At 40.4% G+C, this 144,179-nt stretch overlaps 1 protein-coding gene and 6 long non-coding RNA genes across 7 annotated transcripts; all 7 read right to left on the bottom strand.

Annotated features, from left to right (window-relative positions):
• Positions 1–69: 69 nt before the first annotated feature.
• LOC120439251 lies at positions 70–10,687 on the bottom strand. Its single transcript, XR_005612497.1, has 3 exons — positions 10,191–10,687; positions 578–680; positions 70–129 (listed from the first exon to the last, which is right to left on the bottom strand). It is a non-coding gene; the product is annotated as an uncharacterized LOC120439251 (long non-coding RNA).
• Positions 10,688–26,270: 15,583 nt separating this feature from the next.
• Positions 26,271–40,293, bottom strand: LOC120437640. The gene is made up of 3 exons (XR_005611312.1): positions 40,046–40,293; positions 26,789–26,891; positions 26,271–26,336 (listed from the first exon to the last, which is right to left on the bottom strand). It is a non-coding gene; the product is annotated as an uncharacterized LOC120437640 (long non-coding RNA).
• A 7,042-nt stretch (positions 40,294–47,335) lies between these two features.
• LOC120437638 lies at positions 47,336–49,111 on the bottom strand. The gene is made up of 3 exons (XR_005611310.1): positions 48,095–49,111; positions 47,815–47,950; positions 47,336–47,534 (listed from the first exon to the last, which is right to left on the bottom strand). It is a non-coding gene; the product is annotated as an uncharacterized LOC120437638 (long non-coding RNA).
• Positions 49,112–60,125: 11,014 nt separating this feature from the next.
• On the bottom strand, positions 60,126–69,671 carry LOC120437639. Its single transcript, XR_005611311.1, has 3 exons — positions 69,378–69,671; positions 60,644–60,746; positions 60,126–60,191 (listed from the first exon to the last, which is right to left on the bottom strand). It is a non-coding gene; the product is annotated as an uncharacterized LOC120437639 (long non-coding RNA).
• A 12,596-nt stretch (positions 69,672–82,267) lies between these two features.
• LOC120437637 lies at positions 82,268–96,246 on the bottom strand. Its single transcript, XR_005611309.1, has 3 exons — positions 95,536–96,246; positions 82,795–82,897; positions 82,268–82,333 (listed from the first exon to the last, which is right to left on the bottom strand). It is a non-coding gene; the product is annotated as an uncharacterized LOC120437637 (long non-coding RNA).
• Positions 96,247–96,660: 414 nt separating this feature from the next.
• Positions 96,661–110,255, bottom strand: LOC120437636. Its single transcript, XR_005611308.1, has 3 exons — positions 110,113–110,255; positions 100,776–100,881; positions 96,661–96,720 (listed from the first exon to the last, which is right to left on the bottom strand). It is a non-coding gene; the product is annotated as an uncharacterized LOC120437636 (long non-coding RNA).
• A 15,814-nt stretch (positions 110,256–126,069) lies between these two features.
• On the bottom strand, positions 126,070–128,439 carry LOC120437695 (CD276 antigen homolog). Its single transcript, XM_039608211.1, has 3 exons — positions 128,046–128,439; positions 127,017–127,355; positions 126,070–126,778 (listed from the first exon to the last, which is right to left on the bottom strand). Exons 1-3 carry the CDS (start codon positions 128,104–128,106, stop codon positions 126,633–126,635), a joined length of 546 nt encoding a protein of 181 aa, XP_039464145.1. The 5' UTR covers positions 128,107–128,439; the 3' UTR covers positions 126,070–126,632.
• Positions 128,440–144,179: the final 15,740 nt, after the last annotated feature.

The following is a 144,179-nucleotide window of genomic DNA, read 5'->3' as shown; positions in this document are numbered from 1 at the left end:
GTGTCTTTTTAAGTCTCCACCCCGGGTAAAATCCTTCCCACACTCATCACAGCTGTATGTTTTCTCTCCCTTTCTTCTGTGAGGTTTGTCGGCCTCCTGAGAGCGCTGACTTCTCGCTCCGTGTTGGTCCTGCAGTGACAGAGATACAAACAGAGGCAGTGAGTGAAATGCAGTCGTGGAACAAACTGTAACTCCCTCCATCAGTGGAATCAAACATGTCAACAAACACATTGTAGGTGTGTTACCATCAGTTTCTGGTGATAGTATCACCAATGATGTGCTACAATGACAGTCGTAATGAAAAATACATATTGAAGAAATATTGATAAGTGGAGAAAATATTTTACTCATAAAAAATTGTGAGTTCAATTTTTGATATTGTTGTTTCAATGTGTGCCGATAAAAAATTATGTTTGTATCTTCTTGTAACATCTGAGTTTTTTGGTTATGAATTTAGATTCCGTGTATATGGAGGAGCCCGGGATGGAAAAGATAAAGCTGCTGTTAACATGTTTTTAAAAACCAACCAGCTGAGCACACAGTTTCAATAACAGTGTAACAGTGACATTTTTCTCACCTTTTGTGTTGAAGTCATTGTTTCCTCTGTAGTGGCTGAGCTGAGTCCAAATGGCTGAAATTGTTCCTCTGTTGCTCCACCAGACTCTTCTCCTGTTACTCAGCTGTGACACAAAAAGTATATGCATTTTATCCCTGATAAAAAAAGCAGAGCAAATAAACATGACTAAACTCCTCAGTGACAATAATACCTATGAAACTTCAATGTGGAACCCGAGAAGCAGCTACAACAAGAAAGTCATCAGTTGACACAAGAACCTGAAAGGGAAAAAGCCACTGACCCCCCTGCATATCACTGCCTTTACCCAGTGGATGCTACACTCTGTATATATGGACCTCTATAGATCCACAAGTCCGGCTCACACTCAATGGTAGCAGTATAAACTCAGCCACCTCAGGGCTCGCAAAATTTCAAAATCCCCGGTAGCCCTTCGGGCAGGGACTGTTCAGTTTTTGGTAGATCAAAATAAATTTAAGTAGCCCAAATAAAAAAAGGAGCAATTTTTTCCTGTTTTGCTTCCGTTACAATATTATACTTTAATGTATAATATTGTAACGGAAACAAAACATTAATCAAAAAATTGTTGAAACACAAATTACAATATTGTATAAAAATTACAATCATCAACTCAAATACTTGGTTGTAATTGAACAGAAATTTCTATGAACTTGTAAGAACTGTACAACAGGAATCAGTCTGTGTCAGATCCTAAATTTGAAATTTCCACTGAAATCACAGGTAAGAGGCAAGTGGCACCAAGATCGAGGCCATTTGCGCACAAGATAAGAAGTTGCAACGCGCGTTTGCGTCCATATAAAAGGCACTGTTTTTGTCCGCTAGAGTGGGATTTTCACGGCATATTCTGCACCAATTATCTGTGCGTTCATCATTTCTTTGAAGCCAGCTCACCTCCTGCAACCACTTTTCCTAGAATACGCGCTTCTTTTGTGGTTCGGACTCCATCTGACATTTCTTTGGAGGTGGAGGAACACCAAAGTAACTGCTTAAAGGAGCTTCTTCAACATCTTTAAGAGTTCTAAACAAATGTCTGTCCTCCTCCAGAAAATCTTATGGACGCAAACACGCGTTGCAGCTTCTTATCTTGCGCTTGCGTTTTTTTATTTTGACAGCGAATGCGCACCTGCAGACCACTTATGTGCACCCCTGGTTATTTAGCTTGTCATATTCCAGCCACAGAAATTCTTTTGTCCATGAAACCATAAAGCTGCACTTTGCCTTATAGTCTGATTTGTCATAACTTTTCCGTTTTGTGGTAAGCTTTTCTTTGGCTGTCACTTCTTCACCCTGACCGGTCTTATTTGGCTCAGCAGAACTAAAATATATATCCTGCTGCTTTTACACACGCACTCACATAACGCTCAGCGATTCTCTGCGCGATCAACCTCTCACATGTTTAAGCTTCCATGGAGATTTCACTTGTCATGTTTGCATAGTTAACTAACGATTGATAAGACGATGTCAGAGGAATTGGTGCGCAAATTATCGTCACTCACCAATCAGTACTGTCGCTCTCTATACACAGTTTGCGCGATTGCAAAGTGAAAGCAAAAAACAAGCGCAAATTCAAATGCGATTTCAATATGTCACATATAGGGCTGCTCGATTATGGCAAAAATGATAATCACGATTATTTTCACTGAAATTGAGATCTCGATTATTTGATGATATTTGTTTAACAATAACAATGTATTGAATAATGGCTTTAAAGATTGTCAAAAATAGTATAAAATAGTGTGCAAATACTGATAACAGTGCAAATGTTTGCAATATAAAAAATAAAATGTAAACATCTATGTTTAGTGAACTTTGCCATGTCGCTCTGTGGTGCAGCTACGACACCAAGGTTTACACACTATGTCTACTTGATCCACGTCTGACTCCGCGAACCCATAATGTTTCCACACCACTGAAGAGTTTTCTACCTCTCTTTTCAACCAACGACAGTCACTCTCCTCTCCAAATAACTTCTGCTTAGCTTTCCGAGCTTCCCTCTGTTAGCTCCTCTTAATTGTTGTGCCGCGTGTTCAAAACGCAGAGAGGTGCGCTCGTTTTGCTACACGGAGCAGCGCGAGAGTAGAGCACGAGGGAGGTGCTAATAATCGGCTCAGTCATTTTTAATGATCGTTTAAAGCCCAGATCGTAATTTAGATTAAAATTCGATTAATTGAGCAGCCCTAGTCACATATTGACAGTGGCTCACCGATGCCAGTGACATATTTACCCAGCTACATTTCCGAAAGAATCCAAAAGCATTGACATATTTTTCCTTCCTATGATAGCCCGACGGGCAGGGCAGGGATAGATTCTGGTAGCCCGACTGGAAAAATCGCGCTAGCCCGGGACGTCGGGCTAGCGATTTTTGCAGCCCTGCACCTGAAGCACCTCATTAGATTCCACCTACTCCACCCAGACAAGAAAAAAGGGTGGTTGTATGTATATATTTTCAGGAGCAGGAAGATGACAGTGACGTCCTAAGGTCACATGAGCTTGTGGGCCATGCAGACGTAGTCTTTTCTTAATCTTAAGCCTTGACTTTAAAATATATGCTGTTCCACAGTTGACCTTAATCTTACAGAGAATGCGATGAATTTATGGATAATTAAAGTCAGTAATATATCCACAAACACAACAAGAAAGTCAGTTAATGCTATCATTCTACTCTTCATTTGATCAGAAACAGTTATCACAATTTGCACATTTTCTTGTTACAAATATATGTAAGAATTGAGCCAAATTTAGTAATGCCAACAAAATGAAATAATAATAATTGTATCTTATATATGATACATCTATATATACACTGTCTTTGAGTGAAGATTTAAGGTGATAGGACATAAATAAATGCAACTTGAATCTTTACTGAAGCTCAGTATTTGACACAGAGTTCAAGTTCAATGCTGTAATAACTAATAATGATTAATATAATAATAACTGTAATATTGGCAATATAATATTTACATTACCAACATGAGATGACTTTAGTCTCATGAACAACATTAGCTAATGATCATTTACTAGCTAATCTTAAAACGACTGTTCAGTACAGAAATGAAGCCCAACAATCACGTTTTTACAGTCCTGCGGACTCAGTTTTGATGAAAAATACTTCAGCCTCATCTGACCCTTCTTCTCCAGCTGGGATATCAAAAGAGTCGGTGAAGTCAAGAGAAAGTGAACCTCAACAGCACCTAGCCACACGAGAAGTCCGATCACTTTCTCTCTAAGCTTCTTCGACTCATAGCAAAAGTTGTCCGGCTTTGTGTGTCTGTCAAAACACTTTTTACAAATCCTGCTGGAATAGGTCTGGTTACAGCCGCAGTCAAAGCACGATGGAAATAATTGAACAAGCAAGCAAACGTAGCCCTTTGGCACCCTTCGCAGTAGGCTTCCACTACTCTCTCTATAGGGCTTTGGAGTTGACGTCACGCCGCAATGTATTGTGGGAACGCTGCGCCATCTTCCGGGGCAACGAATCAAAACAAACACACTGTGTTATAACGGCGACTACAAGAAAAATGCTTAAAAGTAGCTCAAAAGAGTCAGCGAGTACAAGTTGTTAGTGCTGGGCGATATGATATATATATATCGTGGACGATAGAAAAGTGTCTATCGTGCCATTTGTCTTCTATCGTTTCTAACCCAAATTTTATAAATTATTATATAAAATATATAATAAACCCTTTACAAACGGTTGGAGCAGGCACACTCCGTTTTTCCTAACTATTTTAAATCCCTGTAGAACTGGAACCACGTATGGCAGTGCAATATTTTTTTTTTGCATGTGAAACCGGAAGAGTTGTACTTACATCTTATGCCATTAGCTTGTCCTAGGTCACGGTTTCCTTCCACATATAGCTTTGCAAAATTGCATAAGAAGCACTTGCAGCAACAAAAACATAATATTCCAGAAACACGCTTTGCCGATGTTCATAACACTTCCTACGTTGGCATATCGTCAGTAGCAATTATTGCACGTCCACCATTACCTGCCCGAAACCGAAGTAGCGTTATTTTTTGCGAAAGGGCCTTATAAGCCAATGTTGATGTTTTTAAAAGTCATGTTTGACTTTATGCTTTTCTGTATCGTTTCTGGGATGCTTAGAACTCAAATTACACTGTTGGAAATATTATAATGCATCAAAATAAACTATTTATTTTCATTTTTCTTGTAGTATCTAAAAATTAGTGTATCTCAAAAATAAAACTATGAAGACACTCAAAATAAATTTCTCGTGGTTGGAAACTCTTGTATTTACAGTTTTGAGGATACACCTCTTAAATTTTTTTTAACTAAAAATATATGTAAAAAATAAAACAAAAAGATCATCAATTTTTGTAGTTTATTGCACTACAAGTTTTTCCAATTTATGTAGTTACTATGGACCTAATGCATACATATGCACACATATTATTAAAATTTGGGCTATAACGGTTGTATTGATATATAGAAACTTGAAATGCTCCCACAAATGGCACTACAGCATGTAAAAACATAAAGATAAGCTCGGGCGGACTTGGTTCTATGGTAGGTCTTAAAGGGTTAAATAGCCTGTGGCAAATATATTAGTGTTGTCTTCTCAATATACATGCTCCTAACTTTATGCAAGAGAAAATAAAGTAATAAAAAAAATGATATTTTTCGCAAAGAAACTCCATCTTGTGGTTTGCGAGCTGGTCCTGCTGTACGTGCACCCAGATTTGCGACATACTTTACAGTAACTCAAAACAAAGACTGCACCCTCGGCACTTGCTTTTTATAGACTGCGTACTTTCTAGATGACCACAGGTCAGATGGTATATCGTGATATATATCGTTATCATGATATAAAATAATTCATATCGAAAAATGAAAAATAACATGTATGTGCTAACTTTCTAAACACTTTGTTACATTTATGATAAAGTAGATAAAACATATTTGTGTCAGGCTTGGCTCATTAGTTTTTGTCTTTAAATTAACTTTGTCTGTGTGCGTTTCAGGTGCTGCACTCTCAACGACTGAATGAACCAGCATTGCAGCCATAGGTCACTGTGAGCATCACAGGGAAGATTGAAGCTGCCCACTGCACTTGGATGGTCGGAGTCGCGGAGACCTGCAGCCATGTCGCTGCTCTTCTGTCTAATGTAGAAGCAACAGTGCGGATCTGTGGCACAAGGACTGTTACAGATGAACCTGCATACTGGGTTTTGCTGGGTAGTATGACCAAGTTACAGCCAGAGGTTGGCCATAAGATAGACCTCTCCTCTTCAGCTGCCCCAAAAAGGCTCTTGATCAAAACATAAACAGACCATTATTGATCTAATACCGAAGCCGTACCAGTGGTTCTCACCACACGCAGTCAAGCACAACAGTAATCTCTAACGCTGACGATCTAAAGCCCTCTTCCTCGGCCAGGCGGTGACTACGAAGCGATCTTCACGGGTGGGCAAAGCGATCTGGTCGATATGTCCCCATAGGCCGTTAAGGCGCTACCGGCAGAGGATGACAGCAATGTCAGTGTTAGCACGCTGAACGCTATGCTGGAACAGCAACGGGAGTTTTACAAAGATCTGATTCACCAACAGCAAGTTAACTTTAAGACATTTGTCCAATTAATCATGGATGGAACTAACAAACGGTTGGACAGCATTCTAAGGGATGTACAGGATGTTAAATCCAGCCTGCAATTCACGGATGGGGTTGTCACCGAGCTGCAAACTGAAGAAAGGTGCATTAAAAGCAAACTAAAAGAGTTTGAATCGGCGGTCAGCAGCATACGCGAGGAACGCAGAGAATTAACAACCAAGATGGATTAATTAGAAAATCAATTGAGAAGGAACAACATTGTGGTGGATGGATTAATAGATGAAAAAGCAGAAACGTGGGAAGGATCAGAGAAGAAAGTCCGACACATGCTGAAGAACAAGCTGGGCCTGGATAGTGACAGCATTCAAATTGCAACGCTCACAGAGTCGGTCCATACAAGGAAAATGGACGAGCCAGGCAGATTGTGGTCAGACTACAAAGATTTAAAGATAAACTAGGGCTGTGCGATATGACCAAAATCTCATATCCCGATATTAAGACATCTATCGTCGATATAACGATATAAATTACAAAAATGTAACATTTCCTGTAAATTCTGTGAATCTCGGGCATCTCGACTTGGGTGAAGTGTTTCCAGCTGGGCGTCGTGTACCTGGAGTCGAGTGTTTTAACTGATGCATGGAACTATACATTTTTAGACGTAAGTTGTAACGGCCGCCGTTTTCTTTGTGAGTATTTATTACACAGCGTGCTGCGGAGAAAAGTCTGTTCTAACGTTTGAGTCTAAGGTTTATTTTTTAGCACCTGGCGGCTCTTTTTTGCTTCTCATCCGTTAATACTCTGCATCTTTCACGTGACTCGTTTTATTTGAAAAGCCTCAACAGGATCTTGAGCTTTATTGTGAAAGGTTTATGTGGAAAATAAAAACAAGCGGACACGCCGTGGTTTTACCGTCGTTGTTGCTAACGACAACACACATAAAAACAAGCGCTTGTCCGTCCGTAGTGTGGTTATATTAAATATAAAGAAAGAGAGAACTTTAAGAAATTAATATAGCCACTACAGTGACCATCAAAATGATGAAAAAATATTGCCGTAAACAGTTTATTTTGCGACACCACGAAACAAACGATAGCGTAAAATGAAACGATAGACGTTTTTCTATCGTCATCCGATATATATCGTTATATCGAACAGCCCTAAGATAAACAATTAATTCTCTCATCTGCCAAAAAACTGAAAGGTACCAATCTTTAAATCAACGAGGATTTTTCAGAGTCCATCAGGAAGAAGAGGAAAGAACTGTTACCACAGCTGAGAGCGGCCAGAGACAGAGGTGATATTGCCGTCCTGAAATATGACAAATTAATTGTTAAACCGAGGTCACAGAACGCTGGAATTAATATTTAGACTTCAGCAATGTTGTCATTTGTAGCTGTTGAGATCGATCGGTCTGCAAATGTCTGACCCTGTACTTATTACCGGATTCTCCGGCGAAGATTTTTCAGTAGCTCATGTCAATATTTGTAGCCTTAAATATAAGATTCAGGAAATTCAGTCACTGTTGTCAACAAATAATTTACTGTATCTCTTGAAAAATTACCGCTATTTATACAGCAAAGACTTCAGAATATTTAACAGGAGCAAGTTTCATTTTCCCTGGTTTTACTACCACACTGTTCACTAGAGCAGGCGATATGGCCAAAAATATTTATCACGATATACATTTGAAAATTTGCGATAACGATATAACTGGCGATATAATTGATGCGAGACAAAATACAACTCCACAACTTTACTAGCGCAAAAACCCCCATTCATTTATTTTCACTTAAACAAGCAGCTGTTTTTATATGCATTAAAGCTATATAAAATTTAACAGTGCAAATGCAAATTCCTTGCTGAAAGTTTAACCAAAAGGCATTTCCAGTAGAAATGGGCTGACATATCCTGAGCATAACCATGTATAATATCCACTGAAGTTAAAAGAGGTGCTTTGCAACATTAAACTGCAGTGTGCCAAATAAAAAGCCAAATATATATTTTTCGGACCATAACGTGCACGGGATTATAAGGCACATTAAGCGAAACAAAGCAGTCAGATAAATCAAACTTTATTCAACTCATTCTTTTGCTTCCTCCACTTCTGTACCATTGATTCATTAATGCTGTATTCTATCACAGCTGCTCTATTCCCATGTTGTTGCAGTATATTAATGACTAACCTCGTATTGTGGATGGATTATCTCAGTTGTTCTCCTGACTGAAGTTTGGTCCGTTTACAGCATCCTGCCATGCGATTGCATTTGTCCCTAACCACCAGGAACCCTCGCGTTAACTTTTATCGAGTGGAAAAAAGTTAGCGTTCATCCTCCAGCTTCACTGTTTATGTTATGCTAACATAGCTGTGTCGCTAGCGATCACATATAGCACATCATTATATACCAGCTAACCCAACTTCAGTAACCCTACAAACGTCACTGCTGTTTAGTTTCCTGTCTTCATTTATGTTGGAAGTGATAGAAGAGCTGTACGTTTGAATTTTTCAGAAATCTCTCAGTCAGAACATGCTATATCATGCTTAGGTAACTAGCGAGCTAACTTCCGCTAGCTTCCTGCTAACTTCTAACTCCGTTAAATGTAATAAATTCTGTTTTCATGGATGCCAGGATGTTAAACACCTGGTAAAGCAGCAATGCTGATCGTTTTATTAAAGATGAAAGAATTTAGACAGTTTTTAACTCTCAGTGATGCTGTGTGTTCGTTTGACTTTGGGACCTGAAGCGGACGGAGTTTAGGACCCAGGTTACTCCCACATTTACGAGCACCTTAGTCCGACAAATACGGCAATAACTACAGCCCGCTTGCATGTTCTACAAAAAAAATGTGCTTTGTTGTGTATCTGATGGACAAACACCAAACCAGTTCCACATCACTGAAGTTGCACCATTTTTACAAACCAATTCTGGTTCATCCGTTTCACTCAACAATCGGCCATGTGCGTATGAAAACAAAGGCACTGCGCATGCGCGTTTTACCCATATTCTATCGCGATATTTCATTTTCTTATCGTTGCCTAACATTGTACCGGTATTACCGTGAACGGTATAATATGGCCCAGCCCTACTGTTCACCCTCACATAGAAGAAGTAATCTGATTGGCATGGTGGTATGTTTGAAGCAGGTCCCTTGTGTAGCGCTGGAACTCAGTCACAATGTGTTTCATCCATTTCATAGGCTGGTTTGCTGCAATAATGCCAAATAATTAGCAACTGTATGAATAGAAGGTAGTTCTGCAAAATCCCTCAGTAGGATGTTTGTTCTAATTTGCTATGACCACAGAGCGCATCGAAAATAAAACTAAAAGGCTATAAAGAGTGATGTGAACATATTTAGAACTTACTGGAATGAAAATGTCTGTAGTACACCAACAGATATTTGGAGATGGAAGAGAACTGGATATCAGCTCGTCTCACAGCTGCTATCCAGGCTAGACGCAGTAACATCCATTACACGAGCTGCCTCGTGTTGCTTCCAGGTTGGGAAAGAATGAAAAGCTAAACCATTTTCAAGCTTATTCTCTTGCCGGTCGGGCGATCGAACCTTGCAGCCGACCGCACAGAAAGAACAAACCATAGCTGATGTTATCCATGTGCTTTCGACCCTCTGTCGCTTGAGCTTTGCCCCGGAAAATGGCGCATCAGGCCAAAATCCTTTCCACGCCCACCCCTGTGACATCACGCTCCAAAGCCCTTTGCCCCCCTTCTCAGTAAGCTTCCACTACTCTCACCCTGGGGTTGCGCTCCCCCAGGCTTGTACCTGTGGCTTCATGTCCTGGGGTGGGGTTGGTTGTTCTCCTGCCCTGCACCCATCCTTTTGTTCATATTCCAAGACTATTTTTCTTTATGTATTCTTTCCCCCTAGCAACCGCCACATTATGATGTTGCAAGCAATCACAAACTCTACAGTCTGTCTAACTCCAGTGCATACCAAGCAATCTATTATTCTCAACAGAGCTAAAATCAACATAAACTGAACCCACATTAAAGTTAGCTCGGTGCTTACCTTTAGACGAGCCCACAAACCGAGAGAAACTCCGTGATGAAGCTGGACGTCTTAAGAAACAGATCAGGGAGCAGAGACCCACGTGGTTCACGCTGATCTCAGCTAGGATTCACGAGACAATTATGTGCGGATCGATGCAGATATCGATCCCAACGTTGGTAGTGGTATATGTTCCTGTAAGTTCACTACTTTACTCCCGTTTCATGAAAAAGCAGCTCTCTCTGCTCGACTCCTCTCCTGCACACACACACTTTGCTCCGCCCCCTTTTACCCGGCTCCGCTGTGATTTGTTGCTGTGCGGTCACGTGACTCTGCTGCACAACGTAACCCCGTGGAGTGTTATTTCAAAAGTAGCGCCAATCTCCTTTTCCTAAACTCTTTTCCTTGGCCTCGATGAAAATGACATCGGGGGAGGACAACTGCTAAGGACTCAGGAAAAGAGAGGAGCTGTGCTGAGAATTGGAACAGCCTTACACTCGTCTTTCTGTAACAATGTGACACCGGATGTCCGCCTGTTGAAACTACATTGTGCTGAAGATGGACTACAAAACAAACATCTTACTTCGTCACAATGTGTTCTAACCCTGTTGTTTCATGGAGGTCATATAAACGAAAACAGTCTGTTAAAAATATTGCTTCATTATTAAGTTTGCATTTTAAAGAAGAACGAACAGTTAGGGTCAGATTTAACATCTGCAGCAGCTCAAACACGTCTTTTGATGTTAAAGAGCTGCTAGATTTACTGAAGAGACTGTCCTAAAAGTCTCCAGTCAGTCCTCAAGCTGTGTTTTGATGTGAGCCCCACTTATTTTTCCTCCATATTACAGTTTATATGAAGCTAAAATTAATTATGCTTCTTATCTTTTTAATAGTGCACACAGCTAACTCTCTTGGCTGAATATGTAAAAAATAAAAGTGTTACTGTGTTTCATGCCTGAATGTTGCTCATGGTCTGATGGGAAATAATGTTTTCTGTTCTTTAGCACATCAAACAGTCAGCTGTTCAAAGCTGCTCTCTTTGGAATGCCAGGACCGCCATAATGAATTAATTAAGATAAGATAAGATGGCCTTTATTAGTCCCACAGGTGGGAAATTTGTTTTGTTACAGCAAAAGTGCAAAGTTATGTAGCAGAAATTAGAAAACACTGGAATGCAATAAAATAAAATAAAATAAAATACTATGTACAATAGAATAAAATAGAATAGAATAATATATACAATAGAATAAAATAGAAATACAAATACTATATACAACTGAGTAGGAAAATACAAAAACACAACTTCGTCAGAAGAAGAATTGCACATATAGCAGTCTTATTGCACATGTGTGGGTTTGTGTGTTTGATCAGCTGCAAAAGTCTTTATTGTGGAGTCTGACAGCAGTGGGGAGGAAAGACCTGCGTCAAACTAAGTGGGCGGGGTTAACGCTGCCATACAGCTTCTCTAACATGTGATTGATTGTAAAATAAGTCAAGACAGGTCGATCCTAGGCTGTATCCCAATTCAGGGTCTTCAGCCTTAAAGTACGCAGCCTCAATGGTCCTCAAGGGCCGCGTACTCAAAGACCGCTAAGGCCGGAAGTGCGAGGCTTGTGAAATGGGACGGTCTAGCCTCCGTCGCGCTGCCCAGGTTGCCTAGCAACCATGATAGCTGGAAACGTGTGGTTGACAGAAATGAAGGAGAACATATTTTGTTCGTTTGTTTGTTTCTACATGAGCTTTGTGTGATTTAATAAGTATCTGAGGCTGAGACCACAGGACTGTGAAACATGACTGTAGGCCTTCATTTCTGTACTGAACAGTCGTTTAAGATTAGCTAGTAAATAACAATTAGCTAATGTTGTTCATGAGACTAAAGTCAGTGTAAATATGATATGGCCAATATTATAGTTATTATATTAATCATTATAAGTTATTACAGCAGTGAGTTTGAACTCTCAAATCAAATCACTTCTATTGTCACATCACATGTGCAGGTACGCTGGTACAGCACATGTGAGTGAAATTCATGTGAGTGAACTCTGTGTCAAATACTGAGCTTCAGTAAAGATTCAAGTTGCAGTTATTTATATGTCCTGTGACCTTAAATCTTCACTCAAAGACACTCAAGTATCTTTGACAGTGTATATGTAGATGTATCATATATAAGAGACAAATGTTGTTCCTTCAGTATGTTGGCATTACTAAATTTGGCTAAATGCTTACATATATGTATTGTAGGAGCCATATGAGTTGCTCTTTTTTGACTAAGTGGGTTTGTTTAAATGGACTCACTGTATTGGTGCACGGGTGTGGGGCGTGTCTCATTGGTGTGTTAGATGATAAATGTGGTTGCACTCACCTGTTCACCGCACCTGATGTTGATGAGCAGAAAGGTAGGGTGAGCATGAGGCAAAACCTTCTGTTGACTGCAGCTTGAATGATTTTGATGTATTTTGACTGTAACTTGATGGTTTTTGTATATTTATGCACTAATTGATGCCATAGGCCAAGTTGTTATTTGGTAGTGATGGCCAAATGAAGCTTTCTGAAGCATTGAAGCTTGTATTGTAAAACGGTTCATTACGCAAAGCTTTTCAACACAGTCCTCTCTGGTGACATCTGGTGGCCAGAAATATGAAGAACAGCTTAAATCCACAAAATAAAACCGACTGCTTCGTAATTATTGCCCACTCTACAGAGTGGAATTCTGTCTGATATTGGGCCTCCATTATGTTGCTTTAAACGTGTGTTTTTTGGGGTGCCAAAAATGTTGTTTATTTCTTTAATAAATAATTTTGACCAGTAAACCTTCCTTGTTTAAACATGCACCATGGTTTGGTCTTTCTTTGCTTGTGACTTCCTGATGTTGGTAAATACAATAATTGAAAAATACCACGTTACATATAATATACATATAATAATGTACAACACATTATGGAGTATGCTTCTGCTGTGAGGTCCTGCCTCCATGTACTTGTGCAGTTAATCGCTAGACGGGTATTTTTATAAATAAAATTAGGGAAATTTTCCTATACATATTTTTGACCTGGGGGTAGACTTGATTGTGAATTGGAAAGGGAAAATGCTTATGAACTTTCAAATTAAAAACATGATGCATTTAAGGTAACCCTTTTCCATTTGTATTTAAAAAGAAAATTAGTTCCACTGTGCGATGGTCGAACTTGTTCCTTTTCATGGAGATAATTTCTCCTGCCTTCAGGAAAATCCCTTCACATGGCACAGAAGAGGCTGGAGTGCAGAGAAACTGGTAGAGATGCAGTTATACAGTCTACCTGGGCCCCACAAACAAGCTAAAGAGAATAAATAAATTGAATTGCTGCACATTTTGCAGACTAGCAGTTTAAGATTATTTAAAACATAAAATATATCTTTTTATAACATTAACTGTAATGAGTCAAATTTGTCTTTCTAAAGTTATTAAATGATATTTATATTATAAAAAGCAGATTTTTGACATTTTAAGTTTGTCCTGTTGTCAGATAAAATAAACACGCACAAAACAAAAGCAAACAGCTAGCACGCTGGAAAACCCACCCGACTGACCAAAATCAACTCAAAATACTTCCACACAACAGAAACTCCTCTATTCCTCGCTGGCTCCAAATCTCTCAATAGAAATATCAGTGGTTCGCTATCTGTCACCATCAAAACACTCCACAAATCCCGCGAATGATTCACCTGCTTATAAACCACTGAATCAGACACCGAAGCAGTTAAGTTCTAAATGAAGCTTCGGACATCAATGATCACGTGACTCTGGCCAAACGAATAAAGCTTCAACACAGTGCTTCTGAAGCAGTGTGTTGATTTTTTTGACACACGCACCGGAGCGTCAGCTTCAAGCGAGCCATCACTATTATTTGGCATAGTAATTGGTGCCAATTGGTTGTGAGTTGCAGTTATTTGTTTGTGCAGTCTGTGCATTTGTTTAATAGTTAATCCCATGTGCTGATTTGTATATTGGACAGTTGCATGTGGAATAAAAGGAGCAAATGTTACAGAAGTGTATTTTATGCGTTTATTGTTGCGCATCATCTGTGTCCTCATGTTTAGCCTGCCGCGGCCATAGGTTGGATGAGCCGCAACATGTATAAAAAAAAAATGTACGAGCTGTGATAACTGTGTTTGATAGAATGAAGAGTAGACTGATATATGAAATATTCCTTTATTGGGTGAGAAAATCAGACCATGTCATAACTGCTTTAAGTCATACAGAATAGATATCAGAGCCTTAAACAGGCTGACTTCTGCTAAATGGGTCAAACTGGGCAGAAAGTATACAAACACATAACATCCTTATAGAATATGATGTAACACTATAGATCAACTTAGCTCAGAATATATAAAGCATATAAACAATTACAGCAATATGATGCAACAAACACAGCAGTGCTACTAATCCAAAATACTCAAAGCTTCATAGAACTGAAACAAACATTTATTTTCAGGTCCCTTCTGCTGCTGATAAAATTATTTGAACATTACCTAATAAGACTGATTCTGGACAGATAGTTAGTTATGTTAAACTTTTCTAGCAGTCCTTCACAAACAGGGAACAGTCTGTCTATTCTTTCCATCTGTCAGCTGGTGCTGGCTCTTCCTCTTCCTCTTCCTCTTCCTCACACACTGTTGAGTTTGTCCTGGTGGATCATCAGGGGTGCAAAGCCTCACAGATGATGTGCAGCAGTGAGTCCCTCAGTCTGTCCTCACTCTGGACACTTGCAGTCGTCACACGTGGAAATTAAATGTGTGATAAGCTGCAGGATTCAAACACAAGTGTAACTTATAAATACATGTTCATACTTTTATTACACAATCAGAGAGAAAGAAACAGAGAGAGAGTGCAGGACAGACAGACAGGTGACAGTCTCTGGTGTATACACAGGTGTGCACTGATAAAACACCGTTGTTTCCATTCAGGAAATGACCCCAGCTCCTGCAATCCTGCGACCGCAACGGGGCCGTCTACTTCCTGGAAGGTGGAAAAGTAGCGGGAGACTGACTTTTCTTAGTCCCGCCATTTTCTGCGTTCTTTAGAGACATCGGGGTGGGGTTCTGTGCTTTATTTTTTTTTTTGGAGAGTTTAAAAAAAAAAAAAAAAAAGAAGAGATACATTGCTGAGCCATGGCAGATTTTCCCAGTTTTGGCAGGGGAAGGGGGTCAGTTGGTTTTACCCCTCTGCAGTCATTTGGCAGAGGCAGATCAAGGTTGGTGACAGCTCCAGTTTCATCCACACCTAAGCCTGTCCTTACTGAGTTAAATGAAAGCCCTATTGAAGTGAACTGTGATGATCTACAAAATGCTACATCAGAAACCAGTCCCACAAAAGAGAACCTTTATGCAGAGATTGCAACGCAAATTGGGTTTTCTATTGGGGAAAGCATTGCCTCTTGTCTTGAATCTCGGTTGGGCTTTGGAGTGGGAAACAGCTTTGTTGGGTCTGCCAATAATGTGTTATCAGGACCCTCAGAATGTGATTGTAAAGTCTGATGTTAAAGAACCTGTGTGTTTTAGAGGGGATGGCTGTGATACATGCAGTGTTCAGGAATGGGAGGAAATGATGATGACTTTTATTAAGAGAAGAGGGGTACCAGTTGCTGAACAAGCTGATGATGTGCCAAGTAAACTGCTGGGGAGGGCACGAGAAATAGTCAAGGTGGGCATACGTAGTAAGCCATCTGTGTGTCTTGAGAGGGGCCCAGAGCCCATTTTTGAGATCTTAAAGCAGCACTTTAGTGACACTGCCTGTTCAAGCATGCCTTTAGCTGACTTTTATGCAAGACCTCCCAACTCCGGTGAAACACCGTTTGATTACTGGCTCAGGTTGAACAGAGCAATGGAGGTGACAGAAGACTGTCTGAAGAGACAAAATAAGTCCTTTGCATATCTGACAAAAGAGCTGACTGCTATGTTTATCCATCATTGCCCAGACTCAGAACTGTCTCTTATTTTCAAGTGCAAGCCCCTGCAGCAGTGGACGGTTGCTGATGTGCACGAGAAATTGCTGGAGCATGGCAAGGACCAGAAGTGCACCCCTCAGTTTAGTGCAGTCAGTGCCTTGAGTTTTCAGCACCAGGAGGTGAGTCCTAATGTGCAGCAGATGACATGCAGCAGTAAGTGTATTACACCATCATCAACCTCTACCTCAGCACCACTTGTCGACTTTAATGCACAACCATCTACTGATCCTCTTGATCATGTGATAGCCCTGTTAGAGAAAGTCCTGGGCGACAGCCTCGACAAGCAAAGCTGCCTGCTAACGATGATGTAAGGGCCCCTGGAACCAAACACACAAAATCGTGCCTTGCGTGATTTGTGGTGACAGTGAACGCTCTACATATTACCACTGTAGAGCCCATCAGCTGTGTTTCATCTGCCATGCTGGCGACACACACGGGCTCAATACCCCAGGGCCGTGTCTGTCAAAGTGAGGGGCCTGAACCAGCCACCCAGGAGCTGGGAAACTAGATGGCCTACATGTGGAGGGGCAAGTGTTAGGCCTGAAATCGCCCCCAAAAACGGGTGATTTTGATGATTTAGAATCTGTATACCACACTGTTTGTGAGGAGCGCCAGTTAAGTCGGCGACCGATTTTTCAGAACACACACAGACTAAAACAGCATGATGAGCTGTTCTATGAAAATGTGACCCAGTGTGGCAAAGTGTCTGTTAAAGCCATGCTTGACAGTGGCTCTATGGCCTGCACCCTCAGTACCAATATGATGCCCCAACTATTACTTCATGCAGTGCTGCAGACCCCCACCTTGCAACCCACTGATGTTGTCCTGATTGGCTGTGGTGGTTCGAGGACAGTTCCATCAGGTGTGTGTGACATTACGGTGGAGATGTATGGTTGCAAAGTTGTGCCAATGTTGGTGGTCGCAGGGCAGAGTGAGGACCTCATTCTGGGCAGTAACCTAATGAGATATCTGGGTAATCGCCTGAGGGGAGAGGGAGATTTAGGAGAGGAATGCAGCAAGACTCTGAGTGTTGAAGAACAGCCTAATAAAAATCTGTTGAGTTCAATGTCAGGAGTGGTGGCCCCAGGGCATGTTGGTGATAAGATCAGAACTGTCAAGCTAAAGAGAGCTGTAACATTAGAGCCCTGACAGAACACCTGGTTTGGGGCAGGCTGCAGCTAGTGAATAGTGGGGAGGTGGGCAGTGCTGTAGTTGTAGAGCCCATCGGGTCGAGGTCTGGTCCGAGGTCAGTTATGGTTGGGAGAACTGTAGCGCATCTAAACAGTGATGGCTGGCTCCTGTGAAAGTGCTGAATCCCTTTGACAAGCCGATAACCCTGAAACGGAACATGAAGCTGGCTGACGTGTCCCCTGTGCAGAATTTTAACCCCAATGGCTCCTACTTGGAACAGAACATGCAACAGTCTACTGGCTCAGCTTGGCGCCATGATAAGCAGAGTCTAGTCACCAATGTTTCCACTCTGCCAGATGATTCACCCTCACAGGAGGTGACAAGTGGTTGTAGCAACTTACATGCAGTACTGCAAAATCTGGGGCTGTCTGATATCGGCATTGATTCATGTGCAGTTTTGCCGGCTGGCAGAGAGAAACTGGTTGGCCTCATAGCCCAGTTTGAGTCTATCTTCTCGAGAGGCAAGCTGGATTGCGGCAAGGCTAACGGCTGCCTACATCGAATTCGAGTTGTGGACGACAAGCCATTCGGTTGCCATGCCAATGTGTGCCGCCGACGCATTATGGAAAAACAAAGACAGGCTCTGAATGACATGGAGGAACGAGAAATAATTCGGAAGTCTTGCAGTGAGTTTGCATCACCACTGGTCTTAGTTTGGAAGAAGTCCGGTGAGTTGAGAATCTGTAATGACTTTCACTGGCTTAACGCTAGAACTGTCAAAGATGCTCACCCACTCCAGCATCCGGCTGACGCACTGCAGCTGAGGGAATACAAACTCAAATTGTCGGAACAGGTTCGATCATGTATTCATTTGGTGATTTATTAAATGTATAACTTTTATTCTAATCTGCTGCTGAGTCTCACACACTGATGAAAATGGAGAAAACACAGATCACGAACATCTGTTCAACCAATTGCTTTCATTCCACTTTGATCTGCGACAAAATGACGCGTTCATCTCTGTTACAGTGTTGTGTTAGACTGATATATTCTTTTGTTCTTTATGCTGTAGATTAAACCACTACATTCTCGGCTACAAATAATTTAAAACGGTATTTGGTGACACACAAACAGGGTTTTTCAAAGTTCAGTTCTGTTAGTTTCCACATGCCGGTTGTTGTGTGCTAAAAACAATGGCCACCAGGCCAAAGCAATGGTTTTGACTCAATAAGCGTTAACTCCGCCCCCTGAGTTTGATGGGTGAGGTTGACAAATAAAATTATTTCATGGTGAGACCTGAAGGAGTCAACTGTGCCATAATGAATTCATTAAATACACCATTAAACAGTTATTTAAATGTGGAAATAATTGTGTAATTAATTAATTAAATATGTCAATAAAATGTGTAAAATATTAATTAATTACATGTGTCGTAACTATTTATGTAATTAATTATTTCCGATTTTAAATAATTATTACCACATTTAATTAATTATTTAATGGTGTATTTAATGAATTCATTATGGCAGTCCTGGTGTTCCATAGCTCTCCAGCTGATTTTTACTGAACTGGAGTGACTTCTTCATAGAGAGATTAAAGCACACTGTTAGTAGATCATCCTGCAATTGTGACATCACAATAATTTGCCTCGCTTTACAAATCTGTCACTTCTATAACATATAAAATTAAATACATAATACAATAAGTACTTTGTGAAGGACTTTGCTGACATCTTGGCTGAATACATGCCAAAATAAGATCGTGTTCCTATTGTTGGGGGTTTTAATATCCATGTGTGTTGTCCTGATATGCAAAGGGCTTTTAAGTGTGCTGTCCCACACATGAACGTGGACACACACTTGATCTTGTTTTATCTCATGTTGTGTTTTGGGTTTTTTTTGTTTGTTTTTTTTAATGTAGAGATCTGTGATGCTGTGTTTTGTGACCACAGTGCTGTGATGTTTGAAGTTCCTCTTGCCTGTACCTCAGTTAAACTCACAGTGCTGCTTGACGAGTTTTTAACTCCTCCACTGCTGAGCAGTTTTCAACAGTTTTAACCAGAACTGCAAAATCCCAGAGATTTTATGCAGCCAGACCACAGAACTGAGCTCATGGTTTTATTCCACCTGCCAGACTGCTTTGGACATGGCTCCATTAAAATCCAGGCATTCTAAAACTAAATCTGAGCCCTGGCTGAACGACACGACCCGAGCTGTCAGACACGAGTGCCGTTGAGCTGAGCACATGTGGAAAAAGGACAATTTACAAGTGTCATTCCATATGCTAAAAGACTGTTAGCGTCAAAAAACAAACAAACAAAAAAACAAAAACACAAAACAGTTATTTGACATTATTGTGTGAAACTGTAACAACTTGCATGTTTTATTTAAAACTATTAACTTTCCTCTCAGTGCACCACATACCGACTCTATCAAGCTCTTCTCTGCAGCCTGAGAAAGTTTTTTTCACTGGAAAAAAATTTACAATTTTCAAATGATGCTGTCTCTCTTAACCTCTTATAAGAGGTGTTACCTACAGTTGGACCTTTGGTTCTCAAGCTGGTAAACTGTCTGAGTCAAAATTGAATTTAATCAAATCGATTATAGAAATCAGTGACGATACTCAGCCCTAGTGAGTAGCCTAAGCCCGGCAGAAGTGGATGTAGCTGTGGGTAATGAGAAAAGATGAAAAGGTTGATAACACATTACATACATGCATGTAAATGCACTGCCTGATTGTTACCTCTCCCCACTGCCTTCAGTGGCAGGCAGCAGGAAACAGATCAGGAGGCCGAGATGATGTTTAAGTTTAACATTACTCACAATATTGCCAAAGAGTGATAAGGAATGCACAAGCACGTTTCAGTAACTTATCTTTCTTGTAGATCTGTGCTCCAAATAAAGAAGTTTAGATTATTAGTTAAAATCACAAATTTTAAGTTACAAATCAATATTGTCTGCATGGACAGATATTCCATATATATTCCGTTTTGAAATTTCGCACATTTTAAAAAGTTTGAATTTGTTTAGTATCCTATTGAACAGCAGAAATGAGACTTTCTTTTCAGAAGTAAGTAACAGGAAAAAAACAGCAGTCGACAGCGCTGTAAACAACGGCAGACTTGTGCGTAATAAACAAGCGAATAATGTAGAAAACAGATTTTTTTGACGAGAATCTGTTCTTGAAGTACACATAGACAGAGAGAGAGAGAGCGAGAGAGAGAGAGAGAAAGAGCTGTGTATGAAGTGTGATTTTATTGTTGTGGAAGCAAAACAGCAAAAGTAAGAGGGAATTCATGACGATGTTTACGTGAAGGGTTGGATCTTCTTTAGCTGCTGGTTTAGTCAATATTGTTTGGAGAGAAATGAAACCTGCAGCTTCGGAATGTAGTGGAAAAAGAGGCGTGAACACAAAACACGGACCCACGAAACATCAGCGAGCTGTCGGCTTTCAGCCCGACCGTGTCCATGCTGTCGGAGAGAAAGGCGACATCTCGCTGATTCTGATCCGTCGGTGGATCCACGCTTTGTGTTTACAATCTTTAATGCAGAATCGAGGTCCTGCTCTCATTTACTATTTCAGCTGTTTGGTTGTTGTTATTTGTTAAAATTTTGTGAGATTTAACCTGAAATTCTGGCATTTTGGTCAAAATAAATTTATATTAAAAAATCAATTAAGGATTTTAATGAATCGATATCACGTTATCCAAGCTAGAACCGATTTTAATCGATAATCAAAACCCACCCCTATACATAACTTTGTGGACATGTAGCCAACAGTAATGTTTTAACGTTCTTCGCAGATATATAAGTGAGCTAAAATTTAATACTTGCTTTTAAAAGTTTATTCTTCTGCCGTCTGCTGTTTTGTTTTGTTTTTTTGTTTTTTTTTTAAATAGCCACAGCCACCACTGCACTATGAATTCTGGCCTATATTGTGACGAAATCAGCCTTCAAATGGGGCCTCGAAGGATGCAGACCAAGTATAGATAGATAGTATAAGTGTAGATACTTACATGAAAAAAAACATAATAACTTCATAGTGTCACTGGGTTTAAACTAAAGGAGTGTTCACAAGAAATCATCAGTATCAAACTGTGACAATGAAAAATGTTCATTAAAGCAATCAAGAATGTGATGAGTTTGATGTAAATCTTTGGTAATGCATGGGGGAAGCTCTGTGCCAATTTTATCAACAACTAAGGTGTTAAGAGAAAACTCAGGAGGCAAGAAACACAGACTCAGCGCTTTTTACATGTACATGGCCAATGCCCCGACACAGTCTCCACACAGCAACGTGTACAAGACATGTCACGGAGGATCCGCGCTGAGACATCTGTGTGTTCTTTATTATATAGGCAAAAAGCTTGTATCATGCATACAAAGTATGAAAAACAACTCCCTATATGGAGACTGAAGATATGGAGACTGAAGATACGTGAGTTCGGTGAGTTCGTTGGCCATATCTGTATGTGGCCTTGAACATTTCTACTTTCATTTGTGCTGCTTCCTCCCTATGGTTTCAATCATACTCCTCATGTCATACACACACACTAAGTTTAAATGAAGCTAAACACTATGAGAGTACAGACAGTAATATAAGAATACAAGTTTCCTTTAACATATTATTGGTACAAGTTTCCTTTAACATAAGGATATTATCCTTTTCTGGATGCAATACCGTGGCCTCAAGTAACACTATACAGAATCTTAGAGTCATTTTGACCAGGAAATATGGAAATATAAAGCAAATATTTAAGACTGCTTTCTTCCATTGCTGCAATATCTTTAAAATCAGAAATATCCTGTCTCAGAGTGATGCTGAAAAACTCGTTCATGCATTTACTTCTAGTCGGAATTATTGTAATTCATTATTACCAGGATGTTCTTTTTTGCGTTGGGACACAGGCAGGATGCGATGGCTGCTGTTTTATCTATGTGTGGATCCACATGCCCAGCTCTAAATTGTACCCAAATACTCTAGGTCCCTCCATCCAACCACACACTTTCGGGACCGTGACCACCCACTGCACATGCTCCAACGAGGTATCACTATGAATGACAACATCATCCAGGTAGCAAACAGCATATGCAGTGTGAGGTAAATGGCCTGTATTTATATAGCGCTTTACTAGTCCCTAAGGACCCCAAAGCGCTTTACATATCCAGTCATTCACCCATTTTGATGGCAAGCTACATTGTACCTTGAGCCACGATCGCCCCTGCCTCACACTCATATGCAGTGTGAGAACACAGCTATCGCTACAGGAGGTGCTGAAAATTGCCCGCGGCTTCAAACAAGCCTAACAGAAGTGTGACGAATAGTACGAACCATACAGAGTAGAGAAGGACGTTTTTGTCTTTGGCCTCTGCAGACAAGGGAATCTGCCAGTAGGCGTTAGTTAAATCCAACATCGTACAAACAAGCGCACTGCTTGTTTTTATGACGCTTATACAGTCAGGTCAACCCGGGGCATGGGATAAGCATCAAACCATGAGACCTTCACTTTGTGACAATCATCACAGAACCATATAAAACCCTGCGCTCACTTCTTAATTACCACCTTAAAGACAACCGGCCCCTCTCAACAGCTGGGACAAATCATATGGCAAACAGATAGGAGACCAAACACTGAGGAACAAATCCTCATTTCATCCTATGATAACAGCATTTTCCCCATTTCAGCCAATTCCTTTTGCAAAATTTGTCTCTTGTGCTCAGGCAACCTGTAGGGCCATGAACACACTTTCACACCAGGCTGCGTTTCAAATTGGTGCTGCATGAGAGTCTTGCAGATGGTCGGGGGAATGAACACATCTGCAAACTACTGTTGCAATGCAGGAACATCTGCTTTATTGGAATGTGTGAGATGTTAATCACAATGCATCTTAAACACACTGTCTGAAAACTTCATGCCCACATCTTGTTTTTAAGAAAAATCAAACATCTTTTCCTTAAGATCATTTCAGGGTTTTTAATGAGCTGCATGAACCGTGCCGAGAACAGCCAAGTCTCCTCCTCTGATAAACCTCCACATGTACCACTAAAAACATTTAAATTAGTTTGAATCTGAAATAATGGCTCAAACTACTTGCTGTGAGACCATTTCTTTATTTTTCACATCAAACCGTTTAATAAGATAAACGTTACACAGAGTTCATCAAATATAACTAACGCTTAAAAATTATCAGGATTTCATAATACAAACTTCAGATCAACAGGAAAACAACCACAGAACATGTGGATCAAAATGAATTCATTAAAAAACAACGTGGACAAACAAAGGATACAGTAAATACACTAAAGTGAAAGGAGGAGCCAAAAATAGATGTTTAATAGGATTTGAATTAACTAAAAGTAGTCACCTGTGATCTTTAAAATGGTCCTGATGTGTGCTGCTGTTTTTAACTTTTAACAGTTCTTTGCTGCCACTGTGAATATTGTGTTCCTTCCCTAATTAAATTAAGGTTACACAGCCTCACTGCTCCATCTTCTGGTAAAAAAAAAAAAAATGGTATTACATGGAAGTACAACCCAAAACCAGTTCAGCTTGAGTTTCTTTTTTCTGGACACAAAGTCACAGCAGCTCTTGTTTCAAAGCTGGTGGACAGATTTAGTTCATTTTGGAAGTTTTAAGAGCAACTGCTGTGTAATAATTTGCAGTTTTGGGAGAAAAAGGATTTAAGAGAAGATTCTACCACAGCAGAATATTAAATATGAATGAAGAATTGAAATTTAACTGAGTTGAAAAATGCAATGAAAACATAAAAAATAAGTTAATTTTGGAAAAGCTAAAAAAGCTCAAATAAAAGAAATGATTTACATATCCATATGTGATTTTTGATAGAATACCAGTTTGGTTAAACAAAGAGAAAAAAAGACATTCCTACTATACATTCCTTCCTATACATGCAGCTTCCTAAACGTAACATTCAGGATTATTCACTGCAGGTCCAGAAATCAGAGCTACCTCATCAGATCCAAGTGTGACATCAGCTGACACTCTTTACAGGAGATTCCATCTGAACTCTGTGGAGCCTGATCTCAAGTTTTTAAGTCTGACCCTGAAACCAGAAGAGGATCTTTTCTCTCTTCAGATTCATTGTGATCCAGTGATTTCAGTCCTGCATGATCAGGCTGATGTTTGCACAGAGCAGATAATGAAGTGAATGTTTTTGCACATTGGTAACAGTGAAACAGTTTATTTACAGTGTGGGATCGTTTGTGTTCGGAGTATGAACTGACATTCCTGAAGCTCTTGTCACACTGGTCACAGCTGAAGTTCACTTCCATGTGTGTACGTTCATGTTTGTTACGATGACCTGATTGTGAGAAGCTTTTGTCACAGTGTCTGCACTTGTATGGTGTCTCTTCTGTGTGGATTCATTTATGCTTTTTCTTTAAGCTCACATGCAGTGGTGAAGGATGACACACACTGGTCACAGATGTGCTTTTTCACCCCACTGTGGAGGAGTTCATGTATTTTTAATGTACTTGGTGTGTGGAAGCCTCTCCCACATTCTTTGCAGTAGTTCATTTTGTCTCCAGTGTGTCTACGTTGATGTGGTTTTAGGTCCCGTTGATGATTGGAAGTTTTTTCACAAAGGTCACAGAGAACCTCTTTCCCACCCCCACAGTGACGACAGGGTTGAGAACTGGATCCATCTCTGCCAACGTTCAATTACATTTTACTGTTTACATTATAACACTCAGATTACTGGGCGAAAACGACTCCATAAGTTTACTGATGAGACTTGTTCCAAACAATCAGGTTAAAAATACAGGATAAAAAGATAAATACATACCTCACAGTAACTGCACTTGTAGAGTTACTTTCTTGAGTGGATCTGTTGGTGTTTATTAAGCTTATGTGGAGATTTAAAAGTCTTCTCACACAGGTCACATTTGTAACGTCTCTCCTCAGTGTGGCTAAACATGTGTTGTTGTAACTGTGCATCTGTTGTAAACAGTTTTCCACACTGATCACAGCAGTAAACATCATTTCCAGTGTGAATCCGACGGTGAATATTTCGGTAGTGTTTTCACTGAAACTTTTTCCACAAAAGTTGCAGCTGTGCATATAATTCCAGAGTGGGTAACTAGATGCTTCTGTAAGTTTCGACTTTGAGCAAAAGCTTTACCACACAAGTCACAGTAGTGTGCTGTAACTACACTGTGGATGAGTTGGTGTTTTTTAAGCCCTCACGATACGTAAATGACTTTCCACACAAGTCACAGCTGTGCGCTTTAACTCCACTGTGGATGAGTTGGTGTCTTTTAAGTCTCCAGCCTGGGTAAAAGACTTTCCACCCAAGTCACAGCTGTAAGGTTTAACTCCCTGTGGATGAGTTGGTGTTTTTTAAGTCTCCAGCCGGGTAAAGGCTTTCCACACAACTCACAGCTGTAAGGTTTAAATCCACTGTGGATGAGTTGGTGTGTTTTAAGCTTTCAGCCTGGGTAAAGACTTTCCACACAACTCACAGCTGTAAGGTTTAAATCCACTGTGGATGAGTTGGTGTCTTTTAAGTCTCCACCCGGGTAAAATACTTCCCACACTCATCACAGCTGTATGGTTTAACTCCACTGCGGATGAGTTGGTGTCTTTTAAGTCTCCACCCGGGTAAAGACTTCCCACACTCATCACAGCTGTAAGGTTTAACTCCACTGTGGATGAGTTGGTGTGTTTTAAGCTTCCAGCCTGGGTAAAGACTTTCCACACAACTCACAGCTGTAAGGTCGAACTCCACTGTGGATGAGTTGGTGTCTTTTTAAGTCTCCAGCCCGGGTAAAAGACTTCCCACACTCATCACAGCTGTAAGGTTTAACTCCCCTGTGGATGAGTTGGTGTTTTTTAAGTGTCAGCCGAGTAAAAGACTTCCCACACTCATCACAGCTGTAAGGTTTAAATCTACTGTGGATGAGTTGGTGTCTTTTAAGTCTCCACCCGGGTAAAATCCTTCCCACACTCATCACAGCTGTATGTTTTCTCTCCCTTTCTTCTGTGAGGTTTGTCGGCCTCCTGAGAGCGCTGACTTCTTGCTCCATGTTGGTCCTGCAGTGACAGAGATACAAACAGAGGCAGTGAGTGAAATGCAGTCGTGGAAAAAACTGTAACTCCCTCCATCAGTGGAATCAAACATGTCAACAAACACATTGTAGGTGTGTTACCATCAGTTTCTGGTGATAGTATCACATTTCAATGATGTGCTACAATGACAGTCGTAATGAAAAATACATATTGAAGAAATATTGATAAGTGGAGAAAATATTTTACTCATAAAAAATTGTGAGTTCAATTTTTGATATTGTTGTTTCAATGTGTGCCGATAAAAAATTATGTTTGTATCTTCTTGTAACATCTGAGTTTTTTGGTTGTGAATTTAGATTCCGTGTATGTGGAGGAGCCCGGGATGGAAAAGATAAAGCTGCTGTTAACATGTTTTTAAAACCCAACCAGCTGAGCACACAGTTTCAATGACAGTGTAACAGTGACATTTTTCTCACCTTTTGTGTTGAAGTCATTGTTTCCTCTGTAGTGGCTGAGCTGAGTCCAAATGGCTGAAATTGTTCCTCTGTTGCTCCACCAGACTCTTCTGCTGTTACTCAGCTGTGACACAAAAAGTATATGCATTTTATCCCTGATAAAAAAAGCAGAGCAAATAAACATGACTAAACTCCTCAGTGACAACAATACCTATAAAACTTCAATGTGGAACCCGAGAAGCAGCTACAACAAGAAAGTCATCAGTTGACACAAGAACCTGAAAGGAAAAAGCCACTGACCCCCGCATATCACTGCCTTTACCCAGTGGATGCTACACTCTGTATATATGGACCTCTATAGATCCACAAGTCCGGCTCACACTCAATGGTAGCAGTATAAACTCAGCCACCTCAGGGCTCGCAAAATTTCAAAATCCCGGTAGCCCTTGGGCAGGGACTCTTCAGTTTTGGTAGATCAAAATAAATTTAAGTAGCCCAAATAAAAAAGGAGCAATTTTTCCTGTTTTGCTTCCGTTACAATATTATACTTTAATGTACAATATTGTAACGGAAACAAAACATTAATCAAAAAATTGTTGAAACACAAATTACAATATTGTATAAAAATTACAATCATCAACTCAAATACTTGGTTGTAATTGAACAGAAATTTCTATGAACTTGTAAGAACTGTACAACAGGAATCAGTCTGGGTCAGATCCTAAATTTGAAATTTCCACTGAAATCACAGGTAAGAGGCAAGTGGCACCAAGATCTAGGCCATTTGCTTTTTGAAGTTGGCAAAGACTGCTAAATTTTGCCAGTGGTAGTTCACTCTTTGCAACATAGTAGGCTGTTCTAAACAGATTTTTCAGGTTGATTTTAGTATGTTATTTGCAGACTGAGCAATAATCAATTTCTTGCATTTCTCATGGGTTCTAATGGGGCCTTTCTTAAAATTACTGGTCCCAGTAACAAAGGCACTTGTCGACTCAGAAATCGAGGGAAACCAACAACACACCGGCAGAACATTATGTTGTTATTTACGGGTGCACATAAGTGGTCGCATATGCGCATTCGCTGTCAAAATAAAAGACGCGCACCAGATAAGAAGTTGCAGCAGCGTTTGCGTCCATATAAAAGGCACTGTTTTTGTCCGCTAGAGTGGGATTTTCACGGCATATTCTGCACCAATTCTCTGTGCGTTCATCATTTGTTTGAAGCCAGCTCACCTCCTGCAACCACTTCTCCTAGAATACGCGCTTCTTTTGTGGTTCGGACTCTATCTGACATTTCTTTGGAGGTGGAGGAACACCAAAGTAATTGCTTAAAGGAGCTTCTTCGACATCTTTAAGAGTTCTAAACAAATGTCTGTCCTCCTCCAGAAAATCTTATGGACGCAAACACGCGCTGCAGCTTCTTATCTTGTGCGCGTCTTTTATTTTGACAGCGAATGCGCACCTGCGGACCACTTATGTGCACCCCTGGTTATTTAGCTTGTCATATTCCAGCCACAGAAATTCTTTTGTCCATGAAACCATAACGCTGCACTTTCTTTTTGCCTTATAGTCTGATTTGTCATAACTTTTCCGTTTTGTGGTAAGCTTTTCTTTGGCTGTCACTTCTTCACCCTGACCGGTCTTATTTGGCTCAGCAGAACTAAAATATATATCCTGCTGCTTTTACACATGCACTCACATAACGCTCAGCGATTCTCTGCACAATCAACCTCTCACATGTTTAAGCTTCCTGCGGGAGATTTCACTTGTCATGTTTGCATAGTTAACTAACGATTGATAAGACGATGTCAGAGGAATTGGTGCGCAAATTATCGTCACTCACCAATCAGTACTGTCGCTCTCTATACACAGTTTGCGCGATTGCAAAGTGAAAGCAAAAAACAAACGCAAATTCAAATGCGATTTCAATATGTCACATATAGGGCTGCTCGATTATGGCAAAAATGATAATCACGATTATTTTCACTGAAATTGAGATCTCGATTATTTGATGATATTTGTTTAACAATAACAATGTATTGAATAATGGCTTTAAAGATTGTCAAAAAATAGTATAAAATAGTGTGCAAATACTGATAACAGTGCAAATGTTTGCAATATAAAAATAAAATGTAAACATCTATGTTTAGTGAACTTTGCCATGTCGCTCTGTGGTGCAGCTACGACACCAAGGTTTACACACTATGTCTACTTGATCCACGTCTGACTCCGCGAACCCATAATGTTTCCACACCACTGAAGGGTTTTCTACCTCTCTTTTCAACCAACGACAGTCACTCTCCTCTCCAAATAACTTCTGCTTAGCTTTCCGAGCTTCCCTCTGTTAGCTCCTCTTAATTGTTGTGCCGCGTGTTCGAAACGCAGAGAGGTGCGCTCGTTTTGCTACACGGAGCAGCGCTAGAGTAGAGCACGAGGGAGGTGCTAATAATCGGCTCAGTCATTTTTAATGATCGTTGAAAGCCCAGATCGTAATTTAGATTAAAATTCGATTAATTGAGCAGCCCTAGTCACATATTGACAGTGGCTCACCGATGCCAGTGACATATTTACCCAGCTACATTTCCGAAAGAATGCAAAAGCATTGACATATTTTTCCTTCCTATGATAGCCCGACGGGCAGGGCAGGGATAGATTCTGGTAGCCCGACTGGAAAAATTGCTAGCCCCGGGACGTTGGGCTAGCGATTTTGTGAGCCCTGCACCTGAAGCACCTCATTAGATTCCACCTACTCCACCCAGACAAGAAAAAAGGGTGGTTGTATGTATATATTTTCAGGAGCAGGAAGATGACAGTGACGTCCTAAGGTCACATGAGCTTGTGGGCCATGCAGACGTAGTCTTTTCTTAATCTTAAGCCTTGACTTTAAAATATATCCTGTTCCACAGTTGACCTTAATCTTACAGAGAATGCGATGAATTTATGGATAATTAAAGTCAGTAATATATCCACAAACACAACAAGAAAGTCAGTTAATGCTATCATTCTACTCTTCATTTGATCAGAAACAGTTATCACAATTTGTACATTTTCTTGTTACAAATATATGTAAGAATTGAGCCAAATTTAGTAATGCCAACAAAATGAAATAATAATATTTGTATCTTATATATGATACATCTATATACACTGTCTTTGAGTGAAGATTTAAGGTGATAGGACATAAATAAATGCAACTTGAATCTTTACTGAAGCTCAGTATTTGACACAGAGTTCAAGTTCAATGCTGTAATAACTAATAATGATTAATATAATAATAACTGTAATATTGGCAGTATAATATTTACATTACCAACATGAGATGACTTTAGTCTCATGAACAACATTAGCTAATGGTCATTTACTAGCTAATCTTAAAACGATTGTTCAGTACAGAAATGAAGCCCAACAATCACGTTTTTACAGTCCTGCGGACTCAGTTTTGATGAAAAATACTTCAGCCTCATCTGACCCTTCTTCTCCAGCTGGGATATCAAAAGAGTCGGTGAAGTCAAGAGAAAGTGAACCTCGGACTTCCGGTGGCGCGTAACACCGCATGGCCGCATAGAGTGACCTCCGGCACCAACCGTGTGTTTCCCCGGACTCGAGAGCTGTATTAGGGCTACATTGCCATTTTTCGACACAAGAATGAGTGGGGATAAATCTAAAAAAGGAGGATACGGACTACGAAACATTTTTGACTGTGAAATGGAGAAAGACGCTGCGGCTAGTGAGGCAAGGCTCGCATCGGGACAAGATGGCGACCGAGGTGAAGGTCTGGGTTGGCTTCGGGATGCTGTAAGTAGCGTACTGGTGGCCGAAATGGCTACATTGCGAACTGAATTGAAAAGTGACTTCAAAGAATTCTGTACGGAATTTCGGGAGGATATAAAGAAGCAAATGGCCGAACTCTCTAAGGAATTGAACCAAAGATTACACGAGATAGCGGATCAGGTAGAGGAGTTGACTGGTCGGCTAAAGCACGTCGAGGACAACATGGCTGACTCGGAACGCTGGGACATTGGTGTTAGGGATACACTTGTGCAGCTGTTGGAAAATCAACGGGCGCTTCAGGAAAAGGTGTCCGATATGGAGGGCCGTGCTAGGCGCAAAAACATCCGGTTCTGGCGTGCGGAAAACTTCGGAGGGCTCGTCTGTGACTACCTTTGTTGAAAATCTGATCAAGGAACACCTAGGCGAAGGTTTCGCCCGGACCGTGCCCTTGGCATTGAGCGCGCACACACGCGTTGGGACCAAAACCACCTCCGAACGCCCCACCACGCTCAATAATAGTGCGCTTCCTCCGGTTCTCCGTTAAAGAAGAGGTTCTCCGCACGGCATGGAATAAAGGGGTACATATCCAAAACAAACGGGTGTATTTCGATCATGACTACTCCCTGGAAGTGCAGAAAAGGAGACGGGAATATATCCCAGTTAAGAAGGCTCTGAAGGACAGCGGGATACGCTTCCAGACACCACTCAGTAAGATGCGAGTGTTTTATGCGTCAGGCAATGTCCTATATAATACCGCGACCCAAGCTGCTGAGGATTTAAGAAAGCGGGGAATAGCCGTGGGTAAGATCACCTTGCGGAACCAAACCAACAGGATGACAGAGGACACGATAAGGCAGCTACTTCCTTGGGAAACGCAGACAGCACACTGCGGGGCGGCTTCCAACAGCACGTTCGGGAAAACTCCAAGCATTCGGAGGGAGCAAGAAAAAGTGCCAGCAGGCGAGTGAGTAGCTGATGGCGGGACAACGGTGAGATAGCTGGCGGTAGAGTTTTGATAATCTACCCGCGGGAACACTGACTTTCGTATCCTTCAGAATTCATATTTCTTTAGGTTGGTGCCTATGGACATGGTTAGAGAACCACCAAGTTATTTCTAGTAGCGATAAGAAACTGTTTTTGCTTATTCTTTGCCCCTTTTTTTGTTTTTTTTGTCGGTCACTCCCCTCTTGTCGGATGAGGGGCCCCACCTTGTGGCCAGTCCCCTCAATGTCAAAGGACACTCTTATATCCTTTGTATTGGAAGCTCTTGTTAATGTTTGGTGTGTTTGCTGTTCAGTGAGTTCTGGTTGTGATGTTCTGAGGTCTGGGTTGATTATGTTGTATTCCACATATCCACTTGATGGCTTATAATTTCTATAAAATGCTGTCACTAAATGTAAATGGCCTGAATAGCCCTATTAAAAGAAGCAAATTAATTGCCAAATTGAAAAAGGAGTCAGTAGATATAGCATATTGGCAAGAAACTCATTTAGACAATGCAGAACATGAGAAATTAAAAAAGATGGGTTTCAGACATACATTCTATTCATCGTATAGGGCCGGGAAAAAACGAGGAGTAGCTATCCTTATTTCAAATAAAATAAAATTTGAACATATATCTAATATAAGTGATAAGGAAGGTAGGTTTGTTTTAGTAAAAGGCAGAATAGAGAATGAGGCGGTCACACTATTAAATGTCTATGCACCCCCAGGAAGCAACGCAAGCCTCTTTAAGAAGATATTTGATTTGATCTCTAAGGAAACCGTGGGAACTCTTATTTGTGCAGGAGATTTTAATTTACTGTTAAACCCCCGATTAGACTCAAATAATAGGGACAGGAGAAGCACGTCTGGAGAGAAACGAGTTAAAGGAATGTTAGCGGAATTAGGACTTATTGATGTATGGCGATCTATCCATGGGTCAGCGTCAGGGTTTACTTTTTACTCTGCTCGACACTTAGTGTATTCAAGGATAGATTACTGTTCTATGTTTAATAGGGATTTACACAGGATAAAAGATTGCAGAATAGGTCCAAGAGATTTCTCTGACCACAGTGGAATTTATATAACATTACATTTGGATGGGAAACGGAAGACAACTTTGTGGAGACTAAATACCGGTATGTTAAATGACCCCGCTTTTGTGAAACAAATGACAGCCGATCTTAACTTGTACCTGCAGGACAATGATAATGGAGAGACAAATCACAGTATTGTGTGGGATGCAGCCAAAGCTGTCCTCAGAGGAAAAATAATTGCGTGGTCAACCATGCTTAAAAAGAAAAAGTCACAAGAACTGTTACAACTGCAGGATAGATTAAAGGCCTTGGAACAGTCAGGTCTGAAGGATAAAAATACCACAGTAACCCACCAGATCAGACAGATTAAGCAGGAGATAGATAAGATATTGGGCGAAGAAGTAGAGAAAAACATAAGATTTATGAAACAGAGATATTATGAGGCGGGGCCTAAGGCTGCGAAGCAGTTAGCATGGCGGATTAGAAAACAGCAAGCTGAAAATAATATTTATAAGATTAGAGATCCAGTTGGTAACAAAGTTGTAACTGACCTGGATAAAATTCAAAAAGCGTTTGAAATGTATTACAAATCGTTATATAGTCAATCTACCCAGGGTGATGTAAATAAGATAACTGACTTTTTGAATTCTTTAGACCTGCCTACAATTGGTCGAGAAGCAAATAGTAAGTTAACGTCCTTAATATCTCGGGAAGAAATAATTAAAGCTATTTCCAGCCTTAAATCCAATAAGTCACCAGGGACCGACGGGCTCCCTGCCGAATGGTACATAACCATGAGGGAAAGCCTTCTTCCCATGTTGGAAACTAGTTTCAACTATATTTTGAAAGGAGGTCTGGTACCTCCCTCCTGGAAGGAGGCCTTCATATCTGTTTTGCCAAAGGGGGGACAGGATAGACTAAACTGCAAATCTTATAGGCCGATAAGTGTCCTGAACTCAGATTATAAACTATATACAACTATTTTGGTGCGAAGAATGGATGCTGTAATGCCTTCTTTGATTGATGAAGACCAAACGGGTTTCTTGAAAAATAGACAAACCCACGATAATATTAGGCGAGCTTTACACATCATTGAACACATTAATAATAAGAAAAATAGCTCAATTATTCTTAGCTTAGATGCTGAAAAAGCTTATGATTCAGTGAATTGGGACTTCCTCTTCCTAGTGATGAAAAGATTTGGTTTCTGTAGCGAATTTATAAAATGTTTCCAAGCTCTTTATTCTCTCCCTACTGCCAGAATAAAAATTAACGGTAGCCTCTCCGATACTATTTTTTTAGAACGAGGATGTAGACAGGGGTGTCCAGCAAGCCCTTACCTCTTCAACTTGTTTATCGAACCTCTAGCCCAGGCTATACGTCAGGAAACATCGTTGAAAGGGATTGTAATAGGAGGGGACGAGTACAAGGTGTGTTTATACGCAGATGATGTCTTGGTAACAATCACGGATCCCAGCTCAGGTATACCAGTATTAATGGGGATGTTGGAAACATATGGCCTGTATTCAGGGTATGTTCTTAATGTCAAAAAAACTCAAGTTCTGACGTTTAATTTTTCTCCAGACCAGACACTATTGTCAAAATTCAAGTTTAATTGGGAGGCAACTGCTATCAAATATTTAGGAGTGTTTCTGCCTAAAGATCTAACACAACTGTATGATATTAATTACAGTCGTATTAATAGAGAAATATATAGCGATCTCAACATTTGGGCCTTGCTCCCTCTCGACCTTGGCAACAGGATACAGATAATTAAAATGAGTATTCTTCCCAAACTACTCTATCTTTTCCTTGCTTTACCTATACTTTGCAGTTGCCGAAAGAAAAAGGGGGCTTGGCTCTACCTTCATTAAGGGATTACTACTTATCTGCTCAGCTGAGGTCTTTGGTGTGTTGGTGTAATCCATCTTTTTGTGCGAGGTGGAAGACGATTGAGATGTCTCTTTCGGACATGCCAATTCAGTCTAGACTTGGTCACGCAGCTTCTGAATTGGACAGTACCTTGATGCCCAGCCAATGGGTCACTTTTACATTAAAAATATGGAGGGGAGTGGTCAAGCAGGCACAACTACAGGAAGAGATAAAACTTCTGAGGTGGCCAGCGTATGACCCTGATTTTTTACCTGCTTCCCACGATAGTAGATTTAAACAATGGGTGTGGCATGGAATTACTGCTGGGTGTTCGGTTATTGTAAAATCTAAAATTATGGCTTTTGATACCCTATGCAAGACTTACGACCTCGAGAAACGAGACTTTTTTCGATACTTGCAAATCCGTGACTATATTGGCAAAAGACTGAAGAGCTGTGTCCGTGGAGACTTCTCGATTGTTAATATTTTCATTGATGCTTATGACTCTGGGAGTAACAGAGCCTTGATAAGTAAACTGTACAAATGTATGACTGAGCTCAAAGGGGACTCAACGATTTACATAAAGCAGAAATGGGAAAAAGAAATGGACATTGAGATTACAGAAGATGGGTGGGCACAGATCTGGGAGACACAGTTTACCACAACTAACTCCAACATGTGGCGGGACTTCTGCTGGAAGAACATTATACGCTTTTTCATAACGCCTAAACAAAAGTCTAAATTCAGTGCTACACCTGCGCTTTGCTGGAGGAATTGTGGGGAAGACATGGCTGACCACGGCCATATATTCTGGTCCTGCCCACTCATACGACCCTTCTGGACGGAAGTTGTAAAGATAATTACAGAGGTGCTGGGATTCCACGTGTCTTGTACATTTACCTCATTGTATCTGGGATATTTTACAGACGATTTAGTTGCAGATGATGTTTATCTTCTGAGAGTTATCTTGGCTTCTGCGAAAAAGGCCATAACAAAACGCTGGCTCTGTAAAGATCCTCCCACTGTAACACTTTTTACCTCTATAGTGGAAGACATCAAATTGATGGAATGTATGACTTTCACTCTGCGACTGCAGGGAGACTTGGGAAGGAGACGATGGAGAAAATGGCTGGACTTTATAGCTTGTGGCAGCACCCTTTAATGCATAGAATTAGTAATGCAGACTTGTTGACGTATGTATGTGTGGATGTGCAGATGTATGTACGGGCATATGTTATCTTCCCATGACCTCATAATGTTTCTGTTTTTTGTTTTTGTTTGTTTTGTTTGTGTTTGTTTGTTTGTTTTATCTTGTTGCATAAAAATGTTCCTAAATAAATAAAAAGTGTCAAAAAAAAAAAGAGAAAGTGAACCTTAACAGCACCTAGCCACACGAGAAGTCCAATCACTTTCTCTCTAAGCTTCTTAGACTCAGAACAAAAGTTGTCCGGCTTTGTGTGTCTGTCAAAACACTTTTTACAAATCCTGCTGGAATAGGTCTGGTTACAGCCGCAGTCAAAGCACGATGGAAATAATTGAACAAGCAAGCAAACGTAGCCCTTTGGCACCCTTCGCAGTAGGCTTCCACTACTCTCTCTATAGGGCTTTGGAGTTGATGTCACGCCGCAATGTATTGTGGGAACGCTGCGCCATCTTCCGGGGCAACGAATCAAAACAAACACACTGTGTTATAACGGCGACTACAAGAAAAATGCTTAAAAGTAGCTCAAAAGAGTCAGCGAGTACTAGTCGTTAGTGCTGGGCGATATGACGATATATATCGTGTGGACGATAGAAAAGTGTCTATCGTGCCATTTGTCCTCTATCATTTCTAACCCAAATTTTATAAATTATTACATAAAATATATAATAAACCCTTTACAACCGGTCGGAGCAGGCACACTCCGTTTTCCCTAACTATTTTTAAATCCCTGTAGAACTGGAACCACGTATGGCAGTGCAATATTTTTTTTTGCATGTGAAACCGGAAGAGTTGTACTTACATCTTATGCCATTAGCTTGTCCTAGGTCACGGTTTCCTTCCACATATAGCTTTGCAAAAATTGCATAAGAAGCACTTGCAGCAACAAAAACATAATATTCCAGAAACACGCTTTGCCGATGTTCATAACACTTCCTACGTTGGCATATACGTCACCGCGAATTGTTGCATGTCCGCCATTACCTGCCCGAAACCGGAAGTGACGTTATTTTCGCGAAAGGGCCTTATAAGCCAATGTTGATGTTTTTAAAAGTCATGTTTGACTTTATGCTTTTCTGTATCGTTTCTGGGATGCTTAGAACTCAAATTACACTGTTGGAAATATTATAATGCATCAAAATAAACTATTTATTTTCATTTTTCCTGTAGTATATAAAAATTAGTGTATCTCAAAAATAAAACTATGAAGACACTCAAAATAAATTTCTCGTGGTTGGAAACTTTTGTATTTACAGTTTTGAGGGATACACCTCTTAAATTTTTTTTCACTAAAAATATATGTAAAAATAAAACAAAAGATCATCAATTTTTTGTAGTTTATTGCACTACAAGTTTTCCAATTTATGTAGTTACTATGGACCTAATGCATACATATGCACACATATTATTAAAATTTGGGCTATAACGGTTGTATTGATATATAGAAACTTGAAATGCTCCCACAAATGGCACTACAGCATGTAAAAATATAAAGATAAGCTCGGGCGGACTTGGTTCTATGGTAGGTCTTAAAGGGTTAAATAGCCTGTGGCAAATATATTAGTGTTGTCTTCTCAATATACATGCTCTTAACTTTATGCAAGAGAAAATAAAGTAATAAAAAAATGATATTTTTCGCAAAGAAACTCCATCTTGTGGTTTTGCGAGCTGGTCCTGCTGTACGTGCACCCAGATTTGCGACATACTTTACAGTAACTCAAAACAAAGACTGCACCCTCGGCACTTGCTTTTTATAGACTGCGTACTTTCTAGATGACCACAGGTCAGATGGTATATCGTGATATATATCGTTATCATGATATAAAATAATTCATATCGAAGAATGAAAAATAACATGTATGTGCTAACTTTCTAAACACTTTGTTACATTTATGATAAAGTAGATAAAACATATTTGTGTTGGCTCATTAGTTTTTGTCTTTAAATTAACTTTGTCTGTGTGCGTTTCAGGTACTGCACTCTCAACGACTGAATGAACCAGCATTGCAGCCATAGGTCACTGTGAGCATCACAGGGAAGATTGAAGCTGCCCACTGCACTTGGATGGTCGGTCGCGGAGACCTGCAGCCATGTCGCTGCTCTTCTGTCTAATGTAGAAGCAACAGTGCGGATCTGTGGCACAAGGACTGTTACAGATGAACCTGCATACTGGGTTTTGCTGGGTAGTATGACCAAGTTACAGCCAGAGGTTGGCCATAAGATAGACCTCTCCTCTCCAGCTGCCCAAAAAAAGGCTCTTGATCAAAACATAAACAGACCATTATTGATCTAATACCGAAGCCGTACCAGTGGTTCTCACCACACCGCAGTCAAGCACAACAGTAATCTCTAACGCTGACGATCTAAAGCCCTCTTCCTCGGCCAGGCGGTGACTACACGAAGCGATCTTCACGGGTGGGCAAACCGATCTGGTCGATATGTCCCATAGGCCGTTAAGGCGCTACCGGCAGAGGATGACAGCAATGTCAGTGTTAGCACGCTGAACGCTATGCTGGAACAGCAACGGGAGTTTACAAAGATCTGATTCACCAACAGCAAGTTAACTTTAAGACATTTGTCCAATTAATCATGGATGGAACTAACAAACGGTTGGACAGCATTCTAAGGGATGTACAGGATGTTAAATCCAGCCTGCAATTCACGGATGGGGTTGTCACCGAGCTGCAAACTGAAGAAAGGTGCATTAAAAGCAAACTAAAAGAGTTTGAATCGGCGGTCAGCAGCATACGCGAGGAACACAGAGAATTAACAACCAAGATGGATTAATTAGAAAATCAATCGAGAAGGAACAACATTGTGGTGGATGGATTAATAGATGAAAAAGCAGAAACGTGGGAAGGATCAGAGAAGAAAGTCCGACACATGCTGAAGAACAAGCTGGGCCTGGATAGTGACAGCATTCAAATTGAACGCTCACAGAGTCAGTCCATAAAAGCAAAATGGACGAGCCAGGCAGATTGTGGTCAGACTACAAAGATTTAAAGATAAACAATTAATTCTCTCATCTGCCAAAAAACTGAAAGGTACCAATCTTTAAATCAACGAGGATTTTTCAGAGTCCATCAGAAAGAAGAGGAAAGAACTGTTACCACAGCTGAGAGCGGCCAGAGACAGAGGTGATATTGCCATCCTGAAATATGACAAATTAATTGTTAAACCGAGGTCACAGAACGCTGGAATTAATATTTAGACTTCAGCAATGTTGTCATTTGTAGCTGTTTAGATCGATCGGTCTGCAAATGTCTGACCCTGTACTTATTACCGGATTCTCCGGCGAAGATTTTTCAGTAGCTCATGTCAATATTTGTAGCCTTAAATATAAGATTCAGGAAATTCAGTCACTGTTGTCAACAAATAATTTACTGTATCTCTTGAAAAATTACCGCTATTTATACAGCAAAGACTTTAGAATATTTAACAGGAGCAAGTTTCATTTTCCCCTGGTTTTACTACACTGTTCACCCTCACATAGAAGAAGTAATCTGATTGGCATGGTGGTATGTTTGAAGCAGGTCCCTTGTGTAGCGCTGGAACTCAGTCACAATGTGTTTCATCCATTTCATAGGCTGGTTTGCCTGCAATAATGCCAAATAATTAGCAACTGTATGAATAGAAGGTAGTTCTGCAAAATCCCTCAGTAGGATGTTTGTTCTAATTTGCTATGACCACAGAGCGCATCGAAAATAAAACTAAAAGGCTATAAAGAGTGATATGAACATATTTAGAACTTACTGGAATGAAAATGTCTGTAGTACACCAACAGATATTTGGAGATGGAAGAGAACTGGATATCAGCTCGTCTCACAGCTGCTATCCAGGCTAGACGCAGTAACATCCATTACACGAGCTGCCTCGTGTTGCTTCCAGGTTGGGAAAGAATGAAAAGCTAAACCATTTTCAAGCTTATTCTCTTGCCGGTCGGGCGATCGAACCTTGCAGCCGACCACACAGCAAGAACAAACCATAGCTGATGTTATCCATGTGCTTTCGACCCTCTGTAACTTGAGCTTTGCCCCGGAAAATGGCGCATCAGGCCAAAATCCTTTCCACGCCCACCCCTGTGACATCACGCTCCAAAGCCCTTTGGCCCCCTTCTCAGTAAGCTTCCACTACTCTCACCCTGGGGTTGCGCTCCCCCACGCTTGTACCTATGGCTTCATGTCCTGGGGGTGGGGGTTGGTTGTTCTCCTGCCCTGCACCCATCCTTTTGTTCATATTCCAAGACTATTTTTCTTTATGTATTCTTTCCCCCTAGCAACCGCCATATTATGATGTTGCAAGCAATCACAAACTCTACAGTCTGTCTAACTCCAATGTATACCAAGCAATCTATTATTCTCAACAGAGCTAAACTCAACATAAACTGAACCCACATTAAAGTTAGCTCGGTGCTTACCTTTAGATGAGCCCACAAACCGAGAGAAACTCCGTGATGAAGCTGGACGTCTTAAGAAACAGATCAGGGAGCAGAGACCCACGTGGTTCACGCTGATCTCAGCTAGGATTCACGAGACAGTTATGTGCGGATCGATGCAGATATCGATCCCAACGTCTGTAGTGGTATATGTTCCTGTAAGTTCACTACTTTACTCCCGTTTCATGAAAAAGCAGCTCTCTCTGCTCGACTCCTCTCCTGCATACACACTTTGCTCCGCCCCTTTTACCCGGCTCCGCTGTGATTTGTTGCTGTGCGGTCACGTGACTCAGCTGCCCAACGTAACCCCGTGGAGTGTTATTTCAAAAGTAGCGCCAATCTCCTTTTCCTAAACTCTTTTCCTTGGCCTCGATGAAAATGACATCGGGGAGGACAACTGCTAAGAACTCAGGAAAAGAGAGGAGCTGTGCTGAGAAGTGGGACACAGCCTTACACTCGTCTCTCAGTAACAATGTGACACCGGATGTCCGCCTGTTGAAACTACATTGTGCTGAAGATGGACTACAAAACAAACATCTTACTTCGTCACAATGTGTTTTAACCCTGTTGTTTCATGGAGGTCATATAAACGAGAACAGTCTGTTAAAAATATTGCTTCATTATTAAGTTTGAATTTTAAAGAAGAACGAACAGTTAGGGTCAGATTTAACATCTGCAGCAGCTCAAACACGTCTTTTGATGTTAAAGAGCTGCTAGATTTACTGAAGACACTGTCCTAAAACTCTCCAGTCAGTCCTCAAGCTGTGTTTTGAGGTGAGCCCCACTTATTTTTCCTCCATATTACAGTTTATATGAAGCTAAAATTAATTATGCTTCTTATTTTTTAATAGTGCACAAAGCTAACTCTCTTGGCTGAATATGTAAAAATAAAAGTGTTACTGTGTTACATGCCTGAATGTTGCTCATGGTCTGATGGGAAATAATGTTTTCTGTTCTTTAGCACATCAAACAGTCAGCTGTTCACAGCTGCTCTCTTTGGAATGCCAGGACCGCCATAATGAATTAATTAAATACACCAATTAAATAATTAATTAAAATCAGAACTAATTAATAACATAAATATTTTCTACACATGTAATTAATTAAATATTGACAAATTTGATTAATTATTAACATATTTAATGAATGAATGACACGTTTAATTAATTATTGACATATTTAATTAATTAATAACACACTTAAATAATTATTGACAGTTGTAATTCATTATTTAATGATTTATTTATTTAATTCATTTTGGCACTTGTGTCCCCTTCATCTCTCTTCTTGAAATATTTTTATCTCTCAGCCTCACCCGTCAAACTAAGTGGGCGGGGTTAACGCTGCCATACAGCTTCTCTAACATGTGATTGATTGTAAAATAAGTCAAGACAGGTCGATCCTAGGCTGTATCCCAATTCAGGGTCTTCAGCCTTAAAGTACGCAGCCTCAATGGTCCTCAAGGGCCGCGTACTCAAAGACCGCTAAGGCCGGAAGTGCGAGGCTTGTGAAATGGGACGGTCTAGCCTCCGTCGCGCTGCCCAGGTTGCCTAGCAACCATGATAGCTGGAAACGTGTGGTTGACAGAAATGAAGGAGAACATATTTTGTTCGTTTGTTTGTTTCTACATGAGCTTTGTGTGATTTAATAAGTATCTGAGGCGGAGACCACAGGACTGTGAAACATGATTGTAGGCCTTCATTTCTATACTGAACAGTCATTTAAGATTAGCTAGTAAATAACAATTAGTTAATGTTGTTCATGAGACTAAAGTCAGTGTAAATATGATATGGCCAATATTATAGTTATTATATTAATCATTATAAGTTATTACAGCAGTGAGTTTGAACTCTCAAATCAAATCACTTCTATTGTCACATCACATGTGCAGGTACACTGGTACAGCACATGTGAGTGAAATTCATGTGAGTGAACTCTGTGTCAAATACTGAGCTTCAGTAAAGATTCAAGTTGCAGTTATTTATATGTCCTGTGACCTTACATCTTCACTCAAAGACAAGTTTCTTTGACAGTGTATATGTAGATGTATCATATATAAGAGACAAATGTTGTTCCTTCAGTATGTTGGCATTACTAAATTTGGCTAAATGCTTACATATATGTATTGTAGGAGCCATATGAGTTGCTCTTTTTTGACTAAGTGGGTTTGTTTAAATGGACTCACTGTATTAGTGCATGGGTGTGGGGCGTGTCTCATGGGTGTGTTAGATGATAAATGTGGTTGCACTCACCTGTTCACCGCACCTGATGTTGATGAGCAGAAAGGTCGGGCGAGCATGAGGCAAAACCTTCTGTTGACTGCAGCTTGAATGATTTTGATGTATTTTGACTGTAACTTGATGGTTTTTGTATATTTATGCACTAATTGATGCCATAGGCCAAGTTGTTATTTGGTAGTGATGGCCAAATGAAGCTTTCTGAAGCATTGAAGCTTGTATTGTAAAACGGTTCATTACGCAAAGCTTTTCAACACAGTCCTCTCTGGTGACATCTGGTGGCCAAAAATATGAAGAACAGCTTAAATCCACAAAATAAAACCAACTGCTTCATAATGATTGCCCACTCTACAGAGTGGAATTCTGTCTGATATTGGGCCTCCATTGTGTTGCTCTAAACGTGTATTTTTTGTGGTGCCAAAAATGTTGTTTATTTCTTTAATAAATAATTTTGACCAGTAAACCTTCCTTGTTTAAACATGCACCATGGTTTGGTCTTTCTTTGCTTGTGACTTCCTGATGTTGGTAAATACAATAATTGAAAAATACCACGTTACATATAATATACATATAATAATGTACAACACATTATGGAGTATGCTTCTGCTGTGAGGTCCTGCCTCCATGTACTTGTGCAGTTAATCGCTAGACGGGTATTTTTATAAATAAAATTATGGAGATTTTCCTATACATATTTTTGACCTGGGGGTAGACTTGATTGTGAATTGGGAAGGGAAAATGCTTATGAACTTGCAAATTAAAAACATGATGCATTTAAGGTAACTCTTTTCCATTTGTATTTAAAAGAAAATTAGTTCCACTGTGCGATGGCCGAACCTGTTCCTTTTTGTGGAGATAATTTCTCCTGCCTTCAGGAAAATCCCTTCACATGGCACACAAGAGGCTGGAATGCAGAGAAACTGGTAGAGATGCAGTTATACAGTCTACCTGGGCCCCACAAACAAGCTAAAGAGAATAAATAAATTGAATTGCTGCACATTTTGCAGACTAGCAGTTTAAGATTATTTAAAACATAAAATATATCTTTTATAACATTAACTGTAATGAGTCAAATTTAAGTCTTTCTAAAGTTATTAAATGATATTTATATTATAAAAGCAGATTTTTGACATTTTAAGTTTGTCCTGTTGTCAGATAAAATAAACACGCACAAAACAAAAGCAAACAGCCAGAACACTAAGCTGGAAAACTCACCAGAATGACCAAAATCAACTCAAAATACTTCCACACAACAGAAACTCCTCTATTCCTCGCTGGCTCCAAATCTCTCAATAGACATATCAGTGGTTCGCTATCTGTCACCATCAAAACACTCCACAAATCCGTGAATGATTCACCTTCTTATAAACCATTGAATCAGATACCGTAGCAGTTACGTTCTAAATGAAGCTTCGGACGTCACTGATCACGTGACTCTGGCCAAACGAATCAAGCCTCGACACAGTGCTTCTGAAGCAGTGTGTTGATTTTTTTGACACACTCACCGGAGCGTCAGCTTCAAGCGAGCCATCACTATTATTTGGCATAGTAATTGGTGCCAATTGGTAATTGGCTGTGAGTCGCAGTTATTTGTTTGTGCAGTCTGTGCATTTGTTTAATAGTTAATCCCATGTGCTGATTTGTATATTGGACAGTTGCATGTGGAATAAAAGGAGCAAATGTTACAGAAGTGTATTTTATGCGTTTATTGTTGCGCGACATCTCATGTTTAGCTTGCCGCAGCCGTATGTTGGAGGAGCCGCAACAAATTGTCAACAGAAGAGTTTGTAGATTTTATTGTATTATTTATATATAGATGAGTTTTATTGATGAGAGTTTTATAGTTTGCTGTTGCCTTAGTCCACACGGCTTTTAGAGTAAGCCTGGGGCGACACAAAACAGATTTCTATTTGGAGTCTTAATCCCCTGTTAGCTTTCAGCAGTACAGCTGTATTAGGCGTTGTACTGATTTGCTTTCTAGTTATTGTGCATCAGGCGGCTGAAGCCATTGGCTTGGGAGTACCACTGCAGTTTGTGTTTAAGACAGTCTGTCTTCCTCACAGCTGACGGTATGGAGGTACATAAATACCCACAGCTAGTGTGTAAGGAAGACTAGGTTGAGTTAGTTAAGTTTAACAGGCAGATTAGTGGGGGATATTGCTCCTGTTAATTGTGTGTGTGTGTGTCCAAGGTTTTATGAAGTGAATGTCATCAAATTGATGCTTTGGAATGAAGCTGTGTGGCAAAGGTGCAGTTCAGCGTATGGATTTTGTAATGTTTTGAAGAAACATGGAGACACACCAATTAATGCAATGTGTTGATGTGGATGGAAAGAAAAGACTGATTTGTATATTGGACAGTTGCATGTGGACTAAAAGGAGCAAATGTTACAGAAGTAATAATAATAATACTACATTTTATTTAAAATAGCGCCTTTCAAAGCACCCAAGGACACTGTACAATGAATAAAAACACAAAAACTGGAATATACACAGCAATAAGAATAACAGATAAAACTTACAGAGGTTTAGACATAAGCAATTTTAAACAGATGAGTTTTGAGAGTGGACTTAAAAAGAGGGAATGAACTAATATTTCTGAGGTCAGGGGATAAGGAATTCCAAAGTCGAGGGGCAGAGCAACTAAAAGCCCTGCCCCCCATTGTAATCAGACGAGCGGAAGGAACAGAGAGAAAAGGAGAAGATGAAGATCTGAGGCACCGGGATGGGAGGTTCATCTGTACTAAATCAGAGAGGTATGGTGGAGAGAATGAATAGCCCTAAATGTATAAAGGATTATTTTAAAATGGATGCAAAATTTAACCGGGAGCCAGTGTAGCTGCTTCAGGAAGTGTATTTTATGTGTTTATTGTTGTGCATCATCTGTGTCCTCATGTTTAGCCTGCTGCGGCCGTAGGTTGGAGGAGCTGCAACATTTATAAAAACAAATGTACGAGCTGTGATAACTGTGTCTGATAAAATGAAGAGTAGACTGATATATGAAATATTCCTTTATTGGGTGAGAAAATCAGACCATGTCATAACTGCTTTAAGTCATACAGAATAGATATCAGAGCCTTAAACAGGCTGACTTCTGCTAAATGGGTCAAACTTGGCAAAAGTATACAAACACATAACATCCTTATAGAATATGATGTAACACTATAGATCAACTTACCTCAGAATATATAAAGCATATAAACAATTACAGCAATATGATGCAACAAACACAGCAGTGCTACTGATCCAAAATACTCAAAGCTTCATAGAACTGAAACAAACATTTATTTTTAGCTCCATTCTGCTGCTGATACATACTTTAGGTTTCTGAACATTAAACTTGTTGCTGCCTTTCATAGTGTGTAACTTGAAGGCCCTGAGTACTTTCTCCGACACTGAAAACACTGGGATGATAACATTATTTGAACATTACCTAATAAGGCTGATTCAGGACAGACAATTAGTTATTTTAAATTTTCCTAGCAGTCCTTCACAAACAGGGAACAGTCTGTCTATTCTCTCCATCTGTCAGCTGCTGCTGGCTCTTCCTCCTCCTCTTCCTCACACACTGCTGAGTTTGTCCTGGTGGATCATCAGGGGTGCAAAGCCTCACAGATGATGTGCAGCAGTGGGTCCCTCAGTCTGTCCTCACTCTGGACACTTGCAGTTGTCACACATGGAAATCAAATGTGTGATAAGCTGCAGGATTCAAACACAAGTGTAACTTATAAACACATGTTCATACTTTTATTCCACAATCAGAGAGAAAAGGTTGCAAGGACAACTGCTCATCAGTGGTGCAAAGAATATACATGGATACAGATGTGCACAATGCAATCAGAGAAAAGGCTGACTACTTTTTTTTTTTTTTACATATATATGCCAAGATACCTGTGTTTGGAAAAATGAACAGTGAAAACATAGCAAAAGGAAAACAGATCCTTCAGGCTGGCTGGAACAAAATAACTGATGTTTTATTTGCAAAGTATTCCATGAATATTTTTGTTGTTACATGTTACTTTTATGTGAAATCAATAAACTGTTATTTAAGCAATGGCATCAATTTCAGTTTTTAAACACACACATTAAAACATTGAATTTGTGCAAAACTTATTTACATGGTAAGTATTTAAAATCCATGCCTAGCATACTGACATACATTTAGACAATAACACAACTGAATGAAGAAAATGACAAATGGTATTTTGGATGTTACAAAAGCACAATGTCACTTATGATTTTAAAACGATTTAGTGATTTACTTTATAATTTTGATAAACAATTTTGTTGAATATGAATAGTAATATAGTAGTATAATTAAACAGTATTATTAACATTCAACATTTGCAATGAATTAGAATGATCAATAACTGGAACTCAACAATCAGCACTCAAGTACCAGTTCTGTAATCAAGTTTTGTCAAGGAAGAAATGCAACTGTAGTGGCCTCAGCTGCAGGTCATTTTCCATAAGTTGTACTGGCACTGGTGTCTTGGGAAAAGTCCATCTTGTCACACTTAACCCATTTTTTAACTAATGGTGTTTTCTGGTAATTTCACAACATACATGCTACTGCAAGCAGTTGGTTGATATTGTAAACATGTGACATGGTAATGATGCTATCAAAAAGTTTGTTCTGTTTTATCCTCCTAATGACTCGCTCCACATGTACCCTGAGTCTGGCTATGGCCTGCGTCTCCTTAACCTGGTATGCTGGCATCTGCTTCTGCTTAGATAGAAAAGGTGGGCGGTACACTTTGCATTTACAACAATCGGTGATGTCTTCAGTCAACTTCTCAGCAATGCCTGATTGTTTGAATAGTTCCTTGTCACTAACCGAACCAGCATACAGATTAGAGATGAATGTCACTGGACCATGTGGAGCTATGCCAACCAGGGCTTTGATCGTACAGTGGGATTTGTACGAAGAGTACATTTCACTTTGGAGAAGTGGTGAGGATGGTGTCTGACACCTCAGCTCTGTACAGTCAAGGATCATCTGGGTGTCTGAGAAATCTTTGAATTCCTCAGGAGGTAAGCTTGCACTTCTTCACGTGTAAGCCAGATGCATTGAGACCCCAGTGCAGTGGCAAGAAAATTTGTCCATGTTGCAATAATGCGGCTCACTGTGGACTGGTGTATGTTAAATCGGTGTGCCAGGTCCCTCTCCTTCAAACCAACTGACAGGAAAACCAGGAAGAGAAAGAACTCGTCAATTGGCTGTAGCAGCTGCCTCTGGAAGGTGAAAACAAAAGGGGAAAATGTTACTCCTTAAGCTATGAACTAGTAAAATTATGCTTTTCTTGGCTAAATGTTTTGTAATGGTTATGCATACCATACTGTACCATGGGGTAAACAATGAGGTGCTGTAGTACACAGGTGTATGTATGTAAAGGATGCTGAGTCCTTTATCATACATACACCTGTGTATGTATGCTATTGTACATAATGTAATTGTACATAATGCATTAACATTACACCTTTAGTTCAAACTACCAACAAACCCATAACCTACCGTTGATGTGCGTGCAGGTGTCAACACTTCTTCGTTCCTATTGGCAGCTGACTTGGCTCTTGAAACCCGGATCATTTTATAGATGCAAGGCTCAATCAAAAACCAAAATGCCATCAAATGATCATAGCTTGGAAATCTATTCACGAGAGAGACATACATCGTGCCAATCATTAATTAACATTACACACTGACATAAAAATAATGTAAACTGTGACAAATATGCTAATGGTATGCTGTATAACATAGTCTGATTAACAGTCTATTTGGTGTTGTATTTTACCTGTAGCATATTGTTGAAATACTAAAGCATCTACATGAAACATACAATCAGCAGAGAAAAAGTAAATATCTATTTTGTTTTCATTAAGACTGGAAACACTTTCGAAATTCAACTGATGGTGACCTTGGTATATTTTAAACAATTAGCTGGAATAGAGCTTAAGTGTATCTGGCATAGTATCGGATGTCAGTGTCGGAGCCAGCAAAACGCTGTAACCCAAATTCTCGCTGGACACGTAACTCCTGTATTTCCTTCCTCAGAGTCTCCACGTCTTTGGACAGGTCTTCTGCAGCTGATGCAGATATGTCCAATGCAGACGGCTCAGGGACTGAGCAGTAGTCATGATCTCTTGTAAGACTGTGCTCTTCTTGATCGTCAGCAGGAACTAGTTCAAGGCATTGCTCCGTTCTCTCCCAAACACTACGCCGCGTGGTTCAACTTTAAAGCCATTCCACTCAAAAAGTGTTGGTACAGCACCTTTAATAAGCCGCCTTCGACCATCAAGGGTTGTTGGCTCTATGAGTTGATCACTGGCAAAGTGTCTGCTGCAGACCCTGGTGTGAGAGGTAATCGTGAAATGATCCCGGCGTATGTTTACCAGCCATTGTCTTCTCAAGTCGGAATGGGTCGGAAAGCCATGAAAACTTAGTATGCCGTTAAATTTGGCTGAAGCCGAACAAAGTGGGACACAGCAATGCTCGGAGTATTTCTTCTCCTGTTTTTGAAAATGTTCTGTTTTAAATACTTTTCTCTTTATACTCATTCTGAAGTGACATTAGCATAGCTACCGATAGATAAACAAACATACCGTAAACGTCCAAGCGGTAGTATTTGGAAACGGAAATACATCACATGCCCTAGTGCAGTCCATCTCCTTTTCCTAAACTCTTTTCCTTGGCCTCAATGAAAACGTCATCGTGGGGAGGACAACTGCTAAGGACTCAGGAAAAGAGAGGAGCGGTGCTGAGAACTGGAACAGCCTTAGGCTAGGGGCGTTTATCAATATGCGTACTTGTGCGTACTTGCGTTCTCGTGTACTCGTGATACGTCATCAGTCGGAGACCAAGTACTGTTCCAATTCGAAGTACGCATCACGCCGAGAACGCGAAAAAGTCCCGGATGTGTTCTCGATCCGCCCATTTTATCGAGCATGCATCGGTGTAGACTTGGGACAGCTATATATCCCAGAATGCATTTCGTCCAAAACTCAACAGCGGACTCCCGGCACATCGCCCCCCCCCCCGCTCGCGGTCTTCTCACTACTGAGGTTAAAGAAACCCCAGCAGCTGTCTATAGTATTGAGTGTCCACTAGAATAGAAATAAAAGCGTTCTAACATCTCACCTGCTTGTTTTTATTAAGGTATGTACACGTATGTACATGTACACTATTTTTATTAATAGAGGTTTCACTACTGAGGTTAAAAATGATATATAAGTCACTTAGATCACTTCTAAATGTTAATGTTTGGTTTATTTCAGTGTGTTATTTGTTCCTGAGTAAACCGGTTTGGCTGTGATTAAAGGTAAGCTTCATAACATGTTACTTACAGTTACATTAAGAGGGGACGGCAGTAAAAACTCCGGACCTGTGACCTGTGTCATCACGTACGCTGGTGTTCCGACTGTACAAATCACGAGTCCGTGCTCGCGTACTTGAGAATTGAGAAACGGCCAACGAGTCCGTGCTCGCGTTCTCGGCGGGTACGTACTCCCGTGCGTTCTCGGCGGGTACGTACTCACCGAGCACGCGAGTACGTACTCGCGTACTTGGGCATTGATAAACGGCCTAGGGGTATGCACGCTTGAAGTACGCACACTACGCGTACTACGTACGGTGCGTACTACAAGTACGGGAAGTGCGGAAGTGCGAGGCTTGTGAAATGGGACGGTCTAGCCTTCGTCGCGCTGTTCAGGTTGCCTAGCAACCATGATACTAACCGCGAGAAATGTTTCACACAGCTTTGTGTGACAGAAATGAAGGAGAAAAAATGTTTTGTTGTTCGTTCATTTTTGTCATGACATCACTTAGATTAGTTGAGACCACAGGACTGTAAAACATGATAGTTGGGCTTCATTTCTGTACTGAACAGTCATTTCAAGATTAGTTAGTAAATAATAATTAGCTAATGTTGTTCATGAGACTAAAGTCATCTCACTGTGGTAATGTTAATATAATATGGACAATATTATATGTATTGTCAGATTATATATATATATATATATATATACACACACACATATATGAGCTTGAACTCTGGGTCAAAGATGCAAGTAGCAGTTATTTATATTTCCTATCACCTTAAATCTTCACTCAAAGACAAGTATCTCTGACAGTGTATATACAGATGTATTATATATAAGAGACAAACATTGTTCTTTCAATATGTTGGCATTACTAAATTTGGCTCAATGCTTACATATATGTGTAAAAAGAAAATGTACGAGCTGTGATAACTGTTTCTGATAGAATGAAGATCAGACTGATATATGAAATATTCCTTTATTGGGTGAGAAAATCAGAGCATGTCATAACTGCTTTAAGTCATACAGAATAGATATCAGAGCCTTAAACAGGCTGACTTCTGCTAAATGGGTCAAACTGGGCAGAAAGTACACAAACACATAACAGCCTTATAGAATATGATGTAACACTATAGATCAACTTACCTCAGAATATATAAAGCATATAAACAATTACAACAATATGATGCAACAAACACAGCAGTGCTACTAATCCAAAATACTCAAAGCTTCATAGAACTGAAACAAACATTTATTTTTAGCTCCATTCTGCTGCTGATACATACTTTAGGTTTCTGAATATTAAACTTGTTGCTGCCTTTCATAGTGTGTAACTTGAAGGCTCTGAGTACTTTCTCCCACACTGAAAACACTGGAATGATAACATTATTTGAACATTACCTAATAAGACTGATTCAGGACAGACAATTAGTTATTTTAAATGTTTCTAGCAGTCCTTCACAAACAGGGAACACACTGTCTATTCTCTCCATCTGTCAGCTGCTGCTGGCTCTTCCTCCTCCTCTTCCTCACACACTGCTGAGTTTGTCCTGGTGGATCATCAGGGGTGCAAAGCCTCACAGATGATGTGCAGCAGTGGGTCCCTCAGTCTGTCCTCACTCTGGACACTTGCAGTTGTCACACATGGAAATCAAATGTGTGATAAGCTGCAGGATTCAAACACAAGTGTAACTTATAAACACATGTTCATACTTTTATTCCACAATCAGAGAGAAAGAAACAGAGAGAGAGTGCAGGACAGACAGACAGGTGACAGTCTCAGGTGTATACACTGCTACAAAACAGCACAAAAGAAGGAGGATTTAGTGTTTGTGTTATTACGAGTGCTAAACAAGAAGAGTTCCCAGATGGTACAGTGGACACATGTGTGACTCCTGTGATTAAAGCATCTTTCTTTCAGCTTAACGAGTGAACCGTCAGCTCGTTCAAACACACGTTAAAGTCCGTTTGGCTCGACACCACCGAACAGAGGCAGCAATATAACATAGCTAACATTAACAGTGCAGTGAATCCTGCTTGTGCCGTGATATTCAGGACTGCAAACCGAGCAGCATCACTGACTTTCAGCTTGTTGTGTTTGTGGATATATGACTGACTTTAATTATCCATAAAATCATCACATTCTCTGTAAGATTAAGGTCAGCTATATATATATTTAGAAGTAGAGGCTTTAAAACCAAGCTGACACTGAAAGTACAAACATCACTAATGTCACATAACTTTGCCGACATGTGGCCAACAGTAATGTTTTAATGTTCTTAAACATTCGCACATAAATAAGTGACATAATATTCAGTACTTACTTTTGACAGTTCACTCTTCAGCCGCTCCCTTTCTGCCGTATTTTGCGGCAAAATTATCCACACCCACCGCCGCGCTATGAATTGTGGGATATATGGGACCACGAAGCGTGCACCGGACCACGCTTGATATTTGCGGAAAGCGACGGCGCATTTGGAGTATGCATTTGAAGTGCACTTTGAATTGGGACAGCCGTCGTCGCGTGGCGGTGACGTATTCGCACTTGAAATGCGTACTTCAAGCGTGCATACCCTGAATTGGGACACAGCCTTACACTCGTCTCTCTGTACCAATGTCACACCGGATGTCCGGCTGTTGAAACTACATTGTGCTGAAGATGGACTACAAAACAAACATCTTATTTCGTAACAATGTGTTCTAACCCTGTTGTTTTATGGAGGTCATATAAACGAGAACAGTCTGTTAAAAATATTGCTTCATTATTAAGTTTGAATTTTAAAAAAGAAGGAACAGTTAGGGTCAGATTTACTAACATCTGCAGCAGCTCAAACACGTCTTTTGATGTTAAAGAGCTGCTAGATTTACTGAAGAGACTGTCCTAAAACTCTCCAGTCAGTCCTCAAGCTGTTTTGAGGTGAGCCCCACTTATTTTTCCTACAAAATACAGTTTATATGAAGCTGAAATTAATTATGCTTTTTATTTTTTAATAGTGCACACAGCTAACTCTCTGCTGAATATGTAAAACATAAAAGTGTTACTGTGTTACATGCCTGAATGTTGCTCATGGTCTGATGGGAAATAATGTTTTCTGTTCTTTAACACATCGAACAATCAGCTGTTCACAGCTGCTCTCAAGCTGAGTTTTACTGAACTGGAGTGGCTTCTTCATAGAGAGGTTAAAGCACACTGTTAGTAGATCGTCCTGCAATTGTGACATCACAATAATTTGCCTCGCTTTATAAACCTGTCACTTCTGTAACATATAAAATTAAATACATAATACAATAAGTACTTTGTGAAGGACTTGCTGACATCTTGGCTGAATACATGCTAAAATATGATTGTGTTCTTATTGTTGGCAGGGGCGGATCTAGAAGGGTGGCATGGGGTGGCAAGTGCCACCCTAAAATGATCCCTTGCCACCCCCCAAGTGCCACCCCAGTTTTGCATATGATGGTGTTGTTTATTAAAATAAGATAGCATTAACAGTTTGAGCGTAGTTACAGTCAGCAGTGAATATAAATGCTAAAACTGAATATAATGGATAGTGTCGTCCCCCCTTCCCCCCTCCACCATCAACAAATGGTGCAGCCCATAGTGGACCGCTTTTTTTCTTGTTTTCAGTAGCAAGCGATGCTTATGATTGTGCCAGAGCACATTCTGAACAACACCATGGGAATTTCGGATTTTACACAGGTGGGTGAATGTTACACTCTGGAAATGGAATGAAGGTGAGTGTTATTAATCCTCTGTGGTCCACGGACATGCTGCACCTCCAAATCACATGACTATTTTAAACTGACATAGCAACAAGCTGCAGCTACGCTGAGTCTCTGTTTCAGCCCAAATTTCAGACTTCAAAGTTTTTAAATTTTAATTACAGGCCAGTAAATCCAGAGTTATGATAATATATATAAGCCATGCTTTGTTCTAAATACTGTTGTCACGTTTTTGTGTATGTGCGTTTTTAGCGTTTTATAAGGACAGCGCGAAAACAGTTAAGAAAGGAAAAAAAGCCACCGCTTTCCTATCGGTGTTAAAATGCACCATGTCAACCAATTTTTTATTTTTATTTTTTTAAAGTCAACACGTGGGATTTGGTCGTTTAGGAAGAGGGAGAGTTTTGGGAGTGACGGTAACGGCAGCGAGAGAGAGCGAGTGAGAGAGAGAGTTTTTAGATGTGGCCGATTTGTGACTGTTTAGTGTGAAGTGTACAGTTAGTGTGTTGTGTTGTCTTGTGTAGCTGTTCTGTTGTGTAGTCGTTTTGTTTTGTGTGTCATTGAGGGCACTAATGAATGTCACAAAGGCACATTTGCAACGTAAACACTGTCACTACGTAGAAAACCAGCGGAGTGATACACCTCCTGTTGTCAGGCCTGCAGGTTTATCCCTGTGCTGTTCTCCTGTCTTTTGATGGACAAACTTTTTTTTAACTGGCAAACATCATTTGTGGGGCATCTTATTGCAAAACCTGATTGTTCTCTCATTTTAGTTTTACTAATATTTTTAAATGGTTGCATAAAATGAAAACAAAAGGCAGGTGTATTGGCTGCATTTTTAAATAAATAGTTCTATATGTTTACAAAATGTACAATTTATATTTGCATTTCAAGTTAGAAAAAATGACTCAACATGTCTGTGACTTTTTTTTATAGTAAAAAAACTACTAGCATTTTAAGTTCTTTGTGTGATTTCAGATCAGTAATACTAATGCAGTATGTCAGTGAAAAAAAAAACAACTAAATTCAGTTGAGCTGAAAAGATACCAAACAAGGCAAGGGGGAAAAAACTAAAATGAAACAATTTCAGGGTGAAATACAAACGTAAACTCAAAAGGAGTCAAAATGGCCGGTTGTATTTCAGACCTCAGTGGGTTGATCCAAGAAATCATGAAAAATTAGGTTTAAATTTTTGTTCATGACAGTGCAGATTTCTGACATTTTGTGTAATTTAAGCATCTAACAATGTGATTGTTTTCTAACAAAAAACAGTGTGAAACTTAAGTTAGACTTGTGTTTGTAAATGAACTGCCCCAAGTTGTGTAGCTTTCTGGATTTTATACTTGTTGGGCTACATATATATTTATTATACAGGCTATACAGTACATACATAAAAAATGTGAGTTTTGATTCTAACTAAAGTGTTTAATTATGTGGGCTACAGAGAATAATTAAGTTATAGAAAATATTTATATGAAAAATGTATATACTTATCGCAATTGAATCATTTTAACCATATGTAACCACCTGCATATGTGTTTGGGGGGAGGGGGGAGGCTTTGATTTTGCCACCCCATTTGATTTCTTTGCCACCCTCATGCCACCTTAAGAAAATTTCTCTAGATCCGCCCCTGATTGTTGGGGGTTTTAATATCCATGTGTGTTGTCCTGATATGCCCATGGCAAAGGGCTTTTAAAGCCTTATTGATTCTTTTAATGTGGTGCAATGTGTGACCGGTCCTACACATGAATGTGGACACACACTTGATCTTGTTTTATCTCATGTTGTGTTTTCTTTTTGTTTTTTATGTAGAGATCTCTGATGATGTGTTTTCTGGCCACAGTCCTGTGCTGTTTGAAGTTCCTCTTGCCTTTACCTCTGTTAAACCTCACGCTGCTGCTCGGCGCTGTCGACTGATTAAAATCCAGGCATTCTAACACTAAAGCGCAGGCTGAACGACACGACCCGAGCTGTCCGACATGAGTGCCGTCGAGCTGGGCACACGTGGAAAAAGGACAATTTACAAGTGTCATTACAGATGCTAAAGGACTGTTAGCGTCAATATGTATGTATATATATACATATGTAAGTATATATGTGTGTATATATATATGTATACACATATATATATATAGACCAAGTATAGATAGATAGCATAAGTGTAGATACTTACATGAAAACAAACATAATAACTTCATACTGTCACTGGGTTTAAACTAAAGGAGTGATCACAAGAAATCATCAGTATCAAACTGTGACAATAAAAAATGTTCATTAAAGCAATCAAGAATGGGATGAGTTTGATGTGAATCTTTGGTAATGCATGGGGGAAGCACTGTGCCCATTTTAACAACAACTAAGGATTTTATTCTTTTCTGGATGCAATACCTTGGCCTCCAGTAACACTATATGGAATCTTAGAGTCATTTTGACCAGGACTTCTCCTTTAATGGAAATATAAAGCAAATATTTAAGACTGCTTTCTTCCATTGCTGCAATATCTTTTAAATCAGAAATATCCTGTCTCAGAGTGATGCTGCATTCATGCGTTCATGCATTTATTACTTGTAGTCGGGAATATTGTAATTCATTATTATCAGGATGTTCTTTTTTGCTGGACAAAGGCAGGATGCGATGGCTGCTGTTTTATCTACGTGTGGATGCACATGCCCAGCTCCCAAATTGTACCCAAATACTGTACGGTCCCTCCATCCAACCATACACTTTTGGTACCATGACCACCAACTGCACATGCTCCACCGAGGTTTCACTATGAATGACAACATCATCCAGGTAGCAAACAGCATATGCAGTGTGAGGACGCAGCTATCGCTACAAGAGGTTCTGAAAAATGCCCGGGGCTTCAGACAAGCCTAACAGAAGTGTGACGAATGGTACAAACCATACAGAGTAGAGAAGGCTGTTTTTGTCTTTGGACTCTGCAGACAAGGGAATCTGCCAGTAGGCGGTAGTTAAATCCAACATCATAAAAACAAGCAGTGCTTATACAGTCAGGTCAACCCGGGGCATGGGATAAGCATCAAACCATGAGACCTTCGCTTTGTGACAATCATCACAGAACCGTATAAAACCCTGCGCTCACTTCTTAATTACCACCTTAAAGACAACCGGCCCCTCTCAACAGCTGGGACAAATCATATGGCAAACAGATAGGAGACCAAACACTGAGGAACAAATCCTCATTTCATCCTATGATAACAGCATTTTCCCCATTTCAGCCAATTCCTTTTGCACAATTTGTCTCTTGTGCTCAGGCAACCTGTAGGGCCATGAACACACTTTCACACCAGGCTGCGTTTCAAATTGGTGCTGCATGAGAGTCTTGCAGATGGTCGGGGGAATGAACACATCTGCAAACTACTGTTGCAATGCAGGAACATCTGCTTTATTGGAATGTGTGAGATGTTAATCACAAAGCATCTTAAACACACTGTCTGAAAACTTCATGCCCACATCTTGTTTTTAAGAAAACTCAAACATCTTTTTCTTAAGATCATTTCAGGGTTTTTAATGAGCTGCATGAACCGTGCCGAGAGCAGCCAAGTCTCCTCCTCTGATAAACCTCCACATGTACCACTAAAAACATTTAAATTAGTTTGAATCTGAAATAATGGCTCAAACTACTTGTTGTGAAACCATTTCTTTATTTTTCACATCAAACCGTTTAATAAGATAAACTTTACACAGAGTTCATCAAATATAACTAACGCTTAAACATGATCAGGATTTCATAATACAAACTTCAGATCAACAGGAAAACAGCTGCAGAACATGTGGATCAAAATGAATTCATTAAAAAACAACGTGGACAAACAAAGGATACAGTAAATACACTAAAGTGAAAGGAGGAGCCAAAAATAGATGTTTAATAGGATTTGAATTAACTAAAAGTAGTCACCTGTGATCTTTAAAATGGTCCTGATGTGTGCTGCTGTTTTTAACTTTTAACAGTTCTTTGCTGCCACTGTGAATATTGTGTTCCTTCCCTAATTAAATTAAGGTTACAGAGCCTCACTGCTCCATCTTCTGGTAAAAAAAAAATGGTATTACATGGAAGTACAGCCCAAAACCAGTTCAGCTTGAGTTTCTTTTTTCTGGACACAAAGTCACAGCAGCTGTTGTTTCAAAGCTGGTGGACAGATTTAGCTCATTTTGGAAGTTTTAAGAGCAACTGCTTTGTAATAATTTGCAGTTTTGGGAGAAAAAGGATTTAAGAGAAGATTCTACCACAGCAGAATATTAAATATGAATGAAGAATTGAAATTTAACTGAGTTGAAAAATGCAATGAAAACATAAAAAATAAGTTAATTTTGGAAAAGCTAAAAAAGCTCAAATAAAAGAAATGATTTACATATCCATATGTGATTTTTGATAGAATACCAGTTTGGTTAAACAAAGAGAAAAAAGACATTCCTACTATACATTCCTTCCTATACATGCAGCTTCCTAAACGTAACATTCAGGATTATTCACTGCAGCTCCAGAAATCAGAGCTACCTCATCAGATCCAAGTGTGACATCAGCTGACACTCTTTACAGGAGATTCCATCTGAACTCTGTGGAGCCTGATCTCAAGGTTTTTAAGTCTGACCCTGAAACCAGAAGAGGATCTTTCTCTCTCTTCAGATTCATTGTGATCCAGTGATTTCAGTCCTGCATGATCAGGCTGATGTTTGCACAGAGCAGATAATGAAGTGAATGTTTTTGCACATTGGTAACAGTGAAACAGTTTATTTACAGCGTGGAATCGTTTGTGTTCGGAGTATGAACTGAGATTCCTGAAGCTCTTGTCACACTGGTCACAGCTGAAGTTCACTTCCATGTGTGTACGTTCATGTTTGTTACGATAACCTGATTGTGAGAAGCTTTTGTCACAGTGTCTGCACTTGTATGGTGTCTCTCCTGTGTGGATTCACTTATGCTTTGTCTATAAGCTCACATGCAGTGGTGAAGGATGACACACACTGGTCACAGATGTGCTTTTTGACCCCACTGTGGAAGAGTTCATGTATTTTTAATGTACTTGGTGTGTGGAAGCCTCTCCCACATTCTTTGCAATAGTTCATTTTGTCTCCAGTGTGTCTACGTTGATGTGGTTTTAGGTCCCGTTGATGATTGGAAGTTTTTTCACAAAGGTCACAGAGAAACTCTTTCACACCCCCACAGTGACAACAGGGTTGAGAACTGGATCCATCTGTGTTGCTCTGCTTTTTTTATTTTTATCCTGAATGTTGCCTGAAACAAAGAGCATCTCTGCCAACGTCCAATTACATTTTACTGTTTACATTATAACACTCAGATTACTGGGCGAAAACGACTCCATAAGTTTACTGATGAGACTTGTTCCAAACAATCAGGTTAAAAATACAGGATAAAAAGATAAATACATACCTCACAGTAACTGCACTTGTAGAGTTACTTTCTTGTGTGGATCTATCGGTGTTTATTAAGCTTATGTGGAGATTTAAAAGTCTTCTCACACAGGTCACATTGGTAAGGTCTCTCCTCAGTGTGGCTAAACATGTGTTGTTGTAACTGTGCATCTGTTGTAAACAGTTTCCCACACTGATCACAGCAGTAAACATCATTTCCAGTGTGAGTCCGTAGGTGAATATTTCGGTAGTGTTTTTCACTGAAACTTTTTCCACAAAAGTTGCAGCTGTACGCCTTAATTCCAGAGTGGGTAAGTAGATGCTTCTGTAAGTTTCGACGTTGAGCAAAAGCTTTACCACACAAGTCACAGTAGTGTGCTTTAACTACACTGTGGATGAGTTGGTGTTTTTTTAAGCCCTCACGATATGTAAAAGACTTTCCACACAAGTCACAGCTGTACGCTTTAACTCCACTGTGGATGAGTTGGTGTCTTTTTTAAGTCTCCAGCCTCGGTAAAAGACTTTCCACCCAAGTCACAGCTGTAAGGTTTAACTCCCCTGTGGATGAGTTGGTGTTTTTTTAAGTCTCCAGCCCGGGTAAAAGACTTCCCACACAACTCACAGCTGTAAGGTTTAAATCTACTGTGGATGAGTTGGTGTTTTTTTAAACCTCCAGCCCGGGTAAAAGACTTCCCACACAACTCACAGCTGTAAGGTTTAAATCCACTGTGGATGAGTTGGTGTGTTTTTAAGTGTCCAGCCCGGGTAAAATACTTCCCACACTCATCACAGCTGTATGGTTTAACTCCACTGTGGATGAGTTGGTGTGTTTTTAAGTGTCCAGCCCGGGTAAAAGACTTCCCACACAACTCACAGCTGTAAGGTTTAAATCCACTGTGGATGAGTTGGTGTGTTTTTAAGCTTCCAGCCTGGGTAAAAGATTTCTCACACAAATCACAGCTGTAAGGTCGAACTCCACTGTGGATGAGTTGGTGTCTTTTTAAGTCTCCACCCCAGGTAAAATACTTCCCACACTCATCACAGCTGTAAGGTTTAAATCTACTGTGGATGAGTCGATGTCTTTGTAGGCCTACAGCCCGGGTAAAAGACTTTCCACACAAGTCACAGGTGTAAAGTTTAATTCCACTGTGGATGAGTTGGTGTGTTTTTAAGTGTCCAGCCCGGGTAAAAGACTTTCCACACAACTCACAGCTGTAAGGTTTAAATCTACTGTGGAGGAATTGGTGTGTTTTTAAGCTTTCAGCCCGAGTAAAAGACTTTCCACATAAGTCACAGCTGTAAGGTTTAACTCCACTGTGGATGAGTTGGTGTCTTTTTAAGTCTCCACCCCGGGTAAAATCCTTCCCACACTCATCACAGCTGTATGTTTTCTCTCCCTTTCTTCTGTGAGGTTTGTCGGCCTCCTGAGAGCGCTGACTTCTCGCTCCATGTTGGTCCTGCAGTGACAGAGATACAAACAGAGGCAGTGAGTGAAATGCAGTCGTGGAACAAACTGTAACTCCCTCCATCAGTGGAATCAAACATGTCAACAAACACATTGTAGGTGTGTTACCATCAGTTTCTGGTGATAGTATCACATTTCAATGATGTGCTACAATGACAGTCGTAATGAAAAATACATATTGAAGAAATATTGATAAGTGGAGAAAATATTTTACTCATAAAACATTGTGAGTTCAATTTTTGATATTGTTGTTTCAATGTGTGCCGATAAAAAATTATGTTTGTATCTTCTTGTAACATCTGAGTTTTTTGGTTGTGAATTTAGATTCCGTGTATATGGAGGAGCCCGGGATGGAAAAGATAAAGCTGCTGTTAACATGTTTTTAAAAACCAACCAGCTGAGCACACAGTTTCAATAACAGTGTAACAGTGACATTTTTCTCACCTTTTGTGTTGAAGTCATTGTTTCCTCTGTAGTGGCTGAGCTGAGTCCAAATGGCTGAAATTGTTCCTCTGTTGCTCCACCAGACTCTTCTCCTGTTACTCAGCTGTGACACAAAAAGTATATGCATTTTATCCCTGATAAAAAAAGCAGAGCAAATAAACATGACTAAACTCCTCAGTGACAACAATACCTATGAAACTTCAATGTGGAACCCGAGAAGCAGCTACAACAAGAAAGTCATCAGTTGACACAAGAACCTGAAAGGAAAAAGCCACTGACCCCCGCATATCACTGCCTTTACCCAGTGGATGCTACACTCTGTATATATGGACCTCTATAGATCCACAAGTCCGGCTCACACTCAATGGTAGCAGTATAAACTCAGCCACCTCAGGGCTCACAAAATTTCAAAATCCCCGGTAGCCCTTCGGGCAGGGACTCTTCAGTTTTGGTAGATCAAAATAAATTTAAGTAGCCCAAATAAAAAAGGAGCAATTTTTTCCTGTTTTGCTTCCGTTACAATATTATACTTTAATGTACAATATTGTAACGGAAACAAACATTAATCAAAAATTGTTGAAACACAAATTACAATATTGTATAAAATTACAATCATCAACTCAAATACTTGGTTGTAATTGAACAGAAATTTCTATGAACTTGTAAGAACTGTACAACAGGAATCAGTCTGGGTCAGATCCTAAATTTGAAATTTCCACTGAAATCACAGGTAAGAGGCAAGTGGCACCAAGATCGAGGCCATTTGCTTTTTGAAGTTTGCAAAGACTGCTAAATTTTGCCAGTGGTAGTTCACTCTTTGCAACATAGTAGGCTGTTCTAAACAGATTTTTCAGGTTGATTTTTAGTATGTTATTTGCAGACTGAGCAATAATCAATTTCTTGCATTTCTCATGGGTTCTAATGGGGGCCTTTCTTAAAATTACTGGTCCCAGTAACAAAGGCACTTGTCGACTCAGAAATCGAGGGAAACCAACAACACACCCGGCAGGACATTATGTTATTTACGGGTGCACATAAGTGGTCGCATGTAAAAAGATTCGCTGTCAAAATAAAAACGCGCGCACAAGATAAGAAGTTGCAACGCGCGTTTGCGTCCATATAAAAGGCCCTGTTTTTGTCCGCTAGAGTGGGATTTTCACGGCATATTCTGCACCAATTCTCTGTGCGTTCATCATTGAAGCCAGGTCTGGTTCCGGGGCAACGAATCAAAACAAACACACTGTGTTATAACGGCGACTACAAGAAAAATGCTTAAAAGTAGCTCAAAAGAGTCAGCGAGTAAAAGTTGTTAGTGCTGGGCGATATGAAGATATATATCGTGTGGACGATAGAAAAGTGTCTATCGTGCCATTTGTCCTCTATCATTTCTAACCCAAATTTTATAAATTATTATATAAAATATATAATAAACCCTTTACAAACGGTTGGAGCAGGCACACTCCGTTTTCCCTAACTATTTTTAAATCCCTGTAGAACTGGAACCACGTATGGCAGTGCAATATTTTTTTTTGCATGTGAAACCGGAAGAGTTGTACTTACATCTTATGCCATTAGCTTGTCCTAGGTCACGGTTTCCTTCCACATATAGCTTTGCAAAAATTGCATAAGAAGCACTTGCAGCAACAAAAACATAATATTCCAGAAACACGCTTTGCCGATGTTCATAACACTTCCTACGTTGGCATATCGTCAGCGCTAATTGTTGCATGTCCGCCATTACCTGCCCGAAACCGGAAGTGACGTTATTTTTGCGAAAGGGCCTTATAAGCCAATGTTGATGTTTTTAAAAGTCATGTTTGACTTTATGCTTTTCTGTATCGTTTCTGGGATGCTTAGAACTCAAATTACACTGTTGGAAATATTATAATGCATCAAAATAAACTATTTATTTTCATTTTTCCTGTAGTATCTAAAAATTAGTGTATCTCAAAAATAAAACTATGAAGACACTCAAAATAAATTTCTCGTGGTTGGAAACTCTTGTATTTACAGTTTTGAGGGATACACCTCTTAAATTTTTTTTTACTAAAAATATATGTAAAAAATAAAACAAAAAGATCATCAGTTTTTTGTAGTTTATTGCACTACAAGTTTTTCCAATTTATGTAGTTACTATGGACCTAATGCATACATATGCACACATATTATTAAAATTTGGGCTATAACGGTTGTATTGATATATAGAAACTTGAAATGCTCCCACAAATGGCACTACAGCATGTAAAAACATAAAGATAAGCTCGGGCGGACTTGGTTCTATGGTAGGTCTTAAAGGGTTAAATAGCCTGTGGCAATTAGTTGTCTTATTAGTGTCATTAGTGTTGTCTTCTCAATATACATGCTCCTAACTTTATGCAAGAGAAAATAAAGTAATAAAAAAATGATATTTTTCGCAAAGAAACTCCATCTTGTGGTTTGCGAGCTGGTCCTGCTGTACGTGCACCCAGATTTGCGACATACTTTACAGTAACTCAAAACAAAGACTGCACCCTCGGCACTTGCTTTTTATAGACTGCGTACTTTCTAGATGACCACAGGTCAGATGGTATATCGTGATATATATCGTTATCATGATATAAAATAATTCATATCGAAAAATGAAAAATAACATGTATGTGCTAACTTTCTAAACACTTTGTTACATTTATGATAAAGTAGACAAAACATATTTGTGTTGGCTCATTAGTTTTTGTCTTTAAATTAACTTTGTCTGTGTGCGTTTCAGGTACTGCACTCTCAACGACTGAATGAACCAGCATTGCAGCCATAGGTCACTGTGAGCATCACAGGGAAGATTGAAGCTGCCCACTGCACTTGGATGGTCGGAGTCGCGGAGACCTGCAGCCATGTCGCTGCTCTTCTGTCTAATGTAGAAGCAACAGTGCGGATCTGTGGCACAAGGACTGTTACAGATGAACCTGCATACTGGGTTTTGCTGGGTAGTATGACCAAGTTACAGCCAGAGGTTGGCCATAAGATAGACCTCTCCTCTCCAGCTGCCCAAAAAAAGGCTCTTGATCAAAACATAAACAGACCATTATTGATCTAATACCGAAGCCGTACCAGTGGTTCTCACCACACCGCAGTCAAGCACAACAGTAATCTCTAACGCTGACGATCTAAAGCCCTCTTCCTCGGCCAGGCGGTGACTACACGAAGCGATCTTCACGGGTGGGCAAACCGATCTGGTCGATATGTCCCCATAGGCCGTTAAGGCGCTACCGGCAGAGGATGACAGCAATGTCAGTGTTAGCACGCTGAACGCTATGCTGGAACAGCAACGGGAGTTTTACAAAGATCTGATTCACCAACAGCAAGTTAACTTTAAGACATTTGTCCAATTAATCATGGATGGAACTAACAAACGGTTGGACAGCATTCTAAGGGATGTACAGGATGTTAAATCCAGCCTGCAATTCACGGATGGGGTTGTCACTGAGCTGCAAACTGAAGAGAGGTGCATTAAAAGCAAACTAAAAGAGTTTGAATCGGCGGTCAGCAGCATACGCCAGGAACACAGAGAATTAACAACCAAGATGGATTAATTAGAAAATCAATCGAGAAGGAACAACATTGTGGTGGATGGATTAATAGATGAAAAAGCAGAAACGTGGGAAGGATCAGAGAAGAAAGTCCGACACATGCTGAAGAACAAGCTGGGCCTGGATAGTGACAGCATTCAAATTGAACGCGCTCACAGAGTCGGTCCATACAAGGAAAATGGACGAGCCAGGCAGATTGTGGTCAGACTACAAAGATTTAAAGATAAACTAGGGCTGTGCGATATGACCAAAATCTCATATCCCGATATTAAGACATCTATCGTCGATATAACGATATAAATTACAAAAATGTAACATTTCCTGTAAATTCTGTGAATCTCGGGCATCTCGACTTGCGTGAAGTGTTTCCAGCTGGGCGTCGTGTACCTGGAGTCGAGTGTTTTAACTGATGCATGGAACTATACATTTTAGACGTAAGTTGTAACGCCGCCGTTTTCTTTGTGAGTATTTATTACACAGCGTGCTGCGGAGAAAAGTCTGTTCTAACGTTTGAGTCTAAGGTTTATTTTTTAGCACCTGGCGGCTCTTTTTTGCTTCTCATCCGTTAATACTCTGCATCTTTCACGTGACTCGTTTTATTTTGAAAAGCCTCCCTGCTGCTGCGGAGTCGGGGCAGTCTGCTTCTCCCCACCACAGGGAAAAGGGTAACATCACCTGGGTCTGGGCGCAGTTTCCCCTCCAGGGCAAGGGTACCTAGACCCGGGCTTAGAGTACGCTTGGGGAGTGTGATTGTGTGTACAGTGTCTCTCTATGTCTGTCTCCATGTTGGGTGAGTGTTGAGTAATTGTATATGAGAGCATGAGGGTGGGAATAGATGTTTGTATCTGTGTGTGCCTGTTTGTCTGTGTCTATATGTCAGGTTGGGTATCAGACGCCACCTCTCTGGGGACATCTCAGGCCCTCCAAGGTTTGGAGGCCCATCTCCCCCCACCACTTCCCCTGCCGGTGGCAGACGCCCTCAGACATCGGTGCGTTGGTGGTTCTTGTGTGTCCGGGGGGCGCCCAGGTACCCACCGGCTCACTCCTTGGCGGCTGCTTATCGGGGCCTGGAGCCTGGGGCTCGCTCGGGCCACCTGGGATGGGGTGCCCTCGGCCCTCGGCCCGGGGCTCGGTCACTCAGGCACAGCTGGCTGCCGGCGGAGCTCACGGGCACGTCACTGCAACCCCCCCCGGCTTCTGCTCCGCGGCTGCTGAGTGACCCCTCATCTGGGACTCTCCTCAGCTCTTTCTGGGATAGTGGCGCGGCTGCCCCTCTGTTGGTCTTCCTTGGTCTCTTGTGTTCTGGGGCCTCTGGATGTCTGGAGTTTTGATCTCCTCCATACCTGCTTCATGCCCTGGAGGATGGGGCAGTGGCCCCCACACCCTCTAGCAGATCATTACATGAAGGAACCTTTTAAAAACAAGCTGTTCATGCTCACAGGTGCACACACACGGGTGATCACACACACAAACTACACCCTTTTGGCTCCTACCTCAAAGCACACTGTGCGCTGTCGATCTCACGTGCTGCACAATAATGTTTAATATTTAGTATTTACTGTCATATTCCCATATATCATTGTGATGTTGTTTATTACTCTCGTTTTCTTCTGCTTGCTTTCTTTTTTTCTTAACAGGTGATCCAGGTGATCGATATATGTATTTTTGTCTGCTTATTCTGTTGGTTTTGGTTTTGCCCTTCACCCCGTCCCTCTTCTCAGCTGTTTTCTTTCCCTCTTTCTTTCTCCCTTTTCTTTCCACCAGTCAAGTCTGTCCCGTATTCAGCAAGTGAAAATAAAATAAACAATAAAGGTGAATCAAATGGACCATTACGGCAAGGCTGGGATGGTCCATTTGGTAAAGTAAATCCGTTGGGCATCTTTCTTCGCCTTTAGACAATAATTCTGATGGCAAAAGAACCAAACGGGACAGGTTAAAAAAAAAAAAAAAAAAAAAAAAAAAAAAAAAAAAAAGAAAAGCCTCAACAGGATCTTGAGCTTTATTGTGAAAGGTTTATGTGGAAAATAAACAAGCGGACACGCCGTGGTTTTACCGTCGTTGTTGCTAACGACAACACATAAAAAACAAGCGCTTGTCCGTCCGTAGTGTGGTTATATTAAATATAAGAGAAAGAGAGAACTTTAAGAAATTAATATAGCCACTACAGTGACCATCAAAATGATGAAAAATACTGCCGTAAACAGTTTATTTTTGCGACACCACGAAACAAACGATAGCGTAAAATGAAGCGATGAGCGTTTTCTATCGTCATCCGATATATATCGTTATATCGAACAGCCCTAAGATAAACAATTAATTCTCTCATCTGCCAAAAAACTGAAAGGTACCAATCTTTAAATCAACGAGGATTTTTCAGGGTCCATCAGGAAGAAGAGGAAAGAACTGTTACCACAGCTGAGAGCGGCCAGAGACAGAGGTGATATTGCCGTCCTGAAATATGACAAATTAATTGTTAAACCGAGGTCACAGAACGCTGGAATTAATATTTAGACTTCAGCAATGTTGTCATTTGTAGCTGTTGAGATCGATAGGTCTGCAAATGTCTGACCCTGTACTTATTACCGGATTCTCCGGCGAAGATTTTTCAGTAGCTCATGTCAATATTTGTAGCCTTAAATATAAGATTCAGGAAATTCAGTCACTGTTGTCAACAAATAATTTACTGTATCTCTTGAAAAATTACCGCTATTTATACAGCAAAGACTTTAGAATATTTAACAGGAGCAAGTTTCATTTTCCCCTGGTTTTACTACCACACTGTTCACTAGAGCAGGGCGATATGGCCAAAAATATTTATCACGATATACATTTGAAAATTTGCGATAACGATATAACTGACGATATAATTGATGCGAGACAAAATACAACTCCACAACTTTACTAGCGCAAAAAAACCCCCCATTCATTTATTTTCACTTAAACAAGCAGCTGTTTTTTTATATGCATTAAAGCTATATAAAAATTTAACAGTGCAAATGCAAATTCCTTGCTGAAAGTTTAACCAAAAGGCATTTCCAGTAGAAATGGGCTGACATATCCTGAGCATAACCATGTATAATATCCACTGAAGTTAAAAAGAGGTGCTTTGCAACATTAAACTGCAGTGTGCCAAATAAAAAAGCCAAATATGTATTTTTCGGACCATAACGTGCACGGGATTATAAGGCACATTAAGCGAAACAAAGCAGTCAGATGAATCAAACTTTATTCAACTCATTCTTTTTGCTTCCTCCACTTCTGTACCATTGATTCATTAATGCTGTATTCTATCACAGCTGCTCTATTCCCATGTTGTTGCAGTATATTAATGACTAACCTCGTATTGTGGATGGATTATCTCAGTTGTTCTCCTGACTGAAGTTTGGTCCGTTTACAGCATCCTGCCATGCGATTGCATTTGTCCCTAACCACCAGGAACCCTCGCGTTAACTTTTATCGAGTGGAAAAAAGTTAGCGTTCATCCTCCAGCTTCACTGTTTATGTTATGCTAACATAGCTGTGTCGCTAGCGATCACATAGCACATCATTATATACCAGCTAGCCCAACTTCAGTAACCCTACAAACGTCACTGCTGTTTAGTTTCCTGTCTTCATTTATGTTGGAAGTGATAGAAGAGCTGCACGTTTGAATTTTTCAGAAATCTCTCAGTCAGAACATGCTATATCATGCTTAGGTAACTAGCGAGCTAACTTCCGCTAGCTTCCTGCTAACTTCTAACTCCGTTAAATGTAATAAATTCTGTTTTCATGGATGCCAGGATGTTAAACACCTGGTAAAGCAGCAATGCTGATCGTTTTATTAAAGATGAAAGAATTTAGACAGTTTTTAACTCTCAGTGATGCTGTGTGTTCGTTTGACTTTGGGACCTGAAGCGGACGGAGTTTAGGACCCAGGTTACTCCCAGATTTACGAGCACCTTAGTCCGACAAATACGGCAATAACGACGGCCAGCTTGCATGTTCTACAAAAAAATGTGCTTTGTTGTGTATCTGATGGACAAACACCAAACCAGTTCCACATCACTGAAGTTGCACCATTTTACAAACCAATTCTGGTTCATCCGTTTCACTCAACAATCGGCCATGTGCGTATGAAAACAAAGGCACTGCGCATGCGCGTTTTACCCATATTCTATCGCGATATTTCATTTTCTTATCGTTGCCCAACATTGTACCGGTATTACCGTGAACGGTATAATATGGCCCAGCCCTACTGTTCACCCTCACATAGAAGAAGTAATCTGATTGGCATGGTGGTATGTTTGAAGCAGGTCCCTTGTGTAGCGTTGGGACTCAGTCACAATGTGTTTCATCCATTTCATAGGCTGGTTTGCCTGCAATAATGCCAAATAATTAGCAACTGTATGAATAGAAGGTAGTTCTGCAAAATCCCTCAGTAGGATGTTTGTTCTAATTTGCTATGACCACAGAGCGTATCGAAAATAAAACTAAAAAGCTATAAAGAGTGATATGAACATATTTAGAACTTACTGGAATGAAAATGTCTGTAGTACACCAACAGATATTTGGAGATGGAAGAGAACTGGATATCAGCTCGTCTCACAGCTGCTATCCAGGCTAGACGCAGTAACATCCATTACACGAGCTGCCTCGTGTTGCTTCCAGGTTGGGAAAGAATGAAAAGCTAAACCATTTTCAAGCTTATTCTCTTGCCGGTCGGGCGATCGAACCTTGCAGCCGACCACACAGCAAGAACAAACCATAGCTGATGTTATCCATGTGCTTTCGACCCTCTGTCGCTTGAGCTTTGCCCCGGAAAATGGCGCATCAGGCCAAAATCCTTTCCACGCCCACCCCTGTGACATCACGCTCCAAAGCCCTTTGCCCCCCTTCTCAGCAAGCTTCCACTACTCTCACCCTGGGGTTGCGCTCCCCCACGCTTGTACCTGTGTCTTCATGTCCTGGGGGTGGGGGTTGGTTGTTCTCCTGCCCTGCACCTTTTGTTCATATTCAAAGACTATTTTTCTATATGTATTCTTTCCCCCTAGCAACCGCCATATTATGATGTTGCAAGCAATCACAAACTCTACAGTCTGTCTAACTCCAGTGTATACCAAGCAATCTATTATTCTCAACAGAGCTAAAATCAACATAAACTGAACCCACATTAAAGTTAGCTCGGTGCTTACCTTTAGATGAGCCCACAAACCGAGAGAAACTCCGTGATGAAGCTGGACGTCTTAAGAAACAGATCAGGGAGCAGAGACCCACGTGGTTCACGCTGATCTGAGCTAGGATTCACGAGACAATTATGTGCGGATCGATGCAGATATCGATCCCAACGTTGGTAGTGGTATATGTTCCTGTAAGTTCACTACTTTACTCCCGTTTCATGAAAAAGCAGCTCTCTCTGCTCGACTCCTCTCCTGCACACACACACTTTGCTCCGCCCCCTTTTACCCGGCTCCGCTGTGATTTGTTGCTGTGCGGTCACGTGACTCAGCTGCACAACGTAACCCCGTGGAGTGTTATTTCAAAAGTAGCGCCAATCTCCTTTTCCTAAACTCTTTTCCTTGGCCTCGATGAAAATGACATCGGGGGAGGACTACGGTGGCCCTGAGAAGCCAAACGGACTGCAACTTCAGAAAACACTTGCAAAAAGAAAAATGCTGCAAAAAGAAAAACTCTGCAAAAAGAAAAATGCTGCAAAAAGAAAAACACTTGCAAAAAGAAACATGCTGCAAAAAGAAAAATGCTGCAAAAAGAAAAACACTTGCAAAAAGAAAAACGCTGCAAAAAGAAAAATGCTGCAAAAAGAAAAATGCTGCAAAAAGAAAAACACTTGCAAAAAGAAAAACGCTGCAAAAAGAAAAATGCTGCAACAAGAAAAACACTTGCAAAAAGAAAAATGCTGCAAAAAGAAAAATGCTGCAAAAGAAAATGCTGCAAAAAGAAAACACTTGCAAAAGAAAAATGCTGCAAAAAGAAAAACGCTGCAAAAAGAAAAACACTTGCAAAAAGAAAAATGCTGCAAAAAGAAAAATGCTGCACAAAGAAAAACGCTGCAAAAAGAAAAACGCTGCAAAAGCACACAAAGCACAACGGAAATAGGAAAAAAGACAACGGAAATGTTTCTGGGGAGACAATAACCGGACGGACCAGTTGCACGAACCAAAACATGTATGTATGGCTGTATCCCAATTCAGGGGCTGTGTCCCAATTCAGGGTATGCACGCTTGAAGTACGCACACTACGCGTACTACGTACGGTGCGTACTACAAGTACGGGAAGTGCGGAAGTGAGAGGCTTGTGAAATGGGACGGTCTAGCCTTCGTCGCGCTGATCAGGTTGCCTAGCAACCATGATACTAACCGCGAGAAATGTTTCATACAGCTTTGTGTGACAGAAATGAAGGAGAAAAAATGTTTTGTTGTTCATTCATTTTTGTCCTGACATCACTTTGATTAGTTGAGACCACAGGACTGTAAAACATGATAGTTGGGCTTCATTTCTGTACTGAACAGTCATTTCAAGATTAGTTAGTAAATAATAATTAGCTAATGTTATTCATGAGACTAAAGTCATCTCACTGTGGTAATGTTAATATAATATGGACAGTATTATATATATCGTCAGATATATATATATATATATATATATATATATATATATATATATATATATATATATATATATATATGAGCTTGAACTCTGGGTCAAAGATGCAAGTAGCAGTTAATTATATTTCCTATCACCTTAAATCTTCACTCAAAGACAAGTATCTCTGACAGTGTATATACAGATGTATTATATATAAGAGACAAATATTGTTCCTTCAGTATGTTGGCATTACTAAATTTGGCTCAATGCTTACATATATGTATAAAAAGCAAATGTACGAGCTGTGATAACTGTTTCTGATAGAATGAAGATCAGACTGATATATGAAATATTCCTTTATTGGGTGAGAAAATCAGACCATGTCATAACTGCTTTAAGTCATACAGAATAGATATCAGAGCCTTAAACAGGCTGACTTCTGCTAAATGGGTCAAACTGGGCAGAAACTATACAAACACATAACATCCTTATAGAATATGATGTAACACTATAGATCAACTTACCTCAGAATATATAAAGCATATAAACAATTACAGCAATATGATGCAACAAACACAGCAGTGCTACTAATCCAAAATACTCAAAGCTTCATAGAACTGAAACAAACATTTATTTTCAGGTCCCTTCTGCTGCTGATAAAATTAGTTGAACATTACCTAATAAGACTGATTCTGGACAGATAGTTAGTTATGTTAAACTTTTCTAGCAGTCCTTCACAAACAGGGAACAGTCTGTCTATTCTTTCCATCTGTCAGCTGGTGCTGGCTCTTCCTCTTCCTCTTCCTCACACACTGTTGAGTTTGTCCTGGTGGATCATCAGGGGTGCAAAGCCTCACAGATGATGTGCAGCAGTGAGTCCCTCAGTCTGTCCTCACTCTGGACACTTGCAGTCGTCACACGTGGAAATTAAATGTGTGATAAGCTGCAGGATTCAAACACAAGTGTAACTTATAAATACATGTTCATACTTTTATTACACAATCAGAGAGAAAGAAACAGAGAGAGAGCAGGACAGAAAGACAGGTGACAGTCTCTGGTGTATACACAGGTGTGCACTGATAAAACACCGTTGTTTCCATTCAGGAAATGACCCCAGCTCCTGCAATCCTGTGACCGCAACGGGGCCGTCTACTTCCTGGAAGGTGGAAAAGTAGCGGGAGACTGACTTTTCTTAGTCCCGCCATTTTCTGCGTTCTTTAGAGACATCGGGTGGGGTTCTGTGCTTTATTTTTTTTTTGGAGAGTTTAAAAAAAGAAAAAGAAGAGATACATTGCTGAGCCATGGCAGATTTTCCCAGTTTTGGCAGGGGAAGGGGGTCAGTTGGTTTTACCCCTCTGCAGTCATTTGGCAGAGGCAGATCAAGGTTGGTGACAGCTCCAGTTTCATCCACACCTAAGCCTGTCCTTACTGAGTTAAATGAAAGCCCTATTGAAGTGAACTGTGATGATCTACAAAATGCTACATCAGAAACCAGTCCCACAAAAGAGAACCTTTATGCAGAGATTGCAGCGCAAATTGGGTTTTCTATTGGGGAAAGCATTGCCTCTTGTCTTGAATCTCGGTTGGGCTTTGGAGTGGGAAACAGCGTTGTTGGGTCTGCCAATAATGTGTTATCAGGACCCTCAGAATGTGATTGTAAAGTCTGATGTTAAAGAACCTGTGTGTTTTAGAGGGGATGGCTGTGATACATGCAGTGTTCAGGAATGGGAGGAAATGATGATGACTTTTTTTAAGAGAAGAGGGGTACCAGTTGCTGAACAAGCTGATGATGTGCCAAGTAAACTGCTGGGGAGGGCACGAGAAATAGTCAAGGTGGGCATACGTAGTAAGCCATCTGTGTGTCTTGAGAGGGGCCCAGAGCCCATTTTTGAGATCTTAAAGCAGCACTTTAGTGACACTGCCTGTTCAAGCATGCCTTTAGCTGACTTTTATGCAACACTACCCAACTCCGGTGAAACACCGTTTGATTACTGGCTCAGGTTGAACAGAGCAATGGAGGTGACAGAAGACTGTCTGAAGAGACAAAATAAGTCCTTTGCATATCTGACAAAAGAGCTGACTGCTATGTTTATCCGTCATTGCCCAGACTCAGAACTGTCTCTTATTTTCAAGTGCAAGCCCCTGCAGCAGTGGACGGTTGCTGATGTGCACGAGAAATTGCTGGAGCATGGCAAGGACCAGAAGTGCACCCCTCAGTTTAGTGCAGTCAGTGCCTTGAGTTTTCAGCACCAGGAGGTGAGTCCTAATGTGCAGCAGATGACATGCAGCAGTAAGTGTATTACACCATCATCAACCTCTACCTCAGCACCACTTGTCGACTTTAATGCACAACCATCTACTGATCCTCTTGATCATGTGATAGCCCTGTTAGAGAAAGTCCTGGAGCGACAGCCTCGACAAGCAAAGCTGCCTGCTAACGATGATGTAAGGGCCCCCTGGAACCAAACACACAAAATCGTGCCTTGCGTGATTTGTGGTGACAGTGAACGCTCTACATATTACCACTGTAGAGCCCATCAGCTGTGTTTCATCTGCCATGCTGGCGACCACACACGGGCTCAATGCCCCAGGGCCGTGTCTGTCAAAGTGAGGGGGCCTGAACCAGCCACCCAGGAGCTGGGAAACTAGATGGCCTACATGTGGAGGGGGCAAGTGTTAGGCCTGAAATCGCCCCCAAAAACGGGTGATTTTGATGATTTAGAATCTGTATACCACACTGTTTGTGAGGAGCACCAGTTAAGTCGGCGACCGATTTTTCAGAACACACACAGACTAAAACAGCATGATGAGCTGTTCTATGAAAATGTGACCCTGTGTGGCAAAGTGTCTGTTAAAGCCATGCTTCACAGTGGCTCTATGGCCTGCACCCTCAGTACCAATATGATGCCCCAACTATTACATCATGCAGTGCTGCAGACCCCCACCTTGCAACCCACTGATGTTGTCCTGATTGGCTGTGGTGGTTCGAGGACAGTTCCATCAGGTGTGTGTGACATTACGGTGGAGATGTATGGTTGCAAAGTTGTGCCAATGTTGGTGGTCGCAGGGCAGAGTGAGGACCTCATTCTGGGCAGTAACCTAATGAGATATCTGGGTAATCGCCTGAGGGGAGAGGGAGATTTAGGAGAGGAATGCAGCAAGACTCTGAGTGTTGAAGAACAGCCTAATAAAAATCTGTTGAGTTCAATGTCAGGAGTGGTGGCCCCAGGGCATGTTGGTGATAAGATCAGAACTGTCAAGCTAAAGAGAGCTGTAACATTAGAGCCCCTGACAGAACACCTGGTTTGGGGCAGGCTGCAGCTAGTGAATAGTGGGGAGGTGGGCAGTGCTGTAGTTGTAGAGCCCATTGGGTCGAGGTCTGGTCCGAGGTCAGTTATGGTTGGGAGAACTGTAGCGCATCTAAACAGTGATGGCTGGCTCCCTGTGAAAGTGCTGAATCCCTTTGACAAGCCGATAACCCTGAAACGGAACATGAAGCTGGCTGACGTGTCCCCCTGTGCAGAATTTTAACCCCCAATGGCTCCTACTTGGAACAGAACATGCAACAGTCTACTGGCTCAGCTTGGCGCCATGATAAGCAGAGTCTAGTCACCAATGTTTCCACTCTGCCAGATGATTCACCCTCACAGGAGGTGACAAGTGGTTGTAGCAACTTACATGCAGTACTGCAAAATCTGGGGCTGTCTGATATCGGCATTGATTCATGTGCAGTTTTGCCGGCTGGCAGAGAGAAACTGGTTGGCCTCATAGCCCAGTTTGAGTCTATCTTCTCGAGAGGCAAGCTGGATTGCGGCAAGGCTAACGGCTGCCTACATCGAATTCGAGTTGTGGACGACAAGCCATTCCGGTTGCCATGCCAATGTGTGCCGCCGACGCATTATGGAAAAACTAAGACAGGCTCTGAATGACATGGAGGAACGAGAAATAATTCGGAAGTCTTGCAGTGAGTTTGCATCACCACTGGTCTTAGTTTGGAAGACGTCCGGTGAGTTGAGAATCTGTAATGACTTTCACTGGCTTAACGCTAGAACTGTCAAAGATGCTCACCCACTCCAGCATCCGGCTGACGCACTGCAGCTGAGGGAATACAAACTCAAATTGTCGGAACAGGTTCGATCATGTATTCATTTGGTGATTTATTAAATGTATAACTTTTATTCTAATCTGCTGCTGAGTCTCATACACTGATGAAAATGGAGAAAACACAGATCACGAACATCTGTTCAACCAATTACTTTCATTCCACTTTGATCTGCGACAAAATGACACGTTCATCTCTGTTACAGTGTTGCGTTAGACTGATATATTCTTTTGTTCTTTATGCTGTAGATTAAACCACTACATTCTCGGCTACAAATAATTTAAGACGGTATTTGGTGACACACAAACAGGGTTTTTCAAAGTTCAGTTCTGTTAGTTTCCACATGCCGGTTGTTGTGTGCTAAAAACAATGGCCACCAGGCCAAAGCAATGGTTTTGACTCGATAAGTCAAAAGTTTGATGGGTGAGGTTGACAAATAAAATTATTTCATGGTGAGACCTGAAGGAGTCAACTGTGCCAAAATGAATTAACTAAATACACCATTAAACAGTTATTTAAATGTGGAAATAATTGTGTAATTAATTAATTAAATATGTCAATAAAATGTGTAAAATATTAATTAATTACATGTGTCGTAACTATTTATGTAATTAATTATTTCCGATTTTAAATAATTATTACCACATTTAATTAATTATTTAATGGTGTATTTAATGAATTCATTATGGCAGTCCTGGTGTTCCATAGCTCTCCAGCTGATTTTTACTGCACTGGAGTGACTTCTTCATAGAGAGATTAAAGCACACTGTTAGTAGATCATCCTGCAATTGTGACATCACAATAATTTGCCTCGCTTTATAAATCTGTCACTTCTATAACATATAAAATTAAATACATAATACAATAAGTACTTTGTAAAGGACTTTGCTGACATCTTGGCTGAATACATGCCAAAATAAGATCGTGTTCCTATTGTTGGGGGTTTTAATATTCATGTGTGTTGTCCTGATATGCAAAGGGCTTTTAAGTGTGCTGTCCCACACATGAACGTGGACACACACTTGATCTTGTTTTATCTCATGTTGTGTTTTGGGTTTTTTGTTTTTTGTTTTTTAATGTAGAGATCTGTGATGCTGTGTTTTGTGACCACAGTGCTGTGATGTTTGAAGTTCCTCTTGCCTGTACCTCAGTTAAACTCACACTGCTGCTCGACGAGTTTTTAACTCCTCCACTGCTGAGCAGTTTTCAACAGTTTTAACCAGAACTGCAAAATCCCAGAGATTTTATGCAGCCAGACCACAGAACTGAGCTCATGGTTTTATTCCACCTGCCAGACTGCTTTGGACATGGCTCCATTAAAATCCAGGCATTCTAAAACTAAATCTGAGCCCTGGCTGAACGACACGACCCGAGCTGTCAGACACGAAAAGTGCCGTTGAGCTGAGCACATGTGGAAAAAGGACAATTTACAAGTGTCATTCCATATGCTAAAAGACTGTTAGCGTCAAAAAACAAACAAACAAAAAAACAAAACACAAAACAGTTATTTGACATTATTGTGTGAAACTGTAACAACTTGCATGTTTTATTTAAAACTATTAACTTTCCTCTCAGTGCACCACATACCGACTCTATCAAGCTCTTCTCTGCAGCCTGAGAAAGTTTTTTTCACTGGAAAAAAATTTACAATTTTCAAATGATGCTGTCTCTCTTAACCTCTTATAAGAGGTGTTACCTACAGTTGGACCTTTGGTTCTCAAGCTGGTAAACTGTCTGAGTCAAAATTGAATTTAATCAAATCGATTATAGAAATCAGTGACGATACTCAGCCCTAGTGAGTAGCCTAAGCCCGGCAGAAGTGGATGTAGCTGTGGGTAATGAGAAAAGATGAAAAGGTTGATAACACATTACATGCCACGGTAAATGCACTGCCTGATTGTTACCTCTCCCCACTGCCTTCAGTGGCAGGCAGCAGGAAACAGATCAGGAGGCCGAGATGATGTTTAAGTTTGACATTACTCACAATATTGCCAAAGAGTGATAAGGAATGCACAAGCACGTTTCAGTAACTTATCTTTCTTGTAGATCTGTGCTCCAAATAAAGAAGTTTAGATTATTAGTTAAAATCACAAATTTTAAGTTACAAATCAATATTGTCTGCATGGACAGATATTCCATATATATTCCGTTTTGAAATTTCGCACATTTTAAAAAGTTTGAATTTGTTTAGTATCCTATTGAACAGCAGAAATGAGACTTTCTTTTCAGAAGTAAGTAACAGGAAAAAAACAGCAGTTGACAGCGCTGTAAACAACGGCAGACTTATGCGTAATAAACAAGCGAATAATGTAGAAAACAGATTTTTTTTGACGAGAAACTGTTCTTGAAGTACACATAGACAGAGAGAGAGAGAGAAAGAGCTGTGCATGAAGTGTGATTTTATTGTTGTGGAAGCAAAACAGCAAAAGTAAGAGGGAATTCATGACAATGTTTACGTGAAGGGTTGGATCTTCTTTAGCTGCTGGTTTAGTCAATATTGTTTGGAGAGAAATGAAACCTGCAGCTTCGGAATGTAGTGGAAAAAGGGCGTGAACACAAAGCACGGACCCACCGAAACATCAGCGAGCTGTCGGCTTTCAGCCCCGACCGTGTCCATGCTGTCGGGAGAGAAAGGCGACATCTCGCTTATTCTGATCCGTCGGTGGATCCACGCTTTGTGTTTACAATCTTTGTGCAGAATCGAGGTCCTGCTCTCATTTACTATTTCAGCTGTTTGGTTGTTGTTATTTGTTAAAATTTTGTGGGATTTAACCTGAAATTCTGGCATTTTGGTCAAAATAAATGTATATTAAGAAATCAATTCAGGATTTTAATGAATCGATATCAAGTTATCCAAGCTAGAACCGATTTTAATCGATAATCACAACTGACCCCTATACATAACTTTGTGGACATGTAGCCAACAGTAATGTTTTAACGTTCTTCGCAGATATATAAGTGGCTAAAATTTAATTCTTGCTTTTAAAAGTTTATTCTTCTGCCGTCTGCTGTTTTGTTTTGTTTTTTTGTTTTTTTGAAATAGCCACAGCCACCACTGCACTATGAATTCTGGCCTATGTTGTGACGAAATCAGCCTTCAAATGGGGCCTCGAAGGATGCAGACCAAGTATAGATAGATAGTATAAGTGTAGATACTTACATGAAAAAAACCATAATAACTTCATACTGTCACTGGGTTTAAACTAAAGGAGTGTTCACAAGAAATCATCAGTATCAAACTGTGACAATGAAAAATGTTCATTAAAGCAACAAAGAATGTGATGAGTTTGATGTAAATCTTTGGTAATGCATGGGGGAAGCTCTGTGCCAATTTTATCAACAACTAAGGATTTTATCCTTTTCTGGATGCAATACCTTGGCCTCCAGTAACACTATATGGAATCTTAGAGTCATTTTGACCAGGATTTCTCCTTTAATGGAAATATAAAGCAAATATTTAAGACTGCTTTCTTCCATTGCTGCAATATCTTTTAAATCAGAAATATCCTGTCTCAGAGTGATGCTGAAAAACTCGTTCATGCATTTACTTCTAGTCGGAATTATTGTAATTCATTATTACCAGGATGGTTTTTTTTGCGTTGGGACAAAGGCAGGATGCGATGGCTGCTGTTTTATCTACGTGTGGATCCACATGCCCAGCTCTAAATTGTACCCAAATACTCTAGGTCCCTCCATCCAACCACACACTTTCGGGACCGTGACCACCAACTGCACATGCTCCAACGAGGTATCACTATGAATGACAACATCATCCAGGTAGCAAACAGCATATGCAGTGTGAGGACGCAGCTATCGCTACAGGAGGTTCTGAAAAATGCCCGCGGCTTCAAACAAGCCTAACAGAAGTGTGACGAATGGTACGAACCATACAGAGTAGAGAAGGACGTTTTTGTCTTTGGCCTCTGCAGACAAGGGAATCTGCCAGTAGGTGTTAGTTAAATCCAACATCATAAAAACAAGCAGTGCTTATTCAGCATCAAACCATGAGACCTTCACTTTGTGACAATCATCACAGAACCATATAAAATCCTGCGCTCACTTCTTAATTACCTGGAAGCATCTTAAAGACAACCGGCCCCTCTCAACAGCTGGGACAAATCACCTGGCAACCAGATAAGCATAGGAGACCAAACACTGAGGAACAAATCCTCATTTCATCCTATGATAACAGCATTTTCACCATTTCAGCCAATTCCTTTTGCACAATTTGTCTCTTGTGCTCAGGCAACCTGTAGGGCCATGAACAGACTTTCACACCAGGCTGCGTTTGAAATTGGTGCTGCATGAGAGTCTTGCAGATGGTCGGGGGGAATGAACACATCTGCAAGCTACTGTTGCAATGCAGGAACATCTGCTTTATTGGAATGTGTGAGATGTTAATCACAATGCATCTTAAACACACTGTCTGAAAACTTCATGCCCACATCTTGTTTTTAAGAAAAATCAAACATCTTTTCCTTAAATTCATTTCAGGGTTTTTAATGAGCTGCATGAACCGTGCCGAGAACAGCCAAGTCTCCTCCTCTGATAAACCTCCACATGTACCACTAAAAACACTTAAATTCATCAAGATCAAAATGAATTCATTAAAAAACAATGTGGACAAACAAAGGATACAGTAAATACACTAAAGTGAAAGGAGGAGCCAAAGATAGATGTTTTAATAGGATTTGAATTAACTAAAATTAGTCACATGTGATCTTTAAAATGGTCCTGATGTGTGTTGCTGTTTTTAACAGTTCTTTGCTGCCACTGTGAATATTGTGTTCCTTCCCTAATTAAATAAAGGTTACACAGCCTCACTGCTCCATCTTCTGGTAAAAAAAAAAAAAAAAAAAAGGTATTACATGGAAGTACAGCCCAAAACCAGTTTAGTTTGAGTTTCGTTTTTCTGGACATAAAGTCACAGCAGGTTTTGTTTCAAAGCTGGTGGACAGATTTAGTTTATTTTGGAAGTTTTAAGAGCAACTGCTGTGAAATTATTTGCAGTTTTGGGAGAAAATGATTTAAGAGAAGATTTTACCACAGCAAAAGATTAAATATGAATGAAGAATTGAAATTTAACTGAGGTGAAACATGCAATGAATACATAAAAAATAAGTTAATTTTGGAAAAGCTAAAAAAGTTCAAGTAAAAGAAATGATTTACATATCCATATGTGATTTTTGATAGAATACCAGTTTGGTTAAACAAAGAGAAAGAAAAGACATTCCTATAACGTTAATAATACACTAACAAGTACAACTACTAAACACTACTGTGTCCTAAGGGAACAAAGACTAAAATGTAACAGGGATAACATTTTAGAGAATTAAAATCCCTCAAAGGAAAAAACATAAACTTGATATACATATCTATACATGCAGCTTCCTAAATGTAACATTCAGGATTATTCACTGCAGGTCCAGAAATCAGAGGATCTTTCTCTCTCTTCAGATTCATTGTGATCCAGTGATTTCAGTCCTGCATGATCAGGCTGATGTTTGCACAGAGCAGATAATGAAGTGAATGTTTTTTGCACATTGGTAACAGTGAAACACTTTATTCACAGTGTGGGATCGTTTGTGTTCGGAGTATGAACTGAGATTCCTGAAGCTCTTGTCACACTGGTCACAGCTGAAGTTCACTTCCATGTGTGTACGTTCATGTTTGTTACGATGACCTGATTGTAAGAAGCTTTTGTCACAGTGTCTGCACTTGTATGGTGTCTCTCCTGTGTGGATTCATTTATGCTTTTTCTTTAAGCTCACATGCAGTGGTGAAGGATGACACACACTGGTCACAGATGTGCTTTTTTACCCCACTGTGGAAGAGTTCATGTATTTTTAATGTACTTGGTGTGTGGAAGCCTCTCCCACATTCTTTGCAGTAGTTCATTTTGTCTCCAGTGTGTCTACGTTGATGTGGTTTTAGGTCCCGTTCATGATTGGAGGTTTTTTCACAAAGGTCACAGAGAAACTCTTTCCCACCACCACAGTGACGACAGGGTTGAGAACTGGATCCATCTGTGTTGCTCTGCTTTTTTTTATTTTTATCCTGAATGTCGCCTGAAACAAAGAGCATCTCTGCCAACATCCAATTACATTTTACTGTTTACATTATAACACTCAGCTTACTGGGCGAAAACGACTCTTCATTTTCCCAAACAGTTCATTCAGTATAACTCCATAAGTTTACTAATCAGACTTGTTCCAAACAATCAGGTTAAAATTACAAGATAAAAAACTAAATACATACCTCACAGTAACTGCACTTGTAGAGTTACTTTCTTGTGTGGATCTGTTGGTGTTTATTCAGCTTATGTGGAGATTTAAAAGTCTTCTCACACAGGTCACATTTATAAGGTCTCTCCTCAGTGTGGCTAAACATGTGTTGTTGTAACTGTGCATCTGTTGTAAACAGTTTCCCACACTGATCACAGCAGGAAACATCATTTCCAGTGTGAATCCATAGGTGAATATTTCGGTAGTGTTTTTCACTGAAACTTTTTCCACAAAAGTTGCAGCTGTACGCCTTAATTCCAGAGTGGGTAACTAGATGCCTCTGTAAGTTTTGACTTTGAGCAAAAGCTTTACCACACAAGTCACAATAGTGTGCTTTAACTACACTGTGGATGAGTTGGTGTTTTTTTAAGCCCTCACGATATGTAAAAGACTTTCCACACAAGTCACAGCTGTAAGGTTTAAATCCACTGTGGATGAGTTGGTGTCTTTTTAAGGCTCCACCCCGGGTAAAAGACTTTCCACACAAGTCACAGCTGTAAGGTTTAACTTCACTGTGGATGAGTTGATGTGTTTTGAAGCCTCCAGCCTGGGTAAAAGACTTTCCACACAAGTCACAGCTGTAAGGTTTTACTTCACTGTGGATGAGTTGGTGTGTTTTTAAGTGTCCAGACTCGGTAAAAGACTTTCCACACAAGTCACAGCTGTAAGGTTTAAATCCACTGTGGATGAGTTGGTGTCTTTTTAAGTCTCCAGCCCGGGTAAAAGACTTTCCACACAAGTCACAGCTGTAAGGTTTAATTCCACTGTGGGTGAGCCGATGTGCATTTAAGCCTCCAGCCAGGGTAAAAGACTTTCCACACAAGTCACAGCTATAAGGTTTAATTCCACTGTGGATGAGTTGGTGTTTTTTTAAGTGTCCAGCCTGGGTAAAAGACTTTCCACACAAGTCACAGCTATAAGGTTTAATTCCACTGTGGATGAGTTGGTGTTTTTTTAAGTGTCCAGCCTGGGTAAAAGACTTTCCACACAAGTCACAGCTATAAGGTTTAATTCCACTGTGGATGAGTTGGTGTTTTTTTAAGTCTCCACCCCGGGTAAAATCCTTCCCACACTCATCACAGCTGTAGGTTTTCTCTCCCTTTCTTCTGTGAGGTTTGTCGGCCTCCTGAGAGCGCTGACTTCTCGCTCCATGTTGGTCCTGCAGTGACAGAGATACAAACAGAGGCAGTGAGTGAAATGCAGTTGTGGAACAAACTGAAACTCCCTCCATCAGTGGAATCAAACATGTCAACAAACACATTGTAGGTGTGTTACCACCACCTTCTGGTGATAGCATCACATTTCAATGATGTGCTACAATGAGAGTCCCAGTGAAAAATACATATTGATAAGTGGAGAAAATATTTTACTTATAAAAAATTATAAAAAATTGTGAGTTCAATTTTTGATATTGTTGTTTCGGCACACATTGTTGTTTCAATGTGTGCCGATAAGAAAATATGTTTGTATTTTCTTGTAACCTCTGAGTGTTTTGTTTGTGAATGTAGGTTCTGTGTATATGGAGGAGCCCAGGATGGAAAAGATAAAGCTGCTGTTAACACGTTTTTAAAAACCAACCAGCTGAGCACACAGTTTTAATAACAGTGATATTTTTCTCACCTTTTGTGTTGAAGTCATTGTTTCCTCTGTAGTGGCTGAGCTGAGTCCAAATGGCTGAAATTGTTCCTCTGTTGCTCCACCAGACTCTTCTCCTGTTACTCAGCTGGGACACAAAAAGTATATGCATTTTATCCCTGATAAAAAAAAGCAGAGCAAACAAACATGACTAAACTCCTCAGTGACAACAATACCTATGAAACTTCAATGTGGAACCCGAGAAGCAGCTACAACAAGAACGTCATCAGTTGACACAAGAACCTGAAAGGGAAAAGCCACTGACCCCCCTGCATATCACTGCCTTTACCCAGTGGATGCTACACCCTGTATATATGGAGCTCTATAGATCCACAAGTCCGGCTCACACTCAATGGTAGCAGTATAAACTCAGCCACCTGAAGCACCTCATTAGATTCCACGTACTCCACCCAGACAAGGTAAAGGGTGGTTGTACGTAGGGATGGGTATCGTTTAGGTTTTATCCGATACCAGTACCGGTACGATGAGGCCTATCGCAATAGTTTAATTTTCATATCGAGAAAAAGTTATTTCGCAATACATATCGTTATCATTCTATCGCCCAGCTCTATATGGACCTAATGCATACATATTATTAAAATTTGGGCTATAACGGTTGTATTAATATATGGAAACTTGAAATGCTCCCACAAATGGCAGTACAGCATGTAAAAACAGAAAGATAAGCTCTGGCGGACTTGGTTCTATGGTAGGTCTTAAAGGGTTAAATAGCCTGTGGCAAATATATTAGTGTTGTCTTCTCAATATACATGCTCTTAACTTTATGCAAGAGAAAATAAAGTATAACAAAAATTATATTTTTCGCAAAGGTTGCCCTCCCCCACGCTTGTACCTGTGGCTTCATGTCCTGGGGGTTAATACAGTTTAAATGAAGCTGAAATTAATTACGCTTCTTATTATTTTAATAGTGCACAGAGATCGCGGATACAAGCGGCAGAAATGAGCTTCCTCCGAAGAGTGGCTAGCCTCCCCTTTAGAGATAGGGTGAGAAGTTCGGCCATCCGAGAGGGGCTCAGAGTTGAGCCACTGCTCCTCCACATCGAAAGGAGCCAGATGAGGTGGTTCGGGCATGTGACAAGGTGGTGGAGGCCAGGAGATGCAACACACTGGCAGGCGGATGATGGAAAGGCAGGAGGAGCAGAGACCTGAGGCGGTGAACTGAACTTCAGGTAAGAAGTTATGACGTGCAGTCTATCTGGGTCAGATATAAACCAAGTTTAGGTGGAGTTTATTTTCGTTATGCTGACTTTTTACAGTCAGTTACAATAACTCGTTTCTATACTGCTGGGCGGGTGCTATGATATTATTGATGTTGAACTTGTTTTATCTTATTTATAAGGTTAGTTATTAGAGTTTCCAACTCTCGTATTCAGAGAAAATATTACGCGTTTCGTATTGAGGTGAAAAGGAACACAGTTTGTCCCGTATTTCAGCTACAATGAAAAAGACACAAAGCTGCAGTTATTCTGTGTCTTTGCTGCACAGCTGCCTCTTCTCCTCCCTCCTCTCTCTCCTGTTTCTACTTCAATCATGAAACTGATCAGTGATCAGCTGATCGGCTTTTCTCTCTTGTTTGTTTATCGCTCTGAATCTTACAACAAACATTTTCATCTGATGTAAAATGTATAGAAATCCATTATTGAACATAGTATTTTTTAGGGTCCCATCATAATTTCTTCAGTAGCTAAGTACTGTTTATGATGCCAGCATTTTCCCACATTTTCTAGATTCTGTACCAGTACTGTGTGTAAAATGCCATCAAAAAGTCAATTAAGTTTTATTCTTTCTCACCTGTCTTGTCTCCTTTCACTTTTTAAAGGTTGCCATGTTAGAAAAAATATTTTGCCCTGCCATGCTGTTTATTGATGTGGCAAATGAATAGTTTATGAAAATATACCTAAATCTGTCATCAGTAATCAGTAATGATCATGTCTCACCTCTAGTCTTCTCTGTCTTAATTTCAGGTTTTCACCATGTGTTGTAGATAGTTCAGGAGGTTAACTTGACCAAGCAGTCGACTTTCGGGTACTGTTTAGAATACCAGAATAGGGGGATGCGTAGGTTTAAGTTTATTAGACTGATACATATATACCAACAAGACAGTGTACATCACTGTGACAACAGCGTTTGTTTTCATTCAAAGGCTTTATGGTTTTTCCTATAATAACTGGTGGGCCGGTCTCTAGTCAAAATGCCCGGGCCGATTTTTTGTCCCAGTCCAGCCCTGCCGGGAGGAGGCCCCGGGGCAGACCCAGGACACGCTGGAGAGATTATATCTCTCGGCTGGCCTGATAAGCTGGAGGAGGTAGCTGGGGAGAGGGAGGTCTGGGCCTCTCTGCTTAGGCTGCTGCCCCCGCGACCCGGCCTCGGATAAAGCGGATGAAGATGGATGGATAGTGCACACAGCTAACTCTCTCTGCTGAATATGTAAAAAATAAAAGTGTTACTGTGTTACATGCCTGAATGTTGCTCATGGTCTGATGGGAAATAATGTTTTCTGTTCTTTAGCACATCGAACAGTCAGCTGTTCACAGCTGCTCTCAAGCGGATTTTTACTGAACTGGAGTGGCTTCTTCATAGAGAGATTAAAACACACTGTTAGTAGATCATCCTGCAATTGTAAAATCACAATAATTTGCCTCGCTTTAAAAATCTGTCACTTCTATAACATATAAAATTAAATACATAATACAATAAGTACTTTGTGAAGGACTTTGCTGACATCTTGGCTGAATACATGCCAAAATATGATTGTGTTTGTATTGTTGGGGGTTTTAATATCCATGTGTGTTGTCCTGATATGCCCATGGCAAAGGGCTTTTAAGGCCTTATTGATTCTTTTAATGTGGTGCAATGTGTGACCTGTCCCCACAATGTGGACACACACTTGATCTTGTTTTATCTCATGTTGTGTGTTTTTTATTTGTTTTTTTAATGTAGAGATCTGTGATGCTGTGTTTTGTGACCACAGTGCTGTGATGTTTGAAGTTCCTCTTGCCTGTACCTCAGTTAAACCTCACACTGCTGCTCAGCGAGTTTTTAACTCCTCCACTGCTGAGCAGTTTTCAACAGTTTTAACCAGAACTGCAAAATCCCAGAGATTTTATGCAGCCAGACCACAGAACTGAGGTCATGGTTTTATTCCACCTGCCAGACTGCTTTGGACATGGCTCCATTAAAATCCAGGCATTCTAAAACTAAATCTGAGCCCTGGCTGAACGACACGACCCGAGCTGTCAGACACGAGTGCTGTTGAGCTGAGCACACGTGGAAAAAGGACAATTTACAAGTGTCATTCCAGATGCTAAAAGACTGTTAGCGTCAATACAAAAAAACACTTATCTGACAGTATTGTGTGAAACTGTAACAACTTGCATGTTTTATTTAAAACTATTAACTCTGTTCTCAGTGCAACACATACTGACTCTATCAAGCCCTTCTGTGCAGCCTGAGGAAGTTTTTTGCACTTTAAAAATTTATAATTTACAAATCATGCTGTCTCTCTTCAACTCTTATAAGAGGTGTTACCTACAGTTGGACCTTTGGTTCTCAAGCTGGTAAACTATAGTTTGATGTCAGATGTAGCCCCCAAAATTTTTAACATACTGTAGTTCTTGATCCCACGATTCTTGAAAATTATAGGCCTTTCTTCTAACAACCTTTTCTTTCCAAAATTCTTGAAAAGAGAGTTTACAGTCAATGGATGACCTTCCTGAAAAAGCAAAATGTTTTACACGTTTTCCAATCTGGTATTAAACCCTCTCATAGCACTGAATCAGCCCGTTTAAAAAATTTTAATGACATATTTTTAGCTACTGATACTGGGAATTGTGTTGTTCTTGTGCTTTTAGATTTGACAGTTGCATTTGATACCGTGGATCATGTATTTTACTCTGTCGTTTGGAGCATTGGGCGGGTACAGCACTTGAGTGGTTCAGGTCCTACTTGACAGGGCAAACATTTTGTGTCAGTCTCTGTGACCATGTGTCGTCCTCCGCTCCTCTCTTGTGTGGTGTCCCACAGAGCTCAGTTCTAGGCCCCCTCCTCTTTTCTTTGCATCTGCTCTCTCTTGGATCTATACTGAGAAAACACAGCATTGCTTGACAGTTAAATTAAGCCAGTGGTAAAATCAAGCATCTTTCAGCTGAGGCAGCTGGCTAAAATAAAGCCAATTCTTTCACAGAGGCACTTTGAGAAGGTTATCTAGCACTCGATGGGATTACTGTAATGCACTTTATATATGGGTCAGTGCTTCATACATCTACAGAAGATTCAAAATGCTGCACCTCCAAAGTTTGAGCACATTTCCCCTATTTCAGTTTCACTTCACCTGCTGCACATTTCTTTTAGGATTCCTTTTCAAATTCTTTTATTTGCGTTAAAGCCCTCTATGGTCTAGTCCAATCTTATATCTCTGAGCTGCTACTGCCGTATACACCCACCTGCTCTCTTAAGTCAGCTGATCAGCTTTTCCTGAATGTACCCAGGACTGACTTGATGCATTCTCAATCATCTAGGAAAGTAAATCCCCTAAAGTTGAATCTGTTCATCTGGACGTAGCATTTTGTGGGAGAAACGTTTCATCACTCAAGTTACTTCTTCAGTCTTAACTTAACCTATCCTCACAAAATGCAAGCCTTTGGACAGTGGAAGGAAGCCGGAGTACCTGGGGAGAACATGCAAACTCCACACATAAAGACGCACCAGTGCCAACCACCGTGCTGCAGCTCGTGGGGATAGGTAAATTGAAAAATCCAAATTGCCCATAGGTGTGAATGGGGGAGTGAATGTGAGCGCGAATGGTTATCTGTCCCTGTGTGTTAGCCCTACGCCAGACTGGTGACCCGTCCAGGGTATAGGGTTGTGCGATATGACCAAAATCTCCTATCCCGATATAAGAATTCTATCGTCCCAATAACAGTATAAATCACAAAATTTTAACATTTTCTGTAAATTCAGTGACTCTCGGGCAGCGCGACTTGCGGGAAGTGTTTCCAGCTGGGCGTCATGTAGCTTGAGTCGAGTGTTTTAACCGATGCATGAAACTATACATTTTTAGACATAAGTTGTAACGGCCGTTTTCTTTGTGAGTATTTATTACACGGCGTGCTGCGGGGAAAAGCCTGTTCTAACGTTTGAGTCTAAGGTTTATTTTTTAGCACCTGGCGACTCTTTTTTTTAACTTCTCATCCGTAAATAATCTGCTCTTTCACTTGATTGTGTTTATTTTGAAAATGTCAACAGGATCTTGAGCTAAGTGGAACAAGTGGACACGTGCTGCTGTTACCGTCGTTGTTGCTAACCACAATGCATAAAAACAGGCGCTTGTCCGTCCGTAGTGTGGTTATATAAAATATAAGAGAAAGAGATAACTTTAAGAAATTAATATAGCCACTACAGTAACCATCAAAACAATTAAAAGATATTGCCGTTAACAGTTTATTTTGCGACACCACGAAACAAACGATAGCGTAAAATGAAACGATAGACGTTTTTATATCGTCATCCGATATATATCGTTATATCGAACAGCCCTAGTGTGACACTGTGTGTAGAGTGTCCATTTGTGTCTGTGAGTGCCGAGTATTTGTTTATGCGTGCATGAGGGTGGGAATGCACGTTTGTGTCTGTGTGTGTCTGTACGTCTATATCTATATGTCAGGTCAGGTCTTAGACACCACCTCTCTGGGAACAGAGAGGCTCTCCAACATATGGAGGCCTTTCTCCCTCACCACAGTCCCTGCCGGTGGCTGATTCCCTCAGGCATTGGTGCATTGGTGGTTCTTGGTGTCTAGGGCTGGACTGGCTTAAGACCTTTAATGGTGCACCATATACAAGTGTAGGCGAGCCCATAAATGGCAGGAAGTGAACATGCCTTACTAAGTAAGGAAACCAGAACCTTTACAGGGAATGTACCTGCAATTTAAGGCAAGGTTTACAAATGTATTGTCTGTTGTCTTCGTCTCCGTTATCAGTCATCCTAATTAGGGATGGGTATCGTTTAGGCTTTATCTGATACCAGTACCAAACCGGTACTTTTGAAATGGTGCCGGTGCTTAAACGGTGCTCAAACCGGTGCTTAAAGAATGGAGAACATAAAATTGGTCCTCAAACCTCTCATGTTCAGCTGTTTTTTTTGTAAAAAGATAACAATGTTAGCCTTTTCTGCAGCTATAGGGCATATATGGTATCATTCTTGGCTGGAAGCAGTGCTTAAACAATGGAAAAATCACAAACTTGGTCCAAAAACCTCTCATGTTTAACTGTTTTCCACTTTTTCTTTGGTCATTTTAGCCTTTTTGGCCAGGGTGAAGGCAGTATCTGCCATCAAACAAGAAGACAGCCGCATGTAACTACGACGGTGTTTACTAGTTCATCTTACATGCGTTAATGTAATAATGTGGTTAGCCTACTCAACGTAAATTACACACGAACAACATTAACCTACTCACCCAGAGAACAGCTGCTGCTGCCATCATCATCCGTCATCATTTCTGCTACACTGGCAGGGCTAGGGGCCAGGACTCTCCTTTTCGGGTTTTTGGGGGATGTTGCTAACTCCGGGTCCGATAACAGCCAACCCACCCGCAGTAGATGTGCACGGTGTGAGGTCTCGCAGCAAGCCATCAAATATGGCGCATTTTAAAAAAACGCTATGTGTCGCCAGGTTTCACCTTTGCACAGTATCATCTTAAAGCACTTGTAGCAGGCTGCTGAGTTTGCATCTTTTGCTGTGAAGTACAGCCAGACTTTGACCGCTTCGCCTTGGGCGTTTTTAATCTGTAGCTCTGCTCTAAAAGAACGTACGTACCTGAGTCTGCCTACTATCGTCGGAAACGTAAAATGATTGGCTACAATCTAAAGTGTGTCACAGCTCAGGAAAAAAAAAAGCAACGAAATAAAGCACCGAAATGTGCGCTGCTTTTCGGTGTGGTTACTACCGTTTATGTGAGCACCGGTGCCATCATGGCACCAGATACCGGTACCCATCCCTAATTCTAATTTTACCATCTCTGTGCAAATCTGCAGATTCCACACAAAGACATGATCACAAAGCGTGGACCTGACGCTTCAGTAAGATGTCGACTTTTTCACCCGATGGAACGAACATGGACACGCAGATGGGGCAGAAAGTCGAAATCTTACTGATTTTGAGCTGCAGGTTTTGTTCCTCTCTGACCAACAGAGAGCTTGATTTTTGCTGTTTAATACTTTTTTTTTTTATTATGCCAAATTGAAAAGTGATTAGCTTGCAGAATATTTTGAAGCAGATATCTGCTATAAAAAGTCAGGCCAGGAAAATGTCCTTCATGTTTTTCTGTGGTTTGACACAGAGGAATCTGCTGTGATGCTTTCACCTCTGATGAAGTCTCACAAGTGTCAGTATTGATAAATTATCAGAATTGTAATATTTCTAACTGTCTGAGTCAAAATTGAATTTAATCAAATCGATTATAGAAATCAGTGACGATACTCAGCCCTAGTGAGTAGCCTAAGCCCGGCAGAAGTGGATGTAGCTGTGGGTAATGAGAAAAGATGAAAAGGTTGATAACACATTACATGCCACGGTAAATGCACTGCCTGATTGTTACCTCTCCCCACTGCCTTCAGTGGCAGGCAGCAGGAAACTATCAGGAGGCAGAGATGATGTTTAAGTTTAACATTACTCACAATATTGCCAAAGAGTGATAAGGAATGCACAAGCACGTTTCAGTAACTTATCTTTCTTGTAGATCTGTGCTCCAAATAAAGAAGTTTAGATTATTAGTTAAAATCACAAATTTTAAGTTACAAATCAATATTGTCTGCATGGACAGATATTCCATATATATTCCGTTTTGAAATTTCGGACATTTTCAAAAGTTTGAATTTGTTTAGTATCCTATTGAACAGCAGAAATGAGACTTTCTTTTCAGAAGTAAGTAACAGGAAAAAAACAGCAGTTGACAGCGCTGTAAACAACGGCAGACTTGTGCGTAATAAACAAGCGAATAATGTAGAAAACAGATTTTTTTTGACAAGAAACTGTTCTTGAAGTACACATAGACAGAGAGAGAGAGAGAAAGAGCTGTGCATGAAGTGTGATTTTATTGTTGTGGAAGCAAAACAGCAAAAGTAAGAGGGAATTCATGACGATGTTTATGTGAAGGGTTGGATCTTCTTTTGCTGCTGGTTTAGTCAATATTGTTTGGAGAGAGATAAAACCTGCAGCTTCAGAATCTAGTGGTAAAAGGGCGTGAACACAAAGCACGGACCCACCGAAACATCAGCGAGCTGTCGGCTTTCAGCCCCGACCGTGTCCATGCTGTCGGGAGAGAAAGGCGACATCTCGCTGATTCTGATCCGTCGGTGGATCCACGCTTTGTGTTTACAATCTTTGTGCAGAATCGAGGTCCTGCTCTCATTTACTATTTCAGCTGTTTGGTTGTTGTTATTTGTTAAAATTTTGTGAGATTTAACCTGAAATTCTGGCATTTTGGTCAAAATAAATTTATATTAAAAAATCAATTCAGGATTTTAATGAATCGATATCACGTTATCCAAGCTAGAACCGATTTTAATCGATAATCAAAACCCACCCCTATACATAACTTTGTGGACATGTAGCCAACAGTAATGTTTTAACGTTCTTCGCAGATATATAAGTGAGCTAAAATTTAATTCTTGCTTTTAAAAGTTTATTCTTCTGCCGTCTGCTGTTTTGTTTTGTTTTTTTGTTTTTTTGAAATAGCCACAGCCACCACTGCACTATGAATTCTGGCCTATGTTGTGACGAAATCAGCCTTCAAATGGGGCCTCGAAGTATGCAGACCAAGTATAGATAGATAGTATAAGTGTAGATACTTACATGAAAAAAACCATAATAACTTCATACTGTCACTGGGTTTAAACTAAAGGAGTGTTCACAAGAAATCATCAGTATCAAACTGTGACAATGAAAAATGTTCATTAAAGCAATCAAGAATGGGATGAGTTTGATGTAAATCTTTGGTAATGCATGGGGGAAGCTCTGTGCCAATTTTATCAACAACTAAGGTGTTAAGAGAAAACTCAGGAGGCAAGAAACACAGACTCAGCGCTTTTTACATGTACATGGCCAATGCCCCAACACAGTCTCCACACAGCAACGTGTACAAGACGTGTCACGGAGGATCCGCGCCGAGGCATCTGTGTGTTCTTTATTATATAGGCAAAAAGCTTGTATCATATTCTTAGCATACAAAGTATGAAAAACAACTCCCTATATGGAGACTTAAGATATGGAGACTGAAGATACGTGAGTTCGGTGAGTTCGTTGGCCATATCTGTATGTGGCCTTGAACATTTCTACTTTTATTTGTGCAGCTTCCTCCCTATGGTTTCAATCATACTCCTCATGTCATACACACACACTAAGTTTAAATGAAGCTAAACACTATGAGAGTACAGACAGTAATATAAGAATACAAGTTTCCTTTAACATATTATTGGTACAAGTTTCCTTTAACATAAGGATGTTATCCTTTTCTGGATGCAATACCGTGGCCTCAAGTAACACTATACAGAATCTTAGAGTCATTTTGACCAGGAAATATGGAAATATAAAGCAAATATTTAAGACTGCTTTCTTCCATTGCTGCAATATCTTTAAAATCAGAAATATCCTGTCTCAGAGTGATGCTGAAAAACTCGTTCATGCATTTACTTCTAGTCGGAATTATTGTAATTCATTATTACCAGGATGGTTTTTTTTGCGTTGGGACAAAGGCAGGATGCGATGGCTGCTGTTTTATCTACGTGTGGATCCACATGCCCAGCTCTAAATTGCACCCAAATACTCTAGGTCCCTCCATCCAACCACACACTTTCGGGACCGTGACCACCCACTGCACATGCTCCAACGAGGTATCACTATGAATGACAACATCATCCAGGTAGCAAACAGCATATGCAGTGTGAGGTAAATGGCCTGTATTTATATAGCGCTTTACTAGTCCCTAAGGACCCCAAAGCGCTTTACATATCCAGTCATTCACCCATTTTGATGGCAAGCTACATTGTACCTTGAGCCACGATCGCCCCTGCCTCACAGTCATATGCAGTGTGAGGACGCAGCTATCGCTACAGGAGGTGCTGAAAAATGCCCGCGGCTTCAAACAAGCCTAACAGAAGTGTGACGAATAGTACGAACCATACAGAGTAGAGAAGGACGTTTTTGTCTTTGGCCTCTGCAGACAAGGGAATCTGCCAGTAGGCGTTAGTTAAATCCAACATCATAAAAACAAGCGCACTGCTTGTTTTTATGACGCTTATACAGTCAGGTCAACCCGGGGCATGGGATAAGGATCAAACCATGAGACCTTCACTTTGTGACAATCATCACAGAACCGTATAAAACCCTGCGCTCACTTCTTAATTACCTGGAAGCACCTTAAAGACAACCGGCCCCTCTCAACAGCTGGGACAAATCATCTGGCAACCAGATAAGCATAGGAGACCAAACACTGAGGAACAAATCCTCATTTCATCCTATGATAACAGCATTTTCACCATTTCAGCCAATTCCTTTTGCACAATTTGTCTCTTGTGCTCAGGCAACCTGTAGGGCCATGAACGCACTTTCACACCAGGCTGCGTTTGAAATTGGTGCTGCATGAGAGTCTTGCAGATGGTCGGGGGAATGAACACATCTGCAAACTACTGTTGCAATGCAGGAACATCTGCTTTATTGGAATGTGTGAGATGTTAATCACAAAGCATCTTAAACACACTGTCTGAAAACTTCATGCCCACATCTTGTTTTTAAGAAAAATCAAACATCTTTTCCTTAAGATCATTTCAGGGTTTTTAATGAGCTGCATGTACCGTGCCGAGAGCAGCCAAGTCTCCTCCTCTGATAAACCTCCACATGTACCACTAAAAACATTTAAATTAGTTTGAATCTGAAATCATGGCTCAAACTACTTGTTGTGAAACCATTTGTTTATTTTTCACACCAAACTGTTTAATAAGATAAACTTTACACAGAGTTCATCAAATATAACTAACGCTTTAACATTATCAGGATTTCATAATACAAACTTCAGATCAACAGGAAAACAACCACAGAACATGTGGATCAAAATGAATTCATTAAAAAACAACGTGGACAAACAAAGGATACAGTAAATACACTAAAGTGAAAGGAGGAGCCAAAAAAAAGATGTTTAATAGGATTTGAATTAACTAAAAGTAGTCACATGTGATCTTTAAAATGGTCCTGATGTGTGCTGCTGTTTTTAACATTTAACAGTTCTTTGCTGCCACTGTGAATATTGTGTTCCTTCCCTAATTAAATTAAGGTTACACAGCCTCACTGCTCCATCTTCTGGTAAAAAAAACCCATGGAATTACATGGAAGTACAGCCCAAAACCAGTTCAGCTTGAGTTTCTTTTTTCTGGACATAAAGTCACAGCAGCTGTTGTTTCAAAACTGGTGGACAGATTTAGTTCATTTTGGAAGTTTTAAGAGCAACTGCTGTGTAATAATTTGCAGTTTTGGGAGAAAAATGATTTAAGAGAAGATTTTACCACAGCAAAAGATTAAATATGAATGAAGAATTGAAATTTAACTGAGGTGAAACATGCAATGAATACATAAAAAATAAGTTAATTTTGGAAAAGCTAAAAAAGCTCAAATAAAAGAAATGATTTACATATCCATATGTGATTTTTGATAGAATACCAGTTTGGTTAAACAAAGAGAAAAAAAGACATTCCTACTATACATTCCTTCCTATACATGCAGCTTCCTAAACGTAACATTCAGGATTATTCACTGCAGGTCCAGAAATCAGAGCTACCTCATCAGATCCAAGTGTGACATCAGCTGACACTCTTTACAGGAGATTCCATCTGAACTCTGGAGCCTGATCTCAAGGTTTTTAAGTCTGACCATGAAGCCAGAAGAGGATCTTTCTCTCTCTTCAGATTCATTGTGATCCAGTGATTTCAGTCCTGCATGATCAGGCTGATGTTTGCACAGAGCAGATAATGAAGTGAATGTTTTTGCACATTGGTAACAGTGAAACAGTTTATTTACAGCGTGGAATCGTTTGTGTTCGGAGTATGAACTGAGATTCCTGAAGCTCTTGTCACACTGGTCACAGCTGAAGTTCACTTCCATGTGTGTACGTTCATGTTTGTTACGATGACCTGATTGTGAGAAGCTTTTGTCACAGTGTCTGCACTTGTATGGTGTCTCTCCTGTGTGGATTCGCTTCTGCTTTTTCTTTAAGCTCACGTGCAGTGGTGAAGGATGACCCAGACTGGTCACATATGTGCTTTTTGACTCCACTGTGGAAGAGTTCATGTATTTTTAATGTACTTGGTGTGTGGAAGCCTCTCCCACATTCTTTGCAGTAGTTCATTTTGTCTGCAGTGTGTCTACGTTGATGTGGTTTTAGGTCCCGTTGATGATTGGAGGTATTTCCTCAGAGGTTACAAAGAAACTCTTTCCCACCACCACAGTGACGACAGGGCTGAGAACTGGATCCATCTCTGCCAACGTTCAATTACATTTTACTGTTTACATTTTAACACTCAGCATACTTGGCAAAATGTGACTCTACTTTTTCCAAACAGTTCATTCAATATTTTCATCAGGTCAGGTTTCATATCAGGTTTTCTGATCAGGCTCGTCCAAAAAATCAGGTTAAAATTACAGGATAAAACATAAATACATACCTCACAGTAACTGCACTTGTAGAGTTACTTGCTGGTGTGGATCCGTTGGTGTTTTTTCAGGTGATGTGGAGATTTAAAAGTCTTCTCACACAGGTCACATTTATAAGGTCTCTCCTCAGTGTGGCTAAACATGTGTATTTTTAACTGTGCTTCTGTTGTAAACAGTTTCCCACACTGATCACAGAAGTAAACATCATGTCCAGTGTGAATCCGCAGGTGAATATTTCGGTAGTGTTTGTTGCTGAACCTTTTTCCACAAAGGTCGCAGCTGTACGCCTTAATTCCAGAGTGGGTAACTAGATGCTTCTGTAAGCCGTGCCTTTGAGCAAAAGCTTTACCACACAATTCACAGCTGTACTCTTTAACTCCACTGTGCATGACATGGTGTTTTTTTAAGCCTTGACAATGGCTAAAAGACTTTCCACACAAATCACAGCTGTACGGTTTAACTCCACTGTGGATGAGTTGGTGTGTTTTTAAGCCTCCAGCCAGGGTAAAAGACTTTCCACACAAGTCACAGCTGTAAGGTCTAAGTCCACTGTGGATGAGTTGGTGTCTTTTTAAGGCTCCAGCCTTGGTAAAGGAATTTCCACACAAGTCACAGCTGTAAGGTTTAAATCCACTGTGGATGAGTTGGTGTGTTTTTAAGCCTCCAGCCCGGGTAAAAGACTTTCCACACTCATCACAGCTGTAAGGTTTAAGTCCACTGTGGATGAGTTGGTGTGTTTTTAAGCCTCCATCCCGGGTAAAAGACTTTCCACACAAGTCACAGCTGTAAGGTTTAACTCCACTGTGGATGAGTTGGTGTGTTTTTAAGGCTCCAGCCCGGGTAAAAGACTTTCCACACAAGTCACAGCTGTAAGGTTTAACTCCACTGTGAATGAGCTGGTGTGTTTTTAAGCCTCCAGCCTGGGTAAAGGAATTTCCACACAAGTCACAGCTGTAAGGTTTAAGTCCACTGTGGATGAGTTGGTGTGTTTTTAAGTCTCCATCCCGGGTAAAAGACTTTCCACACTCATCACAGCTGTAAGGTTTAAGTCCACTGTGGATGAGTTGGTGTCTTTTTAAGTCTCCACCCCGCATAAAATCCTTCCCACAGTTATCACAGCTGTATGTTTTCTCTCCCTTTCTTCTGTGAGGTTTGTCAGCCTCCTGAGAGCACTGACTTCTCGCTCCACGTTGGTCCTGCAGTGACAGAGATACAAACAGAGGCAGTGAGTGAAATGCAGTCATGGAACAAACTGAAACTCCCTCCATTAGTGGAATTAAATATGTCAACAAACACATTGTAGGTGTGTGAGCACCACCTTCTGGTGACAGTATGACATTACAATGATGTGCTACAATGAGAGTTGTAATTTAAATGACATTATTGAAGAAATATTGATCAGTGGAGAAAATCTTTTACTTCATAAAATTTTTTTGAGTCTAACTAATGATATTGTTTTTTCAGTGTGTGCTGATAAAATATGTTCTTTGTATTTTCTTGTAACTTCTGTGGTTTTTGTTTGTAAATGTAGATTCTGTATATATGGAGGAGCCATATATGGATGGAAAACATAAGGCTGCGTCCACACTAGCCCGGATAGATTTGAAATAGGTGTTTTTGTCTGAAAACGCTCCGCATTCACACTAGCACTTTCAGTCTTTTTCAAAGAGTTGCGGGCTCACACTAAAACGACCAAAAACCCTGACGTTGAAGTTCCGCGCATGCGTGAAACGCAAGATGACTCGACCTGCGTCATTTCCCTCTACCGTTTATTTACATTCTGGCTCTTTGAAAAGTGGCGGTGAAATGGCGAGACAAAACACCGAATTTCTCAAGTGGACTGATTATGAGGTGGAGTTGCTGCTCCGAGTCACCAACGTGTACAAGGTTTCCAAAGCAAGGAAGAACATTGACTGGGAGACGATCCAGAACACATACGCCGAAATATTGGACCGCCCCAATGGTCAGTATGCTGCAGACAACATGGCCTACCCCCACAGGACGACCTCACAAAACTAGTAATTACGACAAAATTGAAGGCTCAAATACAGGCACGCAGTAGACTGCGGAAAAAGAAGCGGGCATGGAAGAGTAATTATCTGTGTTAAATCTGTTTCATGGCCATTTATGGTAACAGCCCTTTTTCTCATCTTGTTGTTTTCTGACAGATGTTTGTATTTCACATAAAGGTTTTAGTTTCACATATGGCTAATAAGTGTATTTTTCAATAGTAAAACATGAACAAGAAGTATGTATTTACTAGGGGTGCAACGATACACAAAATTCACGGTTCGGTTCGATACTTTGGTGTCACGGTTTGATATTTTTTCGATACAAAAAATGTTCATGCCTTTTTAATTTTTCATTTATTAAAATTATAAATATATATTTTAACTCAAAAGTACAGTTTTTAAATGTAATGTTGCTGAAGCAACAAAATAATTAAAAAGTAAAATAAATCTATCTGACAGTTTATAACAGAGAAATGGCTCCTTCCAAAATACTATACGCTTCTTCTGGGGTATATTCTCAGCAGTATATTAAACATATCAGGTCCCCATAAGTAAAATCTTGTGCTAACAGCTGTCTAAATGACTCGGGTAAAGTTTGTAGCATACGTGTGGGGCTGGGCGATATGGCCTAAAATCCATATTGCGATATAATTTGAAGCACGTGCGGTAATGATATATATCGCGATATATTATTTTCTTCTGTATAATGTATTTTCCACACTATAAGGCACACTTAAAATCCTTTAATTTTCTCAAAAATCGAGAGTGTGCCTTATGTATGAATTCTGGTTGTGCTTACTGACCTCAAACCGATTTTGGCGTGCAGAAATCTGTTAAAAATGTTTTAGTACAACTTTGGTAAGCCGCACTGCTTGATGGATTGTCAGAGCATTACGGCTGCCGTAGTGAGCTCCGCGGAGTAATCTGGGTCCAAAACTCCACCCTCTTCAGGTCACAATGTCAAACGAACACTAAGAGCTAAAAACGGTCTAAATTCTTTCATCTTTAATTAAATCATCAATGTCAAATCAAATCACTTTTATTGTCACGTCACATGTGCAGGTACACTGGTACAGTACATGTGAGTGAAATTCTTGTGTGCGAGCTTCTCAAGCAACAGAGTTGTGCAAAAATACAATAACGTAAAACAAGCAAATATAAAAATGGCTAATCTAAAAAGTAATAAATATGTGTACAATATATAAAGGTATATACATTACTGAACGTGTGTACTAAATATGTTTTTCTACGTGTGTGTGTGTGTGTGTGTATATAGTGTGTATATACATGTTTTACAAATGAAATAAAGTAAACAATAAAATAAGATATATAAAATATACAGAGGTTGGTATGTGCAAAACAGTGGCATTAATGTACAGTATGGAGTGCATAATGTTGAAGTTCCAGTAGTGAGGGTGAGGTGTCTATGGCGTGTTCAGCAGTCTGATGGCCTGGTGGAAAAAGCTGTCTCTCAGTCTGCTGGTACGGGACCGGATGCTGCAGAACCTCCTTCCTGATGGAAGTAGTCTGAACAGTTTGTGGCTGGGGTGACTGGAGTCCTTGATGATCCTCCCGCTTTCCTCAGGCACCGCTTCCTGTAGATGTCTTGGAGGAGGGAAGCTCACCTCCAATTATCCGTTCAGCACACCGCACTACTCTCTGGAGAGCTTTGCGGTTGTAGGCGTGTGCTGTTGCCATACCAGGTGGTGATGCATCCAGTGAGGATGCTCTCAATGGCACAGCGATAGAAGGTCCTGAGGATGCGGGGCTCATGCCGAATCTTTTCAGTCTCCTGAGAAAGAAGAGGCGCTGCTGCGCCTTCTTCACTGTTTTGTCTATGTGTACTGACCACGTAAGATCCTCAGCCAGATGTACACCAAGGAAGCGGAAGCTGCTCACTCTCCACAGCGGCCCGTTGATGGTGATGGGGTGTGTACTCCTCTGCACCTCCGGAAGTCCACTATCAACTCCTTTGTCTTTGCGACGTTGAGGGTGAGATGGTTGTCTTGACACCAGTGGGTCAGGGCACTGACCTCCTCCCTGTAGGCCGTCTCATCACCGTTGGTGATAAGACCCACCACTGTAGTGTCGTCCGCAAACTTCACAATGATGTTGGAGTTTTTAGTGGCCGTGCAGTCGAGGTGTAGAGTGAGTACAGGAGAGGGCTCAGTACACACCCTGTGGAGCACCAGTGTTCAGTGTGATGGGGATGAGGTGGTGCTGCCCAGTCTGACCACTTGGCGTCTGTCAGACAGGAAGTTAAGGATCCAGCTGCAGAGGGAGCTGCTCAGTCCTAGATCCTGCAGTTTCCTGTCCAGCTTCGAGGGAATGATGGTGTTGAATGCTGAGCTGTAATCTACAAACAGCATTCTCACATACGTGTCTCTCTTCTCCAGGTGTGACAGGGCAGCATGGAGTGTCAGGGCTATGGCATCATCAGTGGACCTGTTGTGGCGGTATGCGAACTGTAGAGTTGCTGCTTTATCGGGTGTAACAATTAAGTTTAACATCCATGCATCCGTGAAAACAAAATTTATTAAATTTAACGGAGTTAGAAGTTAACAGGAAGTTAGCTCGCTAGTTTCCACCTAAACATTTCATACCATGTTCTGACAGAGATTTTTGAAACTAATTAAAACGTACAGCTGGACTACATGGTATATAATGTTGTGCTACGTGATTGCTAGCGACACAGCTATGTTAGCATAACATTAGCACAGTGAAGCTGGAGGGTGAATGCCAACTTTTTTTCCACTCGATAAAAGTTCTGGTGGTTAGGGACAAATTAATGAATCAATGTTACGGGAGTGGAGGAAGCGCAGTTTTTGGCTTTTCCCATATTTCAAAGTGCTTCGCCTCTTTGCTATGACTGTCGCCCGGCATAATTTGCAGATGATAATGGTTTTAGCCGCTGCGATGCTTTCGACCAAAACAGGCGCAGCTTGATGACATCATCAACATGCACTATCGCGATAGAGTGATATAGTCAAAATCTCTATCGTTGGCCAAATTTATATTGTTTCTATCGTATATCGTTTATATTGCCCACCCCTACATGCATGCTTGTTCTTTTTTTCCGCTTTCACTTGTCTTTGCACTAGGATGAACGAAAACTATGTGTTTTCAAACGAAAATGCATTAGTATGGACGTAGCCTAAAGCTTGGTTAACCAATGTTTTAAAAACCAACCAGCTGTGCACACAGTTTCAATAACAGTGTAACTGTGATACTTTTCTCACCTTTTGTGTTGAAGTCATTCTTTCCTCTGTAGTGGCTGAGCTGAGTCCAAATGGCTGAAATTGTTCCTCTGTTGCTCTACCAGACTCTTTTCCTCCTGTTACTCAGCTGGGACACAAAAAGTATATATATATATCTATTTTATCCCTGACAAAAAGAAGCAGGGCAAATAAACATTACTACACTCCTCAGTGACAACAATACCTATGAAGCTTCAAGGTAAAACCTCAGTAGCAACTACAAAAACAAAGTCATCAGTTGCATACAAGAACTTGAAAGGGAAAAAGCCACTGACCCCCCCTTGCATATCACCGCCTTTACCCAGGGAATGCTACACCCTGTATGAAATGTTTTCAGCGGTTAGTATCATGGTTGCTAGGCAACCTGAGCAACGCCACAGAGGCCAGACCATTCAATTTAACAATTCTTCTGGTCTTCGAGGACGAGGCCCACATAAAGCGCGTCCTCCAAGGCTGCAGACCCTGAATTGGGATATAAAGGTGTGTGTATGAGAAGTACACCTCAGATCCACTTGGTGTTTGCTGTGACCGCATCTAGTGGGATCAATGCGCATTGGTAATAAAGTTTTGATGAAAAATACTTCAGTCTCATCTGAGCCTTCTTCTCCAGCTGGGATATCAAAAGAATCTGTGGGGTCAAGACGAAGTGAACCTCCACAGCACCTAGCCACAGGAGGTACGATCACTTTTACACTTTTGCTTTTGCTCCAGTGGCGTGTCCAGCGGTTTGATATTTGATATTTTATTGAATTTTATTGTTTTAGCTTCGGGGTGGCACCTGGGGTGGCCAGTCTGGTTGGGGGGGGGGGTTAACATAGCTGGACTGGCCATCGGGCATACCGGGCATTTGCCTGGTGGGCTGATGACTTATTTATTTATTTCTTTTGTAACGGCATGAACAATGAGAGGTGGTGGATTGGCCAGATGCTGGCCGATGTGTAAAAATAACTCAGTTGGTTGGTGGTGGCTATCGTGGAGCTTCCACAGAGGCCAGCAGGTGGATGAGGGAAGGGGAGGCAGGAGGAGGAGAGACCCGAGGCAACCGCCAGTCCGAGTGTCAGGTGAACTGAGCTTCAGATAAGAAGTTATAACCTGCAGTCTATCTGGGTCAGATATAAACCAAGTTTAGGTGGAGTTTATTTTCGTTGTGCTGACTTTTTACAGTCAGTTACAATAACTCATAATAGCTTTGCTAGCTAGCATGACGGAGTTTCTATACAGCTGGGTGGGTGCTATGATGTTACTGATGTTGAATTTTTTTTTATTCATAAGGTTAGTTAGTAGAGTTGCCAACCGTCCTGTAAAAAATGGAATGTCCTGCATTCAGATAAAATATTACACGTTTCGTATTGAGCTCAGAAGTAGGGCTGCCACGATTAGTCGACTATCAAAATCGTCGACGACTGATTTAATAGTCAACGCGTAGTTTGAAGCTTTGTAAGATCACAAAAGACGCAGGAATAAGTAGTAGGATTTAAGAGTGTAATAACGGACTGAAACAGAAGATGGCAGCACTGCATGTACAAGGATGCCAGCTCCCATTAAACCCCGAAGAAGAAGAAGTAGCTCTGTCCCAGATTCATAGCGCAGCCCAGCTCAGTTTCCAACAATGGCGGCAGCTAGTTAGTTTTAATATTACTGTTATTATTCTTTCTGGGTCACAAAATAAACGTTTAACATATTTTCAGGCGAGAATGTAACTGTGTAAACCTCAAATATCTGCTCAGTACGGTGGCCCTGAAGTGCAAACCACAAAAACAAATCACAAAACGCACAACAAATTGAAAAGCGCAAAAACAAATTGAAAAGCGCAAAAACAAATTGAAAAGCGCAAAAACAAATCACAAAACGCACAACAAATTGAAAAGCGCAAAAACAAATTGAAAAGCGCAAAAACAAATCTCTTAACGCAAAAACAAATTGAAAAGCGCAACAACAAATCACTTAACGCAAAAACAAATTGAAAAGCGCAAAAACAAAAACCAAACCGGAAGAGGTAGGTACCAATGCTGCAACAACAGGCATCACTGATTGGATGATGGATCCGGTAGCCTTTTGAACCGGAAGTTGTTCTGTTTGGAAGTTTGGTGACTGCTCTACCAACTTTTTTCCACAACTTGGACAAAACATGTTGGCTGTATCCCAATTCAGGGTCTGCAGCCTTAAAGGCTGCATTTTTAGGCCGACACGTCACAGCGGCGCGTCAAGGCTGTCCCAATTCAAAGGCTGCTCAAACGCGGCCCTCAAATTCGACCTTCATTTCCCTGAATTTTAAGGCTGTGGCGGTGTAGACTTGTGGCCCAACATATCCCACAATTTATAGCGCAGCAGTCACTGTGGATAATTTTGCCGCAGACGGCAGAAGCGTAGCGGTCAAGAGTAAACTGTTAAGCGTAAGTACTGAATATGATGTCACTTTTTATGTGCAAATGTTTAATAATGAGGAACATTAAAACACTACTGTTGGCCACATGTCGGCAAAGTTATTTGCCATTAGCGATGTTTGTACTTTCAGCGTTTACTTTGTTTTAAAGCATTTAAAATATAATAATACAATAGTTGACCTTAATCTTACAGAGAATGTGATGATTTTATGGATAATTAAAGTCAGTCATATATCCACAAACACAACAAGCTGAAAGTCAGTGATGCTGCTCGGTTTGCAGTCCTGAATATGACGGCACAAGCAGGATTCACTGCACTGTTAATGTTAGCTATGTTATATTGCTGCCTCTGTTCGGTGGTGTCGAGCCAAACGGACTTTAACGTGTGTTTGAACGAGCTGACGGTTCACTCGTTAAGCTGAAAGAAAGATGCTTTAATCACAGGAGTCACACATGTGTCCACTGGACCATCTGGGAACTCTTCTTGTTTAGCACTCATAATAACACAAACACTAAATCCTCTTGTGCTGTTTTGTAGCAGTGTATACACCTGAGACTGTCACCTGTCTGTCTGTCCTGCACTCGCTCTCTGTTTCTTTCTCTCTGATTGTGGAATAAAAGTATGAACATGTATTTATAAGTTACACTTGTGTTTGAATCCTGCAGCTTATCACACATTTGATTTCCATGTGTGACAACTGAAAGTGTCCAGAGTGAGGACAGACTGAGGGACCCACTGCTGCACATCATCTGTGAGGCTTTGCACCCTGATGATCCACCAGGACAAACTCAGCAGTGTGTGAGGAAGAGGAGGAGGAAGAGCCAGCAGCAGCTGACAGATGGAGAGAATAGACAGACTGTTCCCTGTTTGTGAAGGACTGCTAGGAAAGTTTAAAATAACTAACTGTCTGTCCTGAATCAGTCTTATTAGGTAATGTTCAAATAATGTTATCATCCCAGTGTTTTCAGTGTGGGAGAAAGTACTCAGGGCCTTCAAGTTACACACTATGAAAGGCAGCAACAAGTTTAATATTCAGAAACCTAAAGTATGTATCAGCAGCAGAATGGAGCTAAAAATAAATGTTTGTTTCAGTTCTATGAAGCTTTGAGTATTTTGGATTAGTAGCACTGCTGTGTTTGTTGCATCATATTGCTGTAATTGTTTATATGCTTTATATATTCTGAGGTAAGTTGATCTATAGTGTTACATCATATTCTATAAGGATGTTATGTGTTAGTATACTTCCTGCCCAGTTTGACCCATTTAGCAGAAGTCGGCCTGTTTATGGCTCTGATATCTATTCTGTATGACTTAAAGCAGTTATGACATGCTCTGATTTTCTCACCCAATAAAGGGATATTTAATATATCAGTCTACTCTTCATTCTATCAGACAGTTATCACAGCTCGTACATTTTCTTTTTACACATATATGTAAGCATTGAGCCAAATTTAGTAATGCCAACATATTACACGGACAATATTTGTCTCTTATATATGATACATCTACATATACACTGTCAAAGATACTTGAGTGTCTTTGAGTGAAGATTTAAGGTGATAGGACATATAAATAACTGCAACTTGAATCTTTACTGAAGCTCAGTATTAGACACAGAGTTCACTCACATGAATTTCACTCACATGTGCTGTACCAGTGTACCTGCACATGTGATGTGACAATAGAAGTGATTTGATTTGAGAGTTCAAACTCACTGCTGTAATAACTTGTGATTAATATAATAACTATGATATTGGCCATATCATATTTACACTGACTTTAGTCTCATGAACAACATTAGCTAATTGTTATTTACTAGCTAATCTTAAATGACTGTTCAGTACAGATATGAAAGCCAGCAATCATATTTTACAGTCCTGTGGTCTCAGCCTCAGATACGTATTAAATTACACAAAGCTCGTGTAGAAACAAACACACGAACAAAATATGTTCTCCTTCATTTCCGTCAAAGCTGTATGAAACGTTTCCAGCGGTTGGTGTTATGGTTGCTAGGCAACCTGGGCAGCGCAACGGAGGCTAGACCGTCTCATTTCACAAGCCTCGCACTTCCGGCCTTAGCGTTTTTAAGTACGTGGCCCTTGAGGATCGTTGAGGCTGCGTACTTTAAGGCTGCAGACCCTGAATTGGGATACAGCCGTTGACTGCTCTTTCTCATAACCACGTTCGGCAGAACAACTTCCGGTTCAAAAGGCTACCGGATCCATCATCCAATCAGTGATGCCTGTTGTTGCAGCATTGGTACCTACCTCTTCCGGTTTGGTTTTTGTTTTTGCGTTTTGTGATTTGTTGTTGCGCTTTTCAATTTGTTGTGCGTTTTGTGATTTGTTTTTGCACTTTTCAATTTGTTTTTGCGTTAAGTGAATTTGTTTTTGCGCTTTTCAATTTGTTTTTGCGTTAAGTGATTTGTTGTTGCGCTTTTCAATTTGTTTTTGCGTTAAGAGATTTGTTTTTGCGCTTTTCAATTTGTTTTTGCACTTTTCAATTTGTTTTTGCGTTAAGTGAATTTGTTTTTGCGCTTTTCAATTTGTTTTTGCGTTAAGTGATTTGTTGTTGCGCTTTTCAATTTGTTTTTGCGCTTTTCAATTTGTTTTTGCGTTAAGTGAATTTGTTTTGCGCCTTTTCAATTTTTTTTTTTGCGTTAAGTGATTTGTTGTTGCGCTTTTCAATTTGTTTTTGCGCTTTTCAATTTGTTGTGCGTTTTGTGATTTGTTTTTGTGGTTTGCACTTCAGGGCCACCGTAGCTCAGTTTATCAAGACACCACATATTTTCAAAAGCGCTCCGACATTTTCGGAGACGTCTGTTAACTACTAGCTCAATAGCTAGCCAGGGGCAAGGCTCACTAGCGCCCGTGAGAACACCAGACTCAAATCGCAAATCGCTTTCAAACCCACCACCGTCTTTCGCTACTCAGCTTTAACATACATAAGTCACTTAGATAACTTAAAAAAATTATTGTTTGGCTTTTTTAGTATTTAATTTGTTCCTGAGTAAATCGGTTTGGCTGAGATTAAAGTTATAGTTTTTACACAGCTGAATAAACGTCACGCAGTCAACTGGTTATCAGAAGTGAGATGCTCCAGAATATACTCCGGTGTCCTGTTATATTTTAGATAGCAAGGAGTTTATTAAACTTCATCGAAACAATCTGCAAATTTAATTAAAATTTAATAAACTATCATCTTGTCTTTATTTTTAGTTAGCACATATCTTAAACACTTAAAGCTGTAAGCTAATGATAGTTATATAAGAGCAGATGCATGCTGGTGCAATAAGCTGTACGTTTTTCGTCCAACGGATGCATGATCTGATTAGTCGACTAATCGCAAAAATAATCGGTGACTAGTCGACTATCAAAATAATTGTTTGTGGCAGCCCTACTCAGAAGAGACGCAGTTTGTCCCGTACTTCAGCTAGAATGAAATTGGAGTTATTCTGTCATTACCCTGCACAGCTGCCTCTTCTTCTCTCATTCTCCCCCCTCTCTCTCCTGTTCCTACTTCAATCATGAAACTGATCAATGATGAGCTGATCGGCTTTTCTCTCTTGTTTGTTTATCGCCCATTTTGCGCCAGAAAGAGGAAACCAGCGGAGGTTGCGCTAAACAACAGCAGCACGTTTAAGCTTGATTAGCTGTTGTTAGCAGTAGCGGTTTTAGATACGGGCGACATGGGCGGTTGCCCGGGGCAGCATTGTGATGGGGGGCGGCATCACGGGCATCGGAAAAAAAAAAAAAATGCTCGTACTCATGCTGCCCCGACGGCAGCCAGCACATATTGGGAATGTCGTAGGCACCAATCGGTTTTCTATCGCCCATTTGCTGGGAGTAAGGGCGCCCTCCATTTGTGAGGTGTGCCTGCTGCTTGCTGTACAGGGAGGAGAGGGCAGGGTGGCGGGGGATTCTCTGGCTGGCTGGAGCAGCGTCTAATAGCCAACTCGCAAAATAAAATAAAAACAAACCAACAAACACGAAAACACCAGACATTATGATACAGACTTATAATTTGTAGCGATGTTTTTTTCGAAATTCTATAAAAAAGTGAGCGCGAGAGCCCTCGGTGCGCCTGCTCGCTGCTGAAGTCAAAGTAAACTTTATTGTCATCTCCGCTACATACAGTCCAGTATAGAGGCGAGGGAGCGAGGCTCCAGTTACAGCAGTGCAAGTAAACGAACAATAAATATAAGAAGAGTAAGAAAATAAATATATAATTTAGGACCAGGGGTAAAGGGCTCAATAACAATTTAAAATTTATAATTTACAGTTTGATGATTTAAAGTCTCACACATAACCCGTCGAAAGGGGAGGGAGACCTGCTGCTTCCAAATAGAGCACATTTCATTCATAATGTTGTAAGTCCAAGCCCATTATGTATTCATGATTTGAATCCTGGGTTGTGTGAAATCTCAGAAATGCACCCTAGACAAAGTGAATCTGTGAACTAAGGTGTAGGTCTGTTAGATTATGTTGTGGTGATCCTCTGGTTGAGGGATGGGTGTTCATACTGGAGTGCAAAATTAAAACCAACGGAAGATGGACAAGAAAAGTTCAAAGCCATCAGGTGCTCAGTTTAGAAAAAAGAGAAAAGAAGAGGAGGAGTTTTCGCCCAGGGCGCCAAACAGGCTAGGACCGCCACTGGTTGTTAGAATTTATTTAATATTAATTTCTAGTATCAGCTGATGTTTGCTGGGGCCACAGCTGTAAAAGCTCCTGGTCATGATGTCGGTCTGGATATGTGGTGAGAGGGAAACAAGAAGATGAAACCAGGAGATGTCCTTACTGAATCATCAGAGATGAACATGTGATGGAGAAACAGGTTTACCTTTTAGGTGACATGAATAAGTTGAAGGGAAGTTAGGAACTGTTTCTGAGAGACAAATAACACCAGGATCCTTTTCTACGTAGCTGACAGCTGGTAACTGTGCAGGGGCGGGTCTAGCAAAGTTTTGCCAGGGGGGCCATGTAGGGCATTAACAGGGAAAGGGGGGCACAAAGAAATACTTTTTCTTATTCTCATTTAAAATATCTAGCTTTTAATAAATAATTATCTGAATCTTGCAAACAAAGTTTTTATCTGACGTAAATTGTATAGAAATCATACATATACCAAAAAGACAGTGTACATCACTGTCACAACAGCGTTTGTTTTCATTCAAAGGCTTTATGGCTTTAATACCTGGTGGGCTGGTCTCTAGTCAAAATGCCCAATTTTTTTGTCCCAGTCCAGCCCTGCAGGTTAATACTGGGAGTGTCACCATGGCAGCTGACTGTATTTCATCACCAGCTAGTGTTGTTCTTTATACATCAGTATTACCAAAGTTTACCATAAGGCAGCATAGAAAGTATTTACTTGCTTTCAGGTTTTATTCAAATGTTAGTCTTTTAATTTGTTTCCCCACTTTTTTCCTGTTTCAAAATCAAACACCAGTTTGTGAGAAGATTATCTTCTTTTTTTTAATAGGCAGATAAAGTTTTGCATTGGCTAATTTGCCAATTGTATGTTAAAAATGTTGTATTTTAATATTCAAAAATGTTTTTACCCAAAACATATGTGCACTATATGTCATTAAAAATACTATGCAAATATTGCTGTCCTTGAATGCTGAATAAACACTGATAAAGCACTGATTGTATCTCTTGTACATTATCAGTATCTAAAAACTTTGCACCGTAGTGGTTAAAATCTCATTCTAATAAGAGTTAAAAGCACATTCAGTTATTAGGTTTATAGGGTTATAGAATTATGGTTAACGGTTGGTAGATTTTTTTTTAACATTATCTGCCAATTACATCTGCCACCCTTCTCCAAATCTGTGCCCCTACCTGGACCCCCCAACAAAAACTTTCTAGACACGCCACTGTTTTGCTCAAACTGCACGATTGACTTGCAGGGATTAGAAGTTCGTCGGTCATGCAGGGTCTCACACTATGCTCTGATGGGACCTGAGTGCTCACACTGTGCGTCCATAAAATTAAGGCTATAATGCAAATTCTGTCGTTTTCTCTCCCTGTCTGTCTTTCACTCACACAGACACGCACACCACCATCATCAACTTTGCTAAATTGATAATGAAAAACATTGATCAAGCAGCTGTGATTGAGCAGCAATGTAGATCCAACTATTTTCACGGTTGTTGTGGTCGTGATAATTTTGTAATGCTACATCGAAAAGGCTCAGATGAGCTTGCCAAAATGCTGCTCTTTTCACTTTCATTTCTGTGTTTGCGCGTGCGCAGCGTGAGAGACTGCCGTGACACCCTCAGGACATGAGGATTTCAAACCACGACCAAGCGATTGATGATCGGGAGTTGGTCGTGAGGTGTTAATCGCTTCTCGTTAGACCACGTATACTACACGATGCACGACACACGGTGAAGGCCAAACTCGGGTCCATCAACAAAACAGTCGCACGACTGAAAAATCGGCTCAAAATGAGCCCAAAATCGCACTGTATGCCGCCTCTCACACTGCGCACACTGAGCAGCAAGAGACCTCACCCAGGACATGTTAAATTACGCCTACTTCACGGACTCTTTCTGATGCTATCTGGTGTTCTAGACTTTTACTTCCAAAATCAGACGTCTTTTTTAGCACCCCTTCTCAGTAGGTTTCCACTACTCTTTCTGTTGTTCACCCTGGGGTTGCCCTCTCCCAGGCTTGAACCTGTGGCTTCCTGTCCTGTGGGTGGGGGTTGGCTGTTCTCCTACCTTGCACCCCATCCTTTCGTTGATATTCAAAGACTATTTTTCTATATGTATTCTTTCTATATGTATTCTTTAACAACCGCCATATCATAATGTTGCAAGCAATCACAAACTCTACAATCTAACTCCAGTGTATACCAAGCAATCTGTTATTCTCAACAGAGGTAAACTCAACATAAACTGAACCCGCATTAAAGTTACCTCGGTGCTTACCTTTAGATGAGCCCACGAACCGAGAGAAACTATAGAGAGAAATATCCAAACGTTGGTAGTGGTATATGTTCCTGTAGGTTTACTACTTTACCCCCGTTTCATGAAAAAGCAGCTCTCTTATCCACTCCTCTCCTGTACACACACTTTGCTCCGCCCCCTTTACCCGGGTCGGGTGCTGTGTTTGTCACGTGACTCAGCGCACGCTTGAAGTACGCACTACGCGTGCGGAAGTGAGAGGCTTGTGAAATGGGACGGTCTAGCCTTCGACGCGCTGTTCAGGTTGCCTAGCAACCATGATACTAACCGCGAGAAACGTGTCATACAATGTGTGACAGAAATGAAGGAGTAAAAATGTTTTGTTGGTCCTTCATGTTTGTCATGACATCACTTTGATTAGTTGAGTATCTGAGGCTGAGACCACGGGACTGTAAAACATGATAGTTGGGCTTCATTTCTGTACTGAACAGTCATTTCAAGATTAGTTAGTGAATAACAATCAGCTAATGTTGTTCATGGCACTGAAATCATCTCACTGTGGTTATGTAAATATAATATGGCCAATATTATATGTATTGTCAGACTATTATTCAAGTTGCAGTTATTTATATTTCCAATCACCTTAAATCTTCACTCAAAGACAAATATCTTTGACAGTGTATAGATGTATTATACATAAGAAACAAATATTGTTCGTTTAATATGTTGGCATTATTACATTTGCCTCAGTGCTTACTTATATGTGTAAAAAGGAAAATGTACGAACTGTGATAACAGTTTTTGATAAAATGAAGAGTAGACTGATATATTAAATATTCCTTTATTGGGTGAGAAAATCATACGAGCATCATAACTGCTTTCAGTCACACAGAATAGATATCAGAGCCTTAAACAGGCTGACTTCTGCTAAATGGGTCAAACTGGGTAGAAAGTAGTACTGCTGCAACAAACACAGCAGTGCTACCAATCCAAAAATACCCAAAGCTTCATAGAACTGAAACAAACATTTATTTTCAGGTCTCACGGATGATGTGCAGCAGTGGGTCCCTCAGTGTGTCCTCACTCTGGACACTTGCAGTTGTCACACATGGAAATCAAATGTGTGATAAGCTGCAGGATTCAAACACAAGTGTAACTTATAAATATATGTTCATACTTTTATTCCACAATCAGAGAGAAAGAAATAGAGAGAGAGTGCAGGACAGACAGACAGGTGACAGTCTCAGGTGTATACACTGCTACAAAACAGCACAAGAGAAGGAGGATTTAGTGTTTGTGTTATTACAAGTGCTAAACAAGAAGAGTTCCAGATGGTCCAGTGGACACATGTGTGACTCCTGTGATTAAAGCATCTTTCTTTCAGCTTAACGAGTGAACCGTCAGCTCGTTCAAACACACGTTAAAGTCCGTTTGTCTCGACACCACCGAACAGAGGTAGCATATAACATAGCTAACATTATCCTTGAACGAGTAGTTGTCAAACAGCTAACAGATCATCTGCAGAGGAATGGCTTATTTGAAGAGTTTCAGTCAGGTTTCAGAGCTCATCACAGCACAGAAACAGCTTTAGTGAAGGTTACAAATGATCTTCTTATGGCCTCTGACAGTGGACTCATCTCTGTGCTTGTCCTGCTAGAACTCAGTGCTGCGTTTGATACTGTTGACCATAATATCCTATTAGAGCAATTAGAACATGCTGTAGGTATTACAGGTACTGCACTGCAGTGGTTTGTATCATATCTATCTAATAGACTCTGTTTTGTACATGTAAATGGAGAGTCCTCTTCACCCACTAAGGTCAATTATGGTGTTCCACAGGGTTCGGTGCTAGGACCAGTTCTGTTTACATTATACATGCTTCCCCTAGGCAGCATCATTAGAAGACATAGCATAAATTTTCACTGCTATGCAGATGACACACAGCTCTATCTATCCATGAAACCAGGTAACACACACCAATTAGTTAAACTGCAGGAATGTCTTAAAGACTTAAAGAGCTGGATGGCCGCTAACTTTCTGCTTCTTAATTCAGATCAAACTGAGGTTATTGTACTCGGCCCTGAAAATCTTAGAAATATGGTATCTAAGCAGATTCTTACTCTGGATGGCATTACCTTGGCCTCCAGTAAGGCTGTGAGGAACCTTGGAGTCATTTTTGACCAGGACATGTCCATCAACGGACATATTAAACAAATATGTAAGACTGCTTTCTTCCATTTGCGCAACATCTCTAAAATTAGAAATATCCTGTCTCAGAGTGACGCTGAAAAACTAGTTCATGCATTTATTACTTCCAGGCTGGACTACTGTAATTCATTATTATCAGGATGTCCTAAAAACTCACTGAAAAGTCTTCAGCTGATCCAAAATGCTGCAGCAAGAGTACTGACAGGGACTAGAAAGAGAGAGCATATTTCTCCTGTTTTGGCTTCCCTTCATTGGCTTCCTGTTAAATCCAGAATTGAATTCAAAATCCTGCTCCTCACATACAAGGTCTTAAATAATCAGGCCCCATCTTATCTTATGGTATATGACACTTATTATACAGTTACTGTGATGATTTTAATATACCATCAATTTTGAAATAAGCTCAGTTGTCTCCCATCCTCACTCTGATTGGCAATTATAAAAGTCAACAGTTATAACTGACCTTTAACCTCTCTCCTCTGTGCTTTTCCTCTTTTTGTTTTTTTTTTTTTTTTTTTGTTACCAGGATGATAATCATCCTTTAAGAACCGGGTGAATCTGCAGGACAGACAGATGAAGGATGGAGACGTGTCTTTGGTTCAGATGAACTCATTATTTTATTTGTTTATTTGTGTAAAACTATGTTAAAAGACTGCTGTCTTGAACTAAAAATAATTAATAGTATAATAAAATATTATTTAAATAAAGGAATGTGATGTCTGTGTGTAGGCAGGCAGGAAGAGAGGACCCAAAATGCAGGGCCATGACAAGGAAACAAATAACCAAAGAAAAGCAAACACAGAGGCACTCAGTGGATCGGTATATTGGGTTGGATACAGCTGATGGATCTTTAAAAAGAAAGAGGGGTCTATGGGTCTTTGCCTCGCAGTGATGTCATTGGTCCCAGGATCTGGCCTTCAAAGTAAACCAAGTTTTTGTTTTTTGTTAGGGTACTGTTCTGTCTGAGCAAGAAACAAAAACCTATGTCCGAGCTTTCAAACGTCAATAAAATGCGGCGACATTAGTTACTTATAGTTACTTATAGTTTTATGCAAACCTTGGATTTGATCAAACCAGTATTGAAAGTTGGTTATGGACGTTTCAACAAAGTCTTAAAATGCGTGTTATCCCAGCCTGAGTGTGGGATCAGGAGCTAAGAACACGGACATGTCTGCTGTGACTGCGTGGCGCTGCTCCACTTTGCTGTCTGTCGGACTCTTCGTGTTTGTCTCTGCAGGTGAGATTTAACCGCTACAAACCAAACCGTTATCTCTGAGATGGAGAGGAGTGAGGAGGATAGGCCTGGATCACACGTTAGAAGTATTTCACCAAGACTGATAACTGCATCAGTGCAAAAGTTCTTTAAAAAGAAAGGAAGCAAAGATCTTTGGAGTCTTTGTGCTAACCTCTGAGCTCAGAGTCCCACTGACAGTAACTGTAACCTCCATCCCTCTGCTCTCAAACATGAGCTTTAGACGTCTGAGCAATTTAAAAGAACAATGAGAAAAAACAACAGGACACATTGAACAGAACACCAAACATATGTAGGAGAGCTGATGTGATCTAAAAGTTAACTCCTGTTTTCATCTTTAGCCTGTGATTGAAGCTGTGAGTGTTTTATTGGTGTAACCCAGACATACTTTTCAGGTCACATTTGACAGCAGGACGATCCCCCACATTTTATTATTTGAGCCTGAAATTTAATGAGTTTTCCTAAAATTACTCACAAAAATCAAAATCTTATTGTAAAGAACACACAGCAGACACATCCACATATTCCTGCATACTTTGCTATTATTCACCAGTTACATGCTATGGCTTTCCAGTCGCTGGCCCAAGATACACAACAACAACACCATCTCAGGACCCAGTACGGTGAGGCATGATTGCAGATTCCGCACCATTGCATCTATCTCGCCGCAGCCACAACCCGCGACAGTCACATTTGAATACTGTTTTTATGATGTACGGGTGCTGCAGATATTTCTGACCTATTGAGGTCGATTTTGTCTCCACAAGCGTGCATTAAGTCAGGGAAAATTATCATTTACTGAATCTCAAACCTGTGACACTGTTCATGTTGTGTGTGTGTATTTTCTTCGTGGGGCAGAGGTGACAGAGTTTTGGCATTTAGGTGGAGTGTCCTCAGAGTAAGAAGAGTCCTGGTTCAGTTTTGACCCACTGCAGGTTTCCTCTGTCCCGCTTCTTTCTTGATGTGCTGAGAATAAACAACCAATACTCAGAGCAGGTCCAGTCAACAACAATTATTTATTACACATATATGCGGGAAATCCACACAACACCACCTAAAGCACGGTCCGGTAGATCTCAACGAGGAACTACACAGGCTTCACTATTTAAAGGGCTGTACATTCCCTGTCTGCATAAGCAAAGTGTATTATCATGCAACAGTAACAATTAATTTGACCCCTCCTACGCAGTATGCTTGCACGTCACTAACAGTCTCAACGCTCTTTCACCTCAAGCTGTTTCCTCTTATTCTCTTTTATCAGTGCAAACGTAGGCGATGCTCTCTGCAACTCTGCACAAAGCTTCCTGTTCTGAGCTTCCTGTTCTGCACAGTTTCAGTCTGGCTAAGCAGCCTAGAAACTATGGCACAATTTATAACTGAAAGGTGGCCTTTTAATATACTGGCCTGTTATTGATGCATCAAACAAAATACACAGCAAATAAGCACTAGGATAAAATAAAATATATTTCCTAATACCTTCTCATTGTTTTATTGTTATGATATAGAAGAGAAGACAGTTTTATTTCTTATTAAATGTATTTAAATCTTTATGGATGTTGGTTAAATAATACTGTGTGATAGATTTTTTTTTCTCTGAAAATTATTAGACCCTAAAGAGTACTCTCTCTGCTCCCTGAAACATAAATTACTAATCAATAATCAGTTTATAAACATCAGATAGGCTAATTACTAGGGCTGCCAAGATTAGTCAACTAGTCACAATTATGTTGACTTTCAAAACTGTAGACGATTAATTTGACTAATTCGTTTGAAGCTTCGTAAGAGCCTGAAAGATGCAGGAATAAGTAGTAGGACTTAACAGTGTAGTAACGGACTACAACAGCAGATGGCAGCAATGCATCTATAAGGATGCCAGCTGCTGTTAACACAGAAGAAGAAGAAGGAGCTGTCAATGAACAGGGCTGAATATGTGAACCTGAACTACAAATCCAGCTGATGGATTTGGTTGATATAAACTCATCCTTTGACTCTCGAACAGGAAACCAGGACTTATTTCACAGCTTTGAACCTTTCAGACAAATCTGTGATACTCTAGTACTGAAGAAATAACATTTATGGGAGCACTCCATTATTGTTCACTTGTTTTTCAATAATTTAGACGCTTATTATATGGTTGGTGTGATGATTTTAATATACAATAGATTTTTTAAACAAAGCTCAGTTGTCTCCTTTCCTTCCTTTGATTGGTTGCTGTAGAAGTGAAAAGTTGTAAAAGTTGTCCTTTGACTTTTAACCTCTCTGCTCTGTGTTGTTTCCTCTTTCTGACCAGAAACTCACAGCTGAGTTTGGACAGGACGTCACTCTGACATGTCAAGCTCCAAAGAACAACATCTAGATTGTACACAGGAGCAGAGCTGACCTAGTAGATTAATATGTCTTTGTTTACCAAGATGAAGAAGAACATTTTGGACAGAGAGGACAGATGGTTTGAAAGAGGAGTAAAAGAAGCCATTTATGTCCACTGTGAACGACCATCTTTGAACAGAGGTGGTGGTTTACGATAGCAACTGTCTGCCATCTATAATCCAGTTTTGAGATCCCTTCCCAGATGCCCTAATGCCCACTCACACCCATGGGCCATCTGACCCCAGGAAATCCCATGATAGAGTAGAACTAACCCTCATAACGTCCTCTCGATTTCCATACACCTGTGCTCCTCCGGGGACAAAAATGTCCCCATTTCATTTGAGTGTTTTTTTTTAAAGTATAAAGCATAAATTGTCAGTCAATTCAGTGTTACACCTTAGTTTTACTTAAGACCAACACATTACCACAAAATTTACCCCACATTTTACATTTTAGGGGCACCAGACCTTGTTTACATAAAGTATACTCTGTTTTTGAGCGAAAGTATAACAAGACAATAAAATGTTTAGATTATTTTGACTATTTGAGTAACTGCAGAGTGATGTTGAACTTTAGTGAGAAAGTTTTTTTTCTGAAGCATTTAACATTTTTAAATGGCAGCACATAATCACACCTATTATCCTCAGGGGTCAAAAATGACCCCATCTGGTTTGATAGATACTTAATTATTTTGTATAAAACCTAATTTATACAAAATGTTTCTTTGTTTTTGGGTAAAAAATAATAATTCAATCATCAGTTATTGTGATTATAGTTGACAACCAGAGTCAGTTGCTTTAACAGATGATCACAGACGGGTATATGTCAAAGTTAATTTAGGAAGCTGTTTTTAAACTACTTGTAGTTTTTTACTGGCAGCAAATAATCACATCTGTGGTCCTCTGGGCTCAAAAATGACCCCGTTTGCTTTGACTGTTTATAAAGCAATAAGGTATAAAATATCATCCATCTCTTTGTTTCAAGGTTTTATTCTACTTCATTTCAACTCATTACCTGACATTTTTCTATATTTTGGCATGGTAGGACACCAGGGCATGGGTCTGAGTGAAGGCAAACTTTCATGAGAACAAAGGTGTGTTTATTCCTCTGTACTGGTCCCATCATGGACAGCTTTCTTTTCTGCAGTTGCAGGCAAGGGTCATATTCAGTAAACAAGTTGTTACAGGTGATTGTTTTCTTTTGCAAACCTCCTGTAATGTTAGGGACAACTTGTGTGCCCTTACAGCAGGCCAGCCATTTTGCCATCGTACACTAGCATGTTCCATGTACAGCTGGACCTGGCATCACATACTGCCCAGGTTTTTATCTCATAGTTCCCCGGTTTACTTGGGATGTTCTGTTGGAATGGACAGAGTCCTCTGAAGGGGACTTGGTGCTCATACAGTCACATCAGTATCAGGATCTTACATCAACAGCAGGAGAAACACCCACTTGTTCCATACACCTCATGGGAGCACCTTTGTGTCATGAACGATGATCTTCTATTGTGTCTTTATCATGAAATGATATCACTTTTGTGCTTCTATGATTAATCTTGTGTCAGCATGGAAACTTTCGCTACCAGACTCAGGATGTCATAAACTGGCCGTAGCGACTTTGCTGGAGCGATGCGCGGCAGTAAGAATAAACACGTCCACATATGCCTACAGCTGCATTCGATCCATTTTTCTTCCTCTCTTGTTGCCCCTCCTTGTTTGTCTTTGAGTTGACTGTAGAGAAGGTCACCTGCTAATTGGATGGTTGTTGGTTCAATCTCTGTGTGCTCTACTCTGGAGTTCTTACCAAGGTGTCCTTGGGCAAGTTACTGAAGCCCAACTTGGTCTCTGATGCATCCATTGGCATGTGAAAGTTAAAAAGCAGAATACAGGCAGAATACACTGTGTATAATGCTTTCAGTGCTCGAGTAGAAAAGCAACTGAAGGAGTATGGGACATGTCATATGTGCTTGAACCACAGTAAATTGTCTTTCTCTGAGGCACATGAGAGGGTCATGCATCGTTTGTCACTGGGAAGGATAGAAGACTAGATCAATGTTTCCTCACACACTGCAAATATGCCTCTGTCTCCGCTGACTTCTCTTTCTTGCTTGATTCTTTGTCTTCATCATAATTGAAATGGATGATGTGTAGTCCTCTGACACATCTTCTATTTCAGTTTCACATTCTGAAAATTCAAGAAACTTCAAGAAGCCCAGTCACTTTCTTTCCAAGCTCCTCAGACCACATGTCCTGGATGCCTGAGAACCTACTTGAATAGTTCAGATTCTTGATAATTGGGGTATTATGACATTTGTAAAGTTGAAACGATATTTATTGGGTAAAAACTTAACATGGACAAAGAAAGAACAAAGGATGAAAGGTCACCCAACAGCAGGAGGAGGGGTCACTGATGCTATATAAAATGGGTCGGATGCGCACTGGGGAGCTTTTGTCTGCTGTTGTCTGTTTTGTGTTGGTTTTTGATCTGCATGTGCTCACGGGTGTTCGCCGTGAGCACATGCAGATCAAAGAGCTTTTCACTTTATTCCTATGTTTCGCTGAACTTGACTGTTCAATAAAACAACTGGCATAGAAATCTTTGTGTTTTTGATTTTAATTGGCATTTGTATGCAGAAATCAACGTCATTCTAACCTTAGCGGTGTTTAAACCATTTTTTAAAATTTAATTTAAGTAATAGTTTTCACACAGCTAAATAAATGTTAAACAGAAAACTGATTAAACAGAAGTGTGAACTGATCAAGAATTTACACCAGTGTCCTGTTATATTTTAGATAACAAGGAGCAGACGGCTGAGTTTATTAAACTTCACTGAGACGGCTGGTAACACAAAACATTAGATGATGGATGGATGAAATGCTTTAGTTTGTCTGTGTGTTGAGGTGGATCAGTGATCCTGCAGAGTCCTGTCCTCCCTGTGATGGAGGGAGATGACGTCACTCTGCTCTGTAAAGCATAGACCACTTCCTCCAACTTCCCAGCTGCTTATGCTGGTATGCCTTGCTTTGACCCCACAACAGAGGCTATAATGATGACACAGGCCTCACCGTCTGATGGTACGGGTCCAAATCTCTTAAGGAGCCCTGGTGGCACTTTCTCTGTTTCTAGCTTAAGTATGACATAATCTAACTTATATTTGCCGACAAACACCTTAGCGTTAATGTTGTTCCTGTCTGATTCTTGGTCTTCAAAGTTAAAGACGACAATAACGTTTACAAATTCACGCCAGTTAGGTGAGTTTGATTTAACCCAGAAGTCGAATAAGTGGGGGTTGGTCAAGACAAAGTTGTCAAATAGCAAAAAGCCTGTGCCTTGCTTTATTAAGGAACCATAGACAAACTGACTCGCTCAGTTCGAGCAGCAACAATAGAAGACTGTCGGCTCTTTCCAAAACTTCTCTTTCCTGCATTTCAGTGCTTTCTGGAAAGAATTTTTGGGGAATCTACTCTCCAGCCATCGTTTCAGACACGGATACTACTGACAAAGTAGATCGCAAACCTCCTTACGGTCAATGCTGCTGCCCGTTTCTTTGATTGCCGTTTTTAGACTCAATCCGTTCTGTCGTGCTACATCTAAGACCGATGTCATTACAGCGCTGCGCTTTGCATTATTTGATGCGTGTGGAAGTTTCTGCTGCCCCGAGATGGCTACATCTTTTATTTCCGTATCTGCTCCCTGTGGAAAACATATCTGAAATTTCTTATTGTCCAGACAATCAATTATGTCTGTGCACTCAGTCTTACGTTCGTCGTCGATGTTAATAATAATAATAATGCATTGGATTTATATAGCGCTTTTCAAGGCACCCAAAGCGCTTTACAATGACATTATTCATTCACGCTCACATTCACACACTGGTGGAGGCAAGCTACGGTAACCAGCTCAGAGTAGCCCAGGTCATGGGCGAAGCGACCGTCTCTTTTCAGAGCCTCGCCCGCAGTTATTCCCTTCTCCCCTGAAACACAAAGATACGTGAACTGTTTTAAAGTGCCATTCTTTAAAAAACTCCTCTCTTTTTTGGCATTTAGTCCTCCCCTTGTTCCGATGTAAAAGGCAGGATAGTAATCTCTCGCTTTAACCCTCTTCTTATATTTGTTGAAAGGTTGAACACAGTTAATGTTTCGTGTGCCGTCAGAACAGGATTTCAGTCTGAACTGATGTCCATGTGGGTCCTGCAGGAAATCAGAGTTGGAAAAGGTAGAAGTTGTTAATGTAGAAAGACAAAATGTATTGCATTTTGTTCATAATCTCTTTAAAGCCATTATCAATTTTTTTTGCTTTCACTGGAGTGGGTAAATTAGTCTACAAAGTTAAAAAAACAGATTTACATTGATTGTTTATTACTTTTATTGGACATCATCCGATCCCATTGATACACAGTTAAGATATGAAGTGGAAAATGTATTTTTGTTTGCATATGGAGACTCGGGATTTGAGCCATCCTAAATATTTGGACCAGACAGCATTAGGAACCAACTCCTCAAGCCGGCAAAAAGGTCAAGGACACAGTTACACGATCGCTAAACACCTCATGGTCTTATTTCCATTAGCCCTTGACTCAGCTGCAAAGTGCTTACAATTAGTTACGGGGTCAGTTTCCTTTTCATCAGAATTATCTGCCGTCAACCGGACATAAGTTGAGCAATGGTTTAACCAATTTTCCATCAAACCATAAAGGGAAGTTGGATTTAAACAGAAAATAGGATGTAAGTTAAGGAAATATAAGTTTAAGTTTCACTATGGAGCTCATCTCCTTCAGTGTTCACGATGACCCGAGTGGATTGCATTTCTCTCAGTCAACTGACTGTTTAGGGGGAAAAGCAGCTAATTGTTATTTAGTTAGTGGGTTCTGTGTTTGTGGATGTGTTGTTTTTTTAATCACTATAATTAATCTAAAAAACAAAAAATTTAATCTAAAAAACAAGTCAGTCCCTGAAGCTTATTTATCCCACAGATGCTAATTCGGTGACAGTCTGTGTAAGGAATTTTTTGGGACTGGACCCCTATCTGATCGGTTGGAGGTTGATCATGTAGCAGGATGAAGGTCAAAGGGAAAGTCCCTCCCCCACTTCCGGTTATGCTTCCATACGACATAGTCATATGGCCGATCCATGCAATATCGCCCCTCCCAACCCGGAGTGGTAAAAGAAAACTCTTTCCCACACTTAACCTAAGAGGGGGGTGAAGTTGTTTTAATAAACTTATTCGAGTTCTGAATCCGTGTGCGGTGCTTTTTTTTCACTAAGGGTTAGGTCTGTGCATGTATGAAATTCTTTGCTAGATTACAATTCAATTCAATTCAATTCAATTTTATTTATATAGCGCCAAATCACAATAAAAGTCGCCTCAAGACGCTTCATAGCATTAAGAAATAGTAATATTGATTAGAGGGTTGTTGACTCCTTCTTGACCTGTGCAAAACAAGGCCATTTCCTTCATCTCACGGTAATTATCTGTTTGGGTTTGTTTTTCTGTCTATCGAGAGTTTTTTGCTAATGAGAAAACCCGCTTCCCTGTTGTAAAAGTGGCTTTAAAAAAAAAACAGAAAACAATTTCACACACCTAACCTAAGAGAGGGTGAAATTGTTTTAATAAAATTATTTAGGACCCACTGCTTTTTTTTACTCGGGGTTATTTTACACGTACATTGAGTTGAGTGGGAGGCCTGTGGGTGTTTGAAATTCTTTGCATGGTACTCTGTAGGTTACAAGCATTAGGATAGTTTTAAGGGTTTTTATTTTACATTTTATTTATCTGTAATAACATTAATATACGAAAGTAAAATAACTCTAAACCCGCTATTGTAAAAAGAAATAGCCCTCAGTCTTTACCAAAAGATGGTTATCAAGATCTCTGCATCTTTGTCATAATATTGATACTAATAATAGAGACTGAAAGATTTAAACAGTGTACCAAACAGAACTCAAACTATGAGTTTAAACTCTTGTCTGTACAAAAACAATTGTCTGTGAAAAACTAACTGTCGCGATGTCTGTGGTTCTCAGTCATCCAGGTCATTGTAGTCTAAGGAGCTTGGAAAGAAAAGTGTCTGGACTTCTTGAGTTGCTTGAAGACGTTTCACCTCTCACCCGAGAAGCTTCTTCAGTTCTAAGGATCAGTGGTGGAGAGTCCCAGATTTAAACCTAGTGGGAGTTTCCCCCCAAAGGGGGGCAAAGGACCCCTTGATGATCCTCTAACCTAATCAGATGAGCCAAGGTGTGAAAGTGGGTGTGGGTCCTAATCAGCCAGAGTTTCGGGTGAGCTCATTGTGAAACCTGGCCCCACCCTATCATGTGATTTCCTGAGGTCAGATGGCCCAGGATGTGAGTGGGCGTTAAGGTGTCTGGGAAGGGATCTCAAAACTAGATTATAGATGGCAGACAGTTGGTGTCGTAAACCACCGCCTCTGTTCAAAGATGGTCGCTCACAGTGGACATAAATGGCTTCTTTCTCTCCTCTTTCAAACCATCTGTCCTCTCTGTCCAAAATGTGAACGTTGGCATCCTCGAAAGAGTGACCTTTGTCCTTTAGATGCAGATGAACTGCTGAGTCTTGTCCTGTGGAGGTGGCTCTTCTATGTTGTGCCATACGCTTGTGAAGTGGCTGTTTGGTTTCTCCGATGTAGAGGTCTGGGCATTCCTCGCTGCACTGTACAGCATACACCACGTTGTTCAGTTTGTGTTTAGGAGTTTTGTCTTTCGGGTGAACCAGTTTCTGTCTGAGTGTGTTGCTGGGTCTGAAGTACACTGGGATGTCACGTTTGGAGAAAACTCTCCTGAATTTCTCTGATACACCGGCTACATAGGGGATGACAATGTTGTTGCCAGGGTGTCCCACAGCAGGGGAACGTCATCGTCCTGCAGGGAGAAAATCAGGTGGCAATGTATTGACTCTCTGGAGGCAAAGAGGTCAAGGGCAAAGAGGCCCTCCTGAAGTGGCGCCAGATCTGGTCAATCACTTGCTGGTGGGGTCTTGTGCTGCCATGTTCAGTGGCCCTGGCAAGTGAATGGCTCTGAGGGAGTGGAACAGGGAGTGCCACAGCTTGGCAGCTATCCTGCAAAGGAGAGAGGTGAGCCTACCCCCCCTGCCTGTTAACAAAGGCTGCCATGACCAGCCTGTCGGTCCTGAGAACTACATGGAACCCCCACAGTCAAGGGAAAAACTACAGGAGTACGATGGGAGCCTGCGGTTCCAACACGTTAATGTGGTGGGAAGCCCAAAGGCTGGTGCAGCAGCTGTTGACCTCACAGGAGTCCCCAAAGCACTTGGAAATCCAAATCCTTCCCCTCGAGCCAAAGCCTCAGAGGGTACATATGGAATGTGTAACAGAGTCTCAATATGAAAGAACTTTCCTTTCAGCTGCTTGCCCTGATCCAACCATTGTTCTCTAAGGAAGAGGCATCACTGAGACGTTTGCTATGTTGGACTGTAGCAACAAAACTAAAAAACATGAACAACCAGGAAGCAGCTTCACCTCTGATCACATTGAACTTTACTCACTCACCAGGATAAATAATCAGGTTGATGATGCTGATCAGGCTCAAAGGCTCTCTTACTCTCTGAACAACATAACACTCGTATGTTCCACTATCAGCAGTCGTCACATCCTTCAGAATCAGAGACACGTCTCCATCCTTCATCTGTCTCATTGTTCATCCTGGTACAAAAGCACATATTTATCTCCCAGGTCAGTTCTGTTCCACTTTACAACTACGATGTTATTGTTTGAAGCTCGACATTGCAGAGTTACGTTCTGTCCAGGCATAGCTGTGATGGTTTTCTGGTCTGAAAGAGGAAACAACACAGAGCAGAGAGGTTAAAGGTCAAAGTACAACTATGATGAGAAGGGTTTACCTTAAATATTTTGTTATGAACCTCTGAACATCCACCAGGTCACCAGTGACCCAATGAGGGGGAATTTTAGCCTCATGCTAAACATGCAAACAACAAGTGTCAGAAACTACAAGATATTAGCTTCCACAGAACAACAACGTGTGCTGATAATAAGTGATCACACTCAAAGAAATGAGATTGTGTAGTTTTAGTTTTACAAGAGTCTAATTTATAATTTGAATACAATTTATAATTTGAATAAAATAATTTCATGTTTATATGGTGAATGTAATAAAATATTTCAGGGTCTGCATGAAATTCAACAACTTCTTGTACACTCTCAGAGCCCTGTGTGCTTGCAGAGACCCCTACAGTAGGGAAACATGCAAAACGGTGTCCAAACCTTTGTATTTTAGCTTTATTTATGTCTTACACAGCATCCCAACTCTTTAGCTAACTTAATAACTTTAGCTAAAGTGAAAAGTTAGTCTAATTCATTAGTGAAGCATTCTAAGATCAATTATTATTGCTATTCTGCTCTTGAGGCTTCAACACTGAGGTTGGAGGAGACTGAGACTAGCTGTGGACAAGGAGCTTGACTTGTGACTGCTAGGGATTGAGGAATGAATGGGGGACTTGATGCATTGAGAGAATGGGTTGTGACTGGAGGTACTGTGGAGTCAGTGACTCTAAGCTCTGGTGGTACTTCACTACCATACAACAAATCAGTTGCTTCTATGTTTTCTTCAGCTTCATCATAGACCCTCACTCGAGCTCTAGCAGCATTCAGCTTCTTTACTTCTTCTAGGCGTGCAAGTTAGAACTACATCCTGATTAACGAGACAGCTAGTCGTCTAGAAACAGAACCTGTTGAGCCTAGAACAGATCCAACATCGGGCCAAAATTCTTCATCTTTATCTGCTTCATGACCTTTAAGCTGTCTCTCTTTTTGAATAATGAATTCTGAGAATGACATGCATGTATCAACCCTGCGCCGCAGTTCTGGTTTAGGGGTTTGTACTTGACGGAGCTCCTCATAAACTACCCTTACATCAGAACAGGTGCTTTTGATATTCTCAATAATCTCAGTTTACTCATCCTTAGAAGCAGAACCACTTAATAACTCTTTGCCTATTCGTGCAAGACATCTCCACTTCTCAAAGATGATTTTGTATTTGCGTTGAATGTGCTTCAGTCTCTCATCTTGGTATGCTCTTCCCCTTTCTGTTAGGGTACGCGCCCTCTCACTTTTTCGAAGCCCCTCTAGTTCTGCTGCAGATTCAGTGCCAGTAGCTTCAGCTTGAGTGGATTGTTCAGCATCTTTATGGCAGGTCTCTGTGTTTATGTCAGACATGTTGAGATTATAGCAGTGTGACTGTGCAGCTATTAAACTTGAACTAGATTGCTTCTGGACTATTTACAGATGGAAAACAGTGTTTAGAGGACTTCTGCACATCGTGCAGGTCGGCTGTGCCACACTTTTTGTTTTGGTCCTGAGCCAGATAGAGCCCAGGACTGGATTGGTAATGTGCCTTTGCCCAGCGGATCGATGGGTCAGTGTACTTGCTTTTCTTTGTAGATATGATTACATTGATTATGATTATGTATTATATTGATTATGATTATATATATTTTTTGCCCAATTTTTAATTTCATTAAAAAACATTTCATTGTATGGTAATGCAGAGATTCTGTGCCAATTAGTACCTTGAAAAAAACGGCCCCAACAAAGTTTTTCTTGGAGCAAATTTCTTTTTCGAAGATTGTGTATAATCAGAACATCGTTATTTTTACATTTAGTAGCATTCACTGTGTCAGTACCATCAGTAATCCTGTTTATCATCAGTCATTGTGTGCAAAAGCAATTTACACATTCTACCTAAAATTATTCATATCAAGCGGCATTTAGATTTTCTTGTATTTGAGTTTTCTGATTATGTTTTCACTACTCAAATTACATCTCTCATTTATAAATTTATCAAACTTATATTTTATTTTGCTCTGATTAAGAATAAAAATGCTTTATTATGAAAGAGAGAAAAGCTCAGTTTTAGGACTGATCAGAATATTCCACCTTTTGTGAGTAAATAAGTCTTTTAACCTTTCTTTGCTAATATAAAGGCTTCAATCTGTTTCTGCAGGTCTCATGAGAATACTCAGCAAGGTTTCAATTCAATCAGTTTTTGATATAATAATAATAATAATAATAATAATAATAATAATAATAATGACGATAACTAGACATTTCACCACTGTACATCACAAAAACACGAAGATTTTAAAAAAATGATTTGCATGTAAATCTTTATTAACAAAAAAGCTTAAGACAAGAGAAAGTGCACATGGTTAAGAGCTTTAGATTCTTCAGCTTTCTTTCAAAAAGTCAAAAGAACAATGAGCCTGCAACAACATTTATCTTCATATAATGTCATAAAAGTTTTTTAGAAGGCAGATTTGATGAACTGAAATTAATAAAACATTATGCAAACCCCATTCAGTTGTAGCTGATCAATGGATCCTGAATATGAGGATCCAGATAACTGTTCATTTAAATTCCACAGAACTTCATCTACACTCAGATTATGACAAACAGTGTTTGTGTTGTTGAATCTGTGTCTGTAATTATACTTCAACAGCTGCTGATCCTGAAGCTAAAATAAAACTCCAATTAATTCTGACATTATAGAACATTACTTTATATTTAACAGTTTTAGTTTGTGTCAGTGAAACTCATGGATAGCCTGGAGATAAATAAACTGTAATTTAAAGACGCAGATAGACAGGATAGACACACTGTTGGTCTTAGTCTGAACATGATGATAATCACAGAAATGATAAAGAAAATGAAACTCTGGCTGTGTGAGTTCTACAGCCATCTCCTGGATCTTCTTGAAAGTTTATTTATCAGTATTTCGGTCACCAAACCACAAGCACCACCAAAAACACCACCAGTAACACTAGAGAGAAGAACCACACCAACAAACATAAGTACAGTAGATCCTCCTGTCTGACCTGCAGGTGAGAAACAGGTGTGAGGTGTCAGCTGTCAGGTAGGTGATGAGTGAAGAACAGAACAGAATCCATTTCCTCTTCAAACTGCTGTCAGACATTATCTACTGCACTCTGATCACATCACTCAGACCAGCTGCTTTCTACAAAGTCTCATCAACAACATCTTTAGAAACAAACATCAACAACCAGGAAGCAGCTTCACCTCTGATCACACACACACTCAACTCTACTCACTCACCTGGAGGATCAACAACTCTCAGTGTGATGATGCTGATGAGCTCAGTTGAGCGTGTTCCTCTCACGTTGACATGACACATGTATATTCCATCATCAGCAGCCCTCACATTCTTCAGAATCAAAGACACGTCTCCAGCCTTCATCTGTCTGTCCTGCAGATCCACCCGGTTCTTAAAAGATGGATGCTGGTAATCTAAAATAAACCACCCACCCTTACACCAAAACACATATTCATCTCCCAGGTCAGCTCTGCTCCACTTTACAGCTCTGATCTTGTTTTTTGGAGCTCGACATGTCAGAGTGACGTCCTGACCAGATTCAGCTGTGATGGTTTTCTGGTCTGACAGAGAAAACAACACAGAGCAGAGAGGTTAAAGGTGAAAAGTACAATTATAATCAGAATTCAGATTTGCTTTAAATATTTTGTTTATTTCTTTGACATTTGAGTTTTTAGTCATGTTGGATTTAATAAACCTCTGAACATCCACCAGGTCACCAGTGACCCACTGAGGGGGAATTTTAGCCTCATGCTAAACATGCAAAGTGTCAGAAACTACAAGATGTTGGCTTCCACAGAACAACAACATGTGCTGATAATAATAATAAAAATAAGAGGATGGATGGAGTGAAAGTTGTTACAAATCCAGTTTTATGTTTATCAGATTCTAGACTGTTAAATGTAAAAAAAAAAAAACCCTCTTTAAATTGACTTAAAATAATCAGGGAAAACAATTCTACATTATTAAATTTCTTTTTTATTAGCATTAAAAACTTTTGTTGGAATAATGTAATTTAGAGGGGTTGTATCAACTCGGTTAAATAAAGTTAGACTAAACTGCAGTAAAAAGGTTTGTTCAACATAATCAATTAACTTTGTCGAACTAATGTACATTAAGTTGGAATAACACAACTGCATAATGTTAAAAAGCAATTAATGGCATGGAAATCATATCAATCAATATGAAAGTAATTAACTTCTTAATGTTTTTATCGAGAGAAGATACTTTAGTTTCAAACAGTTAAATCTCACCTGCACAAACAAACACAACAAACAGGAAAGCCAAGTAGAGTGACTCAGTAACAGCAGACATTTTCGTTTTCTCGAGTCCAGATGATGCACCACGTAGTTTGTTGTTTGAGTTTGTTGGTGTTTTCAGTGAACAGTTTCCAAACTCTGTCTTCTAGATTTTGCATCTGAACTTTAGTTGTTTTCACCAAATGATCATCTCGGTCTGTGAGTGATTCATGCCATTTGACAGGATTAACGACATCGACAAAAAAGGTCTCCAGCTCGTGCAAATAAATACACGCATGAATATTATCTTCAGAAATTATTTTAATTAAAATTCCACCTGGTTTCGCAACCCTGTTTTTCTGCAACACTAATGTCGAGCCAACAGTTTCCTCAAGACACAACCGATCAACTTGACTGACTCTCGAGGTTATCTTCAAACTTCCTGTTCACCTGTAACCTGTTTAACACCTGCTGTTTATTTGGGAAACGCCCACGTTACTTGGTGACAGTCACAGTGTAACGTGGGCAGCTGCTGCTCGATATAATGCAGTGTATATTTAGAGTACTTTGAGCTGATCATTGTCTTTGAATGAATGTGTCAATGAATGTAACACGGAAGGGAATTCAGAATCAGAATACTTACGCAATTTCCGTGGGCATTATTAAATATTTGATTCGCTGTAAGCTTCACAGCAGATACCCTTGTGTCAAAGTAACTGAGGATAAAACAGAGGAAAACATAAAGTAGATTTTTCTTGCCTGACTTTTTATAGCAGATAACCAGCTTAAAAATATTCAGCAGTAGATCAAAAAAACATGAAGAAAACCATGAATCAACATATGAACATTACCTGATGCTGCTGAAGTGAGGCAGAGCAAAATTACAGAGGTTTTATTAGAGATAAAGCGTTTTGTCGTTTGACATCATTTTTAAAAGTTTACATTTCTTCGGTCATGAATAGCAGAAATGAGACTTTCTTGTCGGAGGTCATTTTTGAAAAAAAAAAAACAGCGGCAGACTGGTGCGTAAAAAGCAAGCGAGTAATGCAGAAAATATAGATTTTTTTTTAATGGGAAACTGGTCTCTAAGTACACTGAGAGAGAGAGAAAAAGCTGTGCGGGAAGTGTGATTTTATAGTGGTGGAAGCAAAACAGCAAAAGTAAGAGAAGGCTAGCAGGTCGAAACTGAGATAAGAGGGTTCAGAGGCAGTACATAAAGCTAAAGATTAAACAAAGAAAAGTATATTTATTATCTGAGAGGGCTGCAGTGCTAAAACGACTCTTATACTCTGAATCAAACTCTCAGCGCCCTGAACTTGTCACACAGTGGAAATTTTGATTTTTCTTTATAATCGGTTTTATTCTGATTGGCTGGACATTGGACAAATTAGCTGAGAGCGAGCACCTGTCGTGCTGTGGATGTGCCCTGAGGCGGGCCATCAGCTGTTGAAAGGAACTGTTTAAAGAAAGTAGGGCACCGAGTGAGGCTCTACATATGAAGAGAAAGGAGCGTGAGAGAGAACAACATGCTGCATGATCGCCAGGTAAAACGGCTTGTGGAAGGACGGCCAGAGCAGAGCTATGCAACGTCTCATTTTCCGGCGACAGAGACAGCAGCCGGTGGAAAGAAACGCGTGTGATCAACAACCTCTGCCCTGCACTTGTGAGCAGTCTCCACTGTTGTTCGCGGGTGCAGTGGTGTTGGGGAGGGCCGCCATGGCTATTTGCCCGCTTCCCGGACGATGGTTCTGGTATCTGTCTGCTTACAGGGCAACACCACAAGGGAAGACGCTGTAGCTGAGACTCGAGTGCGGAGCGCAAGCTGGGCTGTGACGGGACGAGATGGAAGGTTTCTCCTCGTCCTCCTTATTTATTTGTTTATTTATTTATTAGAATTGCTCATCTATTCCTGGGGGATTTTAGTGTACCAAGAGATTTTTTTTGCGTAAGTTTTTCCTTTTTGTTTTTCAGTATTTGGTTTTTGTTCCTGCTTTTCCCCTCCGGGTTTAAACTTCCCCCCCGCCCCCCATACACCTGTGGCCCTGAGATTCTAATTCACATGTTCTCCCCCTTTTATTTAAGGAAAATCTTGGTAACGCATTTTGGCGCACCAGCTTCAGTATCTACAAGTTTATTCATTGAATAACATTATAATGAAACACTACAGATACAGGTGCTCAGTAGTGGCGACGTTTTTTTTTGTTTGTTTTTTTTGTTTGTTTGTTTGTTTTTTTACAATGTTTTATGACCCTGATGAAGGCCACAAGCCGAAACGCGTTGGTCAATTATTAAAGTTGTTCTTCTTTCCTCAAGTGTTGCTGGAGTTCCTGTTTTTTTTTGTTTTGTTTGTTTTTTAATTCTCTCATCTTCTCCATGCACCTTGGAAGCAGGTGAAGCCAGGATTTGTTGCTGTGATTGACGTTTGTATATTCCCCATAACACCTGAGAATTATTCTTTAAAGAGGATTTGTTTTTCACAATAACCATTTGTGATTGTCACTGGGTGAGGTGTTTCCTGAACACGAGGACAGCCAGTGAAAATATCCCTTTATTTTAAAGGTTGTTTTAAATAGGAAGGGACATCCAAAGCCAGATTCACTGACGTCTGCAGCAGCACAAAACCTCTTTAGATGTTGAAAATCTGCTGGATTTACTGAAGAAGCAGAGAGTTAGTTTGTGACTAGAAGTATTTTGTGGCTGGCCTTAAGGCATATGTATTTGTAAGAGTTTCAGGAGGAGAATATTAGAATGAGTCATGACTTAAGTCTACAAGGTGCACGAAATCTAAAGATGTCTTTATTGCTGTAATAGATGCTACTACTAGAGTTGATTTAATGACGGGGTGTTTTCAGGATGAGTGCGTGGACAGTTCAAAGCTGTTATCACAACGCCAAAACTTTGGCTTCGCTCTGTCATCAAACTGTGATTTACTGTCCACCTAAATATAACAGGAACTTTATTAATGACTTCTCTGAGTTCTTGACTGAAATAATGCCAAAGTATGACAAGGTTTTAATGCTTGGTGATATGAATATTCATGTGTTAAATTCATGTGTCCTACTAAACCGCTGGCAAAGGACTTTTCAAACCTATTTGATGCTTAATGTTTTGCAGTCACTGGTCACTGGTCCCACAGATAAACATGGACACAGTCTGGATCTGGGTTTGTCACATAGTTTACTTGTTTATAACTTTGAAATTCATGATCCTGTCCTTTCCGATCATATGCCTGTTTTGTTTGAAACGTCTTTTCCCTGCAATATCGCTGCCTGTGGTCCTCCTCCTGCTTCTCACATAGTTAAACCATCAAGTGCCACTCAGTTTTCTATGGCCTTTAATGTTGATTCAGAGCTCTCGGCCTGTGCTGACACCGAGGAGCTGACTGCTGAATTTATCTCCCATTGTCCAAACATTCTGGATATTGTTGCTCCCCTGAAGGTCAGGCGGCCTAAAACGAAGTCTGGGCCGTGGCTGAGTTACATCACTCGGGCTGCTCAAAGAGCGTGCAGAAAAGCAGAAGGTGAATGGGGAAAAAAGACAAGCTACCAGTGTCTTACGATATCTTAAGAGATAGCTGGCATCAATATCAGAAAACTGTTAAGAACCAGAAATCCATTTATTTTGTAGGTATTATTAACGACAACTGCCTTAAGTCCCATGTATTATTTAGTAAACTGTTCTTAACCTTCCCCTATCCAACTGTACAGAAGCTTCTGTTGAAACTTTGAAGCTTTTTAAAATTTCTTTGTTGACAAGATTTTAACTATTAGAGCACATATCATACCCAGGGTCATAAGAAGGGGGTATCTTATGACTCTTCTTTTACTATTACGCCTTTGGCAGTTTTTAGCCACTTTGAACCTGTGTGTCTGTCTTTTCTGGGTAAAATTGTTACCCAAATCAAGTCTGGCTCTCCTAGTGATGTCCTTCCCCTCGCTTTTTTTTTTGTTAAATTTTTTATTAAAGAAGCTTGGGACACTATTGGGCCTTACATCCAAAGGCTTATAAACAGCAGCCTGACTGTAGGCCATGTACCTATAACCTTTAAAGTCTCTGCTAAATGCTCTGGCCTAGATGCTTCTTTGTTGTGTAATTTCAGACCTATTTCAAGGCTGGTCGCCTTGAATTTCCAGTTAGACTTGTTTTAAACAGCAGTCAAAATAAAACAGCCAATGAATGATTTTCCTGTTGTGGTCCGGTTTTGTGTTTGTTTTCTGAGAGATACTGAAGAACGAGAGAAGGGTTGTATCAGTTAGCCACAAGCAAAGTGGAACAAGTGAAGTCCACCGGATACCTCAGTGAAACACACAGAACCACACAAGTGAGAACAGAACTTTATGGAAAGGGCTGATCAAGTGAATTGGTGCTGTGACAAACGGCAATAAAAAAACAAAAAAACATGAAAAACGCAAAAAAACCAAACAAACCAGATGAAGTCAACTCATAAGAGGAAAAATTTTTATCCTTTTAATATGTGGATGTAGTCTGGTCCGAGGCACTAGTAGCAGTAAGATTTGTTACAAAGTGAAATCAATGGCTTAGTGAGCCCCACCATGTAAACATACTGTGTCATTAAACGGACTGTCTTTTAATCTGGTTAAATCAGTGATACGTTAAGCTGAACACATAACCTGTTCAGGGGCAGGTTATGTTCAGATTAAATTTAAATCAATTTAAAGTCATCAGGAAACATCTCATGTTCATGGCCCAGTATGCTAAATCACCAGATTACTCCTGGTGAAAATCGCTAATCTTGTCTTATTTGCAACAGTATTGCATTTTACTTTTTATAATTTTGTTATGTATAGATCTTTAATCAACATTTTATTTTCATTATGTAATATTGTCCTTGATTGGAATGGGCGGCACTCAGAGGGATCATATTGTTTGGGAGAACAGTCACATGACTTTGTTGTAGCAGCCCTTGTTTTGTAAAAGTGAACAAAACCTGAAGCAGACAGCCCAGCTTAACAATGAAATTTGTTAACCAGTTGCATGATACCTGATATCTCCAACTGGGTTTTTACTTTTATTCGAGCTAGCTAATGCAAAGAAATCTTGTGTGCATTGAACTTCATTCATAGTGTATCCCTCAGCAGTCAGTGGTTGGACTGGTGGACTACTTCAGTGAAGAGTAGATGGTCGCTGGCTCTGGTTTAAAGTCTGAACACAAACACACACAGTTCAAACAACAGGAAACATGATTACAAGCTTTGTATTTCAATCAAGACTTCCAATCTCCGCCTCTCTGCATCACACGCAGTCCCATGTTGTTTATTAGATGTGTAACATGGTTTGGCTTGTGTTTAATTTTATTATTTGTCATTCAATTCAATTCCAATTTATTTATATAGCATCAAATCACAATGACAGTTGCCTCAAAACACTTATATTGTAAGGTAGACCCTACAAGATTGCAAAGAAATGAGAAGCCTCAACAACCATATGACCCCCCCCCCCAGCAAGCGCTTTAGCGTCAGTCGGAAATAAAATCTTCCCTTTAACAGGAAGAAACAGACTCTAAATGAATATCGATAGAATTGGATTACTTTTTCATATAATCTAAACACTCCTCAGAGTGTAATAATTGACCTTAGTGGGTGAAGAGGATTTCTCCATCCATCTCTCCATTCTCCATTTACATGTACAAACTGGAGTCTATTAGACAGATATGATTCAAACCACTGCAGTGCAGTACCTGTAATACCTACAGCATGTTCTAATCGCTCTAATAGGATATTATGGTCAACAGTATCGAACGCTGCACTGAGGTCTAGCAGGACAAGCACAGAGATGAGTCCACTGTCAGAGGCCATAAGAAGATCATTTGTAACCTTCACTAAAGCTGTTTCTGTGCTGTGATGAGCTCTGAAACCTGACTGAAACTCTTCAAATAAGCCATTCCTCTGCAGATGATCTGTTAGCTGTTTGACAACTACTCTTTCAAGGATTTTTGATATGAAAGGAAGGTTGGAGATTGGCCTATAATTAGCTAAGACAGCTTTAAGCTAAATAAAAACAGTAGAAAGCTACCACCCTGATTTTAGTGGTTTTATTCTTCATTGTGTTTACCATCTTACTACTATGTTAACATTAGAGAATTAGCACTGGACTGATGATAACATCAGATTTGTATTTCTTAACAGAAATATGGAAACTGCTTGTTACTTTATAATTAATGCCCCAGCTTACCAAGACATTTCAGACAGTTCAGTGCTTCAAATTTTGTGGAAACCGTTTGAGGAAGACTTTTTTTGTGTGTTCCAGCACAACTGTGGCCCAGTACACAAAGCAAGGTCCATAACAGGATTGATAGATCATTAAAAGAAAAACAAATGAACATATCAAATATTCTGTGATTTATCAAACATTATGATTTGGCTATTTTCTTTAAGAGTCATTACTACTTAGAAGAAGATCTTTTTAGTCACTGATTTTCAATTTACTCTTTTTCTTTTATTGTAGTGTAAATAATTAAAATTGGAATCTATCTTCTGTTTTCATGTATTTCATTTGAAATAATTGTAAACTTTTAATATGATCGTAATACTTTATGAAATTATTAAGAAGTATTACTGCATCAGGGGAAGCACCATCAACACAATCTCTTTCGGTGTTCTACCTGCACTGATGTCCTTTGTATGTGTTTGTGCAGAGAGTGATGAAGCTATAGTCTACTCAGCAGTGAGAACTGAAGATGTCAGTTATGGACCAATCATCATCAAAGAAAAGGAAAAAAAAGTCAAAGATGAAAGGTACAGATGTTCTTCTTCGTCTCCATCATGGTTCACTGCTACAGCCACACACTAAGGCTTTGCTTTGAGCTACATGCTAACATTAGATGCTAACATTACATTAAATGTTTATCATGTTCATCAACTTACTTAATGCTTCGCAAGTAGCTGCATCAGACTCTACATCAGGCTGCAGAGAATATCACAATGGAAATTTGAAGATTTTGTGTTAAGTTTTCTAGGAAATTTTAGAAAATCAGAGAAATTATAAATAAGTGAATACAAGTTAGTTACCAATAACTAGTCTCAAATGAATATATAAAAAAGTCTTCACTATCAGAAGTATGTTTTATTATTATTATTATTATTAATTTTTTTTTACAAGTGCTTCATAATTCTTACTCTTACTACAAACGTGTGTTCACTCAGCAAATATATCAAATTGCCAAATTCTGTCAAGTTTTCAGAGGAATAAAGCATCTCAGAGGGTTTTTTTGTTTTGTTTTAAGGGGATTTTTTGCCCAAATGAGTCTCATCTGTAATTTTCTGGAGCGTTAACTAACAGCAGTGACTCAGGATGGGTCTGACAGCTTGAACTCAGCGCCAGCACGTCAAGGGTCTTGTGACTTTAGAACATTTGGCAGTGTTATAACTGAGATACCTTTTTTCAAATGCTGCCCTCTTATCAGAGTTCAGTGTATACACAAGTTACCAGCAGGATTGGTGGGATTCAGTGGTTGATATGAGTGAGACTGAAGAGAATAAATGTTATTTATAAAACCATTTCTGACTTCTTTGCCATTCTGCATGTAGATCCACAGCAGCTACTTCCTGTTGTTGACTCCAGTTAGTGTAAAGTAGGTGAGACTTCTCCCCTACTTAGTGTCACTGTACTTCTCTGGCTAATAATAGTATTCATGCTGTAAGAACCTGTGCTTTGTGCTCTGTGAAAACAGTGTCAGTTTGCACTGAAAGCAGATAATATCTTTGTGGTCGTCCGCTTGCTTTTGTCTCAGAAACGCCCACCAGTTCCTTGTTGCCAGGTCTTCTTGCGCAGCAGAGGTGTTAAGATAAGAAAGAACCTGTGAAAAGCTGCTGCTGTTTATAAAAGGCACCGCTCATGTATTCATAATGTTGCATAAGATAAAATCATAAAATCTTTTTCCATAGCTGTAGAGGAAGAAGTTAACCATACTGTTGCAGTCATTCTTGCAGTACCCTAAAAGGTTGATTCTGTTCATCTGGACGTAGCGTTTTTGAAACCTGCAGTCAGCTGAGACTGAAGTAATTTGGATGAAACGTTTCTCCCACTGAAAACGATACATCCAGATGAAAAAAATCAACCTTTTGGAGATTTACTTACCTGGATGATTGAGCATGCATCAAGACATACTTGCAGTAATTCAGATCTGTTTTTGCAGACAGTGATCCAGCCATAGTCTACTCAGCACTGAGAACAGAAGAGGTCAACTATGAACGAATAGTCATCAGACCACGGAAGCCCAGAGGTACAGCTGCCCTTTAACTTTAACTTTGAGAGCCAAGCTGGCTGCTCACTCTGCTTCCAGCCATCGTGCTAAGCTAAAGTAGTATGGTGGTAAGCCTATGCTCAGGGGTGCATATAAGGGGTATCAACACTTTATCGAGTTCTTTTGATTCCTCAGAGGCATCCGATGGATAGGTGTGAATCTGTGAGTGAATGTGAGTGTGAATTGTTGTCTGTGACTCTATGTGTTAGCCCTGCGACAGACTGGCGACCTGTCCAGGGTGTACCCCGCCTCTCGCCCTATGACAGCTGGGATAGGCTCCAGCGCCCCCCGCGACCCTGGAAAGGATAAGCGGAAGCGAATGGGTGAATGAATTATTATAAGAGCCTGAAATTTGATCACTATTCTCTGTTTATGCTGTACAAGCGCTACAGATATTTTTGTACTGTCAAACTGTTAAATTTGACCTATCAGGATGGATTTTGGCTCCCCTAGTGTTTGTTAAATCAAGGAAAATGATCATTAAATTGAATCTCAAACCTGCGAAACTGTTCCTGTCATGTCTGTTTGTATGTTCTTCATGGGACAGAGGTGACAGTTTGGGCATGGAGGTGGAGTGTCCTCAGAGTAAGAAAGGGCCTGTTTCAGTTTTTGACTTCTTGTTGTTTTATTGTTACGATACAGAAGAGAAGACAATTTTAAGTATTGTAATTGTTATTAAATGTTTTTAACTTTTCATGGCTTTTGCATTTTCAGGACTTGGTAAAAACAAGACACGAAACTGTGTGACAGTAGATGTTGTTTTTTCTTTTATGCTATAACACTTATTAGTATCATGGTTGTAATAGACATTTAAATTTGGAAACACAGTTTTCTCCCCTTCTCTCTGTGATTGGCTGCTGTAGAAGTGAACAGTTGTACTTTGACCTTTAACCTCTCTGTTCTGTGTTTTTTCTTCTTTCAGACCAGAAAATCATCACAGCTGAGTCTGGACAGGTCTGACATGTCGAGATACAAACAACAACATCAGACTTGTTGAGTGGAGCAGAGCTGACCTGGGAGATGAATATGTGCTCTTGTAGCAGGATGGATACTTTCTTCAAGACAGCCAGCATCCATCTTTTAGAAACCGAGTGGATCTGTGGGACAGACAGATGAAGGATGGAGACGTGTCTTTGATTCTGAAGGATGTGAGGGCTGCTGATAGTGGAACATACGAGTGTCATGTCATCATGAGACGAACACACTGGCAAGAAGACATCACAAGCATCATCGATCTGCATGTCGTTCCTCCAGGTGAGTGAGTAGAGTTGAGTGTGTGTGTGATCAGAGGTGAAGCTGCTTCCTGGTTGTTGATGTTTGTTTCTAAAGATGTTGTTGATGAGACTTTGTAGAAAGCAGCTGGTCTGAGTGATGTGATCAGAGTGCAGTAGATTAGTGATGGTAACTTTACTAATCTACTGCTATCTGCTGTCAGACAGAGTCTTTATTAATCCCATGCAAACGTACACCTATCTGGAATAACCCTGACATATTACAAAACAATAATATGATAAACTTTCCAGATTGGAGTGGTAAAGGAATCAAATACTTAGAACATATATTAGAAGGAACAGAATTTATTTCATTTGACGGACTAGTTACACAATATGGGATCAACAAGAAAAGCTTTTTAGAATATCAACAAATTAAATCCATAGTAAAAAAGAAATTTAAACCGGTTGAAGCTGAACTACAAACACCACCAAGTGTGGTTCAGTTTCTTACTCTTAAAACCCCCAAATTACTTTCCAAAATATACAGAATGCTTTCAAAACAGATGAATCAATATCACTTCCTATTGCAAAATGGGAAGCGGATTTATCAGTTAACTTAGACCAAAACTTCTGGTCTCAGATGTGTTTAAAAACCTTTCATCTAATTAGAAATCCCAGTCTTCACTTAATTCAATACAAAATACTACATAGGATGTTCAAGATGGGCTTTACGTCTACCAACAACTGCTCACACTGCCAAACCAATTCAGTGAAGGAGCAGTGAAGGAAACTTAGGCACAGGTTAAAGTCCAAAAAAAAGATTTTTTATTTAACCCAAAAACATAATTGGTTAAATCATGCAAAAAGAATCAAAATCTTGAGCCCATAAAAGAGGTCAAAATAACAAAACTCTACTCAAAGTTGACAAGACTACTGATAACTCAAACAAACTGACCTAACTAACGAGACAAAGGGGAAACTTAAATAGTGGCAGATCAGCCCACAAAAAACACGAGAAGGGGTAAAACACACAAAGCCTAACTAAACCTAACATAATGAACTCCAATTCCCCCCCATGGTCCCGAGTTATGGTATGAACCAATTTGCAGTTTTCCTTTAAAGCTCGCTCCGCCCCTTTTCCACCTCTTGGCTCCTTAATCAAGGGACTGGAACAGCTGCAACTAAGGTCACTCAGAAAACAAAAGATTAATCATACATAACAGTGTAAACTAAAATGTGCTCACTTATTTTAGAATGCAGTGTTATGTGGATATGTGAATTAAGTCTAAACCAAAACCTTTATTGTCCTGTAAATTAATTCCTATATTTAAAGAAAGACAAATGTGAATACAATGTTACTTATATGCCTCTACACCAACATGGTGGGTATTACCACTGTGTGGCTGTAAGTGCAGCCATCACACAAATATAGAAATTATTTATTAGATTACATTAGTCTTGAGCCTCTGCCACCACATCAGATCAATTGCTCTGGGCTCCTTTGATCAGCTCCATCACCTAGTGGGGATGGGGGGGTCACAGTTTGGTCCCACCTTCGCTGTTGTGATTGGTGTGGGGTAGGGACAGGCTTGGGGCGTCGGGGGATTTCCCGGGAGCATCTTCCTTGGAGGGTTCAAACCGGGGTAGCGGTCATGGCCAATTAAGGGCTCTGTTGGCTCTTAGGTGACGGTTTCCTTGTGGCTGCGTGCAGCGGGGCTAGGGGAGGGTCTGTGCTGACGGACGTGGGTTACTGACCTTGTAGCCTGGCTGCCCCTGGGTGGGTCCGGTACGGGCGTGAGGTTCTGGGGGTGCTCCGTCTCTGGGCTGGGGCCCTGGCCGGGCCTCGGGGGCTTGGGTCCTGGTTGGTGTGTCGCCGGGGTTGTGGGCGGGTGGGTGTATGGGGGCCCACCCTGGCGCAGGGTGCCGCCAGTGCATCGAGCCACCTGGGGGGCTCTTCAACTGGTGGCGGGGGGTTGTCACATCTTGCAGGAGCTTTCCTCTCTTCAGGAACTCTCTGGGATAATAAGGGTGGGAATGGATGTTTGTATCTGTGTGTGCCTGTTTGTGTCTATATGTCAGGTTGGGTATCAGACGTCACCTCTCTGGGGACATCTCAGGCCCTCCAAGGTTTGGAGGCTGTGGAAATGAGGAAGTTGCTTTACTGCTACCATATATTTTATAGCAAACTAATCAGCATTAATATTATCTCGTATAGCTTTAAGCTGGCCAGGTGACAGCTAATACACTGACACCATAGTAATCATTTAACACACTGACACCATATTAATCCTTATTACAGGTGCAGCATAATCACTCTTAGTATTATTATATCTTTATACACACATTGCAGTCATGTGCTCATAAAGTGTTGAAGCTTTCCCAGGTAATTAAAGGTCTCAAGCTTCATTCAGCGTGACTGTCTGGGTGATACATTGGTTAACAGCCGGGAGCTTAAGAAAGATTGCACACATGCTTACAAAACATACAGATATTACATATAACCTAGAACTAGATTTAAGCATAGGCCTGAATGTATTGAGCAAACATGTTGCACTGCAGCTTTCTTGACAACAGATGACGAGTGAAGAGGACCAGCCCCTGGAAACTGCAGAGGCCAGAGTTCATTGCCTTTTTTGGAAGAAGATGCCAAAAAAGAGGAACCTCTCTATTGCACTTTATGCTTAAAATACATGAATGTTCTGTACATGCAAATTATGTGCTTGTAAACGCTAGAAGGGGCGTCATAATACCCTGATGCTATAAAAACAGTCTGAAGTATAATTTTGGTGAAGACTCTTGCTGATGAATGCAGTGACTGTCTTCCCGCGCGTGTACTTCAATAAAAGATCACTTCGACCCAAATCTTCTGGACTGTCTTGCCTTTGTACTCCCCACCAATTCTGAACCCGTAACAATTGGTGCATTGGCCGCGATTGGAAGGGGGAGACGGTTCTGGCATTGTGGACGTCCAAGAGGGTCACATAGACGGGATCCAGTTATCAAAGTGAGTGGACAAATGGGCAGCCCATCTCAAAAGGTAGGCACTACCTGTTGAATTATTCCGAAGTGTGCCGAATTGGATGTTTAAATTAATGTCTACTCATTAGATTACTGGTGAATGTTTGTGCTATGATCATTTAAGAAGTTGACATTCTGGGTATCATATGCATATGGAGAAGTACTGAAAATAAGAGAAAAAGGATTAAGAGAAGTTACAAATGGTTGTGAAGAAGAAATAACTAAGAGAAAAGTGAATTAAGATAAGTTAAAGTAACTACAGTGATAAAGAAATTTAGTGTGACAGGTAATTGGTGAAGTTTGTGACATTAACGTCTCAATTGATTATAAAGCCGGGCTTGGACACCGATATGGTGGGTTTGTGAGTTTTGGGGTGTCTTCAAAATAATTAAATTCTATAGAGCGGGACTCTGGGAGTCTAACAAGTGCATTTTTGTCGGAAGGTGACGCTTCCAAGTTGTCGGTGACGATCGACATTTCCTCGGGGAGAGATAGTTCACTTGGCAAGTGTGGAGAACTACGACACTCCAAAATAGCCACTGACTGGGTCAGTTTACCGTCCGGGGCGGTGGTGTGCACTTTTTTGGTTAGTAGAAACCGGGTTTCGGGCGTCTACCTTTTGACTTACAACTTCGGGGAAGCCTGGGATGTGAAGTGTCCCCAAAACAGGGCTTCTTGGCAGGGGTTGAGTTGGTTGGACGCTTTTAAATTGTGTTAGGGCATTAGATATGTGACCACGGCCGGGGCGAGACTGGTTAAATTGATCATAAAACTCAGGGAGTTTGTCCCTTGGAGGGTTAAGTTAAAATTTTGTCTAAATTCGGTAGGTTCTGCAATTTCAGGCCTTGTAAATATTTTAAGATATCAGACGTCTGTGTGTTATAATTTCTTTGTTTGTGTGAAGGCCCTGTCTGTGACAGGCACTGCAGCACCCTGGTTATTTTGAGGAAGTGTCTGTGTCTATGTAAATGAGGTGCCTGTGACTGATTTAGACTGATATTTCCTGTTTACTAATGAGTGTCTAATGACTGACTGCAGAGTCTGGCTTAAGGAAGACTTGTAGTGGTGTTTTAAGGGAAGATTTGCCTTTATTTATATTTTTGTTGGCATTATGTTTGTTAAATATGATAAATGACCTATGATGTGTGTTTAGTTTTATACATCCCTGAATGCTATAATACTTGCTGAAACTCATATGACTTGCGTTTTTGATTGTTTATACTGACACTCTTTTAATATTGCGTTAAAGCTTCTGCACATACACATGTCAGATTCGGGATATTGTTTACTTGAATACACACGGACAGGGGATTTTTATGTCGTAACCACTCGATGTCGCGTTGTGACTTTAGGGATTCCGTATGCCTTTTCAGTTACTGCAGTAACAGGGTCGTCAGAGGAAACTCTGGTTGATTTTGCATGTAGTAGTCTTGTTATCTTTCGGGCGTTGGCATTATACTGTAGACAGCAGAGAAATTTAAACCCCACGGACGCCGAGCAGGACTTTTGGCCTTTTGTGGAATTGCTTTCAGGGATTTTGACATTATGTTTGAGTGGCAAGGATAATTGCTTGTTTCCTTTTGCTCGCATGTTCGATAACGGTTCTTGTGTGGTTGAGTGTACCAGGACAGGAGACGTTGTTAACGTCGCTTGTCGCTGTCACGCTGAGTTTTCTAACATTGAGTATGGCTTCACAGTAACTGCGGCAGTAAGGCCTTCGCCACAAGTGTTATTAGACTTTACCGCTCGTAGTGTTATTATATTTCGGGTGCTGGATTTATACTGTCATCCCGACAGAGGTCCCACTCCTACTGACGCCGAGCGGGACTTTCCCGCCTTTTGTGCTTCCGCCTTTCGGGGTTTTGATATTGATTTTCAGTGGACCAGATAGATTGCTTTGTATTTCGGCTTGATTTTGCTCGAGACAACTTTGTTTTGCAAATACACTAATGTGCACTGCCGTGTAGATTTAATGGCTGAAAGATACCACACGGTCTTGGGGGAAGGGCGCAGGGATGTCAGCGGCTTCACTTTCAGTCTTGTGTTGACTCCAGTAACGGACGGACAAACATGGTGGGTGGAGACAGAAGTGCGTGTTTGCTGTGAAGTAGGGCTCACGGAGCGTGACTACACTTTAATTGTGAACTTGACTGAAACAGAATTCCCCCTGTTATTACATGAGTGTTTGCGCTTGGTAACAACACTACGTGAGATTGTGGAAGAGAATAGTGAGGAGGCCGCAGAACTATAAACTGATAAACATTTTCTCTTATACGTTTATGCAACATTTCCTGTTTTGTATTTTATTGTATTTGCTCTGGGTGTGCCACATAGCTGTCGTGTGCATACCTAAATTTGCTCTTGTGTTTCATCTGATACAATCTTATTGCTTACAGCGCACACATGAATGCAGTGACATGTGGACTTTTGGGCACTGCAGAATAACAATTACTCCCCTGGGAGAGGGCCAGTTCAGAGCCAGTCGTGTGTTTCGTGGAGAACGGGCGGACGCACCAGATGACCCGATTGAAATTGAAGTCGCGACCACTATCACAGAATCACAAATAGCATGGTGGTTGACCACGAGCTTTGCATTGTTTAGTACAATGGTAGACCTGTGCGAGGAGGTCGATACTGTACACTGGGCCTCTCCGTACGAGGGGAGTGGAGAAGACATGTAGGAATGTTCATGTTGGGTTACAATAGCTATGCATTTGGAGTTACTCTATACGTGCTTATGTTAGACAGTGGTGGATATTAGATGACACTTGCTGGAGAAATGCTTGGTCCCTGGAGAGCTAGGGTGTGGTTCCTGTTTGTTCACTAAAGCGTGAAAGCCAGCAGCTCTGTTTCCTGACAGGCACACCAGGGTCCCTTGAGGGCTGTAAAGGTTTGTGAATATTGTTAAACATGTAACTAGAGACAAGACACTAAAATAAAACTTATTAAGTTCATTGGTGGGGATCGTTTTCAGGTGTATGCCATGGATGGAATGTGGGTTGTTGCTCAGGGGTTGACTGAGCAGACAATATTGTGTGGTGAGGCCTGAGTTCACTGTTCTCTGTGTCACCAAGCAGGATTAAAAAGGGAAGTGACTGTTAGAGCGGAGAGACGAGCTCTGAGGCGGAAAAGGGAAGTGCCGGAGGGTGACTGGAAGGGAGGAGCCGACAGCAGCCATTTTGAAGAGGTACGTGCTGTCTTGCAGGAAATCACAACATGGCGGACAGCTCGGCCAACGGACAGAGACGTTACAAGACATTGAAGGATCAGGTAGTGGAGCTGAAAAAGGCCATAAGGATGGCCTGTACAGGTACGTCTAAAGCAGCCGAAAAAGAGTGCCGAGCCATGGAAGCAGAGGTAAGCAAAATTTTTGACTTACAACACAAAGGGACAGATGAAAGGACAGCTCTGGAGGTTGTGCTTAGAACAGAGGGAGAGAGATGTGAGAAGAAACTAAAAAACTTACAGGAGGAATCAGGAGGCCGCTCAGTTAACCGGAAAATAAAAAAGGAAATGACTGCTTTGAAGGCAATGCATGGCAACTGCTGCAAGTGGATGATGATGTGCAATGCAGTATCATCCTGGATGAAAGACAAAGTGGAACAGCCTGAGCCAGCAAAGGAAGAGGACACGGTGAGTATGATGAAATTACTG

This window comes from Oreochromis aureus, linkage group 3, assembly GCF_013358895.1.
Source record: "Oreochromis aureus strain Israel breed Guangdong linkage group 3, ZZ_aureus, whole genome shotgun sequence".
Lineage (NCBI taxonomy): Eukaryota > Metazoa > Chordata > Actinopteri > Cichliformes > Cichlidae > Oreochromis > Oreochromis aureus.
This window is presented reverse-complemented; position numbering and strand designations above follow the sequence as displayed.

Coding starts and splice junctions, on each gene's coding strand:
- LOC120437695 (XM_039608211.1), bottom strand. CDS start 128,106: ATGTCTGCTGTTACTGAGTCACTCTACTTGGCTTTCCTGTTTGTTGTG. Junction 127,356..128,045: donor TGTTGTGTTTGTTTGTGCAG/GTGAGATTTAAC, acceptor TTTCTCTGTCAG/ACCAGAAAACCATCACAGCT. Junction 126,779..127,016: donor GAGAGTTGTTGATCCTCCAG/GTGAGTGAGTAG, acceptor TCTCACCTGCAG/GTCAGACAGGAGGATCTACT.